General features: G+C 45.2%; 12 protein-coding genes and 1 pseudogene across 14 annotated transcripts; 6 read left to right on the forward strand and 7 right to left on the reverse strand.

Moving 5' to 3' along the window:
* Positions 1-1,328: 1,328 nt before the first annotated feature.
* neurod4 (neuronal differentiation 4) lies at positions 1,329-2,402 on the forward strand (the record flags this gene model as incomplete). The annotated part of the gene is made up of 1 exon (XM_084479353.1): positions 1,329-2,402. One exon carries the CDS (start codon positions 1,329-1,331, stop codon positions 2,400-2,402), a length of 1,074 nt encoding a protein of 357 aa, XP_084335479.1.
* A 7,745-nt stretch (positions 2,403-10,147) lies between these two features.
* On the reverse strand, positions 10,148-12,004 carry birc5b (baculoviral IAP repeat containing 5b; the record flags this gene model as incomplete). The annotated part of the gene is made up of 4 exons (XM_084479649.1): positions 10,148-10,231; positions 11,130-11,247; positions 11,360-11,469; positions 11,879-12,004. The coding sequence occupies 4 exons, from the start codon at positions 12,002-12,004 to the stop codon at positions 10,148-10,150; spliced, it is 438 nt and encodes a 145-aa protein (XP_084335775.1).
* Positions 12,005-13,566: 1,562 nt separating this feature from the next.
* On the forward strand, positions 13,567-19,416 carry LOC311359970 (6-phosphofructo-2-kinase/fructose-2,6-bisphosphatase 1-like; the record flags this gene model as incomplete). The annotated part of the gene is made up of 14 exons (XM_084480037.1): positions 13,567-13,705; positions 14,575-14,700; positions 14,893-14,989; positions 15,657-15,723; positions 15,881-15,955; positions 16,085-16,141; positions 16,300-16,421; positions 16,866-17,073; positions 17,488-17,634; positions 18,148-18,252; positions 18,557-18,686; positions 18,846-18,908; positions 19,005-19,069; positions 19,357-19,416. 14 exons carry the CDS (start codon positions 13,567-13,569, stop codon positions 19,414-19,416), a joined length of 1,461 nt encoding a protein of 486 aa, XP_084336163.1.
* Positions 19,417-20,940: 1,524 nt separating this feature from the next.
* itih6 (inter-alpha-trypsin inhibitor heavy chain family member 6) lies at positions 20,941-29,989 on the forward strand (the record flags this gene model as incomplete). Its single annotated transcript, XM_084479810.1, has 16 exons — positions 20,941-20,961; positions 21,245-21,280; positions 22,172-22,326; positions 24,182-24,292; positions 24,454-24,701; positions 24,867-25,036; positions 25,174-25,290; positions 25,402-25,573; positions 25,991-27,727; positions 27,945-27,977; positions 28,097-28,114; positions 28,204-28,251; positions 28,450-28,617; positions 28,729-28,842; positions 29,210-29,593; positions 29,703-29,989. The coding sequence occupies 16 exons, from the start codon at positions 20,941-20,943 to the stop codon at positions 29,987-29,989; spliced, it is 3,819 nt and encodes a 1,272-aa protein (XP_084335936.1).
* Positions 29,990-33,225: 3,236 nt separating this feature from the next.
* On the reverse strand, positions 33,226-37,537 carry gdi1 (GDP dissociation inhibitor 1; the record flags this gene model as incomplete). The annotated part of the gene is made up of 11 exons (XM_084480214.1): positions 37,317-37,537; positions 36,372-36,479; positions 36,055-36,154; positions 35,807-35,941; positions 35,500-35,698; positions 34,857-34,988; positions 34,638-34,737; positions 34,225-34,396; positions 33,756-33,900; positions 33,519-33,573; positions 33,226-33,378 (listed from the first exon to the last, which is right to left on the reverse strand). The coding sequence occupies exons 1-11, from the start codon at positions 37,359-37,361 to the stop codon at positions 33,226-33,228; spliced, it is 1,344 nt and encodes a 447-aa protein (XP_084336340.1). The 5' UTR covers positions 37,362-37,537.
* A 1,117-nt stretch (positions 37,538-38,654) lies between these two features.
* On the forward strand, positions 38,655-42,948 carry LOC311359585 (V-type proton ATPase subunit S1-like). Its single transcript, XM_084479634.1, has 10 exons — positions 38,655-38,782; positions 38,979-39,099; positions 39,473-39,547; positions 39,673-39,866; positions 39,959-39,996; positions 40,142-40,227; positions 40,458-40,684; positions 40,812-40,847; positions 41,010-41,247; positions 42,002-42,948. Exons 1-10 carry the CDS (start codon positions 38,661-38,663, stop codon positions 42,212-42,214), a joined length of 1,350 nt encoding a protein of 449 aa, XP_084335760.1. The 5' UTR covers positions 38,655-38,660; the 3' UTR covers positions 42,215-42,948.
* A 6,672-nt stretch (positions 42,949-49,620) lies between these two features.
* Positions 49,621-50,601, forward strand: LOC311359769 (annotated as a pseudogene). Its single transcript has one exon. The product of its transcript is annotated as an uncharacterized misc_RNA (transcript).
* A 6,123-nt stretch (positions 50,602-56,724) lies between these two features.
* On the forward strand, positions 56,725-58,128 carry LOC311359599 (ciliary microtubule-associated protein 3-like; the record flags this gene model as incomplete). Its single annotated transcript, XM_084479650.1, has 5 exons — positions 56,725-56,895; positions 57,032-57,130; positions 57,268-57,401; positions 57,490-57,607; positions 58,063-58,128. The coding sequence occupies 5 exons, from the start codon at positions 56,725-56,727 to the stop codon at positions 58,126-58,128; spliced, it is 588 nt and encodes a 195-aa protein (XP_084335776.1).
* Positions 58,129-58,247: 119 nt separating this feature from the next.
* On the reverse strand, positions 58,248-63,273 carry taf8 (TAF8 RNA polymerase II, TATA box binding protein (TBP)-associated factor). The gene is made up of 8 exons (XM_084479214.1): positions 63,133-63,273; positions 62,714-62,870; positions 62,516-62,614; positions 62,248-62,310; positions 61,994-62,118; positions 59,864-60,011; positions 59,459-59,601; positions 58,248-58,717 (listed from the first exon to the last, which is right to left on the reverse strand). The coding sequence occupies exons 1-8, from the start codon at positions 63,229-63,231 to the stop codon at positions 58,577-58,579; spliced, it is 975 nt and encodes a 324-aa protein (XP_084335340.1). The 5' UTR covers positions 63,232-63,273; the 3' UTR covers positions 58,248-58,576.
* A 4,589-nt stretch (positions 63,274-67,862) lies between these two features.
* camk1gb (calcium/calmodulin-dependent protein kinase IGb) lies at positions 67,863-75,140 on the reverse strand (the record flags this gene model as incomplete). Its single annotated transcript, XM_084479340.1, has 12 exons — positions 67,863-67,994; positions 68,447-68,539; positions 68,751-69,103; positions 69,331-69,418; positions 69,664-69,742; positions 69,834-69,946; positions 70,160-70,235; positions 70,381-70,504; positions 70,633-70,771; positions 70,877-70,951; positions 71,227-71,352; positions 75,055-75,140. 11 exons carry the CDS (start codon positions 75,138-75,140, stop codon positions 68,482-68,484), a joined length of 1,317 nt encoding a protein of 438 aa, XP_084335466.1. The 3' UTR covers positions 67,863-67,994; positions 68,447-68,481.
* Positions 75,141-81,608: 6,468 nt separating this feature from the next.
* On the reverse strand, positions 81,609-102,521 carry mical1 (microtubule associated monooxygenase, calponin and LIM domain containing 1). Of its 2 annotated transcripts, XM_084479943.1 has the most exons (25): positions 102,497-102,521; positions 101,892-101,970; positions 98,513-98,814; positions 97,720-97,927; positions 96,472-96,579; positions 96,030-96,125; positions 95,692-95,847; positions 94,371-94,471; positions 93,658-93,915; positions 92,449-92,564; positions 91,489-91,615; positions 91,120-91,195; positions 90,860-91,007; positions 90,435-90,625; positions 89,079-89,185; positions 88,814-88,867; positions 88,199-88,445; positions 87,583-87,653; positions 86,352-87,210; positions 85,567-85,691; positions 85,345-85,446; positions 84,758-84,851; positions 84,227-84,320; positions 83,291-83,364; positions 81,609-82,845 (listed from the first exon to the last, which is right to left on the reverse strand). In XM_084479943.1, the coding sequence occupies exons 3-25, from the start codon at positions 98,768-98,770 to the stop codon at positions 82,646-82,648; spliced, it is 3,870 nt and encodes a 1,289-aa protein (XP_084336069.1). In that variant the 5' UTR covers positions 98,771-98,814; positions 101,892-101,970; positions 102,497-102,521; the 3' UTR covers positions 81,609-82,645. The 2 variants fall into 2 exon arrangements, with proteins under 2 accessions (XP_084336069.1, XP_084336070.1); XM_084479944.1 differs by lacking the exon at positions 101,892-101,970 and having other exon boundaries at positions 102,497-102,510.
* Positions 102,522-104,677: 2,156 nt separating this feature from the next.
* On the reverse strand, positions 104,678-130,010 carry src (v-src avian sarcoma (Schmidt-Ruppin A-2) viral oncogene homolog). The gene is made up of 12 exons (XM_084479255.1): positions 129,833-130,010; positions 115,896-116,166; positions 115,423-115,522; positions 113,011-113,109; positions 112,162-112,265; positions 111,019-111,168; positions 110,326-110,481; positions 108,695-108,874; positions 107,709-107,785; positions 107,224-107,377; positions 106,657-106,788; positions 104,678-105,951 (listed from the first exon to the last, which is right to left on the reverse strand). The coding sequence occupies exons 2-12, from the start codon at positions 116,155-116,157 to the stop codon at positions 105,743-105,745; spliced, it is 1,623 nt and encodes a 540-aa protein (XP_084335381.1). The 5' UTR covers positions 116,158-116,166; positions 129,833-130,010; the 3' UTR covers positions 104,678-105,742.
* Positions 130,011-132,478: 2,468 nt separating this feature from the next.
* Positions 132,479-135,486, reverse strand: kcng1 (potassium voltage-gated channel, subfamily G, member 1; the record flags this gene model as incomplete). The annotated part of the gene is made up of 2 exons (XM_084479811.1): positions 132,479-133,255; positions 134,623-135,486. 2 exons carry the CDS (start codon positions 135,484-135,486, stop codon positions 132,479-132,481), a joined length of 1,641 nt encoding a protein of 546 aa, XP_084335937.1.
* Between the last annotated feature and the right edge of the window lie 7,261 nt (positions 135,487-142,747).

Raw genomic sequence — 142,747 nt, forward strand, 5'->3', positions numbered from 1 at the left:
GTGTGTGTGTGCGAAAACAGTTTGTGGGTTTGCGTGTGTGTGTGTGTGTGTGTGTGTGTGTGTGTGTGTGTGTGTGTGTGTGTGTGTGTGTGTGTGTGTGTGTGTGTGTGTGTGTGTGTGTGTGCGCGCGCGCGCGCGCGCGTAAACAGAGTTGCGACTCAGAACATGTTTTGTTTTGTTTGGTCCAACTTTTAGCCACGAGCCATCCACGCGTTTTGGGTTGATGGGCGGGGCGCCAGCGGGAGGAGCCTGTCCACGCGCCCTAAAGCCAACAAACATACGCAGTCCTGTCAGTGTGACATGACAAGCCCACGCGAACTGATTAAAGAGCGCAGGACTGACAGGTGTTGGAGGATTGACTCAAACTGCGTGCAACGGTCTGAGCCGAGAGACGAAGTGCAAGCTGAGGAAAACAATTGACCGGTGAGTTTTCAATGTTTCTCGATTGCCTATATTGCTTTAGAGATAACATAATGGTTTTGAGCCATTTATGTGTGTAAATGTGTACCTATGTCTCTGATCCGTTGTCAGCGAGTGAGAGCAAACTGCACTCAAGGATTGTTGCACTTGCAACATGTTTTGATGCTTTTGATATTTTGATATTTTGATATAACTATAGATGTATCTTAACTATTGATTCGAATTGTAAGGTTATATTATATCAAATCATTTTAATACCATTATTTGTATGTTTCATATTCCGGACGTTTACTAGATGCGTTAAGATGTATCGTGTAATTAATTATGCTTAGAATAAACAGTGCCACCTTAAAGAAAAGTCAGTTAAAAATCAATTCAATAAGGAGATTTGAAACTTAATTTCCTTTCTAACATAAACTAGAAAGCCAGTAAAATATAATCGAATGAGAGATAGACAATTTAAATCTTGAAATGTTATTTGGGGACTTGTTCCCACGATTTACCCCAATTTAATCTTTGGGTTTTATGTGCGGGTAAATCCCATCGTGTCCCAGATTGACCGCGTCTCTTTATAATAGGCATATGATATAACAGCAGGGAACAAACGAAAAGCTTATTTATTTACATTGATATATAGAATACATTAGAAATAGTAATGTCATGTCGCTTCTCCAGTCCGCCTCTTCGTTAACGGTCGTCGATAATAACTGTCCACAGACTAGTGCTGAAAATAAAAAAGTAACCCTTTTTGTTTTACGAGACGAGACGCAGCATTAAAAATAAAACAACAGACAGTGACACCCTAAACGTATTTTTTTTTATTATTATTTTCGTATAATAAATATGAACGAATGTCCATGAAATAACTTTAATTAACAAGGGAATCTACTCGGGCCCTCCAGATCACAATGATGACCAAACCTTTCGGGAAGGCCGGGGACGTGTCTGAGCTGGTGAGCTCCCTGGGCTGGCTGGACGACGACGTCAGCTCCGTGGACGGAGAGGACAGCTCGGACATGAGGGGGCGCTGTGGGCTGACGACAGACGGCCTGGTGGGCTCCACGGAGCTCTGCAGCGACGACATGGAGGACGACGAGGAAGACAACCAGGAGATGATCGGACCCAACGGGGAGGAGCTTCCCAAACGGCGCGGCCCCAAGAGGAAGAAGCTGCCCAAAGTGAGACAGGAGCGGGTTCGCGTCCGGCGGGTCAAGGCCAACGCTCGCGAGCGCTCTCGCATGCACGGCCTCAACGACGCCCTGGACAACCTGCGGCGCGTCATGCCCTGCTACTCAAAGACCCAGAAGCTGTCCAAGATCGAGACCCTGCGGCTGGCCCGCAACTACATCTGGGCCCTGTCGGAGGTGCTGGACAGCGGCCGCTCCCCGGAGAGCCTGGGCTTCATGGAGATGCTGTGCAAGGGCCTGTCTCAGCCCACCAGCAACCTGGTGGCCGGCTGCCTGCAACTGGGGGCCACACCCATGATGCTCAACCAGATGGAGGACAAGTGTGGGGGCGTCCCGGGGGCCGGCGCCGGAGGGCCCCAGGCCGGGCATCACCTCAGCTTCCCTTCCCCGGGCCTCCCGAGCCCCCCCTACGGCTCCCTGGAGGCCTCCCATCTCCTCCACGTCAAGGGCTTCAAGGGCCCGGCCTACGACAACCCTTCCTCGGGCGAGTGCAGCGGCGGCAGCCCCCCTTACGACGGGCCCCTAACCCCCCCGCTCAGCATCAGCGGCCAGTTCACCCTGAAGCAAGAGCCCTCTCCCATCGAGGGGGAGAGGAACTACAGTACCCCGCACGCCGGCCACTACCTCTCGTCCCACCACTACCCCGCCTCGGCCATGGGGGGCCTGCCGGGCGGCGCGCCGGGCCACGTGCTCTTCCGGCCGTCCCGCTACGAGCTCCCACTGGAAATGGCTTTTGACTCCTTCTCCCCGTCCCACATGGTCCCCTCACAGATGGGAGCCATTTACAGTGAATGAGCCCCTGGATGAGCTGCTTCTGTCCGGTCCCACGGGCCGCGAACACACCATGAAAAGACAGAGTCCACCAGGAGACACAGAGAGAGAGAGACCTCAACCCAATCTACCTGAAATAGAAATGCATCAATCTTTTTTTTGGAATGTTTATTTAAGTTATTTGGATATGTTTTGTTTTGTAAACTTTTTGGGGTTGTTATTTTGGATAATTTGGCCCCTTGGGTTTAACCAGCTGTAGCAAAAACTGATTTGACCAAATCAGCTGTAATACCCCATCTGCACAGGTGTGTGTGTTGTACAAGACAACAGAAAGGCCTGAGATCTGCATCCCTTCAGATTGTGAAAGCTGATCGAAAAAAGTAATTTGAGGAAAAGATTAATTGTGCACTAATTGTGTACCAAGGCCTAAAGCCAAGGTCCTCCCTGCCATATGAAGAATACACATCTATTTATATCTGTATTTAATATTTATTTTTGAACTATTTTCCTCTCTTTATTTTCTTCTCTTCACCATTTCTGTTTAGCTGTCTTTTTGGTGTCTTTAGCCTCTGGTATCAATATGGATGATGATGTATTTAACTTATTTATTTGGGTGATTCAGGTATATTTCTTTTGTTTTGGTATTTGTTTTTTATACAATATTTGTCATGATTGTACTGTTGTAAATATGTTGCTGTTTCGCACTTAATTGAATAGATATTCTTATATTAAATACTATTTCTTTGTAAAGAAGCTCACCCTTCATTCTTCCATTAATTATCAATATGATGTTCTTAATAACAACTATCAACTCAACATGGTTAACTGCTTTGTTTTTTACAAAATATGAATCAGAAAAAAAAGTGGATCAAATAGTTACACCGATTTATGTCATAAGTTTGTCATAACAATGATCCATAAATATTTTTTTATCAAACAAACAAAATACATTTAGTGTATGGTAATTTGGTAATTTCCATATTGGGAAAACTTTACCTGATATGATATGAGATACAAATCCAGCAATAAGCAGTTGATAATGGTTGACTCCTTTGGTTCTCCTTTTGGCTATTTTACTGGGTCTGTCTCTGAAAATCTGCTATAATAATAACAATATTAAGAATACTAATAAAAATAATATTAGTAGTAATATAATAATAATAATAATTTATATAATAATGCTAATAATAATATAATAATAACAGTAATAGTATAAGTAATAATAATAATTGTAATAATACTAATGCTAATAATAATATCAACAATAATACTAATAATAATAGTTAAGAGAAATAACCGTAATCTAAATTCTGAAATGGTCAAATGAAAAATCCAAAACAGTGTGTGTGTGTTTGTGTGTGTGTGTGTGAGAGAGAGAGAGGGAGAGCAGGAGAGAAAGAGAGAAATGCAATTGTGTGTATGTATGTATGTGTGTGTGTGTGTGTGTGTGTGTGTGTGTGTGTGTGTGTGTGTGTGTGAGAAAGAGAAAGAGAAAGAGTGTGCGTGTGCGTGTGTGTATGTGTTTGAGAGAGCGAGAGAGAGAAAGGGAGTGTGTGTGTGTGTGTGTGTGTGTGTGTGTGTGTGTGTGTGTGTGTGTGTGTGTGTGTGTGTGTGTGTGTGTGTGTGTGTGTGTGTGATTTGGAGGCATGCTGCAGGGTCCCTCACTACCAGGTCAGGCAGTAGGCTGCTGTGGGCATGGGAACACTGCTCTGGGAAACAGGTGTAATCCTCACCCTCACTCTCCTCTCCACACATGCTCTGCTTTCCCATGCGACACATGCCAAAACACTCTAGGGCAAGAACTGATTTAAATGCAATCCATCACAATACAATGGGGGACCATCTAGTCTTTATACATATCTTCCCATGGTTATTTCTTGATGAAGCAATGTGTATGTGGTACACAAACCACATACAATAAACATCACAGACCTACTCTTGGAAATCTGTGATAGCTGCTTCAAGTATTAAATATAATATCTGCTAATATTAAATCTAATATCTGCTCATATTAAATTGTCTGGAAGGAAATGTAACATTTGTATCTGTATTGATATTCTACCAACCGGAAAAGTCTCAATTATGACTTAATTTACTGTGTTGGAGAACATGATGGCTCTTGAGGTTGACAAAGGCCAGGGTGGCAGGGTGCAAAGATGGAGTGGTGAGTGCAAGCAAGGACGCGCGTGACTGTGTTTATCAGTGGGCCGCCAGACCGACTGTTTACCGTTGTCCCCACCCCCCCACTAGACGGCCACCTGAAAGAAGAGGAAGGCGCCTGGAAGCCGCCACCTAACACTGACCTCCTTCAGCCACCTCTCTTTAAGGACCGTCTTTTCCAGCTCAGGGGAGAGTGGAGACCTGACCCTTTTCAGCCACCTCTCTTAAGGCCTGTCTTTATTGGCCAGGGAGGAAAAGGGGAACATTGTTTTAGCGTGCGCCACTGGTTCATTGTGAACGCAGCCTGTTCCTTCTCTTGACCTTTGGCCTCTATTGTTGCACCGCTTCTCGTTCTAGGGAGTGTGGGAGGGAGGGGGGGGGGGGCAGACAGCTGGGGGAACTACGGGGGGGCTGACAGACAGCTGGTCCATATTTGGGGAGCAAGGGAGGGCGGGATGGAGAGAGAGAGAGACAGAGACAGAGAGAGAGACATTGAAGTAAAGCCAGGGAAAGTAGGGATTTTAGAATACAGAGATGGAGAGAAAAAATGGGGAAGGAAAGAGAAGGGCAAGAGAGGCGAACATGGGTCCTCCTTGCTTCTTATTTACGAGCATGTCCTCTCCTCCTTTCCTCATCCTCTGCTCCACTGGCCATAGGAATGACACATAATTCTACTCACTGCCACACCACTACCTCAGTGTGAGGTAGTGCAGGCTGAGCAGGCATAACAACTTCTCTGTGCCATGTGTTTATGTTTTGGTTGGTGTGAATAGAGGACTTGCGGTTGGTTGTACTGGGATTATCATTTGGGGCACGGAACATGAAAATGTATAAAATAACCCATTAACATTACTGTGGTTGTAATGTTGTAGCAGAACCTCTAGGGGATGACAGCCCTGAGCCTGGGCCGGAAATCACACCCCTCTTTGACAATCTACTCCTGCTGGGCAGAGCTTTGGGTTGCCAATCAAGCACTCAGAGATACCCGCCTCCAGCAACACAATTGGTTTAAATAAATATGAAGGGAAAGAAAGTGAAACACCCTGTTCACCCATAGTCTGCCATCAGACTTCACATATTAATCTAAATCTGATTTCTGAGATCTGAGACTATGGGTAAGAAAGAGGGTAATCGTTTAACTGGATGCCCTAATGCCATTCATGGTTATGAACATAACCGGGGTCAAGGACTGTAGATGAAACTGTAGATGATGTGATTCACAAGGGTGTTAATACATGAGAAGCTCATCATGGAATGTATTTGTTGACATGTAGGTCATCGTGGGTTATCAATAAGAGTAATAACTATAGTAGGGATTCTGGGGGGGATCTGAACTATAGTAGTGGTTCTGGGGTCTCAAATATAGTAGGGGGTCTGAACTATAGTAGGGGTTCTGAACTATAGTAGGGGTTCTGGGGTCTGAACTATAGCAGGGGTTCTGGGGTCTGAACTATAGCAGGGGTTCTGGGGTCTGAACTATAGTAGGGGTTCTGGGGTCTGAACTATAGCAGGGGTTCTAGGGTCTGAACTATAGCAGGGGTTCTGGGGTCTGAACTATAGAGGGGTTCAGTGACAGCCTTGTTAGAGAACCTGGCAGGACCAGTAAATCAAGAACCTGAGCTGCCGAGAGAAAACAACAACTGGTGGTGCCGTTGCACGAATTGATATCCGATGCCAACAGAAAGTGACTCATTCTGCTGAAACTGATTTCAGGATGGGCACTTTCTGTTAGATACTGTCGCCGACACCAACCCAGATAGAGCTGATGTGTGTGCATGAAGGCTTTACGCCTCACATGGATAGAGGCGTGTTGTATGAATTAATTAATAAAAATAAAATTAGAATATCTAGAATATCTTAGGCCCTCAGGGTCTAGAGGGCCCTGAGGGTTCCCCTCTGCTTGCTTGCAATGCATCCACTGTGGCAACCCGGCCCCGTCGCAATCAACCTGATGCAGAGCACCTGAGGAGCCGGGAGGAAACCTGCACAAAAGGCAGGCTTCCACGTTCATTCGGGGCTCTCTCGTGGCTGGGTGGACGGAGAGTCCAGCCGTTGTGGCTGTGCCACGCGATCATCTTTTAGTTCTTTTTTAAGAAAGACTCATTGTTTAATTAAACATCCCGTTGTGGCTAACACCCAACCGAACTGCGTGCTGGTTTTAAGTAAGGCGGGTTCACTCCCCGAGGCGAGTTGCCACACCACATACATGTAGTAGGCAGGGGTGCCACTGCCTCTCCAGCAGGAAAATAGATTTCTCTGGCAATTTAGCATGCCTTGAGAAATGTATTGCTTAAATTGACTATATTTACCATCATTGATTGGAAATCCATAGGAAATGTGAGGAAATTGTGCTTTAATTGAGTTATTATAGTAATAATTTAAAATGAGAAGTAATAGTGATAGACAGCTTGGTCAATAATGTAAAAAGAAAAGGGGTTGGGGTTAGGGTTGCAGTGCCAATCAGCACACTCAATACCTATGGGATCAGGCTAGGTTTATAGGGCTGATCAGCACATTCAATACCCATGGGGGTGGGTTAGGGTTATACTGCGGTGTCAGGGTTGATCAGCACACTCAATACCCATGGGAGTGGGTTAGGGTTATAGTATCAGGGTTGATCAGCACACTCAATACCTATGGGGGTGCGTTAGGGTTATAGTGTCAGGGTTGATCAGCACACTCAATACCTATGGGGGTGCGTTAGCGCTGGAGGGTCAAACAGCACACTCAATACCTATGGGAGTGGGTTAGGGTTATAGTGTCAGGGCTGATCACGCACTGGGGGTGGGTTAGGGCTAGAGGGTCAAACAGCATACTCAATACCTATGGGAGTGGGTTAGGGTTATAGTTAAGTTAAGTTAAGTTATCCTTTATTGTCCCTTTTTGGGGGAAATTCTTTCTCTGCTTTTGACCCATCCGGGAGCCGGTGAACACCCGGAGCAGTGGGCAGCCGCAGTGCAGCGCCCGGGGAGCAGGTGGGGGTTTCAGGTGCCTTGCTCAAGGGCACCTCATCCGTGGATGAGGACATAGGAGATTGCTGCACAACCACTCCCCCGTCCATATTTTTGTCTACCGGTCGGGATTCGAACCGGCCACCTTCCGGTTACCGGTCCAACTCTTTAACCAGTAGGCCACGGATGCCCCAACGTTATAGTGCCAGGGCTGATCAGCACACTCAATACCTATGGGAGTGGGTTAGGGTTATAGTGTCAGGGCTAATCAGCACACTCAATACCTATGGGGGTGGGCTAGGGTGAGAGGGTCAAACAGCACACTCAATACCTATGGGAGTGGGTTAGGGTTATAGTGTCAGGGCTAATCAGCACACTCAATACCTATGGGGGTGGGCTAGGGTGAGAGGGTCAAACAGCACACTCAATACCTATGGGAGTGGGTTAGGGTTATAGTGTCAGGGCTGATCACGCACTGGGAGTGGGTTAGGGCTAGAGGGTCAAACAGCACACTCAATACCTATGGGAGTACGTGTCAAAGATGACATTGTGTGCAGGGGGTACAGGGCTGGGCCTTCTCCACCCATAGCTCTGAAAGTACTCGGGAGTTGGGCGTTAAAGAGCTTCTAATGGGATCTGGATGCTGCCGTGTTTACCCGGGCCCCCCCTCTGCACGCCCATTGCATTGTGGAAGTTGCCCAGGCTTTGAGACACTACAATGGGCCGCGCGAGGGAACAGATGGAGGTCCCTTTGGAAGAGGGCACACATAAAGAAACCAGACAAGGTAGGAGGGCCAGAGGGCCACTGTTAGCACCACTGCTATCCGAGACACAAATATAAAAATGAGAGAGAGAGCGAGCGAGAGTGAGAGAGCGAGAGAGAAAAGATGGAGGAGGTATACAGGGAAAAACAGAAGGGTACTTGTTTTTTTTTGGGTGGGGGGGGGGTATTATTCTGGGTTAGATCTAGTAGCATCACTGTGGTGAAGACATTGTCAATATAGCAGCACTGGGGTAAAGGCTGATATAGTAGCAACACTGGTGAACACAGGGTTAATCTAACAGCAACACCGGGTGAAGACTGTGTTTATATAGCAGCAGCAATGTGGTGAAGACCATATTAATTTAGCAGCACTTTGGTGAAGGCAGTGTGCTCCTTAAGTTATTAACACTACAGCTAAACCTCACCCAATGCTGTAGGATAAAAAATATGGATGACAATAAATGCATAGTCAATAATTAGTTTAAAGCGTTGCATTTTCCATTGCCTTTTAAAGAAATGAAATAAGAGTTTATAAGAAGAACGGTTCAAACGGGTCAGGCTAGATGCAACATGCTGCTTCAGATAGATAGATGCTGATGAGAGGATGAAGGCCAGCCAATGGAGGATGGATAGGGGGGCAGGACAAACACAAGGAGCAACAGATGGGTCTAATGATAGTTTCAGGTTGTAAACTTTCTGTAGGTAACATCTGTCCGTTTGTCCATCTGCTCTGTTGCTATTTACATACCGAATATAGAGGAAACTTCAATTAGGAGATGGAAGACGAAGGCCACTAGGTTGACTTATAGGGTAGCCTATAGCTGGGCATAAAGGGTAAAACACAGATTTAAATTGGTAAATATAATAGGGATCTAATTTGAGGAATTAGGCTACCTAAATCTCTTAAATAGGATTGTGGAATCTGGTCGACCCCCATACCTTCCAATCAAATCAAAGCTTTGATACAATTCCCACACTGTGTCCATCTGGAAAACCATAATTCCAGGGCAACCTCTGCTTATTTTTCACATGAAAGGGACTTCACATGGTATACAATCAAATTGAGGCCGCATTAGCAATTTCTGTAATTAGTGTTTAAATACACGTTATGGGTTAAACTGATTAGATAATTCACTGCTGCCTCATTTGGACGCTTAATCTGAAACTATAATCACACATGTTGTGGGTCCTGTTCCCAATGATTGCTATTTTTTTTACAAACCAAGAACAGTTCACCTTCATTTTTGTCAACAAGTCTCCCTCCAATTAGCTCTGTGGTGATTGGATGACATTACAAGCAGCGGCTAGTAATAAATCAGCCATTATCCACTAGTTTCTAAACCAACCCATTCTTAACAATTGGTAGCTTAAGATGTACGTTACACATTTGGCTAAAGGAAATAAATGAAACAAGAAACTGCTGGAATCAGAAAATGTCCGGTATCTTTTTCTATGTAGAAGATTTAGAAATGTATTAAATGCTAAAATAAAAAATATAAATTAGTCAACTATTGTGTGTTAGGTAATCTTTCTAATTACATCATTAACTTTGGTTCCTGAAGGTCGGTGGTCCAGGACTGCTATTTCCACTGCGAGTCGTGAGTGGTCGTAGTGAGGGAACCGTTCCACTATGTAACAGATGTGATGGGGCAACAGTTGGTGTGGAGGGGGAGGGGCTTCACGCCATCTGTCTAGGGTCAAGGTTTGAAAGGAGGTGGTTGAGATGGTGGCATGTTGAGAAAAAGTGTTTTATTGAGGAAAAAGGCAAAAAAGGCAGTAACATTACCCAGATAGAAATTCTACTCAGTATACAATTTCATTCATGAGTGCTTATGGTTTGAATCTTAAAAGGACAACCTCAAGACAGTGGTCATGGAGAAAGCGCCATCTTGTGGTCAGTAATTCATAGATTTTAGGATGTCCAGCGTCTTGTCAATTTCCTCCCGAAAATAGGCCAGCTTCATATGGCAAACCTTTTTCTAAAATAAAATAATTAAATTACAAAAATGTAAAAAGCAATAATGGTTAAAGGAAAACTTCAGGAATTTAACATTTACCCTATTTTTCAGTCATATGGGGCTGATGAGGAAATGTTCTTTTTAAATAAGCCCAGTTTTGAGGGAGAATGCTGCAGTAGTTATCCGCAAAAGAGGGCGGCAACATATTTCTTTGGGGTTATTACCCCAGTCAATGAACAACCTTTAAAAGAGCTTGTTTCTGCCACAGACACGTCAAGTTTATATTTTATCATTTTGGAAAGGATCCCTACTGAGAAATAAAACTTGAATCTTTACATTTGCTTGATCTGGTCTGTTTTTCTGTGGCCAACCCAGTCTGACTCAAGGAGAAGTCTCGTTCTGAAATCTCGTTGTGGCAGGATATTTCCCTATCGTCATTACAATCCCAACTTTCCTTCAATCTTTTACATAACATTAAGGTATGCTTTTTGTAGTCCAATTCAAGAAACTCCTCTCTCCAGCTCTCACTAATGTTTCCACCAGCCTTCCTGCAACAACTCAACTCTTGCAGGACAATCTTAATTTCTCCGTAGGGATCCTTACATAATGCGAGAATATAATTGGAAGCAGTCAGTGGTAAAACAAGCACTTCTAGAGGACCTATACATTGCCGTGGGAGAAATTGCCCAGAAGGATTACATTGCAGCCAGGTTTCACGGATTACGGCTGCAGTGTTCTCTTTAATACTTAGTAGGCTACTTGTACTACAATCAGCCTTTATTGGCATTACACCTGTAGACCCAAAAATATCTGAAAATAGGGTCCAGGTTGGAAACCAATCAATGATGGTAAATTTGGTCAAATTTAACCAGCATTGATCATAATTTGCACTTTAAATTTAAAAGGAGAGCAGACATACAAGGTAGATCTTCAGCCTGTCCCGCTCCATATGATGGAACTCGGCCACAGTGAACTCAGAGAAGTCCTTGTCTGTGTTGAGGAATCTACAGTTAGGAGACCGGTTGATGTGCTCTATGCTGGAGGAGAGACAGGAGAGGAACATGATGCAATTCTTTATGGACAGGAATTTGAAATTAAATATACTTTAAATATATCAAAGATTGGATATAGGCCTATTTGATTAGTCACCGGGGGTTGTGATCTGGTTCCCAGCCTTCCAGCTCTAGGAGACAGTAGAAGCAGCAGGCAATATCTGGTTCATTGTCACTGGGACAGTGCACCAACCCCGCCATGGCCATCTGCATGGAACGTGTAAACATCAGTGACGATTATATAAACATTTGCTGCATAGTGCCGAACTATGAAAGAAAGAATTCTTGGCTAATGTTTTGGCAAATTTACAGAACAGTGTCTTGGCCTAAATTCACATTTTGTCCATATTTATTCACCAACGAATGTTGTTACTAATAATTTAAAAAAAAAAAAGGTCAGAGCGGCCTCAAGTCAAGAATATTTGACCCTTAACCCTCACCCTAACTAACTATCTGTATACTATAGCTCACAATAGCCTAACGTTCCATAACGTCCCGGTCTACAAGTGCCATTAAGGCAAACTATACAGGCCTATTACTTCTCATACACAGTTAACAGTTGTTAAGACGCATTTGAAAGCATTTCGTAGCCTCATTAAAACAACTTTTATCCTACCTTCTCAGGCGTGCACATGCATTCCTCTCGAAAAGGCCAATCCACAAAGCTTTGTATTCTTGATTCCAGGCTGTACATTTGGTGAAATGAGCTAAATCGTTCTTTGAGTACTTCTATGTTCGCCATTAGACTGTTGTCATACGTTTCCCTCCAACAGGTTGCTAAACTCTGGACACATGTGCGTTTAATACCCTGACGTGTAGCGTTTTGACGTCATCTTTTTCCGCAGGTGCCGTTTATTAAAACGTGACGTGTGACGTGACCTACATTCCAAGTCAAACGATGTGATGTGACACTTTTAGGTGTAGTATAGGAGGCCCGTATCTCAGTGGAGATTACCTTCGTATCGTATACTTTCTAGCACATGCAAGGCATGGAACTTGCATTAGGGCACACTAAGAGCCTGCTATGTATAGTAAAATCAAACATAAACAGCCCTTACCCTTTCCATAAGGAGAGTAACGTCTCTCCCTGCTGGTGAGCTAGGCTATTGCTAGAATAGACTGGAGGACGTTTTCCAATTAACCAACCACCAAAGTTGACAAAACACCTAACTGCTACATGGATAATGTGATTAAGTTAATAATAGTATGGGTATGGTATCTTATACTAATAGTATTATACAACAGTAATACAAACGTTATTTGGCTGCAAACACATTGATCAATTCAGACACACTCAGCAAAGATTTGTTTCCTTAACAACACATACAATGTTATGTGGGGGAGGGATGTCATGTGGGGGAGTTGTGTAAAATTGACACCTTACTGACACTTTAGTACTGACAGACACAGAGACAGACATGAAACACTCTCAAGCCAGAAGCTGCTGATATGTGCTGTAACCTGCCCTCTCCCTCCTCTAACCCTCTCAGAATACAGACAGAGAGAGAGAGATGGTTGCAGTAATGGGTATCATGCTGGATTGACTGTCCATCGAATGGTTTCCTGTAGTCCCAGTCTACACTGGGACGCTGTGACTAGCATCTGTGTGTGTGTGTGTGTGTGTGTGTGTGTGTGTGTGTGTGTGTGTGTGTGTGTGTGTGTGTGTGTGTGTGTGTGTGTGTGTGTGTGTGTGTGTGTGTGCAGTGAGCAGCAGTCCAACACATCATATGATAATAACTGATTCACTTTTACAAATATTGTTCATTTCGATTAGTTAATCGAATGTGTAGGAGCCACGGCAGACAAACGGATAATAGCCTATATCATTCATCAACAGGGCCTCAATAATTAATGTGGTGCAGCTAATCTCTGCCCCCACCAGAAGGACAGACATGGTATTCACGCCAGGCGCCCTACCGTCGGCGGGCCATTCAGAACTCAATGGCGACCCCTTTTGGTAAAATGTGTTAACAACATGACGATGTTTAGTGGTCATGCATCAGTAGCGTATCGACTATCGCTCGGATCACAGTAGTAAAGTATAGTTTGAATCATGTCGTGTTCCGTTTCTGTCTGATTGTTAAGCCTGACATGAACAGCGAGCTTTAGGCCGTGATACAGCCAGACACAAGCAGCACCAAAGCAATACCTCCCCTTCCTGCTCACTGTGTTCTTTTACCTTGGCAACGGTCAGCTGACCTAAATAGAGTTTAGGGAAGCCCATGCAGCCACACCAGCCAGCGATGCGCACAGGCAGTACACAGACCGGGTGTCTGTCTCATTCACTCTCGCTCTGATGCACACATGGAGCCCGGCGGCTCCGACCATGGCCTCATGGCTCTCGACATTAACTCTTCCCCACAGCAGAAGGAACTCACACAGACGCCGCTTCTAAAGATCTGGGTACCGTGGATGGGCAGCAACTTGAATCGAAGAAGAGGATGTGAGTGAAACGGCACATGCAAAGTAACTTCTTAGCACAAAGTTTGTCCGAGTAGCAATATTCTCTTATCCCCATCGAGGTTATAGCTTCCATGCTTCTGTTTCTGGTCCAACTTCTGTATCGATCAGCAGCATTGTGGAGAACGCTATCGTATTCCCTCAATGTGATTTTAAAAAAAGGATAGGCAATTGCTCTTGTCAATTTGTATTCAGGCCATAAACACATTGGTAAGTAAGCAGAGGGAAAGACGCAGGTAGGGCAGGGGACTAGGTCTCTGATTTGTGTATATGTAAAAAAAAAATACATATTTTGATGTTTTAAGTAGGCCTAGATATATTATTTAGGTATTTTTGATATAGGAATGTTAGAAGTTTTTTGTATTCACCACAGAGAATACTTTGCAATTAGTCTGTTGTCTGTTTATTTGACAGTATCTGCAGATAACTTATTGCAATCTGCTTATTATCTTTCTATGTTTACATACTTTATTAACAGATACATGAGATAGGCCACCAGACACAGATAAACTCTCATCACGTGATGCATTGTACCCTAATTTAGAGACACTGGAACCGGCTCTCACCTTAATGAAGATTACCTTCACACACACACACACACACACACACACACACACACACACACACACACACACACACACACACACACACACACACACACACCTGCCTTCCAAACCTCACCATTTGGTTGATGCCAAGATATCGAGTTCCTTTATTTATTTACTTCTTTGTTTAGCAAGAGTGCATGAAAAAACATTGCATTTTCCATCTTTCCAATGTCATTAGTATGGAGAGCTGAGCTAACTCTAACCCTATGTTGTTTTATTTTAAAAATCAATAACGTGATTTCAGCGTCCGTGCCTCAGTTCACCAACGCCCCCACCATGATAGTGATGGTGGGGTTACCAGCCAGGGGGAAGACCTACATCTCAAAGAAGCTTGCAAGATACCTCAACTGGATCGGAGTTCCCACCAAGGGTCTGTTTTCTAAACCAATCCCTGTCATCTATACGTACACAGAGATACCATTTGTTTGGAATGGGCCTTAACATAAGCATTCAATGTATAACACAGTATTGTAGCACTTTGCCTCTCTTGTTTCCACTCTCCACTGCTAAACCGGATCATATGTGCTCAGAGGAAAATTTTATTTTGTGTATTTCTCCACAGTGTTTAACGTTGGCCAGTACCGGAGGGAGGCTGTTCAGACCTACAAGAACTTTGAATTCTTCAGAATGGACAACGAGGAAGGCATGGCGATCCGCAAGTAAGACCTACAGACATTAGCTCTCTGCCTGATCTCAAATGCACGTGTTCATAAAACAAATGTTGATTTAATGTCATTGTATATACAGTAGTGCACTGGCCAGTAGTGTACTGGCATATCAGGTAAAATCCTGGTGGGCCACCGGATCATTGTGTCGTTGGACCATCAATAAATCCATAATGTTTTTAACGGCCCTGTCTATCTCTTAACCGGCCCTGTCTATCTCTTTACCGGCCCTGTCTGTCTCTTTACCGGCCCTGTCTGTCTCTTTACCAACCCTGTCTGTCTCTTTACCGTCCCTGTCTGCTTTTTGTCATTCGGGGAGTGCATGAGAGCTTGCTGGGTGCGTGTTCCGGGACTGGGCTCAACGGCCAATCCCTACTTTAACATTCTAGACCAGTGCAATAAGTAGCATGCAGCCGTGAGAGGCCCAACGAATGCCATGGACAGGAAAATGCCATGGACAGTCAAAAAGTGGCTGAAAGATTTGACAAAAAAGGAAGTTGGCACTCAAGGCACAGGCTCCTGACCGTAACCGCAACCGTAATATAAACGAGAAAGTAATTTATATTTCAATCCCGAAATACATTTATGAATCCTTCAGTGTGCGTTTATTGGTATCGAGACTGACCTTGACTCCATATCTGTCTGTCTGTCTGTCTGTCAGGGCGTGTGCGGCAGCTGCCCTGAAGGACCTGGCTGCGTACTTCACTCAGGAACAGGGACAAGTGGCCGTGAGTAGGAGGACAAATCATTTGATGCCAATCAAATGATAAGTTACTGAAGACCAGCATCAGTCCTCTGACCTGTCTGTATCTGTCTTGTGATCTTGTGATAATGATCCGCACAACGGCGTATGAAGGTGTCATGCTAACGTCAGTTTGTTTCTAGGTGTTTGATGCCACTAATACAACAGAAGAGAGGAGGGCGCTCATATTGTGCTTTGCAAAGGAGAGGGGCTACAAGGCAAGCAGATAAAACAGATGGTTAGCTTTTAGATGGCTATAAAATAGGTATCATTAATTATGTAACGCTGACAAAGTGTGCTAGTGTTCTGCTGTTCAATGTAACTGTCACATCTCCTTCCCCAAATAGGTATTTTTTGTGGAATCGATGTGTAATGACCCTGACATCATTGCAGAGAATATACAGGTGATGATGATAAATGATGAAGGGGGATTATGTTTTATACCTTGTATGACACAAATGAACACACAATATTGCGATTGCATGGACAATTATGTGATAATTGATCTCCTGCCCTTTGTTGTCGTTAATCCCATGGGTGTGTGGTTGACTTCTGTTAACAGCAAGTGAAGTTGGGAAGTCCAGATTACGCGGATCGAGACACAGAGGAGGCGATGCGAGACTTTATTCAGCGTATTGAATGTTATGAGGCGACCTACGTCCCCATAGATGATAAGACGGACAGGTATTGGCCTGTAGCAATAACCACAAGATGAAGCATTGGATAGGAAAAGAGGAAGTTGTAGTATAATGCTGTAATGTTCTAATGTTTACCATACAATATACAGTTACACCAGTATTATTATTAGTATACCTTGTATTGTTTGAATAAGGTAGCTACACTACACTTGTTATAATCAAGTAATGTAGGCTGTACAATCAATATCTAGCTCTGTTTATCTTTGTTCATGATGTTTATATATTTTGTTATTTTAGTTTGCATTGCTACTAGTTATTTTCCGTATACATTTTTATTTCATTTTACATTTCTTATTCCTAGTAGAACCAAGTACTTAGGGTTCCTGTCCAGGATTAATGCATTATCTTATCGTGTGTTATCTTGTTGAACTATTGATTTTAAATGATGAGATTAACACTGGGGTTGGTTCTCATTTGTAATGTGTGCTAGGAGGCTGTCCTACATCAAGATCTTCAACGTGGGCAGCAGGTACCTGGTGAACCGGGTCCAGGGCCACATCCAGAGCCGGATCGTCTACTACCTCATGAACATCCACGTCACGCCGCGCTCCATCTACCTGAGCCGCCACGGGGAGAGTGAACTCAACCTGCTGGGCCGCATCGGGGGGGACTCTGGGCTGTCGCCGCGGGGCCAGAGGGTCAGTGATCACGGCCGGCATTAGGCGAGCCCTAACCCAAAGTGGACTCATCAAAGTCAGTGTTAACAAACTAGTTAACATTAGCTTAGGTTAGCTATCATTAGGTTAGTTTAGTTTAGGTTAGGGATACTTTAAGTGAGTTAACTTTAGGTGGGTTTACTTTAAGTTAGGTCTCTTAAGCCAAGGTTAGTAATATGTAGGTAAGGTAACTTTACCTACAACTTTTTTAGTTTAGGCTAGTTCACTTTAGGTGTATTCACTTTAGGTTAGGTAACTCTTTGTTAGATAACGTTTGGTATTTAAGTGGGGGAGGTTAAGCTATTATTATTAATGAATAAATAAGTATATATTTTAATATTATTCATGTTTTATCATTATATTTGTCAACCAATCCTTGTATTGAACAACCCTCAGTATGCGCAGGCTTTGGCCGGCTTCATCGAGGGCCAGAACATCAGTGACCTGAAGGTGTGGACCAGTCACATGAAGAGGACCATTCAGACGGCAGAGGCTCTGGGGGCCCAGTATGAACAGTGGAAGGCCCTCAATGAAATAGACGCTGTGAGTCAGAACGTATATCACCATTTAACACCCATAACGATGTTAGGATACATATTTTCTATTGCATCTAAAGTTCGTTCAATATTAGCAAAGCAGTTACAGGTCATTCGTAATCCATCTTGTGTAATAAATTTGATTGTCGTTTGGTAGATGGCATCCAAATGTTTATAAGTATACGATTCTCCTGCAAGGCTCTTGCATGACTCTGCGCCACTATCTCAGTGAGCTCTTCCATTCCTACACCACAGCTTCATGCATGGGGTACAGATCCTGGTTTGACCGCCTCTCTTTTTCTTTATTTTCTCTTGCTTGTTACTTTACCCTGAGTCGCTGCGGCTTCACTTGTTCTTTCACTGTATGGTACTGTTGCTTTTAACTACAGGGGGGGGGGGTTGCAAAACTCTACTAATGCTACTTTAATTCCAACTAAATTAAAGTATCACCACCAACCATCATTCCTCCAGCATCATTCTGTCCGAGGTGAAATAAGATGTGCTCCTTTGTCTCTGCCAGGGTGTGTGTGAGGAGCTGACCTACGAGGAGATACAGGAGAACTTCCCAGAGGAGTTCGCTCTGAGGGACCAGGACAAGTTTCGCTATCGTTACCCCAAGGGGGAAGTAGGTGGTAATCCTCCTTATGTTTTGTAGATGTACCACCTTTCCCCCTTGGGAAGTAGCTGCTACTCCTCCTTATGCTTGGTAGACCTTCCATCTACTTCCCATTTAGGAAGTAGCATTTTCCTCCTCATCCCTTTCATAATTGGAAAGGGAATAGAGAGCATAATCTTGGGGAAGTAGGTGGTTACTTCTACTGAACATAATTATCATGCTCTCTGTTCCATTTACAATGATGAATGCCTGCAGAAGATGGTGGATGAATGTCGCACAGTATTGAGATCTGTCCTTCTGTGGCGTGCGCTAGTCATACGAGGACATGGTTCACCGTCTGGAGCCGGTCATCATGGAGCTGGAGAGGCAGGAGAACGTGCTGGTCGTGTGCCACCAGGCCGTCATGCGCTGCCTGCTGGCCTACTTCCTGGATAAACCCTCAGGTACTGAGGCCAAAATGCCAACCAACAGGTCTAGCTCCTCCTCCTCCTCCTCCTCCTTCTGTTCGGCTTCCACCTCCCTGTGTAGAATGCCAGACGCCTCATTAATCCTGGATTGTTGACTTGACTTGACTTGGCCTTTCACTCACCTGTTTAAAATAGGGGACTTGCCTTATCTGAGATGTCCTCTGCACACGGTACTCAAGCTCACCCCACAAGCCTATGGTAAGCGGCCAATGATCTGCCCCGTCAGCGTGTAGGAGTTATGAACAACAAACCAGATTCTCTTATTGACGCTCTTCACGTGTCGTCCTTTTCTAGGGTGTAAAGTTGAGCCATTTTTTCTGAACATCGAAGCAGTGAACACACACCGAGATCGACCCGCGGTATGGTGTTGTTTGGTTATAAGTCGCTATAATGCTGTGTGTGTGTGTGTGTGTGTGTGTTAAATAGTTTCATCAGTATTATCTTGTGGTATATATGTATATTTTACTGTATTATTAAACTACGTACCGTATGTTTGATTAATATTATACAATCAACTATGCTGTACACAAGTCAGGTCTGAATTCATACTGCAGAACTTGATTAACACCTTGCCAACAGGTAAACAATGTCAAAAACGATGTCTTATCTTGTGTATTTTTGTCTTGTTGTCTTGTTGCTAATGTAGAACGTCGACGTCAGTAGAGAACCAGCAGATGCCCTGCAGACCGTCCCTGATCACATATGATTAGGCCTACGACTGGGAAATATGGACTCAAATGTTGTACCCATTAGCTGCAATGTTATTCTCAACATTGTTTCCCAGTGGAAGTCCGGGTCTTGCCTTAATGTTAGAAAATAGCTGTAGGCCTATTAATGAAGGAAATGGGGTGAGTGGGACTGGGACGGTTAGGTAAACCGCTGAAATAAACACTGCTATTCTGAGATGGGATATTGATGGCAACAATTATAGCACCCTGGACAGTTCTTATACAAACAACAAATATATGTTACGATACAATATTTATAATCTAAAGACAAATCACCACTTAGCCTACGCCATGTTTATAATGAATAATGCATTTTGGATGTTTGCTGTTCTGACATATTGATACATTTGTAATCATCGACATAACAACAAATACTCGCCTTTCTTTGAGGAAAAAAAAGCTCACACAGCTTTTAATGTGCATTTGAATTATATTATAAAACCATTTTGCCATCATAACGTAATTCACCAAAGCATGAAATTATACGATGAAGAAGGAGAAAGGCATCTCCAAATATAGTTTACATGCAAGTTAGTTTTACATCAATGTCACATTTTTGTGGTCCACCACCATTAAAGTCAACCAGCAGCAGTGTGTGAAACGCTCAGAATGCACGCACATAGCCTACTAAAGCGTGGCTGCTGTTTTCAACCCAAGCGGGCGACGGGACTATCAATATTCTGACTCAACTTCTGGAAAACCCTTTGTTTTGCTTACGTATGAAAGGTCATTAGCTGGTTGTGGTAGGCTACAGCTAATCACCCATCGGAGCAAGTTATCCAACAGTTGAAACGGAGCGGCTCCGGGGGGAGAGCCTGCCCCTCGCTGCTAAAACAACTCGTGCTTAAATGTGGGGTTTGTTTCCCCAGTCTGGCCACGCTGCTTCACATTCCCGCCGACTTCGTAGGGGCATCGAGAGTTGGATATATTCGCCTGAAGCATATCATATTTCATTACGGACATGATGTCTTTTCATATCAAATGCGTTTTGTTCATTTTTACGTGTTGTGTACAAGAGGGATTATCAGGGGGATACAAGGTAGGCCCACAGCTTGGAGCGGAGGACCTTCTACAGGTGAGGCCATGTGGAGCTTTAGGATCGGACTTTATTACGCTTACTATAAGTCTTTGTAGATAAAGGCATCCTTAAAGCATACCATGTCGCTTGATGTGATTTAACACGTTAATTACCGAATCCATCATAAGTATATGCATAGCGAAATATGTCAATAAAAATCATGATCACAAATGTACGACTACTTTTTGTTCACTGTAAATTATTCCAATCGTGATTATACAGTGAAACCAAACTGATGGCTGTGCTAGGCTATATAAAGTTAGGTAGCCTTCAAACTGTAGGCTGCTTTATTACTACTTAACATATGAGGCAAAACCCAAATGCCATTTTCATTATTTCTTCAGGTCTAGGCCTATTTGAAAACCTGAGCAATACACTGACAAAGACATGGATTGTATGCAAGATTAACATTTGAACCCAGACCATGAAATCCAGCTACCCCTCTGTACACTAAATACATATACTTCAATAACCATAACCATCAGGGCTTCACACAGGCCTCTGAGATTGCCAAGACTGGTTTTGCTCAATAGATTGAGCATTGCAAATGCAGTGTCATGGATGAGTAAATTACTTTTCTGTCAAATTCACTTTCTAAACATCAGTAAAATGAATTATCATGCTTAAGCACTAACTGTTGAATGGCTATTTTACTACAAGCACATTAGCACAATATTCATGAAATAACAGTCAACAGACTGTTGACTCCGTGCTTGTTTCTGTTACAGAGAGCAAAGCGTCAAAGTAAACCAGCAAAGTCCATGGTAAGTATTGCTGGGTTTTCCTCGAGACCATCATGCACCCGCAGTTATGGTGTTTCAATAAGATATGAGGGATATGAGACGCAAAATAATGATGTTTATTGTTGCAATTGTAGTTATCGTTTTATATTCAATGATCATCAGATACTGGTTAGTCAAGAAAACGAACACCATTGAATTGCTTGGTGTTTAGCCCTAATCAAAGTAAAGAACAACCTATCTTCAGATAAGGACTTTACTTCTACCCATCAAACATGGAAGAACTGTAAATCTCAGCTATTTCAGGAAAATTCCAGTATATTCCTTGTACATTGGTTCTAGAGTCGGTTGCCATTGTTATGGGTGAAACAGCAGCAGCACAGCTTCTGTAAGGGCCCATTAGAGGCGGGGGGCTCTGACAGCTGCTGACCCGGCCCGCGGCCCCGCCGAGCTGTGGGCAGCGTTGACCAGAGGGGTTTCGGCAGGCGCCATGCGGTACCCGGGTAAACACGGGGGAGGGGGGGGGTGAACCCTGCAGAGACCTTCTCTGTGATGTCGTCTTAACTTATCATGGCAAAGCTGAGAGCTAGGCTAGGGTAACCATTATGGTGGAGAAATGAATACACTAGTTACAGTGAGAAGATGGGAGGGTGTGTGTGACTAGTTTATGCACTGTATCATAATTATAATTAAAAACACTTAACTTAAGTTGACTTCAGGAAGTGTCAGGTAAGAGATGGGCTTTGTTGCCTGTCAGTGTAGAACTCAAAACGTATTCTAGTTTGGATCGAAACAGCATCTCTGACAGATATCGAACACAAAACCTCCTGGTCATTTCAAATGATTTCAAACATATCTCATATACATGGTCTAACCTTTTCTGAGCTTGAGTTTCTCCCGATGTTGGGCTCTCAGTTGAAGGTGACGGACTACCACGTCCGCTGTGCGGTGGTCTCCCGCTACGCCCTGACCACGGTCCGCAGCTCTGTGTGGAACCCGCTGCCCGTCACTAAGGAGGCGGCCTTCGAGGTGGACCTGCCGGCCTCCGCGTTCATCTCCAACTTCACCATGTGAGTCGCCGCCTGCACGTCGGACCACCCTTTCTGTCACAAGCGCTGACTCCTAAATAAACAACTGTAAGTGTTGAATGTCTCGCAAATATATCTTTTGTTGTTTTGCCCAATGGAGGCGTACCGGGACAGCTCTGGGACATATTTTTATATTGATTTATATAACATGTGCCCATCTGCTGTTAGCTCTATATACCTTCAAGACATCATAAAATATACAACATGTTCATTGTGGTTAGGGTAAGTTTAACCCTAGCCCTAACCAGAACCCATCTGAGCCGAAGGTAGATGAAAATTTATTTGAACCATGACTCAAAACAAATAACGTCCCCTTACGAAAGGACCGTTTAGGTAAGTGCCCAGTGGCAATGGAGAGTCTAGAAATGATGTCAGCTACTTGAACAGGAGCTAATATTCCAGTTAAATGGGGCAACACAACCTGATTTCTTAGAGGGCTTGAAACCACTATGCTATTTCTTCAACACTAAATATAAACCAAACAAACAAGTCAACATGGCCGGCCGTCCCCAAGCCTGGAGCCGGGTTGGGGAGCGGAAGCTGGCCAGAAGATGAATGGCGGGCTTTGTAAACAGAAGCCAGAAATGTAATCGAGAAAATGACAGGAGTTTACCCAGCTTCCTCTGCCTTTCTCCCCTGTACAGTTTACCAAGGCGCCCGGCCAGCGCAGACATACAGTACACACACACACACACACACACACACACATAGCGCTCACACACACGACCACATATTTTTTGTTTTCTTTTTGAAAGCTTTTTCTCACTAGCCTATTAGTTGTACAGGCACAGAATCTCTCACTCTTTATCACTCCATCTCACACACTAGCAGCACATACATGCACACTCATGTCTATAAACACACACACACACACACACACACACACACACACACACACACACTCACACTCACACACACACACACACATATGTGTTGCTGTGTATAGTTAGTGCTAACAGCACGAGGCCAGCGGCCCCCAAAGGGGGGAGAGCGGGCTGTGGGAGAGTGTGTTCCCTGGTTGCGTGGCGTGCCTGTGTGTTGGACTGAGAGCCCTGTGTTCAGTGGGGAGGTCAGCCCGTTCCCCCCGCCCGCCACACATGCAAACATAAGCCCCTTCGTTTTCCAGCCCTGCCCCGCCTCGCGACGCAGTGTCGCCGACAAGACCTGCTTCAACACCGCCAGGTTTATTTTCGGTCTGCCCTGGATGGTTTCCCGCTCCGGGGGTCTATTTGTTCAAAAGAAAGCATGACCTTAATTTAGCACCCTGTCACATGACATATGCACCTCGGTGACAAGGGGGAAAAAAAAAAAAAAATCAGACCACCTGGATGTGTATAGTGGGTGTGTGTTTCTGGTAGTGCTGGGGTCGTGTGTGTGTGTGTGTGTTCGGGAGGGGAGGGTATCCCCTGGAACGCTTTGCGCTGCTAGATTCCAACCCAAAGGTCGTGTTTGCCGAGGGAAATGACCCGTGAGCTCTCTTCCGAGTCCCTCTTCCTCAGCTGCCTGATGACCTCACCTTTTTTCCGAGCCACACCTTTTCGAATTTGAGGGGAAAAAAAATCCCCGTACAAACTGCACTCACAGCACGCACACACACGGCATGCCTGTGTGTCGGCTAAGTCCTGCAACCAGTGGTGGCTTGCTGCGTTCTGATGATTCGCCGCGGTGCACGAACACAAACTGCGTGCAAACTGTTGCCCATTCAACCGATTCTTCACGGCGGGTCTCTAGTCGTAGCCCCCGGGCCGGGCTTCTTTTTTAAACCCTGCCATATTATGACGTCTGGTGGCTCAGACAAAGAGCCGGTTCTTATTCTGAATTTCCTGTTTCCCACCAGCACCTCCGACGGCAAGGTGCACGTGGCCCAGGTACAGGAACGCACGGCGGCCAGGAAGATCTACGACGCCGCCAAGAAAAAAGGAAAAACCGCCGGCCTCGTGGCTACAAAGTCAGTAGGAAATAAAAAATGGATGAGTGATTAATCTCCCATTTCAACGTTAATCTCCAATGTATGTTTGTATTTCATTAATATAATAGTTATAGCACAACATATAGGGTCAGAGGAGACCAGTGTGATTGTTCTGTTGTTTTTGTGCGTGATCATCAAAGGGAACGGGAGATGGAGAAGTTCCGAGTTGCAGTGAGCGTGCCACCAGGGGCGGAGATTTCCTTCTCCCTGTCCTATGAGGAGCTCCTCCCGCGGCGACTGGGGCACTACGAGCTCAGCCTGGGGCTCAGACCCGGGCAGCCGGTCCCAAACATAACACTGGACGTCAGCATAGAGGAGAGAACGGGCATCAGCTTCCTCAGGGTCCTACCGCTGAAGACCAGCCGGCTGATGTCCAACACCGTCAAAGGTAGAACAAGTCAAACCATCATATGGTAGTAATTCCAATCATTGGATAGGAAAACTTGACTTTCTGTTGGCCTAACAGCATCACTACTTATGGTGTGGCTAAAACATTCCCAGCTAGCTTGCCTGTTGGACTTAACGGTGATGTCATTTCCATGGTAACTTGTAGCGGAGGCTGGCGTCCCTCCATCCACTCACGTGGAACACAACGCGGGCTACGCGCGAGTCCGCTACAGCCCCACCCTCCAGCAGCAGAACGCCATCTCCTCCCAGGGCCTCAACGTGGACTTTATTATCCAGTACGATGTGGAGCTCAGAGACCTCATTGGGGATATCCAGGTCCGCACCTTGGTTTTGTTTACCTTTCTGTTTTTCATTGTATTTTTTACGAGTGACTTTTAGAGATGTATGAAAGTCTGCATGCAGTGCCAACTATTAATTTACCCATTTGTCTCATTGGCTCTTGTTCTCTCCAGGTGTACGACGGCTATTTTGTGCATTACTTTGCACCTCGGGGTCTCCCAGTGGTCCCCAAAGACGTCATATTTGTCATAGACGTCAGCGGCTCCATGATCGGCACTAAGATAAAACAGGTAAAACCAAGAAAAATTGTATTGAGTTTATTGCTAAAATCGTAAAGTCGTATTGAGTTTATTGCTTGAAAAAAACCTTTTGAGGACAGTCCAATGCTTTGTGTGTACCAGACAAAGCAGGCCATGCACACCATCTTGGGAGACCTGAGAGAGGCGGACCACTTCAACATCATCACCTTCTCAGACAAGGTGCACACCTGGAGGAAGGGCCGGACGGTGCGCGCCACTCGCCAGAATGTTCGGGACGCCAAAGACTTTGTGAGGAGGATAATCGCAGAGGGATGTGAGTCCGTGTGCGAGGACGATTTGAGGGGCCCTTACCTTCTAATGTTTTATTGATTATTAAAGTGTAATTTCAGTATTCTAGTCTTATGAATGATTATGAAGTTCAAAGTCAGCTTTATTGTCAGCTTCATTGCTTTATTGTCAATTCCAAAATATGTGCCAGACAAATAGAGGAATCGAAATTGCGTTTGTCTTTGACCCACAATGCAATAAATAGAAAATTATAAAATCAGGTAAAATTAAATAAAACAAGTCATATTTACAATAAATAAATTCCAAAAAATTGCAAAATAATTCTGAATAGTGCAAAGGTAGGCAAAAAACAAAACGGTTAAACAAAACTGTATATAAACAATAAAGTAAAAAACAACATTTAAAATCATTCTTTTCCCTCATCGTCCCTCTCCGGCCCCAGGGACCAATATCAACGCAGCGCTGCTGTCGGCCGCCCAGCTGGTCAACCCCCCCCCGCCGTCCGGCCCCTCCGCTCCGCCGTCCTCCGGGGATCGCCGCGTCCCGCTGGTCATCTTCCTGACCGACGGCGAGGCGACCGTCGGCGTGACGACCGGCGACGTCATCCTCGCCAACGCCAAGAAGGCGCTGGGCCCGGCCTCCCTGTTCGGCCTGGCCTTCGGGGACGACGCCGACCTGCTCCTGCTGAAGCGCCTGGCCCTGGAGAACCGTGGCGTGGCCCGGATGGTCTACGAGGACGCCGACGCCGCCCTGCAGCTCAAGGGCTTCTATGACGAGGTGGCCAGCCCCCTGCTGTCGGACGTCCAGCTGTCTTACCTGGACGACCGGGCGTTCGACGTCAGCCGCTCGCTCTTCCCCAACTACTTCCTGGGCTCGGAGCTGGTGGTCGCCGGGAGGGTGCGGCCGGGCGCCAAGAGCTTGAAGGTGTCCCTTAGCGCCGTGGGCGCCAAGCAGGCGGTGAAGGTGGAACGCGCCGCCGCCGCCCACGGAGCCGAGGGGAACGCTGTGGTGGGGGGTGTGGAGGGAAGGGCTGGGATCTCCAGCTTTGTGCGTCGGCTGTGGGCGTACCTCACCATCAAAGAGCTGCTGCAGGCCAAGCTCAACACCACGGACCAGGCTACGCAGAGGCTGCTCACGGACAAGGCCACGAAGCTCTCCCTCAAGTACAACTTTGTCACGCCCGTCACCTCCCTCGTGGTCGTGAAGCCCGACGCGGACGAGGCGGCGCACAGGCCCGTGACGACCACCGCGACTACCACCACCACCACCTTGAAGCCCCTCCCCTCAGCCAGTACGCTAACAACCACCACCGTGACTACTACTACTACTACTACTAGCAAAGTAGCGGCTCATGCTAAGAAGCCCAGCCCACCATCCAACCCGCGGACTAACAAATCCAAACCAGACGTCTCGAGGGTTAAGACGCCTCTACCTCAACCGCCGCCGCCTCCGGGCGTCGGCCACATGCTGCAACCCAGGAAGTCCCCCTCGCTGCCTCCGTCGACGAGAACCACGGCTCCACCGCCCACCAAGAAACACACGACGACCGTGAGTCCCAGTTCAGTCAGAACCCCCCCTGCACCACTGTCAGGTAGAATACCACCTCCTGCTGCCCCGGACTCCCGTAAAGCCCCGAAGGTCTCCAGTCCTCTGCATCACTTCTATAAAACAGCCCCTCCACCTGCTCCGGGGAAAACCTCCACCAGCCCATACCCCACCACAGCAAAAACAACGAGTGCGCCGTTGACGACGGACAAAAGCCCCGAACAAACCGCCGCCACGCCGACCACGTCCACCGTCACACCCACGCTGAGCTCGGTCAGTGCCGCAGCTGCGGCCCCGCCCGCACCGCTCACACCCCCGTCCCCCCCGCCCGGCGGCACAGCCCCACCTCCCGCCCGACTCCCCCGGCCGACCTCGGAGACGGAGAACGGCACCGTGACGGAGGCCCGTCCCTTGGAGGTCCCCGCGGTTACGAACGGCTTTTGGTCGGCCTCCGACGCCCCACCCACTCTGGCCCCGGATACGGGTTTCCAAGACGACAACGACACCACAGACACGGAGGAGGACGTTGAGGAAGACATGGAGGTCAGGGTGGCGACCCTTCTGTCCGGCACCTTCGCCCCAATGCCGGGAGTCACTGATGGGCCTAAGCTGTGGGAGGCCGCAGGACTCCTGGGTAGGTGCACTCCATGGCAGGGGATGAACGCCAAGTGTATTTTTTCGTGGTATTTATTTATACAGTAGGAGGTTTGTTTTTTTATTTGTTTTTTTTAATTTGTTTTTAAGAAGTCACAGGCAGCAATGGGTTGTATATAAAGAAAGACACATTTCAGCCAGCGTGAAAATGAATGATGCCTTTTCCCCATTTGTGTTTTTCCTCATCTGTCCACTAGATGTCTCTACCTCCATTCAGATTCAGAGAAAAGGTGAAGAAATGCCCTACCGCTTTCTATCTTTTGACAGTGTTACATCTTATTGTAATGTCTGAAAAGAGAGTTTTTTTGTTGCAAATAATCTTTATTTTGCTCCAATATTCTTTGGACAGATATTGACCTGGTGAAAGGTGAGTGTTTATCATGATGATACAAGAGTATGCCTCTGAGATTTAGAATTTATAAATCTGTGTATTAATGTTTGAATACATTTTACCAGATTACGACGCCATCTATGATTATGACTACGATATCAACTATGATTCCTGTAAGTACACGTAAATTACAAACAAATGTTCTCCCTTTAAAACCAGATTAAAAAATACCCAGAATAACATGCATGATGTTGTCTTTTAGGGGAGGACACAGCCAACACAGAATCATTTGGTACGTGTTTGTTATTATTCCTTTTATACATTTAATGTAAATATCAAATGCTGTGTTTATATATTTCATGGTATGGCAGCTAAGGTATTGCACATATTAGTGATCATCAAGCTGCTGTGTTCAATTGTTATTGAGTGTTGGTTTCAGTGCTTGGGCCTGGGGACGGAGGACTGTCCTTTAGTTAAATGTATTTTACTTTTAGGGTCTCCGTCGACACTGAGCTCTGTCCGGGTGTTTTCCTCCTCAGGTAAGTAGCCTTCATTACATTTCATATTTTATACACAAAAAAAAGAAAGCACAGCATGCAATTATTGTTCACCTTAACATTTCTTGATTGGCCACACTTTAACCATTGTAGTGGATGGAGATCCTCATTTTGTGGTCCAGCTGCCTAAGTTGCATCAGAACCTTTGTTTCACTGTGGATGGACGGGCCAGGGATGTTCTGAGGCTTCTAGAGGACCCAGAAAGAGGTACAGTCAATATTACTACTGGACATGTTGGTAAATTATTAATTTGACAGCAAATGGATTGATAAGACGTCTGGAAATCAGTCATACAGCTTATCAAATGCTAATGCTTTTCTCGTTTTTATATCCTTAAATTCATTTCAGATATCACTTTGGCCTCCAGTAGTCTGTGATGGCCATTTGCCATTAATTCTGTATATTTAAGATACTAAAGATTGTTGACTGAGCAATGGTCAACAATCATAGGAATAATGTAGACATAGCAGTATGCTCTAATGCTGCTGGCTTATAAAAGTTGTTTTTGTTTAGTGACATTAAATAAGTGAATCATTAACCTATTGAATGTGTTTTGTCTTTGTGTAAACACTAGGGATCATTGTTGACGGACACTTAATCGGAGCTCCTTTCAAACTTGGCGCAGAGGACCGCCCCCGCACCTACTTCCACCAATTGGTGATCTCCTCTTCCAAGGGCGGGTCTGCTGGCGTCATGATCACCCTCACATTGGATGCTGTCGTGGTGGAAGGGGAGGGGCGGGACATCTTGTCTGTCAGTCAGCCGGGGTTCGTGACCAGACAGGGCGTCAGCGTTGCTGTGGACAAACAGAGGAACTGCTGGATTGAGATGGCCAAGGATGTTCGTTTCCTGGTTCTGTTTCACCACTATAAACACCCCAGCTATCTGCAGGTGTCCCATCTCGGCTTCTACATCGCAAACGGGCGCGGCCTCTCCTCCGCTACAGAAGGCCTACTCGGTAGACCTCATTGTGTTTAACATTACCCTTTCCCTTTCTCCTATCCAAAATGATAAACCCGCTCACCATCTCCCCCCCCCCACCCTGTCTCTACCCTGATTTTTTTCAGGTCAGTTTCAGCACACCGATATGAGCGTTACCATGGTGACGGATCGGGCTGACTCAGGAGTTCCCCACCCCCACCACAACCACAACCAACACCCCGCTAAGGAGGGAGTGCTGGCCTGGGGCGAGCTCAGGCTGGGCTCCACGCGCATGCAGGTCACCTTGCAGGACAAGAGCCTGAAAGACACGGCGAGGAAACGCCACGGGGCCAAGTGCTGGGTGGTGCCCAAAGCGGAGGTGGAGCGGCTCCTGGGACACCCGTACCACAGCTACGTGGTGGAGCGCCTGTGAGCGACCGGGGGTGGGTCAGCAGGGGGGGGGGGGGCAAAGGACAGAACACTGGGACTGCAGGCTGCTAGAGTGACAGACAGATCTGCAGCCCTGCCTCGATGAGTCACGCTCTGCCTCCCTTGAGGGCTGGGCGATGCTGGCATGGTTAAGAACGGAGGCTGATGCAGGAGAGGATGGAGATGAGATGGGTGCCGATAAGGCTGAGCCGGCGATGTCTAACGACAAGCGAGGGATGAGCTTGCACAATCCAGCCCTTGATGCCAAAGATAAATAGACGTGTACGTTACAAAAGCAGAGGCAAACGGCAAAGATATATTGCGCACAAAATGCATTTATATATGAACAATTATTATTTAGAGAAGTTATTATTCTATATTTGTATTCTTTGTTTTAAAAAAAAGTGATTCTATTTTCATGCTTGGAAATGTATATAACAGATTACTGCATGCATGTACAGTAGGCTATGTATGTTTGAAGGTATGTATGTACAGTATAAATAATCCTATAAAGTTGACAAGGAAATTATATACCAGTGTAAAGGACTCACTCAATCACATGTAAGGAAAGAAAACTGACAGGAATTTGATGGGTGTTTCCAGGTTTGCCATGTGCTTTTTTATTTTTGTATCACTTCATTCATAGTTTAATTCATTTTAATTGTTACACAAGACATTAGGCGTTGTTCACAAACTAGTGGTCAAACAAGGACTGTAAGTTGTCTACTACTCAGCCTGAACTATTTCTTTTGCCAATCTTGAAGGATATTGTCAAAAGTAATTTCCAAAGGCCAAACTGGATGGCAATTTAAACAGTATAACCACACATTAGGCATTGTTTTTTGATAAATAAAATAAAAACACACAAGTTGAAAGTGAGGAAGTGGTGGGTTCCAAACATAATTACACTTAAAGAATATTCTAGTCTTTATATATGCAATATGATTTCCAGAATGAAGACCACACACAATGTTGAACGGAGCATAATGTGAAACTGCTGTGAATAAATAGTTGTATAGGTCTCAAGAATTCGGCCCTGCACGTCAGCAGCCAACCACTGTCATCAAAACCGGTTTGTTAACAGAATGTCCCATAATGCAACACTGGAATGATTAACTAAGAGAAGGTAAACATAAACACATGACACAGCAAAAAGTACAAACAAAGAAATGATATATAATAAGTGTGCATCACATTGAAAACTTGGTTTTCTCAGTTATCATAACATATACTAATAGCATAGCATATTCAGCATTTGACGTTGACCTTCCACCAGCGCGTCGTTAGAATTCCAATAAATAGATCATAACAATAAGACACAAAAAATAAAAAACATGTATTAAACGTTGTTTAGTGTTGTTAAGGGGGAATTGGTAAGACACAGCCTCAGCCTTTGCTTAGTGTTTGAGAGAAAGAAGTTGCAATCTCTCATCAGTCTTGAATATCATTTGACAAGCGATTGCCACACAGACACAACTCTCAATGACCTGTACGGACTTAAATAATTATTCCTGCTTTCTTCATTGAGATGTGCAATGAAAACCTCATTCGGTTTTCCTTTTTAATGTACGCAACCACGCATGGACCTCCGAGAGACTGAAGACCATGCTGGGGTTATTGTCTAACATCAGCAGGTAGTTTTGCCAGTTGACGACGGGGCAGATTTTCAGCTAATGACTTCTTACAAAACAAAACAGAATCAATTTGTTAGCCTAAATGTATTGACCCCCAAATTAAGGCTAAAACCAAATCAACTACATTGGTTCAGTGGTGTGGGGCTGTGTCTCGCTGTGGCCCTACCCGGCCCCTGCTAGGCTACATGCTTGTTTAAGGTTATTGAAGTGTACGTCCAGTTCTTCCTAGCAATATTAAGATCTTTACAGGAATGGCAATCTGGGTCAGAAAACACTAGGGTTGGAACAACCAAGACACAATCTGGTGCTTTCACTGGGAGCTGAAATTTCAGTCATCGCCCTCTTCACTCAAAAGTGAAACTTTGCTAATAGGTCAACTATCCAAGACTCTCCTGACATACATTCCGCAATCCCTGGCACATCCCCCTCCCGTTACAAGAAGCCTCCTTCTGTGATAACTTTACATATGTATGTGTATCATGTTACAAATTCTCCTTGAGGCCACCTCACTAAGGACTAGCAGGTCCTTGGTTCCTCGTACGCTCTCTCCTCTCTCTCATGCCTTCTTCAGGTTACGCCACCGGTGTTTCACCCTCAGCTCTGTAAACTTCATAACTTCAGCAAGTGAAATGTGCACCAAATATAGAATAGCAATAAAACTCTTAATTTGAATAATTTTAAGTGTTAAAAAGGAATCTATTCTCGATTTTGAATAATCAACAATCACACGTAACACGTAAACAACAACGGAAATGTTTTCGGGTGGGAGGGGGGGGGAGGGTAGGACAATAATTAGCAACCAGTTTTAGCTTGCTTGCTAGCACAGGGAACACGACAGCAGTTGATGGATAGCCTGTTTATCAACAGCTTCTCACCATGTTTTTTTTTGCCTGACCAAAGTATTTTGCCAAAACAAGCAGAAGTAGTCTACTGAAGTAACACAGGTAAAAGAGCGAGTAAGAGAAAAAGAGAGAGTGAGATAGGGAGAGAGAAAGAGAGACAGAGAGAGAAAGCAGGGTTGGCATTGAAAATGCGTGGAATGGTCCAGCCTTCACATCCCAGTGATATAATGCTATGTACAACACTACCATGTGTAAAAGATGCATGCATGTGTAGTGGAAGCCACCTGTCAATAAGGTGACCGCCAAGCCATTTTCATCCCAAATCACTCCTCGCAATTTAGACTTTTCCATCAACTAACATCCGTATCAAGAATGATATTCTGGAAAGAACGTGAACAGCTCATTAGTGTCCCAGTATTAGTGGAGAACTGAGGGGAAATTACAGATTTGACAGAAATTGAATAATAATGAGCTCATCAACCCTGCTTCTCAGTGACAGATAAGGTGTGAACATGAACAACGTGTTTGTGTTTGCGTGTGTGTGTGAGTATGTGTTTCAACACCCATAAGAGAGAGGAGGGACATGGGGGGGGGTGCAGAGCCAGCAAAACCAGACCCAAGCCTAGACCGCCCCGATCAATTGAAACCCCTCCCCAGCACAATCCACATCAACGTGTTACCTCAGGCTCTGCCGCTTTTGCAAACCCCTTTTCCCTCCTCTCCGGCCCCCCCCCTGCTCTCTCTGGAGAGGCCCGCCCGGCCGCTCACTGCTCGTCCTCGCCGAACACGTCGTTCTGTTTGCGCTTCATGTTCTCAAAGTCAAACTCGCTCCCCGTCATGCGCTTGTAGATGTCCTTGATGTCGTTGCAGGTGGTCTCGAAGTGAGTGGTGGCGTCGTAGGACCGCGAGGCGAACACCTGGCGATGACACCTGAGTTATTACACCTATAATACCTGGATATTTATCATTGATTTATACTGCTGTATTTATATGATGGTAATGACAGTGTGTCATATCATGTGCATGCACGCCGGGTGAAAGCCGTGTTCCCACTTACCTGGCTTTCAGTGCCGTCATCTGTGGGCTCGTAAAGGTCACTTATAGCCACAAACCTGGAAAACACAGAGTACCATAATCAAACAACTGACAATACCATGAATATGTATCCTGTAACGCAGTGTTTTCTGAAACATGACTGACAATAGCGCCGGCATGAATATGTATCCCATGATGCAGTGTTTTCTGAGACATGACTGACAGACATGACTACGTTTCCCATAATGCAGTGTGTTACTTCTGGTCAATGGGCTCCAGGAGCTCCAGGGCGGGCTCTATCTCTGCCTCTGGCTCGCTGGTCTCCACCGTGGTGCTGATGATGGCGATGTATTTCCCTTGCGCTGCCACGTTGTGGGCGTAGGAGATCATGCACACGTAGATGTCTGGAGGGTTCAGAGGAGAGGGGGGAGCAAAGGTCAAAGTTGACTCGGGGAGCTAAAAGAGCAGAAGAAGGGAAAGCTGGAAACTATATTTAAGGGTGAGTATTACCAACTATGCACAATGACAGAGCAAAAATAGTCATACCCCGAACAACATAATCAAGGAAGTGGGAAAATGTAACTAAGCGGAAATCTCATAATTACCGCATTAGAAATGCTTTTCTTTTTTCTTTTTATCCTTAAGAAGAAAAAAAAGCTGTGTTGCTGTGTTTGTCACCAAGTGGCTCATCTGGTCAACATTTGCCGGGAATTGATGTCTGCTCTGACCTGACTTGCGGTTGACCTGGTTCTGAGGGATGATGATCTGGCAGGAGTTGGCGTCGTTGGTGTTTTTGATCGGGTGGCTGAGGACGCAAATCACACGGATCACCTGTCCCGCCTTGCGCACGCGGTCCTGGATGTAGCTGGGGTCACAGATGAGCTGCTTACAGCGAGCCACCTGCACCCGCGGGGGGACGCAAGACAAAAGCAGAGATGGACCTGGGTCAGTCAGTCGCAACCAACCACACACACACGCCCAACCACGTTCAGGGAACGCGTGTGACTTATGGAAAGACATTCCTAGGATCTCAAACCAAAGAAAAACATTAACAAGTAACTTGAAGTATAACATTAGACACATGACATAAAACATTTCACTTGCTGGTCCAGAAGACAAAGGAAAAGACAATGCGGCACACCTCGCCCTCAGACTTCACGCCGACCACATGGCCGTCTTCCATCACGATGTCGTCCACTGGCTTGTTCAGCATGTAGGTGCCGCCATAGATTGCGCTCAACCTGTGGACACAAATAATAATTAAACAAAATATAAAAAGAGAGACCCAATACTAAATATGCGATAATGAGCATACTACTACCTATGAACAATAGCTGTAAGTAAGACGGGGGTGACATACCTGGCGAATCCCTGCGGCAGCTCGCCCAGGCCGTACAGGGGGTACAGGTATGGGCTCTTCCCGTAGCGAGCCAGCGACTCACTGTACAGCTTGATGCGGTTCACAGTCTCCAGACAGGGGACATCCAGGTAGCTGGCGGAGCGAGGAGAGGCACAGGGGAGGGTAAGTATGTGAACATGATAACCCAAGGCAGGGCATGTTCCTATTTAGTGATTCCGATGTGTCTTAAGCCCGAAGCACATGGAGCGCTAGACTCCACAAATAATCATTAAGATTCTTAAAGATTATTTTGCCTATTTCCAGACACGGCTGGATGCTATGATGTTATTCCCTTCAAATATTAAGCCTCCAGTGAAACCATGACCGAGAAAATCTGGCATTCTTTAATATGTGAATAATATCATCGTTATCTAACAAGGCTGTAATAACGAGGCAAAACAAAATGTTCCTCAAGCTTGATAAAATATGAATACCTCTGATTAGACCAAACACACTGAAATAAGCACCTAAAGAATAAACCTAAAAAACTTTTATGAACTTTTTTGAACTGCGAGTGAAACAACCACAGCTATCTGTCTCTAAACTCTACAAATGATTCCATCGTCTGTAGCATACGACTGCACGCATCGAGGGCTGTCCTTACTCGTCTGTCCTGTAGAGGGCCAGGGCGTGGCCGGTGAAGTCAATGACATCTTGGCCCAGGTCAAACTTCTTGTACACGTCCCTCATGGTCGTGACCTTTGGGTCCACCCCCTCAAAGGTCTTGGGGTCGTTCTCGTCAAAGTTGGCCACAAACACTAAGAACTTGCGGAACCGTCTCTTCTCAAACATTCCCATGAGATCTGGTGAACCAAACACAGAAGGACAGCTGTTACAGGAGCTGTCCCCTTTTCCTTTGATCTGCATGTGTGGTCCTAAACTGTACCGGAGAATGTGTCAGGGGAACCTACTTGAAGCTAGCGCCTCAGTCTCAGTGGATGGCACCTTGTAGATCTTTCCTCCCTTGTACACGAAGCTTCCCTCCACCACCTTGAAGTCGAGATAGCGGGTGACCTCGGTGTACAGCAGCATCTTCACAAGCTGACCTGAACTCATCCAGTTAAATGTTTGGTTAATAACTGCTTTATAATCATCATCATTCTTTGGTTTCTACTCAATGCAGCCCGACAGTATTATGCATACATAATGCAGTACTGACCGTTGGCCATGAGGAACTTTGGGATCAGGTCAACATTCCAGTCTCTTCCTCTGCCCATTGACTCCGGAGGGCTATCTGGGAGGCTAAAGCGCTTGTAAAGCTGAAAGACAAACATCATCATCAGCCGAAATAGTTAGCAATGGTAATACTGCTGCATCATGAAGACAGGGGCATTATTCAATCAAAATGGCAACCCCTGACACACAATAGCAAACAACAGCCTGCAGGACTCAATATGATTTAACAGGGATCATAAAATGTATTGATTATTTTTATTAGTCCTAAAGGATAACACAGCGAGGACCGCAGCTTCTTACCTCCTCTAGGGGGGTGATGGAGGAGCTCTCTCCACCATAGTAGGGGTTTCTGTCCATGTGAAGTACCTTCTTCCCATTCACAGACATAATCCCAGACAGAATGCATTCCTGGTGAGAAAAATGTGATTAACAAATCGATTTCTTTACAGAAATATATACAAAAAGGATCTTTGCAAAAACGTCAGGCCCTATTTCGATATAAATTGTAGTAATGCATTGGTTAAGAAAGGTGGATTAGTCAAATATAATTCAGGAGGATGCAGAAAGGTGATTTAAGGTTGTGCGCATGCGCGACATGACCGCATCCGTGTCTACCATGCATCGGCTGTTATAATAATAATAAAAATAATAAAATAAAATAAAATAATAATACTAATAATAATAATGATACTATTTATTATAATAATGTATCATTTATGGGAACTCTACCGCATAGGCCTGTAGGTATCGAGTATAAAAAATGGACGAAAGTAGGCTATAGAAATAAGAATGAAGAATCCCATTATTAAGAAAGCAAATACTAACAAACAATACAAACTATTCAGTGTATCAACTTAAATGTTACATTCATATTAATCTGATCAAACCCTACCCGAGCTTTGGCACATCCTAGACTAGAGGCCTCAGCGAACGGTACCGTGATATAGGGTTACGCCTAAGATGCTCTTTTACCGGTGTCAAAGAACGGCGCATTGGCTGCCGTCAAGAATTGCCACACGTGTCCTATTGTGTCATACAGACTTATTTGATGTTATTATCAGATGTTGATGTTTCATAACATGTTTCATAACAATATTTCATCATGTTTCGCACATCCACAGGGATGCAGGAACTATTGCCTCCTAGGGTGGTAACCCGGTAGCGGGGCCGATGTAAACCAATAGTCCAGATAGGCCGTCCACGCGTATTTGATTTCAATAGAGCCTCAAAGGCTTCATCACTTACCGTGAGTCCGGTGCCCAGAACGATCACATCATATTCCTCATCCATGTTGTATCACTGCCACTCCTGTCTCGCCCTCTTAAGACCAGTGAAATTGAAGGGAGTTGATGAAAAAGGCTGCCAATAAGTCAAGCAATGAGCGCAGTTCGCTTTCTTTTCCCAAGTGTGTTCAATGACTTCACTTTAAGTTGAATAGTATTTATTTATCATTAGACAAAAATGCGAGCGGAATATATTCCACACTGTCACCGGCGAGGACGACCAAAGATGGCCCTAAACGTGGAACACTCTCTAATGATATTCTGCCGCGGCTGCAAATAGTACCCACCCTCCAACGTTTCCCATTCACACCACCATATAGTAAGTGATGTTTTTCGGTGGCTGTAATCCCCTTTCAGGAATGGTTTTAAAGAGTAGTTTTGTAAGTTATAATTTTGGCATAATAGTTTTGCTTATACTTTGACATTGTCTCTTAAAAAGGTTCTTTGTCTCAATCCCCATATATTCCTTCTGTTCTTTTCAATTGAGATAGATGCTGTAGCAATTCGTGGATGCAAGTATATCCCTCCGCCACCACGGCTCTGGCGGAAGGGAATTGCTTTCACTGACTAGAAAGAACCTTTTCAACCGAATTACCGTAACTAAAGTAACCATCAGAGCTATTACAGACAGTTTTACCCCATGGCTGATATGTTTCCTTTGCAGTATGTGCTATTTTAAAAATGACATTAGGAACATGTATCTGTTTGGGGCATTAATAATAGATTGGCCACGATCATAAATTAAGCAATGATCGCAGAACAGGGCGAAGGCGTGGACCTCAGTGGTCCAAATATCAGCACCATGGACAGCTGCCAGGTACCCCAGACCTCCGACCAGGACACGACAAAGGAAACACGCAGAGCACATAGTGACAACACACGTTATGACGCACGTACCTGATACTTTATTTATTTAAAAACTACGACAAGAATACATCATTTGCTTTATTTGGACATTTGCACATTTTTTTGAAATACTCCAACATATGCTTATAACATGTCGTAGGCCAGTGTCAATAATTATAGTTGGGTGTAGCCTATGCCTAATTCCTCTGTGGGTTTGTGAGTCCTGTCATTTTCACGATAGATACGATACGATGTTGAGAGGAGTAAGAAGCTGCTGCCGCCGCTAGTCTCCGAAACTAGAAGTTATTGGCTTCTGAGCAGGGCGAGGTATCCGAAAGGGGCCGGAAGTGGAGCTCTCGGCAGGGCGAGCTGAATGGTAACCGCCGGAAGCGGAGTCGCCCAGCAGCACATGACAGTCAGCTGGTGCGTGTCACGTGACCAGCATTTGCGGAAAACGAAAATGGCGAGAACACAGCGTTTTACCCTAGTTCGGTTCTTGGCTTTTATTGCCTATTTATGCGCATATTTCGCATTAGGAAGATCGACGGTACAAGTGCCATTCTTACTGTGGTCGACTGAAAGGTAACTGTTTATTCAGCGGATCGACTTTATAAGGCTTTAAAACTATTCAGCATCGTCGACAGCATATGCCAACGCAGTCAAGTTGGTTCTGTTTTAACTTTTGCTTCTTCAATGCGTGTTAACTATACGTAACTTTGCTCCTTTTTATGATGTGTTTTCTTGGCATTTAAACGCATTTTCTCCCTCTAATGTGTAGCCTACCACCCCTGGCCTCCCCGGCGGCTGGTCATGTTGTGTCCAGCAGCCAGCTGACCACGGACCTCTCCTCTGTGTTCAGCTCTGGACCTCACACTGTGCTGCTGTTCCTGCAGGACAAGGTTTGATTTCATAAAATATGATTGCATTGTCGATGCTGTCGCTACTAAGGAACGATAGCATATCGTTTAATATTTGGTGCTTAGAATATGGTTTGCGAAGACTGAGGGGAACTCTCTTCAGCCTGTCTGAAGCAGAACCGTGTACTCGGTGAACTGCCTCCATTGCTTCCCTTTTTAGTTAGTTCCCCGTTTCATTATAAGCCCTTTACTGCATTTAGGAATGTGTAGATTTACCCTTTACTTCAGCTAGCAATGCTATTAGGTTTTATACGTGCACAGTATAATTTCAAGATAATTACTTGCAATTCATATTTCTGTACGTTGTGAAACATTGGCTGACCCTCATTTCAACTTTTATTCTCTTCATATCCAGTTAAGCAAAGACGACTTCACAATATATGGAGGAGTGTTTGGCAACAAGGAAAATGGAGCGTTCCTCAACCTTGAGGTACCGTAGTTACAGTAGTCCCCTGGATTGGGTTGTTTCTTAATGACATGCTCCTTATCATTGAGATACTGCTTGCCCTTCAGCAGTATCCTTTCTTCTAAAGTCTATCGCTGTTACTTCCCCAGGCTGCGATGCAGTCTTCTCCTTCTTCCTTGGTTCTTCCTGCTGTCGAGTGGTCCACTGTCCGCGATGCAGCAGCTCTGCTACAAGAAGCACTCAGTGTCTCACCGGTGCTGGTCGACCCGGATACCCTTTCAGACCTTCAGCTTGACCCAGCTGTCAGCAATTTAATGTACTTCACCCTGCCATATTGTACTGGGTGAGTCGGGTATTTCTAGAGTGAATGCAAATAAGTCTGCTTAAACCCCTTTTGATCTTAACTGAACTTGATTTTCTGCTTTAATTTCACAGACTGCATGAGTCTTGTGAGCAAGTTTTCCGCAGTAATGGTGAGTCATATACACATTGAATGTGTATTTATAACCCTAACCCTAACAACAATGATCAACTTTTTCTTCAGTCACTGAATGCCATGTACTGAAGATCAACAATTATTAGAATTTTAATTGTAATTAATTCTAATATTTTTCACAGATCAAATTATTGGGAAAGTTTTAAGTATCATGAAAGCCAAAAACCTCCTCTACACTGCTATCTACACAGGACTCCAGCCATCCCGGGTAGGAGCTTTTAAAATAATGATCTGTACAATATATATATATTGTACAGATTATTTGAGCATGTCTTAAGTGTTCCAAACCAATTGAAAGATTACTTCCTTCAAAGAGAAGAGCATGGACTATATGGCTGTAAAGTAGCAGGAATAATGGCACAAACAAATGAGAACAAAATGTAAATGCCAAAGGGTAAGAAATATGTCTTAATCCTCTCCTTTTTTTTTTATCTACAGATAATTCCAGAGACTTCGATGTCTGAGCAGCCACAGGGTCGCTCACTTCTTCAATCCCCGGCAATAGAAAATGACCCAGCTCCTATAATGTTCAACGTTTCAAACAATCCTTGCATTATGTTATGGGCTCAGAACCTCAGTGTCAGCTTTGTCCCCGGTCAGTGGATTGAACTCGCCAGGGAGACCCCTACATTTGACGGATCCCTGTGCAATGGGACTAACTCAGTGTGAGTGTCTCTATTTGATTATACATATCTAATTATTAAAAAATAACCTTAAATACTATCCAACCTATGTTAAGACAATATATCTGCAAGGGGTGATCTAATGCAGTTGGATTGGTTTGTGTTTTAGGCTTGTCCTTAACTACCCATCTGGAATCGTTCTAAGGTGAGTAGATGTGTACATAGTTGTATGTATATATCTATCTCAAATAATTAACAAAGCCTGAATCCTTGTTTTTAAGGATCAATCACATTTTCATTTATCAAGAATGTCTGCTTTGGTTGAGCACGCCACATGTACTGAAACGCCATTGATTTGTATCCCCAGTTTCGCCATGAGTCAGAAGTTCTACCCCGTATCGGCACGGAACTGGTTCACCCTGGATTCTGTGCGTCTGCAGTCCGTCAATGGGTCTGTGTCCTTCAGTGGAAGCCGTGGTATCTATGCCCCCGCGGAGTACTCCTTCCACTGCATGTCAGTCAACAGCTTCCGTGATGCCCTGCTGGTACGAGGGGACACCGCCCCCAACACTTCTAACTGGATGGTCGACTTTGTAGACTTCCAGGTACTTATGCCATTTTCATGCACTTTTTTCACAAAAGCACTAATGCCTCAATTACGGCGGAGTATCTCCACAGATGTCCCAAACTGATCAGATTTTGGTTCACAAGGTTTCGATTCGAGTAATTGTTCAAGGGACACTCTAACCTGGGCATTATTTAAAATATTAAGGTTTATATTATTAAGAGTTGACCCCGAAGCAGTTGCATTTATTTACTTTTTTATTTAATATAACTAATATACTACAGCAGTCAACACAATATAGTGCACGTTGTGCCCAAAGGCTGGCCACAATAGACCAACAGGGTTAAAGCTTCAAGATGCCCCGGTAAAATATATTAAAAGATTGATCTCTGGTGTGGCTCTGTGGTTGAACCTGCTAGTGCTAACCATGTAGGTAGTACGCCTTGTAGCTCAGTGGTTCAACACGCTAGTGCTAACTATGTAGGCAGCATGCCTTGGAGCCACCCGGGTTCGACTCTCCCCGTGCCTATGCTACATGTCGTTCCCTCTCTTCTACAACCTGCCATCCTGTCTCTCTTCACTGTCCTGTCCCGCACAAGAAATATTACAAAATATATTAAAACGGCATAACATTTTATAAAATGATCCCAGGGTTTTATGAATTGATATTGTATCATTCAAACGATGATAGATTTGAACCTGAAAATCAATTTGTTTTTTTTAAAACCTCTTGATTTATTAGTTGGTGTTCAAGCATGACTTCTTCATTCATTTATGTTGTTTGTCTAATACAGATCCAGGGCTTTGGTTTGGCCAATGGAACCGATTTCTCCTATGCCAGCGATTGTGCCGGATTCTTCACTGCAGGCATCTGGATGGGGCTTGTGACCACCCTGCTCATGCTCTGGATCCTCACCTACGGCCTGAGTATGATCCTTCAGGTGAACACCGTGGACCGATTTGACGACCCCAAAGGCCCCTCCATCTCCGTGCCTCTGACAGATTAATGCCCAAAAAGCCTCTTCAAAGTATGTTTATGATCAGTGCGGTGCTACTCTATGAGAAAATGCATTCCGACTCAGGGCCTGACTCTTTGAAACTGTTAAGAATTAGTTTTGAATTTGCCAACAATTGCCTAACTTGGGGAAAGAAGTTGTCATCCACTCCTCAGCAGTCCTTTTGATTTAGTGGCGTAACACATTACACACATTGCATGCTACAGTTGTAACTGTACAGTGTGCTCGATTTTTTTTTTTTTTTTTTGCCAAGGAAAATTCCACTGTGCCCTACTCCTTCACAAGTGCCAAGATAGTCAAGTGGAGTTTAGCGTTGATATATTATTTGTCGAATCACTTGTGGTTGTATGTAGTTATGCAAAGAATAATTGATGTGTGTCAATTGCTTCGGGGCCCTTAAGAGTGTTTTGTCAATGACTGCTATTTGGGTCAAAAATTGAATGTTGCTATTGTTGTGGGATGTTATTTTACTATTTTAGAACCTGATGCCAAGATTAATTTAAAGTCTACTGATGATCGAATTATCTGTATATAAGAATGTGATCACTGATTGCCTTAAGACGTAGTTGCCTTGTGGAAATGCCATGTTAAATGCCTCATGTGAGCCATTACAGAAACATGCCTGAAACGTGAAAGTGTTTTTTCTTCCAATGTATTTTTTTCATTTACTTTTACACCTGAGACACCTGTACCTTACACCTGTGAGCAATTATAAAACACCATTCATAAACTAAATCTTTAGACCAAAACACTACCATGTCTACTTCAAGTTAATGCCAGACTATAAAGCATATGGCAACCCAAGAAGACTGTAAAGCCCAGTTTAGACCAAAGATTCGCGACGCAACGACTTGCAACGAGACGGTTTTAGAACGTCGCAGGGGAAAAGTTGCAGCAGTGTGAACTGGTCGTCGCAAGGCGTTGCAAGGAGTCGCCAAAGATTGAACATGTCAAATCGCCAGGTCCAGTTTTAGAACGCAACGATGTGGCTATTTCTCTTCAGCCAATCAGGACACAGCACAGAACAATTTAGGCTTATTAAATAGGCCTACAAGTTGTAGATCCTTATCTTTGGTTCCAGAACAACGATTGTAGATTCATTGACATTATTTTAACGGGACCACCGTTACCGTTACACGTTAGCCGTTGTTATGGTTACATGCTGCTAGTCCGACACGTTCCCATTCCGACAGTCCTGTGCGCGTATGCAAATTAGCCATGTGCGCCAAACAGAAGAAGGGCCCTATCTTGCGCCCGGCGCAATTTACTTTCTACACCGACGCATGTGTCGTTGCTAGTTTGCACCCGGCGCAAAGCTGATTTTCCCCCGCAGCAACCAGGCACCACTACACTTGCATGTTAAATATTATGATGTCAAAGATTATGCATACGTGTGAAACTGCATAGAAATAGCGTGTGGATTGTGGAAACAGTTTTTTTTCCATAGGGCTGCATGAATGAACATGAATGAAGTATAGTAAGCTATGCCATGCGTTAAAATAATAATAATACATTCGAGAAAGTATATTCCAGGCTTCCAAAACAAAATCTAGTTTTAGGGTAAATGATTGGTTAAATGATTTGGGAAAGAACAGCTGATACAGCGGTAAATTGTAGGCCTACTTTTAAATCAATGCATCTGCAAACACCGTACAGCAAACACATATGTTCTTGACAAAGACATCGTGTACAAGCCCATTACTTTTAGGATTGATGAGTATTTGATCGTGAGAAAACATAGTTTTACCGCGAGTGAGTGTTTAAAAATAATGAATGAATGCGGGTGATGCTTGGTGCGCGTGTGTGTGCACGCCCATCTGTCTAAACACACGCAAATTAAACACGTAAGTGTATGAGAAGGAAATCGAGTCAGTCGACCTGCGATAAGCAGCTGATTCTGAACGAACTCGTCTTCGAGATGGACGTGTTCTAACGCATTTTTAATCAATGAAATGTTAACACAACAGTATATATCTGACCATTTAATTTTCGGGGAATTTTAAGGGAAGCCGAGCTTCCGAGCAGTCGAGAAGTCGCCACTACGAAAGAATGCAATGTATCCAACTAGCGGGATCTAAACAAACTAAGCTCCAGTGAATTACTACAATGCAGAAGTAGTGGAGAATGGCGAAACACAGCAACTCTAGCCTACTCTCAACCAAAATAAAACTAATCGCAAACCTAAGTTAGGTTACTTTTTAGCAGGATGGAAGTGATGCTGATGCGGCTCTCAGCTGTGCCAGAGCGTTCACATTTGCTTAGGGAGACCACCTGCCGTCGCCGCCCGGTGCAGCAGTGTGAACTGCCCCGTTTTTAGAACGTCTCAGCCCGTCTCGCCGCAAGGAGTTGCGAGTTGCAAGCAGTTGCGTCGCGAATCTTTGGTCTGAACTGGGCTTAAATGTTGACTGTGGGGGGGGGGGGGGGGGGGCGATCGTGATTGTTGACGGGGTGCGTGTGTAAGCAGGCAAAAACGTGTGCCACACGGTGCACCGTGCAAGTTGGCAGCTCTGAAATGTATAAATCGAATTACGTGGGAGCCAGAGGGAACCAAGCTCCCAAAAAGGCAACAAAGTCAAAAAACTGAGGGGGTCTCTCATATATCTGAAGGTGTCTGCCATATTTGGCATTGTAATTTCATCTTAAACAACGCTCATTATCCATCCCCGTGCGGTCTTACCTATTATTAAATAATAAAAAAATAATAATTATAAAAAAATATATAAATATATATAAAAACAGATTTAAAAAAAGATATAAAAAAATATCAAAAAAAAATTATATCAAAAAGAATATTAAAAAAAAAATATCAAAAAAGACTTATGAAAAAAAATTCTATAAAAAAAATTATTAAATTAAAAATTATAAATTAAAAAAATTATATAAAAAAATTGGACCTGCGCACAAATGTTTTTTTTTGGACCTGCGCGCGCGCATCTTTTTTTTGGACATGCGCACGCGCATCTTTTTTTGGATCTGCGCGCGCATCTTTTTTTTGGACATGCGCACGCGCATCTCTTTTTGGATCTGCGCGCGCATCTTTTTTTTGGACATGCGCACACGCATCTTTTTTTGGATCTGCGCGCATCTTTTTTTTGGACATGCGCACGCGCATCTTTTTTTGGACCCAAAAAAAAAGATCCAAAAAAAAAGATGCGCGCAGGTCCAAAAAAAAACATTTGTGCGCAGGTCCAAATTTTTTTATTTTTATAATATTTTTAATTTATAATTTTTTTTATATAAATTTTTTTTTTGATACATTTTTTTTCATAAATTTTTTTTATATAACTTTTTTTTTTATATAATTTTTTTTTTTCATATTTTTTTGATATAAATTTTTTTTCATCTTTTTTTAAATTTGTGCGCAGGTCCTATTTTTTATGAAATCACAATGCCAAATATGGCAGACACCTTCAGATATGAGACCCCTCAGTTTTTTGACTTTGCCTTTTTGGAAGCTCGGTTCCCTCTGGCTCCCACGTAATTCGAACACTGATTTATACATTTGCAGGGCATGTTAAATAAGTGCGGTGTAAAACCAAAGATAATACCGTTAGCATCTACAACTTGTATTTAATAAGCCTAAATTGTTGTGCTGTGTCCTGATTGGCTGAAGAGAAATAGCCACATCGTTGCGTTCTAAAACTGGACCTGGCGATTTGACATGTTCAATCTTTGGGGACTCCTTGCAACGGCATCAGCATCAGCCTTGCGACGACCAGTTCACACTGCTGCAACTTTTCCCCTGCGACGTCCCAAGAGTCTCGTTGCGTCGCGAATCTTTGGTCTGAACTGGTCTTAGGAGACCGTCTATGTGGTATCAATGATGAATTTACCTTAAAGACCGGGTAAACCAAGAATAATTATGGGTTTTGAGTTTATAATACCACAGGAAAATATATTATTAACCACCCTGCCAAATTTGAAGGACTAAAAAAATCGCGAAGTATATAAAATTATGCTTCAAAGTTGATGAAAAATGAGCAGTAATCCCTGGCTCAGGACGGTGGGGGCGTGTGCGCTGCAGGCCAGGAAACCACGCCCATCACCGGAGAGAGACCGTCTTCGGTCGGAAACTTAAATAAAGTAAACGAACCGTTAACGTTACGTTTCCCACTGTGGCATCCAGGGAAGATGCACCAACGAGGTTGAAGAGGCATAACGGGCAAGCTAGCTGCAAACTGACAATTCAAACCAGACTCGTGAGCGGTAAAACCATAGACGGGTGAAACCACAGAATGCTAGTGCGCGGTTAATGTATTTATACCTAGAGGGCAGCAGGGGGCGGGTCTACATCGAAGACCGCTTTACGTAAAGCGGTCTTCGATGTAGACCCGCCCATTTTAAACCTGCACACAGAACATTCTCTGAGGCCTAGCTCCTCAAGGAAATGATGAATGGGAAAAATATTTTTTACATGTTTTGAGGGACACATTTAAGGCCTAATTAATATGATAAGAAGAAAAATACTGAATTTGGTTGATGTTGATTTGATTTGATTTGATGTAGCTATGGTTTGCACTCTGCTTAAGCGGACTTTCGATTTCGCGGTAAAACCATGGCTGAAGATGGAGCAACCCGGTATCACCCCAAACCGTGAAATAGATACGTTGGTCCACCTCGCAAAGCACGTACGTGTAACGTCTTGCCTGATCAAAGCGTGAAGAGTACACTCTTTCTTCCGCCCATCTAAATGAATGGAGGAATAGCACCAACAGGGGGCGAGACATTCTCCCAGCATTTGGTGAAATGTTTACGTAGTCTTTATTATCTGACGGGGAAATGCAATATTTTAGGGAAGATTCACCATTAAACGTGTTTCTAATAACATTTCTAGCGAAAAATATACTTTTAACTTGCAAAATCTTCAGTCAGTGAATGTGTCAGATCTTTAGTTTGATAATTGATTTATTTTTTTCGGTCTCGCTAAGGATGTTTCAACGACGTCAGGTTGCCTCAGTGCAAACCATAGCTACATCAATGCATAGAACAACACTGCCACCTACTGGTTGAGGAGGGCGGGCCATTTGTGAATCACGAGCTATTTGCTTGTGGATCTGTGCGGATCTTCGACAAGAATGTCTCAAAAATGCGTAAGTGAGGAAAGAGATGCGTGTGCGTGAGTAATGATCCACAAATGCTGAGTCATACTTCACGAGCAGAATTTTCAGTTTTGCAAATGGCTTTTTGTTTTTACAAATGGCAAATTGTGTATTTACAAAAACACAATATATTTACAAGTATGTAAAAACCAAAATACAAGTTACAAATTATAAATTTGTATTTGTGGATAGCAAAACACGTGTGCAAATCAAAAATATTTGTAGATCACCATCTGTGCGTTTACAGATATTAATGAGACAAATTTAAGCCCATAGGGGGAGGGGGAAGAAAGAGGATAGCAGATTAACCAGCAGGGCGCGCACAGCGCACACACTTGTGCAGAGGTGAATTTACAGTGAGCCGTTTGACGGGAGAACAAAAATAAATAGGCGGTCGACTGACCGCGGCACTAGTCTGCTACGACCAACAACTCTGGTGGTCTGATCACGTGCTAAGTGCATGATGCCTGTAGTGCTAAGGCGAACTCACCGACGAGAAACTGTGTCAATTTCCAATGGATAGTGTAGCCCAGGGGTCCAAACTTTTCACCTACCATAATCTAAGATCCGAATCATCAAGCTGGGGCTAATATTCAGATCTTAGCTCCGCCGCCGGGGGGCTCCGCGGTCGGGGTTCCGCCGCCGGCCATAGGCCCGGTCAGGAATCTAGCTAAGATCTGCTAAGAGCTGAATGTCCCGCGGAGGACCGCTGGTGTAACCGCTGGCCCGGTGGTTGGGGACCGCTGGTGTAGCCTATCTATGGGCAATTAAAATGCATGAAAAGGCCATGCTGTATGGATAACGCGAACACATTGGGTACCTACATCTAATAGAAAAGTATTCATCGAACCGCAGGCCTTGACTAGGCTAGTCTACATAAAAAGACGTGTGCAACTAGCCTAGCTAAACACCGAATTGTGTTCTCATTTAGGAATGAGGAGTTGACGTCACGGCACAGTAAGCCGTGTAAGCCCCCCCCCCCCCTTTCCGCCATGTTGGTAGGTACGCCCCTCCGAGTGCAGCTGAGCTTTGCGTTATTGTTGACACGGTAGCTGCTAGCAGAGGAGGTTGTTTAAATTCTTTACTGTTTTAACAATGCCTGGAAGCAACTGCTGCGTTAAAAACTGCTCCAATGCCTCACACGATCGCCGAGGAAACCGTAAGAACAGTGGGCTACAGTTTTTTAGGTTCCCTAAATGGAGAACGCACTTAGGAGAGCAAGTATCCGACATCACGAGGAGACGTCGGATTTCTTGGGTGGCTGCAATCAGAAGAAAGGACCTTACTTTCGATAACATTCCTCAGTCGATAAGAGTGTGTTCTCTGCATTTTCACTCAGGTACGTTCTCTAAAAATGTCTTTAAATTTGTTTATGTTGTCGTCTCTTAAAGCCACGAAGTGTACCTTATGTTGGTGCGAACCCTGAAGTGCATCTGAAGTTGTTTTCTAGCAGCTAGCTAGCTACCTAACAAACTGTTGCTTCTTAGAAAATGCTCGATGGCCCAACCATTAATGTTGTTTTAAACAAAACTAGTTGAGATTCAGTTCATGACATTAGTGTTTCCCATGATTGTTTTGAGCTTAACTAACACATTTTCTGTAAAAGCTTAAAGCATTGATTACATTGCATTAAAGCATTGATTGAAGCATTGATTGTACATTGTACATTGCATTAAAGCATTGATTGTAATTAAAGCATTGATTACATTGAGTTTTCATAATCGAATTATTCTGTTCTAGGTAAACCATCATATGAGATGGTGGAGAACCACCCTGACTGGACATCATCTTTGCGGTTAGGCCACAGTGATGTCAAGCCAACAGATGGAGCGAGATATCAGTGGCATGTAATGCGCAGCAGGACCCAGCGCCAGGAGCAAGTGCCACCGCTGGCAGAGCATCAGGAGCAGCAGCCTCCATCCCCGACAGAGGAGCAGCGGCCTCCGTCCCCGACAGAGGAGCAGCGGCCTCCGTCCCCGACAGAGGAGCAGCGGCCTCCGTCCCCGACAGAGGAGCAGCGGCCTCCGTCCCCGACAGAGGAGCAGCGGCCTCCATCCCCGACAGAGGAGCAGCGGCCTCCATCCCCAGCACAGGAGCAGCGGCCGCCATCCCCGACAGAGGAGCAGCGGCCGCCATCCCCGACAGAGGAGCAGCGGCCGCCATCCCCGACAGAGGAGCAGCGGCCGCCATCCCCGACAGAGGAGCAGCGGCCGCCATCCCCAGCACAGGACCAGCGGCCGCCATCCCCAGCACAGGACCAGCGACCGCCATCCCCAGCACAGGACCTGGAATGTGGACTCTGCACATCTAGAGGAGATGTAATCAACAGTCTTTTGGAGGAAAACAGAAAGCTGAAGGAGGAGCTTGATGAGTACCGGATGAATGAGAACTTTCTGAGTGGTGATGATAACATAGTGAAGTATTACACAGGACTTGCAAGCTATGTAATGTTTCAGACACTTCTATGCAGTCTCACCCCATATCTGCCTCAAGGTAGGATGAAGAAACTCTCACCCTTCCAGCTTGTCCTGTTGACTCTAATGCGCCTCAGACTAGACCTGCCAGTAAAGCACATCAGCCATCTGTTTCGGGTACACAGGACAACAGTCAGTGATGCCTTTCACCATACCCTTGGAGTGATGTATGCACGGCTGTGTCCATTAGTGCACTGGCCAAGCAGAGACTGTTTATTGACGAGTATGCCACACCAGTTCGTGGAATCGTTCGGGGAAAAATGTAGCCGCCATTGTGGATTGTTTCGAGGTGTTTATTGAAAAACCCTCAAATGTACTGGCAAGGGCACAGACTTTCTCTCAGTATAAACATGCATACACCATGAAGTACCTAATTACACCCTTACACCTAAAGGGTGTAATTTCTTTCATATCCCAAGGGTGGGGTGGGCGCACTAGTGACAAACGTATAACAGAGCAAAGTGGTTTCCTCAACAAACTGTTGCCAGGTGACATTGTGCTGGCAGATAGGGGCTTTAATATCAGGGAAAGTGTGGGTATGATGTGTGCTGAAGTTAAGGTACCTACGTTCACAAGGGGTCGTGCACAGCTGGATGCGAAAGATGTGGAGGAGACTAGGGCCATAGCACATCTCAGGATTCATGTTGAGAGGGTGATTGGTGTTGTGCGCAACAAATTTAAATTCTTACACTCCACTGTACCTGTGAACATGCTCATCAAATGTGAGGGTGAAAACCTAATGCCGTTGGATAAGATTGTCACTGTTTGCTGTGCCTTAACAAATATGTGTAAAAGTGTTGTTTGAGTGCCTCCTTACTGTTTCGTGTTAAAATAAATTCTTGAAACATGATATGGCGTAACATTATTTATTGAGAACTGTTAGAATAGAACTATAAATTGAATAAATAGAAATTGACAGTGCAACATTTCAAAAGGTTGAAACAGTAAACAGTGCAAAAGAACAATGTGCATTTAAAAATAGCAATAAAGAAATCAAAAAGAAATGTGCATGGATGTACAATTCCTTGGCCTCTTCACCACGGTCTGTGGCTGTAGTTCACGAAGCACACTGGGGCCAGGTGATGCTTGGGAGGTAGGTGGTATCGAGAAATATTGCACCGCAAGTTCAGGGACAGCCACCTTCACAAAGAAATCCTGTGCCTTTTGAAGCCGTGCATTCCAAAATGTTTTGTCTGGAGCTATGCGCAGAATCACACAGTCCTTCAATGTCCACACTACAAAGTCACAGTAGGCACTCTCTGTTACAAACAGTTGGGTCTGGACCTGGGTGTAGTACTGGTGGTTCTTCTTGAGGTGCACCTGACCATCAACAGCATGCAGACAGAAGTTGCGGTCATCTGATGAGTACGCACCAAGGATTGTGCTGTCCTTGTACTTCGCGGGGCATTTCACTTCTATGCAGCCTTTCCCACAACAAGTGCAAGTAACAATGGCATCTGGCGATGCTCCTACCTGTGGGAAGGCCGGGTTGACAAAAAACCCACAAGTTTCCACTTGTTGATCGGTGTGCTGATCCTTTGTTTGGGCAGTGTATGCCTGCCTCGCTGTCTCCTCATGTTTGATGCCCCAACTGGTGGCTGCTGTTCCCGGCCCACGTGTAGGATAACAAACCCTCTTTATGGTGGAGGGTGCTGGTGAACTAATGTCTGTTGCATAAACACAATGCATTGAGGAGGCTGTGATTCTTCCAGCCCGTGCAGCAAACCAAAGTGATGAGTTGTGCTGTCCCCGCGTCCTTCTCTCTATCTGCACTGCCTGTTCCTCAGACACATCAGCAATGCTCCCTATGGTCTGGCAGTGCTTCTGCAGCGCAGGCAAGTCACTCCTATCAAGTCCTATTGATGCGTTGGCCAACCTCTGGCAGGACCTTGTTGATGCTGCTTGGCAGCTTCCAGTAGGCCGGTTCGTCTGTGACTGTGGCCTTCTCCTTTAACCGTACACAGGCATCGACCATAAACAGCAGGGCTCCGACATGGGTGCACGACTCCGCTACACCAGCCATGCATGTACAGTGGGCCGAACACACTTGCCCCGATGGTGTGAGGATGACCCATGGGGTGAGTGGAGGCTCGCAGAGCCGTCGTGAATGCATGACCTGTTAGATACAAGAGGTAAATAAATTAGAGAAACAGTAAAAAGCCTTGAAGACAAGGGACACATTTTATTTCAAGTTACAGCCTAGTCTAGACCCCCATTTCCATTTGTATGCAGCTTTCCAGATTTACATTTGTCTGCAGCCTGAATCTCACAGACCTTTCATTCACACCGTTAATGGCTTGCTTTAGTCTAACCAGACCATTAACTACCCTAGCCTAACCAGAACTGGTTTGTCTACTTCGAAGCCCCCAACACACAATGTACACACATAGTAGAATAGAACACACCTAGTATGTTTCATTGGGCTAAAATCAAATTAGCATAACAAGCTGCAAAACATGTGGGAAGTTAATCTAACGTTTGTGTGCATGGAACACCTCGTTACAATCTAGTGTTTACGAAACAATCGCGGTAAATTACTTTGTCACTTTGGTCAACGCAATGTATTCACAACACATTAGTATTAGCATAAAACTCAAAAGGTGAAGCAACTTACCTTTGCCAGTACAACAGTGTTTTGAGCGTTTGGAGGCTTGTAGATGGCCAGGTCTTGCACCCAACCACAGCAGAATGTCTCATAGCTTTCTAGCGATTTATGGCTTTTAAATTCTTGCATCGTATATTGACTGATGCCAAAAACCAAGTAGTTCACTATGTCCATATATGTGCAAGGTGGTTAAAGGTCCAGGTCTCTGTCCCATTCTGCTGCAGGTAGCTCGTATGGGTCGACGTTGTTTAAGTCTGACAGCTTCTCCTCATACCTCTGCTTGGCGCTGGTAGTGAGTTTGTTCCTGTAAGGACCCTTTTCCTTCGCCGTATTCTTCTCCATTTATTTCTATCGTAATTTCTCCTGCGTCTCTGCGTCTATGTTTCCTCATCTGTCTGTATGCCGCTTTGACACCGTTTCTCCTGGCAACCGTGCTACCAGCATGGCGGATGGGCTCAAACCCCTCCCCTCCCCTCCCCTCCCCAAAAACCACGTGACTCCTCATTCTCAAATTGAGAATGAGGAGTCACGTGGTTCACACAACTTCACACACCGTGTGAAGTTATTTTTTCGTTTCGGCAAGTAGCCGTGTAATAATGTAGCCTATAGAACGTCGCCGGTTATTATCTAAAATAAGCCCCTTAAGGGAGAAGACACCGCCGCTTCAAGTCGGGGTCCGGTTCGCCCTGTCGGGGCCTACCGTAATTTCCCGCATACAGGCTGCATCATGGATAAACCGCAAGCCTTTCATTTATGTATTTAAAAAAGCAGAATAAGAATAATTATGTAATGAATAGGCATATAAAACCCTTCAGCCAAGTGATCACTGCAAATCGATGTTAAACTTGAACTTGCTTTCCCCCCCTTTAAGACCAACTAGGTCTACTGCTTGGCACGCATTATTTTTGTGCAGCAGCTATGGACCTGTCTTTCTTTAGGCTTAGGCTACTGTCTCCGAGTGCGTGTCGCTGTTTAAAACCTGACGAGGTGTTCACCAATGAGCTAGTTTACCATAATAAGACCGCCATACAAAATGAATAAAGACAGCGAGGATGCAGAGAGTTCAGCAAGGCTACAGCTGAAGATCAAGGTAAATAGGTGCTGATATATTTTAAACGTCAGCATTAGAGGAATTGACGTGTTCCCCGATGGACAAATTTAACGCACAACTGTGTGTTTATGCTGAGACTGCTTTGCTTTTTGCTATGTCTGTGTGCGCCGTGCGGGCTTTGCGCACCGTCAAGGGAAAGAGGCGGTGGTTGAAAAAAATATTTCGACCGCCTATTAAGTTCACTCATTAAGTTGCTTATAAAGGTTTATTCGTTTCCCAGTATTTCATTAATTTAGAAGACAGTTTTGTTAAAAAAAAATAATAATTGTGAAACACAACACTGCCAATGTGGCAGTTCCATGCGCAACGGGGATTTATAGGCTAGTTTTACCGCGAGTGAGTGTTGAAGAATGAATGAATGCGGGTGATGCTTGGTGCGCGTGTGTGTGCGCGCCCATCTGTCTAAACACACGCAAATTAAACACGTACCCTAAGTGTATGAGAAGGAAATCGAGTCAGTCGACCTGCGATAAACAGCTGATTCTGAACGGACTCGTCTTCGAGATGGACGTGTTCTAACACATTTTTTATCAATGAAATGTTAACAACAGTATATATCTGACCATTTCATTTTCGAAATTTTAGGTGAAGCCGAGCTTCCCTTGCAGTCGAGAAGTCGCCACTACGAAAGAATGCAATGTATCCAACTAGCGGGATCTAAACAAACTAAGCTCCAGCGAATTACTACAATGCAGAAGTAGTGGAGAATGGCGAAACACAGCAACTCTAGCCTACTCTCAACCAAAATAAAACGAATCGCCGCCCGGTGCAGCAGTGTGAACTGCCCAGTTTTTAGAACGTCTCAGCCCGTCTCGTCGCAAGGAGTCGCAAGGAGTTGCGAGTTGCAAGCAGTTGTATTTTTATTTATTATTATTATTTTTATAAAAAAAAAATTTTTTATTATTTAATAATAGGTAAGACCGCACGGGGATGGATAATGAGCGTTGTTTAAGATGAAATTACAATGCCAAATATGGCAGACACCTTCAGATATATGAGAGACCCCCTCAGTTTTTTGACTTTGTTGCCTTTTTGGGAGCTTGGTTCCCTCTGGCTCCCACGTAATTCGATTTATACATTTCAGAGCTGCCAACTTGCACGGTTTCACCGTGTGACACACGTTTTTGCCTGCTTACACACGCCACACATCCAATTTCTCACGGCCAAAAAAACAAAAAACACGCGTCCCCCCCCCCCCCCCCCGACCAGTTCACACTGCTGCAACTTTTCCCCTGCTACGTCCCAAAAGAGTCTCGTTGCGTCGCGAATCTTTGGTCTGAACTGGTCTTAGGACAAACATCCATGACTTCTGAACCATATCATTCTATTGGAAAATGCATAGGCTACCGTAGCCTAATGCAATCCAAGCAGGCTATACGTTCAACTTATTCACGTCGACATTCTATTCGACATTTTTATTGAGATGGAAACTTAGCCCAGGCTATATACAGTGTGCGAAATAGCACCCCCCCCCCTCCTGTGCGCGTATGCAAATTAGCCATGTGCGCCAAACAGAAGAAGTGCCCTATCTTGCGCCCGGTGCAATCGACTTTCTACACCGACGCATGTTCGTTGCTAGTTTGCACCCGGCGCGAAGCTGATTTTCTCCCGCAGCAACCAGGCAGGCACCACTACACTTGCGCCTGGAGAGGCGTGTCGGCGAAAAGCAGGGGCGTGTTCCGGCGCAAATGATACTTGGTGCTATTTTAGTGATCTAAAAAATGCGCCAATGCAATTGCGCCACTGACCGAAAAATAATAACAATCTCGTCCGCCCACGATCCCGCATAACCCCCCCCCCCTCTCAACAATCTCGTCCTCCCGCGATCGCTCGATACCCCCCACTGAGCCCCGGATGTTTAAGAAACCTACAATCGCGCCTGGCCATGGCAGGTCGGAACTACAACATAGCCTACACACACGTAGGCTTCACAGCACAAACATGCAAACTATTTACCAGATTTAAATATTATGATGCCAAAGATTATTCATACGTGTGAAACTGCATAGAAATAGCGTGTGGATTGTGGAAACATTTTTGTTGGCTGCATGAATGAACATGAATGAAGTAGGCCTATAGTAGGCTATGCCATGCGTTAAAATAATAATAATAATAACAATAATACATTCGAGCAAAGTATATTCCAGGCTTCCAAAACAAAATCTAGTTTTAGGGTAAATGATTGGTTAAATGATTTGGGAAAGAACAGCTGATACAGCGGTAAGTTGTACTTTTAAATCAATGCATCTGCAAACACCGTACAGCAAACACATATGTTCTTGACCCAGACATCGTGTAGGCTACAAGCCCATTACTTTTAGGATTGATGAGTATTTCATCGTAAGAAAACATAGGCCTACTTTTACCGCGAGTGAGTGTTTAAAAGAATGAATGAATGAATGCGGGTGATGCTTGGTGCACGTGTGTGTGCGCGCCCATCTGTCTAAACACACGCAAATTAAACACGTAACGCATAATGCAGTCCATGGCGATGTATATTAACAGGGGGACACATGCATATTATCAACACAAGTCGACAACGATAATGTATACAATACTGGTAACAAACGATGTTTGTTAATGTATTGCCGCATATCATTAAATAGACCCACAGTTGCGGCCATCGAGGACCGCGTCCGCATATGTTTTAAGTTGTCTTTGCCGCAATTTACATGACGAATGTTTCTGAAGTTGGAGAAGAAAACGCTATTCCATGTGTTAATTATGCCTATTATTTGGCCATAAACTGAGCCATTTGAAGTTTGAAATTCATGTGGTCATGCATCTGTCTCAGCGGATACTGCAAACGGGCCTATAGGCCTACTGCATGAGAAAATTTTAGATATTGCGATATTGCGCAACAATCGGGAGATGGGGACCCCCCCGAATATTGAAGGGTATTTCGCACACTGGCTATATATAACCCACACTTTAATTGTGCGATCTTCTGTTCAGCCATGATCCATTGACACATACGGAGAATACACGTTTCAAGTATTTTCATTGGGTTAGATCACATCCTCTTGAACACCTTCAGGAGAGTCACGCACCAGGCGCTGCTTTGCATAAACCAGGACGTTTGCATAACCTGGTTGCTATAGTTACTGGTATTCTAAACAACGGGAGGTAACATTGCGGCAGGTCGCGATGCAAGTAGGCCTACAATTGTAACTAATTTCTCAGAACATTTGAAAATAAACCTGAATGACGATATGGGAACGATTTCTAAACCTGGTGAACCGGGTCGCCGCCGGGGCGTTGGGTTCGGCACATCCCAGGATAGGAAACTCTTTCCTACCCACTTTGCACCAAACCGTCTAGGAAACCAAATGTTCCGCCAGGAAGAGCCGCACCGCGGCCCGGGCTGCTATGAGAACCATGAGGTTGGTCGGTTTGCACGCATAAGGATTGGGAATGAAACACTGGTTACAAAAATACAACATGTTGATTGTGCACGTGGACATGGACACTGGACCAGAGTCGCAGGCTATGAAATACTAACTTCGGCTCTCTGCTCAGTTTCGCAGCATGATGTACGACATCCAGAAGAGGCCGACGAGCAAGAAAGGCTACGTCCTCTCGGCGAGGACCGCCGTGCGGTTTATAGAGGCAAACAGGGTATAGGCTTACTATATACTAAAGGCCTGACACACCATTCCGACTGCCGATCGTCGGCAGAAAAGGCAGTCGGTCACAAGCCGATTCAATGTTTAATTGAATGTGATAATTTATCATTTATGTTCACATATCACCAGACAGTGACCCCATCACCTCAAAAGTACCAGCAGGATCAATCCCGGTCCAGAATCCTGCCGCCTGGAAAAACGCCTTTCAATTCCTCGGCAGTGAGGGTTACAACCAAGCCGGATGCAACCCTCAGCATGCCAGGGTGTGTGACAAAGGATTATGATAACTACATTGCATTTTGGTGGTTGATATGCGTAAATACTGATAGGTGTTTTGTGTTTACAATGCAGCCCTGGGACATATTCTCACGAAGTAGCAATCGGCAGGAAGGTTGTCTGGCCAATGAGCTTTGGGTCTCCAGATTGGGTGAAATTCCCTCAGCTTGAGAAGAAAACTCTGAGAGCAGAGGTGAGTTAAACTACCCAGCTAACAATGATCAAACATGCAGTTTGATTGTTAGGGTTAGTTAAATAACAAACAAACCCCAACAACTATCCAACAGTAGGGTTATTGCAATTCATTTTGGAAATTAAAATGTAGGTAGAATTGGAAAGAATTGGAAATTCTACCTTCATTTTCACAAAAGAACATATAATAAAATGGTTCCAGCTTCCCTCTACAATAGTTGAATCCATCAATGGCTAAATTAATTAATTGTCAACGCTTGGTGCTTGCTTTAGGCCTATATTGTGTTGAGGTGATGAGTGTTGAGGCGAAAAAATGTTTCCCTCAGGGCCGATGTTATTAACATGTTTTTCAGAGACAAACTAAGAAAAGTGGCATTAATTGCTATATTTGATGGAAAGCCACTTCATCTGGGTACTGATATTAAATGTTTAATACCTTTGTGTTTGTCTCCTCAGCTCCAGTGTGACAGGGACTTCAAGAAGCACAGGGCCAGGGTGGCCTACCTGAGTTTGTACTTCTGAAGGTCCATCAGAGGTGTCCCCTGCATCAGGAAATCACTTCCTTTTGTGATTCCCGGGATAGGGTTAGTGTATTAATAACCCTAACCCTCATGTATCCAATGAACCACAGAAAAAACAGATCTCTGCTGTTTATTTCAAAATGTTTTGTTGTTTTTAACAAAGCCAACCTGACAAATATTTAAAACAAATAAAGAAGTGAAACCATATGCTTGCCCGCTATAAGATCAGTTAATATAAGGGAATGGAAAAAAAACAAAAAAATCAAAAGCTAATTTTCTGCAGACAGCAACGCTAGATGCCAGCAAATTGAATTGCCCATGTGTCCTTTTGAGAGCCAAGTGAGCTGTCAGAGTTGTTGTTAAATCTCACCCTCGACTTCCATGTGAGGTTGTTTTAGGGAGGAAAGGGGGCAAAAAGTCTTATTGGTCACAGTTGGGGGGGGCTTGGCTCACTTCTTCCTCCTGACTTTGGGCTTCTTCACGGGCCTCAGGTAGGGGTTATCGATCGTGTTGTCCTCGCTGGCCTTGATGGACGGGACCACGCTGCTCGGCGGCAGCATGGAGTTCTCCTTGTCGGCTCTCGGGTCGTCCTGAGTTGGCATGGAAAGAAAGAAGGAAAGCAGTTTCACATCAGTCATCATTTCTTTAACTACATTGGAACATAACTATCTGTTCCTATGTACTTTCAACATATACTTGTTTTTTTAGTTCTCTGGTTTGCATTGTTTAGCTTTCATGTTTTGAGAGTTGTTGATTCAGTTGCTGGTAATATATATGAGCTGGTTTCGGTGAAATTCATAACCTTTTAATTTCCTGTAGAATACAAATTAAACCCCCAAACGTGCTAAAGAGGAGCCGTCTCTTGCAGAACAGACGATGTGACGGAACAGTAGACAGGATGAGGTCAATGCATTTATCTGAAACGTAAACTGCCTGATCTAAACACTGCCCGAGTGTGGTGTTTTACTGTTGGGGCCTGTATTTAGCAATACACTTTATCACTAATCCATAAAAAATATAATAATTTCACATGCACGTATCAAGTGTTTTTTGCATGAAGACGGAGATGATACAATTCCCTTATCTAAAAGCTTGCCTTGAAAAACAAATGCCCCATTAGACACACGACCCCATCACCCAGGGGAGACACCCGGATAAAATCTCAACAATGAAAGCACAGTTTTTCCCCCACATCCTCTGCCCTCGTTTTACGCTGCAAAATTGCAACACAGACGCTGGATTCTTAGAAGAGACACAATTCTAATGAACCAAGAGAGAGATTCTACTGTTCCGGTCATTTTGTCAAGGTCGGCAGTGGCGGCTAGACTCACGTTGAGGCCGTTCCCGGCCGTGTTGTCGCTGTCCGTCTGGTCGTCCTGCTCCGATGAGTCCGTCTCCTCCAGGGTCTGCAGCTCCAGCTCCGACGGCAGCAGGGCGCTCAGGTAGGGGATGGCGGTCGGTCGCGCCGCAATCACTGAGCACACGATGGAGATAACAGGAAGATTAGGCTGACCCACTTTCACACAAAACATAAATCACAACAAACTGCACATAAGCTGTTTAAACATGTCATCATTGGAACAAGCTCGTCACGTCAGAGCAGTGTGATGAGAACTCGTGTCCTCGTTCCCCCAGGGCAACTTAAACATTCTTATGTACAGATAGAACACACACACACACACACACACAGATCAAGAAGTCTGTTTGACAGTCGGGGAGTAAGGGTAGGGTCTCACGTGGGAATGCGGTAATGTCGTCCTTGAAGAGGCTCTGAGTCTCTCCGGTCTTGGCCATGAAGCGAGTGAGGGCCCGTTCCACGTCCCTCCGCTGGGATGCGGCCTTCTCCCTCACCACTTGGTAGTCCGACACGGGTTCCCGGAAAGTCTTGAGTGGGTTAGAAAAATCCAAAATAATTTAAATAATTTAAATTTAAACCAGAATTTTGTATGGATGCACCCATCATGTTTTTACAGGTGATTCCAACTACCGGATTTTTACAAGCAAACGGGTCGAATTCAGTACCTGATTTTCTACAAATTTCTCTAAAACTGTGGCAGCCAGGTTTATAAACAGTACTGTCGACCAGACCCTTTATAAAACCTTACTATATTATGGTATATAATCAGTATCATTTTATAACAATATAATCCATAAGGAACAAAATGTTACATGAATAGAACATATAGATGTATGAATTGTTTGATGAACAAGGATGAACAAGGATTAAAAGCTGATAAAATATATATTTCCATGCATGCTTTGCAACAGTAGCTCATACTTTTCCACCATTATTGATTGGGATTTATTGAAGGAGTTTTGAACAGGGATCAAGGTGGTGAATGTATCATTAGTACAAATCAATAATATAAATATGAAACAACATAAATAACCACCAGTATACAGAAGGGAGCGTTAACAGTTTCCTGTAGATTAATATAGGCTGCCAAAACCAGAACTTCTAAATTAGAAGGGAACGGTATTGGGGCAAGACACCGACTCTTTGTGAAATGCGAGCACATGAAAGGAGCACTGTCCACAGCTTCCCTCACGAGCTCAGCCAGGGGCTCCAGCTACAGCACACAGCTCTGTTGTAAAGGCTAGGTTTCAAGATAGACATGATCCGCTTCACATTGTAGGAACTATGCTGACATGTTAATGACGTTTTACCAAGTAAGGCTTCAGTTATTTAAAACTCTTTTAGAAATCGCTCTCGCAAATCTTCCATTCAAGAAGCGGAAAAGCCAGTGAGTTTCACACAAAGCAGAAAAGATTAACGTGGAACAGGCTTGTCCAGTGAGAAGGGCCGTTTCTAGCTTTTCGGAGAACTACAGGATAACCATCTCATGTACACTTAGCCTTTTTCGGTAGACTGCTGTCTGATTTTGATGTCAGGTTGATTCGACCCAAGGTCATTACATTGAATTTTCCACCAAAAGCTCTCCTCTCAAATAGATTTTGTAAAAGAGATTATTATTATTGATTTGGGGGCAGCTGAAATCCTGTCTCTTGCGTACCTGAGCTCATCATTGTCAATGTCAATAACGTCAGGTTATTCCAACAACACATTACTTTGCCTTTGACAAATGAATTGCCCTAAGGCATCAGATTCAAGGACACAGTTCGGCTAAATTTATGCTGCTATGTGTAAATCTTGTGTCAGTAGTTGGCTGAGCTGCTACACTGACTGGGCAATGTTTACATCAGCCAAGAAGAGATGTTGAGAGGAAAGGGGTGAGCATTCATTTTGCCCAAAACATAATTTGGTATATTACATATTATTGTACATGGACACACACACACACACATAAGTAATTATTTTTTATTCTAAGAAAGTCATCTTAAAAAGACCTTTCCACCAGGGATGGCGGCGCCCTAACACTCTATTGGCCAGCCACCACTGCCAGCATTCATTCACATTGACAAAGCTCCCCTATCCATTGTAGGTTCTTAATAATATAGATTGTTGTATATTTATTTTATTTTAGGAGAATAAAAATGTGCTTTCACTCAATTGGCTACCAAGAAAGACAGGTCATTTTAATTTAAAAAAAGGGCTTAAATGGCACCCTGGTGGCTTTGGCGGCCCTATGCAACCGCATTGTCCGCATATCATAAGAAAGGGCCCTGCCTAAGAGATACTTTAATAGTTTTCTAACTTGATGTGTGAATAATGACGAAGAATAGGACTTCTCTTTTTAAATCTCGAAGCAGCCTGTAGTGTACAAGAACAACAACTACAGCACATTGGTGGAAAATAAATTAATCGCATGCAGTGATTTATTTTATATTCACATACAGCAAAGTTAAAACAACATAAGTCGTCTTCCCTGGTTAGTAACTTAGAAAGAAGACATTGGTTGACTCACAGGGGTTTTGATGTAGGTGTGGGGGTCAGGGAACTCTGGGAAGTGGCTGGGAATGTACGCGGGGTGCAGGCGCTTCTGTCCTGCCGTCAGCGCTTTAGGAGTCATGGGGGGGTTGGTGACCGGAGCTGAGAAACACAAAACAGAAACCAGTGGTGACCAGTTGTTTGGGACCAAGTCCAATCCTGTGGTAGTCATTGGTGTAGACCTGTGGTCTCTATTACCAATAGATAGAGATAGAGATAATGGGTACTTACGGGCTGTTATAACCATCCGTTGGGACCTTTTTGCATAGACAGGAAGAGTGTCAACATTGAAACCTGCAGGGACAAATAAAGAGTCCTCAGATTGATACATTGATGGACACGGCTGAAAATGTTAGTTGATTATTCGGTCCACAGAAAATACATTTGTTACCACTTAAATCGATAATGTTAGTCAATTAACGACAAACTAAATAGACAAAGTTGGTTATTTGTAGTCCCATTTATGTTACGATTATGATTTTAATGTATTTTCTCGTACCCATCTCAATGAGTGTGACAACTGCATCGGGGAGTGTGGGAATGCTCCTGGCAGTGTGTTCACAGTAGGATTTTGCACAGCGTCCTATTTCTGTTATATCTGGAGGACAAAAGACAGTGCATAGCATTATTGACATCCCAGCACCATGTTGACCAACACATTGGCAGCAAAGCCTACCACTCAATGAACGACACATACAACTTTGCATCATCTCAGTAAGAGACTCAACAGCCGCCTTCTCTGCGCTCTCAAATCCGCATTCCGTCAGGAGGGCGCTGACGGCCACCTGCAGGGTGCGACGCCTCGCCATGTGGTAGTTGTCCGCTGGACTGGAGGCTGATTTACTACTCGACCGCTGAGAACCGAGAACACAAAGCCAGTCATCAGAAAAACACATCCCCCTCATCAATGCGTGTCAGTATGATAGATAGTACTAAAAGGCTTGGAGGTCATGGAAAATCTTTTGTTTCTGAAAGCTTTACACAGTTAGGTCTGGATAGTCAAACAGCAGACTACATCGTGGAATAGCGGTGTCATGTCGTGAGTAGTCGTCCATACGGGTCGACCATATCAACTATAAACTATGGATGTTGCGAAGTGTTGAGAAGCCTTCTCACCCCTCCTGCATTGTAACCTCCCGGTGCCACCGCCGGATCCGCCATTTGAAATAATGAAGTCGTTATGTTTAGCTGTCGTACAATTGATGCGTTGTTCATTCAATGCCAATTGATGTGACACTAGTAAACATGGTACAAAACATAACATATACAAAGAACTCCGTTTCCGCTATCCAGACGGAAGTCGAGATCTTGACTTGCTGAGATATTTTATTACCGCCATCTAGTGGATTGGAATAGTTGCACATTTGTTGAGTGAAGCCTTCAGAAACAACAACAAATAGTATACATTAATAATATACCATACATCGTGGTAAGGTGTATTGGAGTTGAATTTCCAATTTTTATGTTTTATATATTGACAATTTTTTATATTTGAGATATGTAGATTTTTGCTTTAATTTGACCAATTAATTAATTTAGTCTTCCAAGATTTACCATTATTCTTCATCCAATCGATTTCTCACTAGTTTGAAAAGGGATTGTCGAGTTAACGATATTCAAATTTGAAAAAATGGCAAACAATGATTATCTCTATGAAAAAGGCACATTCTTTAAGAAAATATAAAGAGAGTTTTATTATTTTTTATGACAAAATCTTTTGAACATTTGCTGCCCAGCAGCAAATCATCAATGTTATTTAGGATACTCGCTACTTACAATAAAATTAGACTCATAAAACACAATGAACATGTATGTTCTTGTCAACAGAGAGATAGAGTTCACGAGGAGGCGTGCAGGTGGGGGGCCGTGGTCTCCTAGGCGGACTTCATACAGACGGGGGGCCGTGGTCTCCTAGGCGGACTTCGTGCAGACGGGGGGCCGTGGTCTCCTAGGCGGACTTCGTGCAGACGGGGGGCCGTGGTCTCCTAGGCGGACTTCGTACAGACGGGGGGCCGTGGTCTCCTAGGCGGACTTCGTGCAGACGGGGGGCCGTGGTCTCCTAGGCGGACTTCATGCAGACGTTGGGCCATGGTCTCCATGAAGAGAAACTCTGGCTCACTGTCCTCCTTCTGCGGCCTCCTCTCTAGAAACGGCAGTAGGACGGTTTCCACGAGCCCCCCCGCCACCCCCAGCAGGACCAGCATGGAGCCCACCAGATATAGCTTCAGCAGGCCCCGGCATGGCCTGTGGCTCAGGATCTCTTTAGCGAACGGGATGAGATCTGCAACAACTACCATGATTGATTATCAAGGAAGTCTGTGGGGGAAAAACCAAACATTACATTACATATAAGCGTTTCAAGAACGCTTGCAGAGAAGGCTAGTTTAGTATCTGACTTAAGGGACGGAATTGCAAGAATATATTTCAAAAGACACACACACACACACACATATATTTATATCAATATATCAATATATATATATATATATATATATATATATATATAATATATATATATATATATATATATATATATGTAAAATATTTTACCTGATGCAAGGCTGAATTAAATGTTTGATAAGTAAAGTAGTAGTAAGGTCACACTAGTACTCACAGTGTAAGGGTCCTGCCGATGTTGAATGCTGTTGGTGTGGAGGCTTTGACTTATCAAACCTCAGCAGTCTGCAGGACAAGCAGAGGATCCAGAATATAAACACAGTGTGTCCCCATGTATACACCCACTGACAAGCCAGCTCATGAATATTCACAAGTCTGTGTTTGATAAACACTATCAGATGAGTGAGGTCAAAGGCAGAGAAAATTTTCCTATGTATGTCAAGGAATTACATCACATGCAAAGGCCCCTTGATAAGTGAAGCAAACGTAAATCATACAACATCAAACACGTAGTATTATACAGCACATTTGCCAAAAAGCAATACCTTATAAGGAAAGACGTGCATTCTGAATAAAATCATTGCTTTCTTTCTTGTTACTGGCCTATTTCCATGTTTTTTTATACATGTGTGATTAAATCATTGCTTTCTTTTGCCTTTCTTATTTCCATGTCAAGAGCATGGCTTATTTGCATATCTATGCAAAAGGTTAAACCTGATATGATTCCCAAAAGGAATTTCCCCCCACGTGGAGCACTCCCTAAATAAGTGACATCAGCTCAAAGTGTAAAAGTAAAGAAAAACAAAGAATCATCTACAGACACTGTGCCAAACACAGTGATCCCACAGAAGAAGAGGGCGCATAACCATTTAAATTACAGATTTTTTGGGTTTGTGAAGGGTCCTCTCATTATTGATGGGCCTTTACACCAGTTAGTGATCACTTGAAAATCCCTGCAGACAAGTGCCACGCCATGCGCGTGCAATGATGTCTGCTTAAGGAGTTGACCTGATTTGAATCCACACGTTGCTAGCGGAGACATTTGGACATGCTCTGCCCTTTGCCCTGATTCCCCACACTAGGTAAAGCATGAGAAGTCAGAGCAAGCGTGTTGTGAAATGATGACTGATCTTTGTTACCGACAGCCATGTGTCACATTTAGCGACTAATATAGTGGTGATAAAACTACTGTACATCGATCAATGTTTGATGGAGACATGGAATATTACCCATGTCTCTTGTGATATTACGGTAGTATATAATTTACATTTACATTTATGGCATTTAGCAGATGCCTTTGTCCAAAGCGACTTACAATAAGTCAATTTGTTTCATGTTTACATTTCAATTGGTGTCAAGTTAATTACACATGTCAGTGCATGATGAAAGTCAACCTTTTACCTACTTTTTGGTCTGCAACCTGTGGCCTGAATAAGGGGTCTGTTTCAGGGAGTGGCTTTCAGAAATCAAACAGGAAATTAGGATGTTTGTGAGGAACAGAAATGAATGTAACTATGCAGGCCGTTTCATAAGAATAACAAGAGTAGGCTACAGGGATCTAAATAATTATGAGCCCCATTTGCCCTAGGGGGAACATATTGAACTTTAATAATAGTTTGAGTGTTTTTGTAAAAGAATATTACCACCATATAATTAATTTAGTTTAATTGTCGGTGAACAGCAATTGCCACAATGTGCTTTGATCAATTATGTTAATCATGTACACCGCCCCCCTTCCCCCTTTTTTGAAGAAAATGTGAAATAAATGCAATGGTTTCTTGATAAAACTGTGTATTGTCTTTATTCGACGAGCATAGTGCATCTCTCATTAATACACAAAATGTATCAGTTTGAACACATCAATACAAAGCCCCACACATCTCATGACACAAAACACAGAACCAAAAAGTACCACCTTGTTAGAATGGGCTCAGTGATACATAAATATTTACAAAGATAGTTTCCCAAATTGGTGAGAGATAGAGAGAATTGAATTGTCAAAATTGCAATATTATTTGAAGTAGTGCAATAATTAAATGCTAAATTCATAGATATGATGGTAAGCTGTTGTCTGTATCGTGCTTTTTTTTTACGTTGATTTGAAATAGTAGCACATATGTTCATAAAATTAAACAAAATAGTACAACCATTATCTCTGTATAACTAAACAAGAGTCAGATCCCACAGAGGTTTCAAAAGGTTCAGTTCAAGGGGATACAAACATGCACACAAAGGATAAACATGCAATTGGATTATAAAGTAACACGTTAAGTAACAGAAAAAAAGTTAAAGACATTTATCATATTTCAGGGTCAGTCTTAAACAAAGCGGAATAAAGCGGATTCTAGAAGATTAATCTTTTGTACCGTATGGCGACACATTTGGCGATAAGTGGTAGTGTTGCCTAGAGAAACAGTCACTACCAACACCCAGTTTGTAACATAACTAATACTGCAAACGGAAGGGCTTTCGTCAGTGGGCTACAGAGTAGAATCAACATTGTGTTATCTCATTCGGCAATAAATAGTGACTTAACAAACATTTATTTACATTAAAATATTTGAGATTGCCACTTAAACATTGAAAACATTTCTGGAAGGAACAACAACAAGGAAACTGCTCAAGGTGTCCAGCTGAATGGGCAAGGTTTTATCACGACATTTAAACTACATCAAACTTTACGTTACAAATGTCTGAGATTGTGTTTGAAACGTCTAGAGAAATCAGTAGAACTGTAGCCCTGCAACAAGGGAGAACACAAGGGAGAGTCTCCATGGGAACCAAGCAGTACATACACTGTGTAACAGTGGACATCATCATTTGTTAAGCTTACACTGTGTGTGTGTGTGTGTGTGTGTGTGTGTGTTTGTGTGTGTGTGTTGGTGATACGTATGTGCTTTGGGAGAGGCTTTACAGATGTCTGGTCTGAGGGCTTCTTCACTCTCAATTCTGCTGGTCTGAGGGCCCCTGAAAAACGCTGGTCTGAGGGCCAAGTTAGGGCCAAGAGTCATTCACAATACTGCTGGTCTGAGGGCCCAACTCTTCACCCTGAAAAACGCTGGTCTGAGGGCCCAACTCTTCACTGAAAAACGCTGGTCTGGGGGCCAAAGTGTCATTCTCAATACCGCTGGTCTGAGGGCCCAACTCTTCCCCCTTAAAACCACTAGTTTGTGGGCCCCATTCTTCACTCAAGACCACTGGTTTGAGGGCCCAACTCTTCCCTCTGAATACCGCTGGTCTGAGGACCCAAATGTTCAATCCGAATATTGCTGGTCTGAGGACACCGTTCGACTCTGAGTAGAGTAGACAAATAAACATCCAAGTTAACCCTCCTGCCCTGCCATTAAACAAGACAAGGGCACCACACCTTGAGTGGGTTCCCGGGCGCCGCCCTGTGATGCAGGCCCCCACCTCCTAGCTCCGGGCATAGGTTGGGTAAAATGCAGAGAATGAGTTTCCCCATGGGGATAAATAAAATGTATATTCAAAATATATATATAATACCCATGGAGACAACCAACCAGCTCCACCAGCAGCTGAAACCACCCAGCTTCACGCTGTGCCACCTCAGGGAGAATGACCTGGAAGAAAGTGTACAAACACACATGGTTAGGGACACCTGGGCGCGGACGCCTCCCAAGCCTTGCATGGGAACTGTCACGCTCTGCTATCTTCTAATAAAGGAGAGCGCAGCTTCATTCACATGCTGGGAAAAAGTCTGCAAAAATCACGGACTTGAGCGTAAACTTTTCCACAGAAGATTTGTGGTAAAGTCAGACAATTAAACCATTGAGCCGGGATGTGCGTTTGCCATTGGTCTGACTTGAAAAAGCTATATTAATATATATTATATTATATTATTGTTTCAATTTCTGAGCAAATTTTCTAAGAAAACAGAATTGATGTTGCAGAACCTAATGTTTTTCACAACACCCACATGAAAGCAAGGGGTTAGGGGTAAAGATTAGGATCATGGTTAGCTGACTGTTCCCCTTTGTTTTCATTAATACATGCTTCCTTTAGTCCAGTTTACCTAATAAAGTATTTCTTCATGTTGGTTCTGGACTTTCACATGACCGAACACACTCCAGTCTGCATCACCTTGCCACTGTGGTTTTTACCATATCTGAGGAGGGAGCGAACGAGAGAGAGAGAGAGAGAGAGAGAGAGAGAGAGAGAGAGAGAGAGAGAGAGAGAGAAAGAGAGAGATGATATCAATGCTACCATTCCTAAACAGTGCATATTGATCCAAGCTGGGGAATACAGGTGACTAGACTGGACTGAGTGGACCCAACACACACACACACACACACACACACACACACACACCCACTCACCCGTTGAGGTTGGCCGGTTCCGAGTGGTAGGCGTGCTTGCCCCGCTCGGCTATGCTGGGGGCGTGGTGCGGGGATGTGGTGGGGATGTGGCTCTGGCAGGTCTTCAGGGGGAAGGCGCTCCTGAGCTCGTGGGGGCTGGGCGGCAGGGCCATGTGGTCCGGGCCGGGGACGTTGCCGTTGACCTGCCGCCCAACGGGGTCCGCGCGCGGCGGGTCCGGGCTCTTGCGCGGCCCGCAGGGCGAGGAGACGTCGACGACTATGTTCGGCACGTCGGCCTTCTTGGCGACCGTGTCCGAGTTGGCCGCCTGGAGCTTCTTCATGTGGTTGATGACAATGGTGGCGTTGAACGCTTGCTGGAGAAACACGCAGAGGGGAGACGCAGGTGTCAGACATGGGTTTGGTTCATGTGAATACTCAATACTGTAAATATGCTTTGAATTGGAATATGGTACCTTGGTATATATACCAAGAACAAGCTGTTCTGTTCTATGGGGAATACGGCTTCATAAGGGAGATCTGATCACATGACTTTAAAGGCTCTCAGGGGGCCCGGCCCTTGTTGAGCTTGTTAAGAACTGACCTTCCACTTGGACTTTGCAAAGTTCTTTTGGATTTGAACACTGACAGACTGATAGATGTCATGGCTCCGCGCTGTCTCTCCAATGATCCTTGAAGGACAAAGATGCTTAGGTTTTAATTAGATAAAGCCGAATATAATAAATGCTGAAAAAATGCCTTTAATGGTTGGTGTAAAGATATTACGGACAGGTTAAATGAAAAAAGAGTCTATCTATCTATCTGATATCTTTAAAAAAATAATGGATAACATAATCGTTGCTGCGATAAACATTGCATTTATAGCCAGCCAACTTTCTAAATCCCAGGCGTAAGACTGATATTGATGAACACTCACCAGGGGTGGCGGAGAGCCAGTTCTGTAGAGAAGCGCATGCTGGGATTCTTTTGCATCATATGACTTATGAAATCTTTAGCTTAATAAAAAATACATTCACAAATTAATAAACAGACACATAAATAGGATTAATATTTCTACCAATTGTAAACGGTAAGAGATCTCGTTACCTGAGTCAGAGATGTCATCCCAGAAGGGAGAATCAAACTCGTACTGCGCCTTCATGATCTTGGAGAAAAGCCGTGTCTCGGTTTCTTCATAAAAAGGGGGATATCCACAGAGCCTAGCAGGAAACAACACAAGGTAAATGTAGCCTCAATAATGTGGCTTCAGAGAAAATAAGCGTTGACGCTTGTAAAATATGCAGTGCCACAAGATGGTGCTAGAATTCAATAAGGGCCATTCCGTACAGAGATATAAATACATACTAGATGGCACACTTATTCAACTACCGGTATACTGCCCTTAGAAGGCGCTATGGAGCAGTGACACTTACAGAATATAAGTGATAACACCGATGGACCAACAGTCCACTGCCTTGCTGTACGGTTTCTGGGCCAACACTTCTGGAGCTGAAGTGTAGGAAACCATGGCGTAAGCAAGAAGCACATAACACAATAAGAATAATAATCCTAACAATATTCAGAATAAAATGAATAAAAACTAAAAATGTAATAAAGTGTAAAATACAAAGCAAGGCTGTTCATTTTGTCTTACCCACATATCCTGGAGTTCCACAGGCTGTTGACATGATGCCGTTGTCCACCATCTTGGAAAGGCCAAAGTCACTGATCATGATCTTGGAGTTCTCATCCTGGCTGTAGTACAGGAGGTTCTCTGGCTACATGGGGAGGGTTGAGAGAAAGAAGCCTCACTCAACGACCCCCTTACTTAACAGGTGACCCTGGATTAGCTTTCATAATGATGATTGTGTCTTAAGAGCCGCTCAGCTCTGTGGAGGGGCCCTACCTTGAGGTCACGGTGAACCACCCCGCTCTGATGCAGGAAACTGACCGCCTGCAGCACCTGCTGGATCACCCTGCTGGCGTCCTTCTCCGAGTAAACGCCTCGGTCCAGGATGCGGTCGAAGAGTTCACCGCCGGAAACACTGCCATAGAGCAAACGCCATCTTTAATTACTGGTCCCCTGGTCTGTGTTCCTGAGCAGGGTACTGCTTAGTGCTGAGTAATAGAGGAGCAACACAGACACTCACAGCTGCATGATGAGGTAGTAATGGGATCGGCTCTCATAGAAGTCCTCCAGTCCCACGACATTTTCATGTTTGATCCTAGAGACACAGACACAGACACAGAGAGAGAGAGAGAGAGAGAGAGAGAGAGGAGACACAGAGAGTCACACAGACAGACAGACAGAAACAGAGACAGAGACAGAGAGAGAGCGAGAGACACAGACAGACAGAAAGAGAGAGACTTTGTTTAATCACCCCCTGCACACAGTGGATCAAATATCCAGCCATGAGGATATTACAGATATATAGATAGAGGAATGAAACATGTGTGCGGGGAGAATGTGTAAGTGTAAGTGAACAAGGTTTCTCCTTACTTCCTCAACACAGCGATCTCGTTCTCTAGATTGAGGTCTCTCTTCTGCTTCTTCTTCACACACTTCATGGCAAACAGCTTGCCGGTCTTCCTCTCCTTCACCATGTACACCTCGGAGAAGGCCCCCCTGTCAGGAAGCACACAAACAAACACATAGTCAACAGACCTATTGCCAACACGGCAGCAAGTGGCGTCCCTCTTGGGTGACGCTCTGCCTTCTCGTTAGTGAAGGGTCTCCTGGTGACTGATTAGTTGGGTAGTCATTGTGTGTGTCAGGCCCTACATGTGCCTGCTTGAATGGCGTGGGGATTAGCCCAATCTCCCTCAACGATAACAGTCCAGGTGATCAATCAAACCAACTATAAATGATTCATGGTTTATGGAAAAGGTACAATCTCTTTGGACTGGTCCCGACCAAAATGAGAGCTCTAAAAGCACTTTACTAACGGTACTAGCAGTGAGATTTCAGTGTTTTTACAAATCTCTTCCAGTGGGATTAAAAAAGGCACACCCTTTATTAAAATTGAATTAGTGTCATGCTTTATTTTTAAAGATGTTCATGTGTGGAGGAAAAGCCTGATCTAGCCTTAATATTACCATATCATATTCTATATTATATTTCCTTAGACAGCTCCAGTTAAAAACAACCTTTATTTATAGCTACAAATACATATTGCATTGTGTATTCTAACTCAAAATCCCTCTTCTACGGTAACACATGACCCAAAGCTAGTATGCTGAACAGGACCTTCACACCTGGGCTCCTCTGGGTAGCAGATGACCCCCACTCCCTTCATGCCTCTATATAAACAGTCTCTTGTTCTTCTCATGGTTGGTTAAATAACATATTATTGTCCCACCGTGACCTCCCTGATCATTCTGTTTTCCTAACGTACAATTTTTTCATCTTGGATTTCCAGAAGGTTCTTCTCTCCACTAACTAATACACTTAATAATTCCTGATCCTTAAATCCTTAATATTCCTTGACAATATGCTTTAATGCATTCTGAAAGATTGAGAATCCATTAGTTGACGGGGTCAGAGTTGAGGCCCTCCCATGGCTGTTGTGATTACAGGGCCCTGTTCTGTTCCATCATGTTCTATCCCTATGCTATCTTCAGCCTTGTCTGGAAATAGTTGTTCCATTAAGGTGGATTAGGCCCTTTATCCCTGACGCAATAGAAATTATGTTGCCCTGATGGTTGGTGTCCCAGCTACATGGATTAGGCACTGAGCATGTGCAGTAGGGGTTGTGGCTCGAGGCGACCTTCCAAAGACAAGAGGCAGGGAGGGCTTAACTGAGACACGAGATGATAAGTAGAGGACAAGGGGGAACGTCCCTGGGATTGAAGTACCCTAATGGCATTACGTGATACTATGATGGTTACATGATGATGGATTCCATTATTATCAAGCATACTCTATTTAGAGCACCAAAATCATGTTTAATGTTTTAGAAAATAATAATATGAATAATATAATAATAATAATAATATGAAGAAGTAAAAGTTTTAATTTGATTTGCACATTTTGAGTAGACCATTTCTGGTCTGCTGTTTACTGATTCTCTATGGAGAGCCCTTCTGCTCACAGTGACACGTGTGAGAAATAGAAACGCAGACCACATGTTTAATCACGTCGGCTTAAAGTCAATATAGACTTCAGGAAGTAAAGAAAAGTTGAAGAAAAAGGATAGGATATACGTAATATATATTAGAATAAACCCTTTTCACAGAGGCGTTTTGATAGGGCAAAGACAGCTGGCGCTCATAGCACTAATATAATTATGGGCCTACTCTTGTAATGTACCAGGGCATGGAAAGAAGACCTAAATTGAACCCCCCACAAGGGTGTGAGCCTGTTGAGGGAGAGAGCAGGGTAATCACAAAAATAAATAAATCATTAAATCTGAAGATAAGCAGCAGGAAACAATTTGGTGGAGGAATATATTGTCGGTTGATGAGGCCTATAGAGACAGGCCTCATTTGGTGTGTTACTCAGGCACTGGGGGATAGTAAACACGTCAGCATTACACCCGAGAGTGTAGTCGCATTCTTTAGCTCATAACGTCACAAAAGATAAAAATATCAGCGAAAGCACTGTTTGTGACTACAGGTAGTCATTAAGGTAAATAAAAACATTTTGTAGATTTGGAGGAACATATCAACTCTATTCTGTATTGCTTCATATGTCCTTGAGACGTTGTAATGGTTAAGTTTGCTAAGTGATGCTAATGTGTAAACGACGATCCCCCCAGCCTTAGGAACAGCATGAACTCTGAGTCAAACATCTTCAACATGTTACATGTTACAATCATTATTATATAACTATAGAAGCTATAATATAATAATAATAATAATAATAATAATAATAATAATAATAATAGATTGAATTCATATGGCTCTTTTTTTTCTGGAAACTCAAAGCGCTTACAAGGGGGGGACCTCACTAACCACCACCAATTATATAACCATAATTATAACTTATTAAATAACATAATTTCACTTACTCCAAATTAGAACACATACATTACTCTGAGCATATTTTCTGACATTGAATATGATATAAAAATATAATATATTGGTTGAATTCAGATGAAACTAACAACTGATCACTAACAACATTCAGTTTTATCACAACCAAATCTAAAATATTACGTACTATAATTACTTTGTACACTTCGGTGACAGTAGTTATTGGGTCATTACTGGCAGTTTGCAGCAAATAACATATATTATGCCTTATTTCTTACTGGCACTTTACATGGTAGGTTCTATGCTCCATCAGCATAGCAGTTGGCGTTGACCTATAGCACTGCCGTATATCAGGTTTGCACTTTTTACTGAATTAGCATTATCCCTATTTAGATGAGCTCATTTATGAAGGAGCTTCTTAGGCTCAGTGACACCTGAGGGATGAGTCCGGCCCCAGCAGACCTAAGTGTCTCGTGGCTAAGACTCGGCTTAAGGTAACGGTAAGGGTTATGTCTCTTGCGTCAATCCATTCAAAGCAATAATCTCAGGCCCTTTCCATTGTACTGATGTATAATTCTAGAGACTAAGGGCACACTCACACTAGGCCATCTGTACGTTTGCCCCCTAAAGTCTAGATTGTTTGGCTAGTGTGAGCACGCCATCGGTACTCAAGTACAGTTAAATTACGTGACCTCAGTAGACTTCAGAGAGGCCCATTTGAGATTGCCTTGTGTACTTGAGTACGGTACAGGGCAACTTTGCCTAGTGTGAGTGCGCCCTAATGTATGAATACAGAGATACTTAAATAGATTAAATATAGAGATTCTTATAATATAGAGATCTTTACGTATACATATAAAGATACTTATAATATAGAGATAGTTATGCTTAAATGTAATAAACTTATAATAGGGGGACATCAGTAAAGTTGTGAAGAGGCCAGTGCTAGGTCTGGGGCTAGGTCTTTGTCAAATGCAATGCTAAAAAATATATTTTAGATGGAACTTTTAAATGTAAATTGGATACTCAGTTGTAGTCTACTTCAATAAACATCATTACAATAATGCAACAAACAATCCTTCTCTCCATCATTCTCAGTTTTTCTAATACATACAGTTCAGCTTTAAGTCAGTATGCACTCAGTACCACAACAATAGATAGAGCCTAGCATTATGTTAGTGTGCATACGGTACCACAACAATAGATAGAGCCCAGCATTATGTTAATGTGCATACAGTACCACAACATTAGATACAGCCTAGCATTAGGTTAGTGTGCATACAGTACCACAACAATAAATACAGCCTAGCTTACACCACAACAAGTGTTTGATGAAGTCAGGAGCATTACTTACGATCCCAACTCCTCCATGAGCTCAAAGACATTCTGGATGTTATCTGTGTCCTTCTTCCACACATAGTCCTCTTCCTTGCGGCCCATCTCTGCATGTCCTTCCACAGGGATATCTGTCACAACAAAGAGGATGGGGGAAAGAAAATAACTGTCACCACTGATGGTCTGGCCAGTATCCAAAGACAAGACCAAACACTCTGCCTGGAATTTAACAAAAAGAAAAGCCGTAGAAAAAGACAAAATCTAAAAACACAAGTTTAGCAATCATCCTCTCTGAGTGACAACTACACGCCTCCCAACCTCAGCATGAAGAACATGAACCCATCTTGGGTTCTACAATTCCTCAGTCATTCAAGTGGGAAAGTGGAGTGCTGGATGGATGGATGCATGCTGTGCTTCTGTGTTGCTACATTGCACACAGCTGACTTAGCAGGAGGACAGGATGGATGAATTCGTCTGGCAGACCAAAGGGTTGCATTGTTCTAATTGGAATACAGGAAGCTAGATCTGGCCAACTACAACTTTAGTCCGTAGATCAGTCTGTTATGCTGCAATCTGAGCAGGTTGAAAAGCTCAGAGACAAGAGCTGGGAATACAACACTTTTCTTCCCTTCCTTAGACAATTAATACATTGATACTGCATCTGGAAAGTGGAGTCATTCAGTTGTCTTTTTTGCCATGGCTAATATATAGTTATAAGGTAGAGTCAAACGCAAACTTACAAAGAGCTGCTAGCAAAACTTAATATGCAACACACCAAATATAGCCTTGAAAAATAACATGGACGTCAACTTGACCAATGAGGTGTTTAATCAGGATAAATTAGCGGTCAACTTGCCCTCAATAGACCTGTGTTGCCTATTTTCTCTTATATAAGGTGCCCTTCCACCACCTAGAATCTAAATAACAAGAAGACTTCACGAAGCCATTTTATAAAACTTAAATTACAGCGTATACAAGTTATGTTTCTCAAGGTCAAGAACGAGACGTTGATGGAAGAATGACGTCACTACACTAAAGGACTGTCACGAATCGACCAACTTTGAGGGCGTGTATATACTTCGAGTGTTTTCTCCGGTTTTTAAATTAAATCTCCTCTTAAAATCATTTGTAAGCATTGTCTCGAACGAAAAGACCGACGTCCATCCTCGTAAAAAACACTAATTAGTCATTAGTTAATCATTTAGTTGACTAATTAATTACGAAGTAATCTAGCAATATCGCCAAAAAGCCCGCTGAATAATGGAGACCCTACCAGTCAAAGGAACAAGAAGGTCAGCCGTGCTGCCGCTGCTCTCCAGTTTCCCCTCCGCGGCTCACGCTCACTAAACACACGCGCGCGTCTTTTGTTCTCCTTCTCCCGCGCTGCTCTCGTGTTGTGGAGCTCGCGGACACCTGCTGCAGTAAAACCCCTTCCCGCCACAACACAACGTGCTGCCGTTTCTGCACCAGCGTCGACAGCAGAGGCACTCACGAGCGAACACGGTATAGCCTACCGCCACCTCGTCATACACAAACACGCGGCGGGACGATCGACAACATTCCCAGGGTATTTATTTCACCGATTACATTTGGGCCTGCGTACTTTTAAAAACACACTTTTATTTGGTCTCGTCTACAAACAACAACACAAGCCTTACCCTCCCTCCCAGCTGCCTTACCTGTAGGTTTATAACAACTCAAGCCCCACGCCTTTGCACTACCGGCACAAGAACTTCCGCCGATGCACGACGGCCAACATTGATTCACTGCGTGTAAGGATGAAAAGCGCCGCGGGGGTCGTCTCGTCGTGGCGAGAGACATGGAGTGCGGACGTGGTCCTCCGATGGGGTTCAAGACCATAGCCCCCCACAGGACGGAGTTGGCTGCAGCATCCGTGGAAAAGCACTCTGCAGCAGCAAGACTGCGAATGATCAGATGTGCCACTATTACCAAGCTGCATGGATACTGTGACGGTGACAACATGTAACAAGTCGAATTGCCTTTCTTTTAAACATGTTTGAGTTTCGAAATAAATGCCCTCTTTAGGATGCCATAGCCAACGCGCGCGCGCCTTCGCCAATTCCCAGTTTCCGCGCAATATGCAGTTTTGTGGGGAAGCCAAGCATCTCTAAGCAGCACTCTTATATTACCGCTATCATTATTAGTATAAAAACATGACTAACCCTATAATTATACATACCGTATTCGGTGTCCCGTCTATTCGCATTCATTGACTTGAATAGGATGGAATGAAGAAGGCATCGAACATTGAACGTATGGCTCCATTAAAACTCACCTCGAGGCTGTGCGCAGGAAGAGCTGAGGTCCGACTCTCCTGTCAAAAGCTTGTTAAAGTCTACCCGGATTACTTCGTTTGGGGCCGAAGAAAGAGGCCTAATTCTGGTCAAGTCAGAGATTACATGCATTGGAGTACTCGGAGAGGAGGGGCTGAGAAGAATGCCACAAGTGCTGACAGGGACTCGCTTGTGTTGCCACTGCATCGCGTTCAGGTTTTTTCCCCCACAACTGCAGTTTTATAAAGGATTGTGTGATGTGCACAAGCTGCCCCCCTCCCTCTCTCTTTCTCTTTCTATTTTTTTTTTCTAATGCGTTCTGTTATACATCTGGAGAGAGAGAGAACAGTAAAGAATAAACATGCGAGCAATTCACAGAAGTACCACAATGATTGGTTATTGATCATAATTATTATTGATCATGATGATTGATCATAATGATTGGTGATTGATTATAATGATTGGTATTGATCATAATGATTGGTATTGATTCTGATTATTATAATTGGTTATTGATCATAATGGTTGTTGTTAATCATAATGTTTGGTTATTGATTATAACGATTGGTTATTGATCATAATGATTATTACTGATCATAATGATTGTTATTGATGTTTTTGACCATAATGATTATTGATCATAATGATTGGTTATTGATCATAATGATCGTTATTGTTCATAATGACTTGTATTGATCATAATGATTGTTATTGATCATAATGCTTTTATTGATCATAATGATTGGCTATTGATCACAATGTTGACCAGCCACTCCCACAGCATGATCACAGCCTGTGCAGGCAGCCTACCTGTGTCAGCTCTACCGTGGACGCAGAGTAAGATGGAGTGAAACAGTGGCTGATGTTGTCATGGATACTGCTTTGTGAGGTCATTTCAATTGGGACATATTACACACACAAAAAGCATGAAACAAGTATCTGTGTTTCTCTGACACACACACACATACACACTCTATATGCTTTGAGTGCCCCGGAAAAGCACGATACAAATAAGATAAGCACAAACAAAACAGGCTAAAAGACAAACCAAATGCGGTAATAAGATGTGTAGGGAGTGGCGGCCATACAGAGCCCACGGGGGGTCTGTGTTTCAGTATGCTGAACTGCAGCAGGAGGAAACAAACGGGCGCTCTACAGTGTGTGTGGTATTGCTCAGCAGATTTGAAGCATGTTGTGCAGCCATGATGTAACAGATGTAGGACTTTGTGTGCTGCTCTGTGTTTGCTCTGAGTAAAACCTCTACAAGGTCAGCGTTTCTTGTATATAGGAATATAGGAAGGAAGTAATATACAAGCATCCTAGCGATCCAGCCAAGGTATTGGGGGAGTAGAATTTTAATCACGTCTCACTTCTCTTCTCAGCCGCACTATTAATGACTTCCTTTCAAGAGATTTTGTGAGGTTTACATGATGGTTGGTTTTGTCAACCTCAGAATCTCGAGCCATGCCATTTGTTTATCGTGTTTGTTTTGTTTATACCTTATAGCATGTGTATACCCCACACAATAGCTGTCACCAACCCACAACAGCTCTCTCTCTACCTAAAGAAAAGAGTTATCCAAGAGCTGGCTAAAGGCAGTGGAAACCGTTTCCCAGCCTATAGGATCACTTTGTTGATCCCAAACCCATAGCATAAATATTGCATTTGCTAAAGCACCACTTTAATGGCATTGCTGAAATTCTAGAATAAGCTAAATAGGAGAGAGATATACTTTTGTATATCTGTACAGGCCTACTCAGATTTTGTTTGTTTGTGTATGGTTTTTGTGTATTATTATGATTTTATCAGAATAAATTCCCAAATGTATTTTGTTGTATGATGAATAATAGATGGACTGACATGAATCCTAAAAAAAAATCCCATAAAAAATGTCTGGGCCAATTCAAATCGATCCAATATTTGTTTCAACGACTCATAAAAGTGTCCAATTCAGTGAATAATCATCTTATCCCCGAACAAAACAAGAAAAGAAAAACATACAAACAAAGAAGCTTTTCGTATTATGCAACCAAAGTCTCTGTTGTGGGATTAACCTGTGGCCCTGGTAGTGCTCACAAAGGTCACACCTTATGTAACCTAATGGGTGGACGGGATCACATGGGCAGCTCTCACTCTGCAGACACTTCAGTAGGTCCGTATAGAATAACAGACCCTGCAAAGGCACTACTGAACAATCGCATCATTTATTCATACTTTGTTTGTTGCCGTGTTGGATTTAAAAGAGCCCCTCCCCGAGCTGAATCATATTACAATTGTTGGACCAAAAGTTTGGTTAGTAAGCCTATTTCTCTAAACTTTTAAGATGTGCTAAATTAACACCGTGGTGAAGTTAGTTTGTTGTTGGATATTCGACAGATATTCGCATATTTATTTCGGGTTCATCAGCGGTTCCTGCTGTGCTTTCAGTCAGTCTTGGCGGACAACCATCAGCGGTTCCTGCCGTGCTTTCATTCAGTCTTGGCGGACAACCAAGGGACACCCACTTGATCCTGATTGATTGCTTTTTACATAGGGACCGTCAATAAATTACTCCATTCATTTCCTATGGAAAATAGCTTTTTGCTCAATAACTTCCATGGTATGGCACCAAAATACCCCAAACCAATGCAGAACTGTTCGACTAGGTGGTACTTATTAGACACATCCACGCAATCAACCCCCGTTCATCATCAGGTGGGTAACAATAACCTTCATCGTTCCATTTATGAACACTAAAAAAACAAACAGCCTCCACAAGCTTCCTCCATAAGGTCAAAAGGTATGATCATTTTCTTAAAATTAGGCAGTTTCTGCAAGTGGTTCAGCTTAGGCTGGCGTGCGTTAATGGTTAATGTCCCTCCTCCTACACCTCCTACACTGGCTCTCTGCTACACACAACATCCAACACCCCAAACATTCATCAAGTGGACCGGGTCATCAAGAAAACTTACGTAAACATGTTTTCCATATTGATGCATTTATAAAAGTAATGACTATTCCAAGTTTAAAAAGGTTGAATATTTCATGAAACCAATGGCGTAGCCAGAAATGTTCAAATGAGTGGGCACAGAAAAAACGGGTGGGCATTGATTGAACATAAGATAGGCCTAGATTAGATGCACCATACAAATATTTATCAAAGGCATGTTATATTTATGACATAAAGATGGAATTTATTAAAGGCATTTGATCACAGTTAACAAATTACGCGGAAACATTTTAAACTTGCAAAAAACTTCATGAACCCATGCATCGGCGCGTCACATTTATTGAACGCTTTCGGTCACAGCGGACAAACGCCGTTTAGGCTAAACATTTTGAACATGCGCAAAACTGCATGAACGTAGCTTTGGTGTGTCATCACATCAAATTGAAATAGATTGGCCATATAAGACAAGCCTACTGCAAAGATGAAAGAAGAAACTTATCACACACGCAGAACGAGTCCTGCGAAGGGCATCCCAAAGTAGTTTCAACCTGCACGGGGCTTTCACAGCAACGTTCAGGGGGGGAGGGGGGAGAATCAGTCAATTAGTCCTCTGTCAAATCACTGTTCGCGATTTGACAGATTATTCAGCTCTCAGCGGAGTGCTGACTTGCGCGCCTTTTTTAGATGGTGAACGTAAACGAAGGAAAGCCCTGATTGGACGGGCAAGACTGACAATGAAACACTATTTCACTTGCGTCTCTCTCCCCACTTAAAGGTGCATCAGCAAATAATCCAACTAGTTTATTTTCAGGTGTTTTCATGAATTCAGTTGGCTTTTATGAGGGATATGGTTCTTAAGTGTGGTCTAGCTTTGAGAACATCATTATCAAACTGCGCGGTTGTTGATCATTATTATAATGGATGTGCTTGATAATGAGTGGAGTGTGAGGATACAATCTTATTTCATAAATACACAGGATCAGATGTTATAATCCCTTGTGCCAAAATCCAAGGAAAACACATATTCAGAAGCCCCTGCCTAAACCAACCTTATAATGATCTATTGTTTCAATGTTAAAACACTAATAACAAAAGTTATTAGCACACCAGCAGAGTTATTAGTCCCTCCCACCCGGACTGGACTTAGAAATTGAAGGGAGGGTGAGAGCCTGCCCCCTAGTGGTAAATAATTAGAACAGCAGGGGTAGCTGATCCAATTGAGTAACATCAATTAGCTCTCAAGTGACAGTTAGAGCTTGCAGAAACACTGCAAAAAAAATAAATAAAACAGATCCCAAAGGCCGTAAAATAGATAATGCAGCTCAAACTCACCACAGGAAAATATGAACACCACAAAGTGCAGGATCTTTATTTTTATATATTTGTGAAATGATGTTTGACAGAATGAATATTTAAGGCTTTTCATGAACATGACATGGTCTTTCTCCTTAGCTTGAAAATATTTTTTGTTCACCAGAAACAACAACAACCTGCTTCTGGTCTGCAAATTAAGCCCCATAGTCAATGGCTGAAATAAAATGGCTTCCCTTTCCTCCTCTGTAAACCTCTGTGTTTCCTAGGGTTAGGGTGAGCTCAGCCTTAAGAGCCGCCTAACAGTTAAAGGCCATCAGTGAAAGAAACCTAAGACTAGATCAGGAGAACTGAAGCCCTGAGAGCAGCTAGAAACATGCAATCCGAAAAAAGCAAAGAAAGTGGAACCGCTACATCAATGACGATGAATATATCAAAAAGTATCTGTGAATTAAACGCATCTTTGTCACATCATCTTTTATATATATTTATAACATAATATATATTCTTTAACACCAGGTCACCGCTAGAAGGACTTCTATGTAGTATAGAAAAAGAACAATAGTCGTTTTTGTGTTTAACACGCCCCAGCGCCTAGAAGCACTGATTCTCGCAATAATACATCAGATGCAATTATTTTCGATCGCATTCTTATCCAAAACCACACAGCCTCTGACACTTCTCAAATGAGGATCTCTATGGCATTCATTTTATATACAAACATCTTGGCATTTTTCATTTCCTTATTTATTTCAGTCCTACAGAAAGTTGCTGTATCTCAAAGGGCTAAATCCCTGGGGATCTGGGTGTGCACACGCCATGACCTGGTTTGGGGGGGACGACGACGACGACTCTCTCCATCCACTCTCTCCTCTCCCCCCCCCCCCCCCCCCGTGAGGACCATCTTTGGCTTTATGTAGAAGCTTGTCATCACATCACTGTGTGTGTGTGTGTGTGTGTGTGTGTGTGTGTGTGTGTGTGTGTGTGTGTGTGTGTGTGTGTGTGTGTGTGTGTGTGTGTGTGTGTGTGTGTGTGTCTATTTTGGTGCATCCCCCCCCCCGCCCCCCGCCCCCCCTTTACTCCCAATGCACCTGAGCCCCCGCCTTGGAGTGTCTCTTGGCCTCCCTGAGGGTGAAGGCCTCCTGCTCCTCGCTCATCTCCTTCAGACGCTTCTCGTCCAGGAAAGCCACCAGGGAGTCCCTCATGTCCACCACCTCCATCCTCTGCTGCAGGATGCGCTCCTCCTCCGCCTGCTGCTCTGCCGTCTTCTCAGAGTCTGAGACACCACCGCGCGCACCACACACGCCCACAAACACAGGCACACACAAAAAGACAAATGCACAAATGCACACAGACACACACGCGCACACAAGACAAGAAGATTACAGTAATTGTCAACGTTATTTGTTGTACCATTACATTGCATTAGAACTTAATATGTTCTAATTGAATAATAATGTTAACATTGCAGGCCCAAGTGGCCTGAATCACGTGTTATTTTGGCTGTATATTTTTTTCAGAGCAGTGTGAACAGCAGTAATCACAATAAATCTGATCCGTCTTTGAAAAGATTTGATCCATATTGCACATATTTCATATGTCCGATCCAAGCAAGGACATAAAGGCCTGTATCCCAGCCTGCATCACAGCCGAAGCCCATAAACAATATAAATATGAATGACCTGTTTAGAACTAATCTACCCCAATTAAGAATGACATACCGCTCAGTTCCATGTACTTCCTGAGCTCCAGTTCCAGTATGCCCTGCTGGTCTTCAAGCTCCAGCTGTCGAGACCTGCAAGAAAGCACCACAACAGAAGGGCTTATTGACAGCTACAGGGATAGGGTAGCCCTTATCCTATTCAACCATTGGCTTTATTCTTACACTAGAGAAACTAGCTGGATGATTTTATTAGGAACCATAAGCTTTTTATGTGAGATCTACTTCAATGTGATAAGAAGTTTGATCACCGTTGTGATTTTCCTACGGAAATAAATCTGTGTTTTCAGGATACAAATATGGTCCTGTGTACTGAACGTGTCTCAGAGTGAGGGGATGGCGGTCTTACTTTTATTGTGGGAGGAGACCTTTAAATGGCGGCTCAATACTTGACTACCTTTGAAACATTCGTGCAGCAATCAACATGACTCACAGGGTGCAATGTGTGTTTGTGCGTGTGTGCATGTTATTCATTCCCTCAAAGAGGAAACAGTGACCATGCTGTAGCCTATTTTCACCCTCAACACAGACAGTGTTGTGCTCACAGGGTGACTGCACAGTCACGCACTGTTGACTTGCTGTTGGTGTGTCCCGAGGGGGACGAGGGGGTTATTCATCTGGATTCATGTTGTTCGTACTTCACCGTATCTCTCTCCTCATGCCTGGATTGAACACTTTCACTTTTATTATTATTTTATCTTTCTTTCGATATTTCCACACCTCTTTTTTATTTAGTCTTTTACCTTTTAAATGTTTACTAACTAGTTTGTCCTTGACTATTTTATCTATATTTCCATGACATCTATTTATTTTATGTGCCCTGTTTATTAGCCTTTTCATAACACCTGCTTAAAAAGCTCATATGAATAAAGCTTACCATTATCATCGTCGTCATTATCATCATTATTATTATTCTTATCATTGATATTCTACTTACGCCACCATGAGATCGGACTCCTCAGAAACCACCGCGTTCTTCTCGTGGACCAGCTGTATCCACTGCTCGATCATCTCAGGAGAACCTCCACTCCCTGTGGAGAGGTTCAGAGGATTGTGTTAGCCATTAGCGACAGTAAACCCATGACATTTTTTTTTTAACAAATTAGATTTCACACGGTGGATTTCACTAATCTTCCTCCAGGATCATTTCAGAGAGATTCCGATCATAATCAAAACCTTTTTAATTTCCCCTCCGTTTACTTCCCAAATCTTTTTCCATATCTGTCCAGAAGTGAGGTAGGTGTGACTTAGCCAGTCTATACATGAACTAACAGAAGCCCTAAACATCACAGGAACAATGTATTCCTGTCAGGGTTTGGGACAACGTGAGAGGTTGTCGGGGTGACTAACAGCTGCCTCACAAGCAGGATGTCAGTGGTCCTCGTGCCCTTATCGCGACTCCACACGCAGTCACACAACTCTGTTGGTTTGGTTGAGATGAGTAAGACTGGTGTGGCTGCTCCCTCACCTGGCTCCCCTCTCAGAGCTCTCTCCAGCACCACGCCTTTCTCCTCCAGCTCTTTGAAGGTCACCTCGATCTCCTCCAGCCGCCTCTGGATGGACTGCCCAGGGTCAAAAGTCAAACCGTTAAGGCAAGGCAGCTTTATTTATGTAGCACTTTTCATACATGAGGCAGACTCAAAAGAGCTTCACATAGAAACATTGTCATGAATACAATAAAATAATAGATAAGTAAAAGAAAAAAAAGGCCAAGTTAAAAAATGCATTGTAGAGTAATAAAATAAAAATAGATACCAGGAGATAATAAAGGCAAAGTAAAAAAAGGGGGCTTAGAGTTAGGGGTAGTGTAATTGGGGTAGGGTAAGGGATATTGCACAAATTTTTGTAAAGCCAAACATTTTTTGCTGCGTAATATTCATATAGAGACAATGGAATATTAACTAACTATTATCAACCCCATAAGCTATAGTATGAGCCTGCTGAGGTAAAGCCCATTATAGGAATGATATTCACGTGTAGGTATTATTTGCGATAGCAGTAATTACAAAAGCAATAGTACTGAATGTCCCTTATGAGCACTAAGACATTGCTGACCTGGGCATTACGGAAGCGCTGTAGTTCCGTCATCTTGGCTCTTCGCTCCAGCGTCCTCATCTTCCTCAGCGCCAACTTCTCTGCTTCGACGGGGTCAGATGGCTGGGACAGAAAATGGAAAGGCGGTGTATTTGTGTTTGTGTTCTTGCCAGTTTGAAATAGCAGTTGAAGTTGCCAACTGTTAGCGCCAAATTGAATACGTTTGCTCCGGTCCTGGCCTACCTTCTCGTCAGAGAAATCAATGTCGTCTCTCCCAAACATCATATCTTCGTCATCGTCGTCATCATCGTCCTCCTCTTCATCGGCACCGTCTTCTGAAGTGCTGTGGCCATGTCTGAACGTTGTCTCTGTGGGAAAGAACAGGAAAAGAACAGAAAATGATGACCCGATGTGCGTGTGTAGTCCATTATTTTTGCTCCATTTTAATACTGTCAATTCAAATCGCTTGAATTCCTTAGTCCTAAATTAAATGTTCTCATATTCTACGAACTCTATTGGTTTGAAACAATCCGAAAAGCCCTAGTACAGTACACAGCTACTGACCAATGAGGCACGTAGTACACAACGTAAAGTGACTAAAGTATCAAGCAAGTCTCATATCATATATCATATCTTGGATCATTATCTCATCAGTTCACCCTGTTGTGATAAACCTTAGATTGGGTTAGTCTAGTAATAAATGATAATCACCATTCCATTCTACAGCACGACTATTTTGATTAAAATAATAGTGTTTTTTGTGGCAAAATTGTTGACAAATGTTTTGGTGTGACTTTTTGTTTGTCAGCATCTCTTCTCAGTTTTCTCATCCATACTCCGTAGTCATACTCCGTTCATATAAGTGTGTGCATGTAAGCGCGAGGCGAGAGAGGCTTTGGCCGACTGACAGTTGGCTCTTGTTAACCGCTTATGCTAAGCCCCAAAAAACGCTGCCTACTTCACCAGATAAAGGAGCTGATTTCAAAGGGGGTTGGGGGGGGGTGGGGGGATGGGCTGGCGTTACTCACCCACTCTGCCCGGGTGGGGGGTGAGGACACTGAGCCGGGGGTCTCTGCTGAGCCGGGGCGACGAGAGGTTCCATGGGGAGAACTTGGAGCGGACCCTGGTCTTGGCCTGGCCGCCCGGCTCCTCTTTCCTGCGGAAGCAGCGGCGGTTCCTCTTCTCGCGCTGCACCGTGCTGCCGCTCCAGTAGCCCTCCTCCTCCTGGCCCGGGTCCTGGCCCTGGCCCTGCCCCGCCGGCTTGGGGGGGCTCGGGCCCCCCGCCGTGGCGGCGGACGAGGAGGAGCAGCTGGAAGACCCCCCGGGGGTCTCAGAGTCCGAGTCGGCGCTGAAGCTCTGCAGGTTCACCAGTTGGCACTTCTCCTCCTCCGACAGCTGCAGCTTCCGCAGCGACTGCTTGGGCCGCAAGTCCTTCTGGCAGGGGGACCCCCGTTCCTGGTGCTCAGGGGACCCACCAGGGTCTGTGTCGTCGGCCACGAGGGTGACCCCGTGGATGGATCGCGGCTTGGGGACAGGAGGCGAGGGCTTCGGGCTGGGATGGTTCTGCTTGGAGACGCGGGGCTTTGGGGTAGGAGGGGACACGGTGGGCGTGGTGGTCTCCTCCTCCTCCTCCTCCTCCTCCTCCTCCTCCTCTTCAATGGGCGCTACCATCCCGATAGCCTGAGGGTCCCGGGGGGGTTTTGCAGGGGACTGGGGGTTTCCTATAGGTCCAGGGATGGTCTGGGGTTTATATCCCTGGACTGGATGTGGCCGTTTGGGTCCAGAGTCTAGTGTGTGGTCGTGGCCCTCGTCTGAGGGGGAGGGCCCGTCGTCCTCGCTGGAAGTGCTGTCCTCTTCATCCGTTGGACCGTCTCCTCCTGCACACGCCTGGACCAATCCAACACGAGAAAGAATAAACAACAACATAGAGAGTAATGAGGAATATACAATAACTGGGATGCGTTCGTTTCTCTTGCATGTGCCGTTAGGAAGGCATTTGTGTCCACAATTCCCACAACGGTACAAAATTGCTCTCTGGGAATTAATTGCCTCCTCTCACTCGCTTTCCTCATATTTATTTTAGCTTTCCACCGCGCCGACTCCACAGGGCTGCAGCTGCTGATGAGCATCATCTCATCCCTGCGGGCGGGGGCGGGCTTGCACTTATCGGCGCGTTTAATTCCGACTGTCGGCCGGCGTTAAGTCACGTTAGTCTGGAGAGGCGGCAGGTAATTTCCTCGCTGGGGGGGGGGGACCCACCTCATCAGAGGAGTCCTCGGATCCGTTCTCGGGGCCCAGGTGTTCGGAGTGCAGCTCGCAGTAGAAGGTGCCTGTGTGAGCCAGACGGGAGACGAGTGGAGTGAGGTGACGCGGAGAAACTCAGCCCCTTTTCAACGGCTATTTCTCCATTATTCATCCAAACGAAATGATGAAGCCATTCTTCTTGTCCCAAATAATTCATGCGGATACATAAATGACACGGCGGTGCGTAATTATACCAGGAATAGACTTCCACTGAGCACTTTAATACACACAGGTGCTGCGGCTGTGAATCTAGACAGATCCTCTTTTTTGAGCTTATGCATGAGGGACAATTATGCATTCTATTAGGTAAATGTAAAATGGGTGAAAAAACGAGTATGACTTTGATAACGAATCCCATGCAGAACTCCCACCCAAGGCTGCTTCAACAACAAGTTTGTGACGCCTTCAGTGGGCAGGCGGTCCTTTTAACCGCTTCCAATGAAATGCTATGAGAATTCTCAACGTCACAACACACCTTCCCAAACAGTGCGTGTCGAGGGTAAACCCGTACACATACACACGGCCTGGACCCCGCCACGCGTTAGGGATCCAATGGTCAGGGACCACCCACCTGTGGTCTGGTGGAAGGTGTAGCCTCCCAGCCTCAGCGGGTGCCCACACTTGTGGCAGGTGAAGCAGCCGCGGTGGAAGAACTTCCCCATGACGTTGACGCGGGCCAGGAGGTACAGCCTCTGGCCACAGCTGTAGCACTCCTCGCTGCTGCCGCTGCCGCCCAGGCCCGGGGCCGCGTCCGTCTCGGGGTCCGCCTTCACACCGGAGCCCTGGCTCTTCTCCGGGGCCACAGGGGGAGCTGCAGGCTGAGGTGAGCAAAGGAAAGGTACATTTTATTTTAAGTCGTATGTTGTTGTTTTTTCTCAAGGTTAAAGTCTCTATAGTTCCCTGTCAATACTGATGGACGATGGTGATGCATAATTGAGCATAATTATCTTTTTGAAATTGTGAAACTGTTGGAGAGTCAATGAAAATCTTTCTGCTTCCTCTCTTACAAAGCCTGTGAGCAATCGGCTAGTACGTTGTGTCACTTCGTCCCACCGTACAGTCATACCCTGAATAACATTCCTGCTACTTTATGTCACACTGTGAAACTAAGATCACGGTCATTCCAGGTCTTTGAGATATGAACAAAGAAGCGCCGCTCTCTCATGCCAACCCTCTGAAGACTTACGCAGGTCTCATCGCCCATGTTGGTCTTCTCCTGCCTCTGTGATGCCAGCTTCTCCTGTTGAAACAACCGGAACAAACACTCTGATGGCAGACACAACAGCTGTGACGATGACTAGATCCACCTTCTACATTAAGAAATGAGCCAACCTCACCACACACACGGGTCTTGATACAAACACCAGGAGTGAGACCTTAATCCTACCTTTGGTTGGCCTAGCTCTTAGATAGAGGGCTGATACTGTGTGCTGTGTAAACAGTGGGCTCACCTTGCGTCTCTGCAGCGAGTTGTGCTTCAGCTTGCTCAGGAAGTAGACGGCAGACTGCGCTCGCGACAGAGTCAGAGGCTTGGGCAGGTCTAGGAGGTCTGCAGGCTCTGGTGGTCCACAAAAGGAGAGGGATTCACACACACACACACACAGAGAGACACACACACACACACACACACACAATAAACGCATACGTGTGCACAGACATGAGCCCTGCTCACACACCGCACGCTGCTACGTCAGTCTCCCTGCGGTGCTGCACACAAAATCAATCCGTCTACTATCGGCAGAATAAACCTTCTCCATTTCATCAACCTGCATCTCTCCATCAAGCAAGAATTAGAAATCGTTGACACCACCGTCACTGGCGATCTCGACCCATACTTACCTTTACTGTTATTACAGCAGCTGGATTCAAATGAACCAGTCAGGACCAATATAGAGCCCTGCACACACACACACACACACACACACACACACACCCACCTCCCTAGCACAGAGCTGCTCTCCAGCCCTCTTTCCCCCAGCTCAGGTTGCAGGAGAGAGCCTCCTGCTGCACATCTGTGAGCTAAATGACTGCACAGCATCACTGACGAGAGCCGACATGTCCCACCCACTACGGCTTACACAGTGGGCTCGCAGTGCTGAACCCCCCACTATTGCTAGGACCCCTACACACCTTACTACACAAACACATGCACACACACCCAAAGGGACTCATCAAAATACCTCCTGAATAAATCACTGCAGTACCGGCAGAAGGATCCTCCTTCAAAGGCTGGAATACTATTAGCTCCCGTTGAGAGGGGCGGTAGTCCCTCCCTGATCCCTGAGAAGCCTTCTTCTCGCCGCTGCAGTTTGTTAGTGCACGGGAGCAGTGCAACCCTTTAGAAGCTGGCTCTGAGCCAGAGACGGAGCCACTCAAAAACCCCAGTGAATTATGGGTAACATGCTCTTAAAGAGACGGTGCGACTTTAAATGCTTTTCATCATCAAACGTGCTGACAGGCGCAGGAAAACAGGGCCTGACCCTTTAAGAAATGTTTGCTAATGTTGTGTACTTCAGATTAATTACTAATGCAAGATTTAATAGTGTTACATAAAGCACCCATCAATAAAGACAAACGCACAATTATACAGAATTGAGACAGCAATATGGCAGTTTAACCTGAAAAAACCTTTACAAAATATCTAAAACAATCATTACCAATAATATGGGGTACACAAATGATAATTTAAAAATAGTGTTATAAAGCAGTTTCTTAAAAACGTATAAAAAATGAAGGATAATTTATCCGATTGTTGCCGCGGCTGAGAACCTGTTCAGAGGGTAACAGCTACACTTCTGTAGGCTTACCTTTTTTGTTCCTGGTGAAGCCGTCGTGGACCTGGGTGAGGTACAGCACCATGGACAGCTTGTCTATCTGGTCACTGCTGGCCATGTCACTGGCGGCCATAACCGGGGAGATGCTCAGCTCCCGTTCCAGAAGATCCATGGCCAGTTGGTTGTTGTGGACCGCATTGGACTCATTCAGAGACGACATGTCACTGAGACCAGACGAGGATCACGACGGAAGAACCAAATGACAATTATTACATTTCCAATTCTTCATTTCCCCATTTACATCCAGGGTTCCAGCTGTGTGCTATATCAAAATAAACAAATGAACAAATGATCAGAAACAGATAAACAGATAAACGCACAGGGTCTCATCCCTTCAAAACAGTCCATCTGTTTTTACAAGGAGATTAGCCTAAGAGCTACGAGCTAACTGGACTCACATGAGCTTGGGTCTGAAGTGATGGATCAGAGCGCACAGGGCCAGACCGGAGCTCCACGACCGGGTGAAGTCCTTGACTTCTACTCCGGCATAACTCGCCGTGTTCTTCTGACACCACCTCAACAGATCCTCCGCACCACCCGCTGAATCTGGGATCAGGACAGGGAGGACGTTTACAGTGAGGTTGATGACTCTTAAGAACAGCAGTTAAAGTGGTGCATTAAAACAAGGGAAATAAATAAAAAACAACCGAGCGCTGACCTTGTCGTAAGTGAACGCCTTTGTTCTTCTTGCTCGGAGGAAGGGGCTTGTCGTTGACGTCGTACAGGTGCTGTACCTAAAGATAACAAGACTCGATCGATGCATTGTGACAAACATTTGTCAACAACTCAATCAGTAGTGGAAGTGTAGCTACGCAGAAATTGTGTCACTTCAATAAACAATACTGGCCCTCGAGACGTTTACAGAATAATAATAATAATAATAATAATAATGTCCAGACACCCAAAGTGCTTTCCAGCACTCAAAGCACTTGACATAATATTACTTTCTCTAATATGAATTTTCAGCACGAGAAACATTGATGGAATGTAACCCCCTATTAAGGACGGGGGGGGGGGGCAGTCTGACCTGGTGCACCTGTATGGCCGACAGGTTGACGTGCTGGTAGCGCGTGGAGGGGTCGATGCTGTAGGACGTGTAGTTCTTGTTGGTGTTCTCCGGGGTGGTCTGGGACAGGAGCTGGTAGACACTCTCTCTGTGTGGCACAGTGTGGGTCAGCAGGTGAGTGAGTCAGTGAGTGTGTGTAAGAGAGAGCGGATAATCAAATCAAATGGACCAGTAACAAGAAAGCTGTATCGCACTGAGCACTATTAAGGTAGAGTAGCTTCACAGCTGTTCACCCTCAGGTCGAAAAGAAACTAGTTCAACATCAAACTTTATTTCTTTACTTGCGTCTCCAGCGGTGGAAAGCAATGGCAATGTTACCTTGTTTTGCTTCTACTTCTATCATTTATTTTTATTTTCCACGATTGACAAGAGGCCAGAATAGGCCCTCGGCCAGCACCCCTCTCCTCCTCTCAGGTTGGGCTGAGGGCAGACTGGACGCTGCATTGGAGGGGCCCTCTTGAGGTACGAAGTGGTATTACGAGACTTACTAGCTGCTCTGGAGCTAGCTGCTAATGTCAGTAAATATCTCTGCAATACAATACGTAGACGTCTTTCAGATAACGTCCAAAGTGTTATATCTACACATTCTGAACATTCTTGATAAAGCAGGTCATTTTTGAATATTGTAAACTACTAAGCTTACATGTTGTACCTTTAATCATTTTAGAAATGTTTAGGATCTGAAATTGTTTACTTTTGGATTCCAGATTCAAATTGATTGAATTGCTGAATGTGCTCAAGACTAATTACTTTATTAATCCCAGATGGGAAGAGAGTGAGAGAGAGGAAGAGAAAGAGAAAGAGAAAGAGAAAGAGAGAGAGAGAGAGAGAGAGAGAGAAGCAACATCGTCACATGAAGAAGAAGCATGTGTTATTTGTCTGTAGTTGAGTGGTGCTCATGACTCGAGTGCTGTCTCCTACCGCTCAGCCAGCACTTTGAGGTAGGGGACTCCCAGGCCCCAGCTTCTCACCATCCACGCTGTGTCAAAGGCAGCAAAGAAACCCCGGGCAATACCCGTTCCCAGGGGCCAGAAGGGCTGCACAACCAAAACACACAAAGAGACCATTGAAATGTATGCCAAACCTTCTGCCTATAGTTCTCGCGACCATCCACATTAACCATCACAGTTATGATTAATGTTGAGGAAAAGGCCTGTCATTACCATTACATTAATGGTTAATGTTGAGGAAGAGGCCATTACCATTACAGTACTGGTTAATGATCTCAGGAGAAAATAATTGCAGAACCCATCAACTACAAAGCTTCCTAGATAATGAGATTCTAGATAAATCAAAAAATAGACTAGACTATAATATATGCCATATTATTTCACATTAATTTAATTTATTCATGCAGCTTTATACAGCTATTATTGAAGCAGTTTTTTGCATGTACAATATCAATAGAGGATTAAGGCAAATCCAGTAAATGTTATCCGTATAGTCCTTTATCACAGTTACAGGCTTCGTAGGCCACTAAGGTAAGGAACAACTCCCCCTATCATCAGGGGGAAACCTTGAGAAGGAAGGTACAAAGTGGACTCCGTCCTTCCACCAACGGTTAGCAGAGCAACAGGGTTCTTCATGGGCAGATAGAAGGGTATCAAATGCTACCAAAAGGTGAACAACCTGCATGATTTGCTATTTTAGGCTATCTCCAGTCTAAAGCTCCAGTCTAAACACTGCCACCCTAAAAAAAGTGTGTCACGCTGAAATAACCTTACATGAGATTTTTGTACACTGTTGCATTGTAATAAACAGCCACCCCTGTGGCCTTAAAGGTCCCATATTGTACCACCAGGTGTGAGTGTGGCGTTACAAGCCGTTTTGAAAACCTGCCTCTTCTGACATCACAAGTGGCCGTGTCCTACCCAGTTCAATGTAGCAAACGTTGCTCATCTATCCGTCATACATTTAGGTGGACACGCCCACTTGTGATGTCAGAAGAGGCCGATTTTTCAAAACGGCTTGCGACAGCTCATCACGCCCACACCTGGTGTTAAAATATGTCACCTTTAACGTCTACATGATGTGCTTTGGAACCCATGTCAGGCAGAAGTAACTGTAACATGCTGAACATTGAACCGGGGTGAGCCGCGTGCGATTTGGCCGGTGAACGGACGGACCCACCTCCACCAGGCTGTCCCCCACCAGGCCCATGAGCAGCTTCTTGCCGCAGCGCTCGCGCACCAGCGAGGCGTGCTCGGCCCGGTGCATGCAGGTGAAGTCGAACATGGCCACGTCGGGACGCCCGGCGTGGTTGGTGGCGAACTCCAGGTCGGGCAGCTGGCGGTGGGTGGAGAAGTTGGCCGCCTCGTAGGCATAGCGCCACAGCGCGTCCTGGTCCACGTTCTCCCGGGCCAGCAGCTGCTCTGCGTCGCTGTAGTCCTGGGGGGGGGGGGGGGGGAGATACGATACGATAGTACTTTATTGTCAGAGCAATGGAGCTTGCATCCCAGCAGCTCCATTTACAAACAAAAGTGGCGAATACGGGTTTGAGGGTTTTACAACCGAAAGTTACTGCGTTCGCTTCCTGTGGTCTGCAGCTTACGTGTAAGAGGCCCCCCCCCCCCCCCCCCCAACTACTCGTTGTAACATGCATCTACATACAGTAAATATATATCATATATAAAAGTAATAATTGTAGAAGAATAATGATATATATTAAATAAATCATTTAGAGCATCAGCTCCAAGCTGGAGGCTAGAGAGTAGAGAGAGAGGTGGTATAGGAGCCCAGAGTTAGTAGTAATGGTTTGGATCCCTCATCAATCAGGTTCATTTTAGTTTGTTCATTGTGTTTGTTTTATTGGCTTGGTGCGTGTGTATTTGTGTGTGTGTTACCTGCTTAATGACCCCCTTCTTCAACAGACTCTTCTTCTTGGCAGTCATCACAAAATAGTGGGTGTCGTCCTTATAGTAAACAATGTTTTCTAAATCAATACCTTTGGAGAGAGGCAGGGGGAGAGGAGAGAGGGAGGAGAGAAAATAAGACTCTCTTGGAGGCAAAGGAAAAAACTGTTTCATCTTGATCTTCATCTTGCTTTAACTTAAATTAAATGTATACAGATACAAGCAGAAATACATTAAGCAGGAAGCAGGAATCTGATTATAGGATAGGAACAGATTCACCCAGCCAGCAAAAAAGCCAAACAAATATTCTGGTAAAGCTTTATTAGGTTTTAACTGCTTTATCAGGTTTTACAGTGAAACTGTGAAACCTATTGTATTTCTAGGGATTCCGTATTATTATTATTTTCTGTTGGTGACGCCTGTAGCTCTGCTCCCAATTGCTCAGGAGTTTTCTAATTTGTTGATGAAAACGTTTGGTACCACTTCGCCCATAGTGTGCAAAGGTACACGGTGCCCCTGCGCCTGATGGCAAGCATTTCTGAAACTGGTATTTTGCCTCTTTGATTTCTTTTGGTACAGTGAACATTTTTGGAAAACGTCCAACATTGTCTAAATAAATAACGGACTACCAGATTTGGTCCACGTGTACAAGGATGCGTCTGATTATGAGTTATTCATGGGTTACAAATCAATTATAATTGACTAAACTATGCAATATTCAATCAGTCACAAATCCAATTGAGAATGACCCAGGGCCTTGCAATGATGTAGGCACACAGACACCACCCCCCTTAAGAAGTCAGCCAAGTGCCACAGTGAATACATTTTAAGCTCCAGGGGGCTTAGGATTAAGGCTCCAGGGCCTTGAAACTTTACATAGCTGACATTCCCCTTGAGAAGTTTGCCAAGTTTGGCATAGATAGTTCAACCAATGACATCACAGGGTCAATTTCATTATGTGATCAGCCAAGCGCTAGGCATCACTTTGCCCACAGGGGGCACAAATCCCCCATAACCGTCATGAAGTCAAACCAATGGCGGGGTTCACTCACAGCACACACACCAGGCCATGTGTGCTGTGAATGTGTGCAGCTTTCATTAGGTATTCACAGTGTCTTGTGACATCTGTGGAATCCTGCCCAACCTTACTGATTGATGACGAATATTGTGTCAGTTCTGCTCAGATATTGTTGATATACCATAGATTACTGGAACACACACACACACACACACACACACACACACACACACACACACACACACACACACACACACACACACACACACACACACACACACACGGGCCAGTCACCTGTTTGAGTGAGCAGATCATGGAAGAACTTCTGGTTGTAGATGCGGGCCACTCCGCTGATCTCAGCCACCTGGGCCTCGGCTGCGGTATGTCTGTTGGTGAAGTTGGCTGTGATGCCGATGGCTAGCTTCCCCCTGAGCTCCTTCTGCTTGAAGCCTGCAGAGAGACCATTATGGACGCAAATTAACGTATGCCCCACATAGTTCTGAAAAGGAAGTGCAATATGTTAATACACCATTGTATTTGATTTGAAGTGGAATAAGTGATCGTTGTCCCTTACTGTCTGTCTGTCTGTCTGTCTGTGTGTGTGTGTGCATGTGTGTGTGTGTCTCACACACCATCAGGGAGAAAGCTCCCCCCTCCAGCAGAAATAAAGACATCAAATTGAAAGGCTTGAGTAGGATGGGGTTTAGGATGCAGTTTGGCCGTCCACCCTGACATGACAATGTGCCATTTAAATAGAAAAAAAACAACAGTTACAATACAGTTGGTATCATAGTTTCTACAAAACAAACCCTTTTCGGCATTTATGGTTTAAATCGTCGTTCCTGTTTCTGAATCCTTTCTCAAGTCAAAACTGAATTTGTCCAACAGCGATGACTCTATGTCTGTATGAAGGTCACTTGCTACTTTCAGAGAGAGGAAGTACCATGAGCATCACTCCATAAGCATATGGTGCATGGCGCCCGAATGACGTTACTGCTTTACCCCTCAACAGTCACTCTACAGCAACGATACGCCAGTCTTATGTACGAGGCTAACAGGGTAACATTGTGGTACCTTTGTCCCCGGAGGGCTCCTCCAAACCCTGGAATTCCACCGAAGTCAACACCTCCACCCCCAGGGCCAGAGCCACCTTCAGCAGGATGAGCTGCAGCTGGCGAATACCTGCACAGAGACACAGGAGGTTACATCTAGTTATGAAGAAATGATCATATACATTATTATGATTAACATAATTATTCTACTTCATTTAAGAATGCTTGATTCTGATTGGCTGGGAGGAGGGCATTAAACCGCTGACTTGTCGGTTGTACTTGCTGCTGACTGAGCACAGCGTCATCAAATAGTAGATCAATACGCCGCTTGTATTTTTCCCTTTTCTATCACAGAAATTTCAAACATGAGGTCCATTGTAAAAATAAACCTTGTTTAAAAAAGTTTCTAAATGTGTCGGAAATCTATCGGAGGGTCAGTCGATACATAGTTTCGCAAGCGAGATACAACGTTGTAACTACATTATTAAACTAGTGATCAGATGCAGCCTTGTGTGGTTGCTATAGAAACTAATTAGCTACAGCTATTCATCGTAGTTCTAAAGGGGACTACTTTACCGTTACCGACGGTAAGCTGTCCACGAGCCGGTCATATCAAACTGTTTATTGCCCTGCCTCTCGGTGATTATCCCTTACTTATTATAACCATAATAATATATATGATCATATACATTATTATGATGATTATTATAATAATTTGATTAACATATTATTGTACACATTATTATGATAAATATTATCATTATAATAATATAATGGTTTTTATATGATTATTATGAATACGATTATAGTATTAACAACAACATTGATAATATATCACGACTGGTAGTGTGTGTGAACAACGGTAGCTCCTGGCAACAGCTCAAAAGTCTCAGTAACTAAATATTTGACAACAGGCTATTTGTCAATGTCTATGCACACTAATGACTCCTGGCCCACAGTGACTATGTGTAATCTATTTGCATCTTCGTGGTAGACCACATGTGAAGCTGTCATCTACCGAATCATTGACGGTCACCTGGTAACGTGACATGGTCCCATGTCACCACACCATGTGACATGTTTTTAGAGAGCATGCTGAACGAGATGAGCCAGCTCTCAATCAAATACAGTGTTCCAACACACACACACACACACACACACACACACACACACACACACACACACACACACACACACACACACACACACACACACACACACACACACACACACACACACACACACACACACACTCCCAGTGTGTCCTCACTGATGTGGTCCAGGGTCCCGGTGCAGAATCGGCCGTAGAGCTTCTTGGCTCCGAGCCCTCGGAGGTCATAGATGGTGTAGGGCCACAGGTGCAGCACGTTGTTCCGGGAGAAGGACGCCCTCTTCTCCACCACCAGCACCTGGGCCCCCAGCAGGGCCAGCTCCACGGCGGCCCTCAGCCCACATGGTCCGGCCCCCAGCACTAGACACTGAGCAACAAGAAACCAGAACAGAACTCTTAATGGTATAAATCATACTACTACTACTTCTTGTGTTACTGTGTTGATAGTGTGTTCGCCACACTGTGTTCATAGTCACAGTGTTGTTCCTGTTATTCGGGTGTGTTCACACTTCATAGAGTGTCAACGCACCAAGAGTGAGTGCTTAGCACTTTAGAGTCAACGCCTCACAATTTCTCACACACACACACACACACACACACACACACACACACACACACACACACACACACACACACACACACACACACACACACACACACACACACACACACACACACACACACACTTTCAGATCATCTGCAATATTACTCGAGTAAACATTAACGCTCTATTTGTGAGTAGCTGGGAAGTTAACCTGCAACCCACCAGTTGAAAGACCACCAGTTCTGGTAGATATGATGATACTGGTGGCCAAACGTTTTTACGAATCAATATATATAAAAATAGAGTGAAAATTTCCATCACTGCTCTAAAGCCAAATGAAGTAAAGTCAGCCTATATAGAGTAAAAAAATCCAAAGTGGTTTGCTTAGGTCATCGGTTGACCCGTTACCTTGTTTTTGGCACAGGCCTTCCTCTGCTGGTAGTCCTTGTGTGACGCCCTCTTATCTATCTTCACCCACAGGGCTTTGGCCTTCCAGTAGTTCAGCCTCTCCTTCAGCTTGGAGTAAAACACCCTGAAGTCCTTGGGATCCACTTGGAGCTGCTCACACAGCGCCGCAAAGTGCTGCTGCACATCCCTGCAGGTTTTGGCCCCGATGAAGAGGTCGAACAGGGCATGCGAGGGGTCGGTGGGCTCCTGGTTCGCCATGGAGACCCCAAGGTCGTCTTCCTTTGGTTTGCTTTAGTGGGCAGCTGTATAAAGGGAAAGAGAAATGCATAAAGGTTGGAATGATATCAGGCAGGAAGAGGGGGGGAGGGAGCTTGGGGAGTGCGGTTGAGATAGTGACAGAGACAGAGACACAGAGAGAGACAGAGTCACAGACTAGAGGAAGTCAGCTCATCTGAAGGGGACTTGTGTTATGTGCTGGCCTCTCTAGACCACCATGCCCAGCCCTTCAGTCTTGTTATACGAGCCTCAATTGTAGCAGCGTAGCTTGTCATGAGTCATCGGTGCCTACCCCCCACCCCCCCCCCCCCCCCCCCACAGTGGCTTCTGTGCATTTTTATGAGTAGCTCAAACGCACACACACACACACACACACACACACACACACACACACACACACACACACACACACACACACACACACACACACACACACACACACACACACACACACACACACACACAGATGTCTCATTCTTACACCAGGACTCAGCAGTCAGCAAGTCATTAGTTTGGCCAGGCGATAAACCTGGTCTGGGATGTGTTACAACATCAAAGATACACATGAAAACTAAACCCTTGTAAAGACTCCCTCTGTTTCTCCCTGTCTGTGCTTAGCATGGCAGCTTGCATTGTGTGCATTTTTTTTTCTCATCATTTCTCATCATGAAATGATGAGGAAATCATCATTTTCTAAAATAGTATTTTTTTTTCTACAGTACCGAAAGAGGATGTGTGTTGTAATCTAAACACTCCCAGAGACTCGCTCTGTCTCAGTCAAACTACCTTATGCTAGAACAAAATATAACAAACCAGGTGGGCCCCATCAACACAGTGGGGCTAATCAAAAAGCCCCCCCCCCACCGAACACACACACACGCCCTTTGGGGAGCCGTGTCTGGGACCAACGATCCCCCCATTCTATTATGGTCTGCTCCTGCAGCCTGCCACTAGAGCACCACTCTAGCCACTCAATTCCTGCAGCCTGAGTTCCACTCTCCTAGCCAAGCTCTTTGCAGTCACGCAAGCTCTGATTTCCCTGGAAGAGTTGGTAGCAGATTAAGATCAATTTGGGAGCCTTTCCCCCCTGACACCATCCAGGTGTCCCCAGCCAGATAAAGTGTGTTTCTCCTGGATACATGCTGCCAAGAATCACTCAATACCAAAGCAACTCACCATGGCTGAACTTTGGAACATTTTGACATAGTGACCAGTGGTCATGTGGCTGGCCTGGTCAAAGATTAAATCATCAACAACTTCAACTTGGAGGCGAGTCAAGGAACACACCTTTACCTTTCCAAATCCAATCTAATCTAATATATACTATGATACAATAATAATACTGATATTGAAACAATATTGAAACATGTAATGATCAAATATTGTCCACTTGTACCCACCTGGTAACAGATAAAGGTTCAGTTAATACCCCCGTAATACCCTTGTTTTCAAAAGTACATTCTGTGTGACAGAAATATGCTGCGTCTTTTGAGAAGTGGGCGTGGCGATTTGATAATAATCGAGACTGCTTTAACAATGGCCCTTCAGGGCACACACTCAGATAGTCTAAAGAGACGCACTTTCATGAAGGAAAACAAGATCAGGCTGCACGAGAGCCAAGCATTACAAGAATGCTCATCTACGTGTTCCAGAGTAATACATCATTTTGACACATTCTAAAAAAAGATGACAAAATGAAAGCTCAAACTACAAAAAGCGACACACTGCCCCCGACCTATGACCAGTGGTCTTCTCTGTGGTTTCCACAGCGTTTCCTTTAGCTCAACCCTCGGCCCTCCCCTTCCTGCTGACACCATCTCTACAGCCCACCAACTGACACTGGCTCAACATCCTCAGCCCTAAACACCTCACACACACACACACAACCTTGTAATTAGCACCGCCACAAAGCAAACGGGAGATTAGTGGTGTGTGTGTGTGTGCGTACGTGTACGTGTGACTGTGTTTGCGATGCAAGAGATTATAACCTGGAGAAGACCAGACATGTGAATTTGCCTCAAGGGGTCTGTTCTCTGTGTGCTGTTGGGACAGGGTTGAGGAAGGAACAACAGGTAACACAATCAAAAACTAGAAGTGGTGTATAGCCAATAGCAGGCATAGAATACCTAGCATAATTTCAAAGTTGCAAAATACAGACTTTGAACACGCTTTACATACAGTAAGCATTTCAGATATACATACAGTATTGCTACGTATAGCTTTCTAAAAGATGCACACAGCACTGGCATAGCCATGGGGGGACATCCCCCTGACATATAGAAATATTTTTGAAACTTCAAATGTTATGCCTCTAGTTTAAATTAGGCATTGAAAACTGACCTAACAGACCTTATTATAGGAAACAGGAACAACATGACAGTTTAGACATACTTATGATAATGCATACTTCCTTTTCTTGTATATTTCTAAAGACAAAATATTGAAATAGGTGGCTTTCATGGACAAGATGTAACACAATATTAAAAAACATGTTGCAACACTCGATTGTCACCTCTATGCAACGTATAACACGATTTACGAAGGCAGTCAAAAGACACAAACTCCAAATGCTCAGATGTGGTTATGCCTTTGCGTAGATTTTTGGATGGAAGTTGCTTTGCTTTGTTTAGAAGTTCACTCTGTAGGCATATATGTGCTGATTTATTGCAATGTGACTTATGTAAATGGTTGTAAATTGCTAAGGAGTGGAGACACAAAGAGGAGGAGATGAGGAGAGGATACTCAAATGAGAGGAGCGGAGTAGAGAGGAGAGGAGTGAGGATAGGGGGAGAACAGACCAGCAGAAGATTGATATGCCATGTCTAAATTGGGTCATTAATAAGATCATTGGAAAATAAAATCCATAATTTCTAGATATAACAGGGTAACAATTGATGTTTCTGAAACGTTATCATCTCCCACTGAAATTAATTCCTTGTTACGACACTGGCAGACACAAACCATTATTACACAGAAACTGAACAAGTGTGAACAAGACTCATATTTCTGAATAGCCCGGTCCTGTTGAGAGGACTACACACAGGCAGCATTTAAAGTGTAATCTGATACATAAATGAGTTGCAAATTAAGTGAATTTGCTTACCTTATACTAGCACATCGTTCATGGTAATTTGGTCTTGCAAGTCTCAACCAAGTCTTGGCTCCTCACAACACAAACCACGCTGCACGTCAGAGTATGAAGCAAGGGGCGTGCTCAGATTAGATATTGCGGACAAAGAAACGGCGTGGTTTAATGGAAGAGACTTCATATGTATAGTATTTGTATTTGCCGTACGTTATTGAGCAGGCTAGGCCTACTGTACTTTAAATAATGATGCCAAATACCAACGATATGACAAACGTAATAGCATTTAACAAACGTTAGATGAGAATACCGGTGTAGTCTAAACCATGAACTTCATTATTTACACTGGGACCTCTTCACAGATGTTCTCGTTAGTATTAAGGAAATGCCTTATAGACAAAGACAACTATATTATAACATCTAATAAACATGAATTAAACTATATCAAAGAAGCCAAATGTAAAGTTGTTCAATGCGAATACTGTTTTCATCAGATTCCTTTTGATTTCCGATACGCTATTACGTTACCAGTTTGAGTCCGGCTTATTAGCACAAGAATAAGATCAAAACGTCTAAACATGTCACTTCTCTTTATTCGGCATAGATCTGTACGAACGGCTCACCTGAGCGACCCGGGTTCACTGAAACACACACACTGCTCTTCCGGGACCTTCTGGTAGTGGTAACGCTAACGCAAACACAGGACACGTGACGCGCAGGTAAACCACCAGGGCTGGGCGGGGCGGGGGGTACTGTTTAATTTAAATATAGAACGTGTAGTGTAGTAGTAGAATATAACACTTCTGCAATTTCAGATCCTATCTGACTTAACATTGTATAATTTCAACACGCCTCTTTTCTCTACTACCAGAAGCGCAACGCGTATTAACTAAATAGGATAGGCCTACTCTTTCGCAAGTTGCCAACTTGCATCATTTCTAACTGGGTTTAAAATTATAAGACTATGTCATAAAAATAAGACAATGAGTGATGCATTACTGATAAAAACGGATAACCTCACCAACACATTTGTCATTAAACCAATTTATTCAAACATTGTCCTTAATATTTTGAACAATAACTCTGTAAGATTTAAACGGATTTTACAGAAAAAAATCTTTAAATTCCCATTGAATGCAGTAGAAAAGGGGATGTATAATATATTACAGATTGTAAAAATAACTGCATAGATAATAATATTTCAGGAACAGTTTCCATTGACTTGTAATCGAGGTTGCACATAATTAGAAAATATATATATTTTTTTCTCTTCCTTCAGACTGGGACGTGCTCATTGATAAGGCCCAGGAAATAATAAATAGATAAGAGAACGGTCGATTGTCTGGGGACAACAGACAAGCCAATGAACGAATGATGGCCTGATCCACCGTTCTTCCAGCACTACCTCTTACCTACACGGGTCGTCGGTCCTACAGGAGGAATACAAGCCTGGATCCCAGTGGTTGGTGACATTTGTTGCACCATATGATAAAATACATGCGCCCCATGCTAGTACAATAGTGTTATTGTTTGTTTTCTGAACTCAAAGACATCGATGATGGGATGCCAGATTGTAAGTACGATTAGACAAGCTGTTAATAGGCTTATAAATATCAGTAAAAAAAACAACCAAAAAAACCTTGGGAATACATGTTTTGAAAATATGTAAACTAACGGGATGAATGGTACAGGAAATGGGGCCGGATGCATTAAGCGCACATTTTCCCCGGCTACACATGAATGCCTGAATACGTCTGAAAACAACTCTTTGTTCAGATAAAGTGTTGCAAATATGTTGCATTTTGTCCGATCAGGTACCGTGAGATGGAATCCAGGGCTACAATATAATACCAAGAAAGAAAAAACACGAATGAAGGTATTTTTGAAGGAATAAATAAAAAAGGTGATATTTACAATGTATCAGCAATACATGTACAATGCATTTTTTTCTGAAAGGCCAATCATCTCCTATGCAAAAAATATTTCAGGCTTTCCCCCACAGGATAAATAAGAGCATTGCAATGATACATGACCATCCGTACCACAAGAAGAACCAAGAAGGGTCTGCCCCTACTAGATACACAGGGTAACAAATCAATTTGATAAGGGATTTAAAATGTACTTCTCATTCTGAGTATCCAAATACTAAGATCAAACTGAAGCGCACTAAGGTTAGGGAAGGTTGGGGTTAGGAAAGACCACAGGGTTAGGGTTAGGGATAGCATTCATTCAGGGTTAGGGAAGCGAGTTAGGGTTAGGAACGAGCAATAACTAGAGGGTTACGGCGAGGAAAGAGCCCCTACTACAGTGTTAGGGTAGGAAAATAGGTAAGGTTTAGGGCAGACCACTATAACTACAGGGTTAAGGAACGTCATTAACTACAGAACCAAAATGTTTAAGTATGACATCCCTTGGCTCAATTTGATGATAGATGTACTGTATATTTGAGTAAATGTTACTCTTTAAAGGAATACCACATCCAAAATGAAAAGGTGTTAAACGCTTTACGTTATTATTTGATAATTTAGAGTCATTGAATTTAGCAGAAGTGGTTTATTAAGCAATGTTTCCACAATAAACAGTTTGGGAGCTCTTGTCAAAAGATCCTTGAATTATGACGTGAACTCATAACCGTTTGGTATAAACTGTCCGCAACAAGCCATGACAGAACATGGTGGAATACGATTGGATAAGAATCCCCCCCCCCTCCCCTTGTCGTGCCAAAGTCAGACCCCACTGTTAGTAACGTTCAAAGTCATAAAAATACACCTTTAACTTTTTAACAGTGTACAAAAGAGCAGCAATGTTCTGGTCCTCTCCCCTGTACTGAGAAGAGCACCGGTGATCAGTAGTCAGTTCTTTGTGTTAGAGACAGGAGTAGAAGAGGATGGGCTTTACTTCTCCCTATTGGATGTTACACTGCTCCAAGTCCTGGAGGTCCATCCAGGGTGCCTGCATGTTGAGTTGAAGAAGTCGTACACAGGCCCATGTCCGGCTCATTCCAAACCTCACAGCAGGTACGACTAACCCACTTACTATCCTCAGTGGTGCACAGTCATGGATGCTTCTAGAAACAAATATTAACCCAACCTTTACCTGAAAGAAGACTCCAGTTGATCCAGGTATAAACCCCACCCACACTGATTAAATCAAAAAGTGAAAAGTCTATACAGTTTTCACACAAAACCCAAAAATGGTTTAGTTAATTTTCATGAACATTGGATGCTGCTTTCGTTTTTTTGATCTTAATTGAAAGACAAAGTTAATAAACGACACAAGTTTGGAGTTTCAAACATGATCCTGAAATGAAACTTTCAGCAGGACATTGATAGTTCCTCATCTCTTATGCAACCCCCCCGTCGTCTTTTAATACACATGTCTGGAAATATTCCCAGGTGTGTCAAAGTCAGGCGCAGGGTTTAACCCGTCTACCAGGTAGAAATCCCCAGGTCTGAAGTACCATGAAGACGCCTTTAAAAAGATTTATCAGCAAAAAATCTATAATAAAGGATTCTTTGCTCCATTGACAAAACCTCCTTAATAAAGCCTGACACGCAATCGAACACAGTGTAATGTACGATGGGCCTCCAAATGATAATACAATAGTGAGGGCAACGCCACACAACTCATTTGGAAGTCAGAGGTGAACCTAACCATGGTATCCCTAGAGAGGGAGAGGCAGATTGTGAAAATGGATGATGCATGGTCTCTCTCTCCCTCTTTCTCCCTGCCTCTCTCTCTCAGTCTATACATGTGTGCATGCACATATCCTTACGCCTCTCCCTCTTTCTTTCTTTCCCCCACACACACACACGCACACACACACACACACACAGACACACGCACACGCACGCAAGCACACAGGCTCCTCAGAGGTTCTCCCCGGGCTGGTACTGGGGCTCGGTGGAGGTGAAGTAGTCCTCCAGGAAGCCCTGCAGGTACTCGAAGGTCGGCCTCTCCTCGGGCTCCTTGCGCCAGCAGGTCAGCATCAGCTCGTGCATGGACTCAGGGCACTCGGCCGGGCACGGCATCCTGTAGCCGCGCTCCACCTGGTCCAGCACCTCGCGGTTCACCATGCCTGGGGGAGGGAGAGGGAGGGGGGGGGGCGTGAGGTGAACCGTGACCCGCAGCGAACATGGCTGACGGCGGACCGCTTCTCCTCAAATCAGCCCCGTTGGCTGATGGGCGAGGGCTCTGTAATCCCTATTTAGATTCAACTTTAGAGCAATTAAGGTGCAGTTTGAATTTTAATTGCACTATACTGTATGACAATTAATATTCAAACTGCACCTTAATTGCTCTTTGCACTTCTATTTAGATCTCCGACTGCAGTCACTGTACTATGTACTTTGTACGTACAATGACTGAATGAATGAATCTGAATCTGAATCTGAATAGGGAGCACACAGTACAGAGCCCTCGTCGGGCCCCTGTACAGTCTAGAACCGGTTGCTAGTGCGTATGTCAAACATAATGTTTGACAAACAATACGTTTTGTTCTTTCAAAAAGGAGATCTACTGGTCTTTTATGTGTGTGTAAAAAAAAATGGCACAGCTTTCATACTTGGCAGTTGGTCCCCACTCTTTCTATTCAGAAATGTCTTCTTTAAAATACTCACTACCACAACCAGTACAATACATGTTCTAGTTGGATCTTTCTTCAGCCAATATCGGTGCAAAACAATCAACTTGCACAGCACACTTGAGCCCAGCTTTAATGATGAATGAAAACGAATTAAATGTGCGTTCCCACGGTGTCCTTTTCCAGGACAGGCCATCCTACCTGGATAGGGAACCCTGCCCTTTGTGGCCAGCTCAGTGAGCAGCACCCCGAACGACCAGACGTCCGACTTGATGGTGAAGCGGCCGTACAGCGCCGCCTCGGGGGCAGTCCACTTGATGGGGAACTTGGCTCCTGCAAGGTAGGGGGCGGGGACACCACGGAAACAATGCATCAAATCATGAGTTAGCTGCAATACAGAGAGCTATTCTACCGAAGAGGGACGAATTTGCGCGAGTGAATGAAGTGTTCAGAAGGCTACACGCTGTTGATTTGAAAACATTACTGCCTCTTTTACTAAGAATGGTAGTGTAGGATGTTTTAGCTTGTCTTCCCACCAGGGGAAAAGTGTACAGGTGCTGGCTGTGTTTGTGCTCGCTGTAAGCCAATGACGCGCTTACAGATCCCCGCCTCAATCAACATGATTAGTCGTAACAAATACCAAGTGGCCAAGATTTGAACTGGTCTGCCTTCAGATTCCGGATCTTTAATCTAATGTCAGATTTGTGAGGATTAGGTTTCATCTGCACTGTAGAACCGGAGGTCCAGCAGTCCAAGTGGGGGTCTCACCCTGGCGGGCCGTGTACTCATTGTCCTCTATGAGCCGCGCCAGGCCAAAGTCGGCCACCTTGCACACCAGGTTGTCCCCGACCAGGATGTTGGCCGCCCGCAGGTCTCGGTGCACGTAGTTCATCCTCTCCACGTACGCCATCCCAGACGCAATCTACAGGGACACAGTCCAAAAAGATATAAGGATAAGGATTTCTTGTTTTTTCTCCGACACACATGGCTGTGGGTAGCCAGAAATTTTGGAATTTTGGCACCCAAAAGAGACTCTGGTCATAAACGTAATGATATAAAATACAGCCCTGCTACATAAAACAACATGATTCGCTTTGTTTTTTAGGTGGTGCCATAAATATGAAGCAAAACAAACATTATGTGTGCTTTGGGCTTGACACACCTCTATAATAATACCAGATTAAAACCCTTTGTGACTCAAATGTTTGTCATGTTATCAAAGCCTTTCTGGTTTCATTTTGTTTACTGCCTACCTGTGACGCCATGTCAACGAGTTGAGGCAGGCGAAGCATTTTACCCATGTCACCTTTCAGGAAGTCCAGTAAGCTACCTGTAAGCAACAACATACCAATGTGTCATTGATAGTCATGGTAACCTACTGCAAGATTACACCAGTTACACCACATTCACAACTGACTTAACAACCGCCTGTAACGCCCGTATTCCACCGGGGACGTAAGCGCCGCGGAACGGCTGCGTCCTGTGCCCTGCGTCAATCCCCACCGGGCGTGTAACGGCAGCGCACGCTGCCTTGCGAGCCAGCCGTATTCATGCGAGATCACGAGATCACGCGATAATCCTGAACGTTTTAACTGTGTGGATAAAGGAAATCCTTTCTCACATTGTCTTTATAAAAAGGATGATTGATTTCGTAAATGATTTTATGTTGCTCCACTTCGATAATAAGTCTCTCGTCGTCCATGTTGCCGACCCTCTGAGACCCTTTGATTGATTGACTGCTGACCTGGTGCCACCGGTCATGACATAATGTTGATGTGAAATTGTATAGGCTACATGAGCTGAGTATTGTGTTTTATTTTGAAAATTGACCGGATGCTCTATGGCTTTTATTATTTCACTTCCTGCCCGGCTCGATCTGCTCTGTGGAAATTGACGCGGTTCAGCAGCGGCTCGCGTCAAAATAGAAGTGCTGCGTAAAGATAGCGCTGCGGCGCGGTGCGCCGCTCCTGGGACGCTGCTGAGACGCGCCGCGGCGCGCCCGGTGGGGATGGTTTCATTGATTAGAGTGGCAGCGATCAGCAGCAGTGACCGCGGCGTAGCCGTTCCGCGGCACTTACGTCCCTGGTGGAATACGGGCGTAAGTGTCTGTAACATGCAGTAAGAGTCAACAATTATCTTAGAAACCAACCGTAAGCTTCTATAACATATTCATTTAGACTCAACAATTATCTTAGAAATCGGCTGTCGAGATCGACACTGAACACGGGGGACATCTGACCTTGGCCCATGTACTCGGTGACGATGTAGATGGGCTCCTCCGACACCACGGCGTACAGCTGCACCAGCTTCTCGTGCCGCAGCTTCTTCATCACCTGCGCCTCCATGAGGAAGGCCTCGGGGGACATGGTGCCCGGCTTCAGGGTCTTGATGGCCACGCGCGTCGTGCCGTTCCACGTTCCTGCGCCGCGACGGGAGCGTCCGTTGTTTTAGTCTACCTCATAGACATTCATCTTTCTAACTTTGAAAAAAACACTTTCTGACATTGTATCATATTACACCATGTTATAGCGTTAAAGGTGTAGTGTGTAGAATTCTGTGGCATCTAGCGGAACAGACTTGGCAGAAATCGAATATTGAATAATCGAATATTCATGAATTTGTTTTAAATAGTGTATAATCCCATGAAAAATAAGAATCATGTTTTCGTGACCTTAGGATGAGCCCTTTATGTCTACATAGAGAGCGGGTGCCCTTCCATGGAGGCCGCCATGTTGCACCCCTGTGTTTTTCTACAGTAGCCCAGAACGGACAACATTCCCAAAGAGGATGCGTTTAATTTTGTGAGTTGTGATCTATATTTGTACAGGCTAAATAACTAAATAAAATGTATAAATCTATCAAGGAACCTCATCTCTCGAAACTTTGCTGCTCGACGCTGTCGTAGACGATGATTTGATCCTTTTGGAAGTACCTATATTGTCACCTAACAGGCCAGGACAGGACACTGCAGCCTCTCTTACGTTGTTGGAAAAGGAGAGGTGATTTGGGGGGGGGGGGGGGGTATTCAGTTAGTTGCAAAAGGCCGGAGGTCCATAATATTTCTTACACACTTAACCTTTAAAGGCAACCTCATTGCTAGATGCCAATAATATTGGCATCTAGCAATGAGGTTGCTAGATGCTTACACTTAACCTTTAAAGGCAACCTCATTGCTAGATGCCAATAATATTGGCATCTAGCAATGAGGTTGCCTTTAAAGGTTAAGTGTGTAAGAAATATTATTTCTTACACACTTAACCTTTAAGTGTAGATGTTCTACTGTTGTCTTTCAACAAAACGGGCAGTGCAGTGCGTCTAGTGTTTCACAGCCTATGCTTTCGGTGGTGTCAGCACCTTAGTTACCCTTGAGCAAGATGCTCAAACCCTACCTGCTCATTAATGACACAAATGACAATTCACTTTAATTGCTATGAATAAAAGCCTCTGCTACATGAATGGTAACCTAAATAATTAACCGTCAACTGTATGGGCACAATTGCAGCAATCAACCAAGGAATAGAAAACACCATCAAGGCCATACCAGTGCGTGTTTATTCCTTTTCTTTTAATTAATATTATAGCATTTTGCTGGCACTAAACATGTAGAATAATGAGCTGTCATTATGTGTCATATGAGCCACGAATAGAAGGCGCCATTTCTGTCCCCTCACACCCCTACACATTCTCACAAAGGAAACCAATACTGCCTTTTTCACCGGCTCGGAGGGAAATGAAACCATGAAGCACTTCCAAATGCAGTCATGACATCAAGAAATTTGAATGTAAACCGGTAAAAAGGTTTCCGCCAGACACCTGGATATCAGACACACCCGGATATCAGCGCCGTGTTGCCCTCCTGCCGCTACTCACCCATCCAGACCTCTCCGAAGCAGCCCTGGCCCAGTTTGAGGTCCAGCCGCAGGGAGTCCCGCGGGATCTCCCAGGCGTCCTTGGCCAGCCCTTGGGTTTGGGGCTTCAGGATGGGGCACACGTCCGACAGAGAGTGGCACAGGCCGTCTGCGTGCTCTGGGCGAGGCGAGGGGAGACGGGGTTAGGGCAGTGACCAAGTTTTTATTTTATTTTTTTCATTCATTGGTTTGTTCATTCCGCCTTTGAAATGTCAACATATTTAGAAATGGAATTAATAATTGAACAGCGCAGCAAAGGGATTTCTTAGATTAGCTTGCGTTGTCTGATGAACAGCCAAAAGCACCCTTAAATAATGATTGTAAAATCTGACACAGAGCAACACAACCAATATTTGCATTTTAAAGGCAAATGTTGAATATCTTTTACTTGATGGATGGTATAAAGAAGAATCAATGATTAGTTTAAGGCAAACAAACGGATGAATTTTCTCAGTGCTAGAGTTCAGTCTTGAGACACCCTTTCTGAACAGAACAAAAATATCTTCCCAATACTCGTATTATGTTTACATACATTTTTATTTTGTTCTTGATCTTACAAAAAAGTTCACCTCTTCAATTCTTTTAATGTGTGCTGTGATTCCCCTGGGGTGAATGAGGAACAGTATTGTCCTGTCTTAAGATAGGGTTAACTCACTGCGGTAGTGGTTGACCAGCAGCTGCAGGTTGGTGAACTGCGTGCGTGATGTGATGTAAAAGCCGCCGCTGTCCAGCTTCCTGATCTTGTAGTGTTTCACGTTCAGTCCTTTGGTGTTGTCGTAGTCGAGGACGGACAGACAGTAGGCACCTGGCGACAGAGGAACAGCTGTCAAATTAATCTGTGTTTTAAACGGATGTATCAACTAAAACTTGATCTATTTTGTTTAAAAATGAATACAAAATAAAGATGATGAAATCAAATGTTGGATATATACAATAAAAGTAATAATGACTGTAATAATAATTTTATGCTTCAAATGTTTAACTTTTTATTAACATATGTTTGTCCTTCATGCCTGTCTTTTATGTCTTTTAAGTCTCTAGAAAAGCACTGTATGGTAAAATATATTTTTATTTAAAAAACACAACTACAATACAGTCATTCTGCCATCAGAGGGCAATCTCAGGCTGGCAATCTACAGCAGGTAAATGAATTCCTCTCTTCTCGGTCACAAGGAGGTCTGATTGGGCCTACGGATGAGCAGCACGCTCAGTCCTGGCTTCCCGTTGACCTACTTCTGCCGCCCGCCCACCGCCCACCCCCCACCCACCCCCCCTCGCAACCGCCCCCTCAGGGACGCATTGCTGTTCAGCTCCCATACAACACAGTGCATGTGCATAGAGTTCTGCCGGTAAAGCTAACATGCAAATTATTTAGCACTAACTCGTCTGCCTCTTATGCTCCTACAATCGTGTGAGCTCTAAGTGTGTGTGTTTGTGTGTGCGTGTGCACGTGACACGCGAGCATACGATGTAAACACGGCAGACAGCCGGGGGACATCCAGAGGGGTTGTGGGGGTGCTTCAGTGGCGGTGGAGACGCTTTGTGTGTTTGTCACAGTTAAACCCTCAGGGCTCCACCGCATGTCCCCAGTGCCGCAAACGTAGAACGAGCGGACTATAGAAGTCGTGTCGTACTGTACGGACGTCATATGAACTAACTCAAATGAGGACGAATCCAATCGGATGATCAAGAAGAATAATAGGTTTAAAGCAACGGCAAGATAACTCCAAGGTATCTCTAAAGGATGTGCTTGTGTTGTGTTGAACACTAAGGTTTTATTACATTGCAGAATACTCACCTTTGGTCGTCTCACTCTCTCGCACCAGGAACGTTCCTCTCCTGTTCTCCAAACTCAGCAGCAGTCTCTCGGACTCCCGACGTGTGATCTTACCAAAGTACCACCTGAGAGAGAGAGATGTATAGAGATGTAGAGAGAGAGACATAGAGAGAGAGAGAGAGATGTAGATGTAGAGAGAGAGAGAGAGAGAGAGAGAGAGAGAGAGAGAGAGAGAGAGAGAGAGAGAGAGAGAGAGAGAGAGAGAGAGAGAGAGAGAGAGAGAGAGAGAGAGAGAGAGAGAGAGAGAGAGAGAGAGAGAGAGAGAGAGAGAGAGAGAGAGAGAGAGAGAGAGAGAGAGAGAGAACACAAGAACACAAGTTGGCAAATGGGTCCAGGGGGTAAAATGAACAATGTAGGTTTGAAGAGAAAGAAAGAAGAAAGAAAGGAAGCAAACCAGTGAGTCATGGAGTCACTGGGGAACTATCTGTCCACGCTGCACTGGAGCGGTACAGTGTGTACAGATGAGGAGAGGACAGATGCTTACCTGGACTCCATGGTCAGTCTGATATGACTGGTGGAGCGGAAGAAGAAATAAAAGGAAGGGGAAACGAAGAGGTTAGAAAAAGGTTAGAAAACCATGAAATGGAAGTTCACAGGCTGCATTACTCTTAGGGAGTGGAGCTCATTAAAAGGAGCCATTGGTTACACAGTACAAAGAGGCAGAAATACATTTGCGTTGAATTTAAAACAGAAATTGGCAAAGTAAAAAAAATAATGCATTAGTGCACCGCTTGCGTGACGAAAGGGATAGATAAGAGAGACGAAGAGAAAGGGGCGAGGTGCATGTTTGAAAAAGGATGGGGGATTTACTCTTCTGCCTGGATGGAGTCTGAAGGAGCCACATAGTTGCTGGGGATGTATCCGCTCTCCCCGGTGTTGAGCGAACGAGCCAGCCACCAGTCCCCTTCTCTGGGGGGTAAAGGAGAGAACACACACACTCCAAATCTGACTCACCGGAAAGGACCTTTTGTGACAATGGTGAGGGGGGCTATACAATCAAACTACGTGCAACATGTTTCATAAAAATGTCTTCAACAGAACCGCACCAAAAACAACAACAATGTTTATTTTTTCTTTTTTTTTTCTTTCTCTCCCGACTTTTGAACCATGGTCATAAAGTGATCCGTTGAACACATCTTTGAACACTGTGGTGAACCGTGCATATCTTATGAGGGGATTATCCAACAGCATCGCCCACACCGCTGACCCTGTACTGCTGATGGCCTCCGGAGGTCGACCACAGGGTCAGCTTTGGCGAGTGCCGTGCTAAAGTGCAGGATTTAGTAGCTACGGTGTCCATAGGGATCCATGTTAAAACACGCTATTGTAACGCTACCACGTGACGTCATGCATCTCCAGAGGGGGACGGGGAAAGGGACGCGTGACGATACATGATGTGGCGTAGATCCAGTGGATTGAAGCGCATTGCTATCATAGTGTGACGTATGGACAGGTTAAGTAGGAGAAAAGCTCTGACTGATGTGATCGTTGATCCGAGTCTGATCTGGTAGCATCATGGCAATAGGGTGTAAAGCTTTATAGATTTATTATTACATGAGATATATATATAGATATATATATATATCATATGAGATGAAGAGGTGAATACCATGACATAATATTGAGCGGACCATGACCATGAAGCAAGGCAGCATCTTAAGTACTAATGATGCCTACGGGGCTTCAAAACACTGGATCCACGCCTCACCGACTACAAAGGGAGTGTGGGAATGGGAATGAAACGGTGCGCGTCTGTGTCGATCTAACCAAAGATATGTTAGGGTGAGCAAGCGTGGGGGTCCCCAGGGTGACGTTCTGGGGGACGGGGGATGAAAACACACATGGATAAAACGAAAATATGAAATGAAGTGGGCCAACACGTGCATTCACATTAAAAAAACAAAACCAAACGAATCAAAAAGGATGTTTCACAAACCTGCTGTTTACCTTCCTCCTATTAAAACACAGAGCAGCGTTGCGCGGTGGAGGAGGAGGAAAATAAGAAGAGAGTGAAGGAGAGAGGAGGGTCAGAGATAGATGAGACAGCGTGTCCACACAGCAGCAGGACGCTTGTACAGGACACGGGAAACAACAACAGGAGGTTAAACACAACACGCTGAAGACACAGCATCCTCACCGGGCTGGACGCCACGCAGCACTTACGCAGGTCTCCAACTCTTGGGATTGTTTCTAAATCGTCCCTAACACCCGAATCCAATACACCACAAAGGGTTTAATAAACACACACAGAGGAGGGGGACAGAGAGAGAGAGAGAGAAAAGAAAGAACGAAAGTTGGAGGATGGGTAAGGAAAAAGGCAAAGTAAAGGACAGCCACAGAGGGACCTACAGCGCTGTGTGCTTATCGTACAATACGGCGCATCAATCAGAAACCTAACCGAAGGAAAGGGGTGGGAGTGGGAGGAGTGGGAAGGGGGGGCGCTCTTGAACGTTACCCCTTACAGACCATTAGCATGTGCTGAGTAATGTCCACAGAGTCAGTAGTAGTGGTAGAGTCTGACCCAGTAATGCACCGCCCCTCTCTCCCAGGTCGGGGTCTCTCACTCTGGGCGGTTGGAGACGGACGGACGGACGGACGGACGGACGGACGGACGGGGGGGGGGGGGGGCAGGGGAGACGCACGGCTAATCCAGCCATTGTCCTCGGCCCAGACCTTCTAGGTCACCCCGCTATTAACTGCATCGGCTTGTCCCCCCATGGATCACTGTAGCGAGCACACCCCCCCCCCCACGCCCCCTCTCTGCGACCCCATTGGTTGGTTTGCAGCCAATCCTAATGGGGTGTGTATAGTGTGTATAGTTCACCCATATTTTAGCCGTGGCGGTGCAGGAGAGGAGAGAGAGAGCTGATGGGCGGTGGGGGGGTAGGAAAGGAGAATGCATAGGGGGAATACGTGTCAGTTAGCACAAATAAAAGGTCTGGCTGGGGGCGGAGGGGGGGGTTCAGGAAGAGGGCTTGTGACTTGCATGTTGACAACACTATTGGATACACTGTTGATGCGTCCGGCCTGCCTGCGTGAGTGATGCTATATAAACAATCACCCTGCTGTATGCGTGTGCGCATTAAAGGGGAAAACAAAGGTGGGGGGTAGGGGGGGGTGTGGGAGGGGGCTGTTTGCATTAGCTCCAGTCGGTTTACTCCAAGCAGTACTTTCCCTTGCCAGGTTTGATCACAACCAATCATTTTGGTGTCGTTTTCTTACATGTTGTTGACAATCTGCAGGCGTTCGCCCTTCCTGAAGGACAGATCGGAGGCCGTCCGGGATTCGTAGTCGTACAACGCCACAAAGGTCGTCACGCCCCCTGTTGGCAGAGATAGAGCGTCGTAACGTGGTGGAAAAAAAAACTAAATATGTCTTTTGGCGGGGAGCCTAAAGTTCTACGTGCCCCGGAAGACCGGCGGCGGGACTCGAGAGACACAACGGAAATCTGAGCAGAGGCTGACAAAGATACGCTCTCGTCTACAGAAGGGGGAGCCTGTGCCAATTAAAGTGGTGTATTGCAAAGTGATAATACAGTGTTTTGATGTCGCCATTCATTTGAGTCTTGTGTTTGGCTGCACGGAAAACCAAACAAACATCTTCATGTAGGCTAAGGTCACCGACCCGTTGAAGTAGTGTGGGGCGGGCATCAGTGGTCAACGCTACAACCGACTGCAAAGTCACCGAAATCCTACCTGATAGCGTGCATCTGTTGTTGGGGGAGGCGGCGCTGCTGGTGTCCACACCCCCAAACAGCGCCATCTCCGCCTTATTGGCCGACGGCTGACTGCCTCGCATGGAGTTTCCGTCCCCCGGCCCCGGGATCCGATTGGGCGTCACGGACTGCTGGTTGGGGTTGAGGTGGTGGCCTCCGACTCCGCCCCCGGCGATGAGGTTGTCGTCGATGCTCCGCGTGCGCTGGCCCGCGTCCTTCGCCTTGCTCTTGGACCCCCCCATGGCCTAGGCCTGCCAGACACAACACACACGGAGATAGTGAGCCAGCGGGCCAGACGAACAAACGGTTCAGACGTTTTCTCTTCGGGACCATCACTACCCCGTGATGAGTCTTGCTCATGGGCACTGCGGTTCACTCTACAGCCCCTTCACCGTGTGTAACAAACACGCGAGCCAAACACAAACGTGCACGACAAAACGGGATGCGTTCTGCGTTGATTAGCAACCTCAAGGGTAAGGTTTATCCAAACCATTGGCTAAAGTTGGTACATTGAGCAAAGTAAATAACCAAAATAATTGTTATTGTTTACAATAACTCATATTCCTTACATAACAAATAGTATATTTAAATGTAGATTTAGTCAATGAAGTCAAACGCTAAGTCCCGGAAGGCGCCACACACCAGCTTCTGCACATGTGCAGTGCGGAGTGCGGCGGGGATGGGGCATGCGGTACGGGCCGGCTAGTGTCATGGAAGCAGAGCACCAGTGCCATCCGGGAGATCAGTCATGCATTCCCAGGACACATTCCTGGGGATGGGCTGATGCCAGATGCAGTAACCAGAGATTTGGGCGAAGACTTACAAGGGCCGCCGCAGCGTCAAGAAGACCCACAAAAAACAACTCCCCAGGGATGCCCCGCGGCAGCTGTCAGTCCGCTGCCCTGAACGCCTCCACCGCCGGAACTGACACAAGGCACACATGCCGAACACACCCTGCCTGCATGCATTCATATGGCTGTAAATGGCACCCTTCAGACACCAAAGAGACAAGAGTGCCACACGCACACGCACACACACACACACACACACACACACACACACACACACACACACACACACACACACACACACACACACACACACACACAAGGGGTCGGGCATGAGCTCATAGAAGCAAGCAAAGAGACTATTGGCAATAGAAAAGCATCTAAAAGCATTTAATAACATTTTGACTCAACAAGCACGATAAAGACACCACCTTCCCTGATTTGGTAAAATATTTAAGTGATTTGAAAAGCCTATAATGTGTGTGTGTGTGGGGGGGGGGGGTGGTCTGCAGGGGAAGTAGGCATCCAGTATCTGGCTCTCGCCTCATCCTGGCTAAAACGACACACTCAGTATCAGCCATCAACCACATGCAGCCTCTCTTACCACCTCATCCATCTCCCGCTCTCATTTCACTGTAAATTCTCAAGCCTTGCTGCTTACTCAGGCATGCGTTAAGTATCTCTGGCCTGTGTAATGACAGCTTAGAAAGAGGGAAATCATTACGCTAAGCCAAGGATAATTTAGGGAGTCCAGCCCCCGCTATCATGGTCCGATACAGCCACAAGGGGGCTGGCTGTGGAAAACTAATTCACATACATAATGAGTAACAAGGCAAAGTAAGAAGAAATACTATTTGTGGAGAGCTTTGTGAATGAATAATAGAGGAAGCTAAATGGGTGTAGGTTAGATGTGTGCTGTGGGTTCTCCTCGGACACGCATCACAGTGCATTCACACTCAGCGATACTGGCAGACAATCTGTGTAAAGCTAATCCACCAGATAGTTGGTTAATGAGGAAGGGCATTGTTACATGACTGTTCGTTAGTTAGCTGGAAAAAAAAAATCACTTCACATTCTGAACCAATTAACGACGAACAGAGACATTGTCTGTTGTCAGTATGCTCTTCATGCCGATCAGGGGGAGAAGAAAGAGCTAGCTAAAAGAGCGCAAACCAAAACACGAGGCAGCTATAAGGAGTGATGAAGGTGGTGGGGTCGCTTCCGACTCCTTCCTACTTTGGTTTTTAAACAAAGGCCTCCATTGTCGAATGGGAAGCACGCGACAAACACAAGACTCAAGTGGGATGTTAGTGAGTTAGCCTGTCCCTGGACACTATGGTCCTCAGAAGGCGGTCCCCCAACACGCAATCACGTGCAGAGACAAAACACCTGTCTTCCCCTCGCACACCAAACTCAGGACGCCCAGTTTGGGGGTGCCAGGGGGTTGTTTCTGGTTTAGCAACAGGCCCGGGTGAAGACGGAGGCTGATCTGGGTCCAGTTTAGCCTGCGGCGGAGCACCCCCATAGGCCCGCGTTCTCTGTGGGAAGCAGCCCGCAGGAGTATCCCCCCTCTGGCGCGAGGCAGGGGGCCGAGAGGGGTAGAGGGTGATGGCAGTGGAAACGTGTGCAGAGGGGAAGGGAGGGGAGGGGAGGGGGGGCTGGGGGGGATGTGTTTAATTATGCACCAGATCTGGCAAGCCATTCCAAATCCCTTCCCAAGTCTCACAGGCTTTGAACGTGAAGTCTTTCTTCCCAGATCCTCTGCTGCATGCTCGTGTTATTATGTATATTGTGTTAATGCTCAGTAACAGCTCAGTGCATGGCTGCTGCATGGTTACTGAGCATTTTGGATAGAATTAATACAATCTAGGCTACAGTAACACAGCCGGTATTCTCCTTGTGGCAGCCAAACAGTGAACCCACTGACCCAGAAAGCGGTCTCCGTTGTAAAGGCTGGGGTTTACGTTCTGCCTCCAACACTGCACCCCTCCTCTCCCTCCATTTAATTGCAGCCAATTTGGAACAAGTTGAATCGGCTTTGATTACGATATTCTCAATACTCCGTACACTGTTCAGTACACTGCAGGGACCAGAGAAGTCCTGAGAAGAAGAGACAGTGAAACTCTCCCAGGAGGAGCGGCAGGTCAGGGCCTGCACGATGGGAAGGATGATAACTACATTGTCATTGCCTGAGAGCTCTGTTGGGACGTGTCCCGGCAGATCTGCCCTGCTCAGCGGCCCAACAGCTCTTAGGGCCTCGGGACGGGACGGGACGGGGGCGGGGGGGGGGGGAGTGGAACCTCTTGCTAGTGAACATCTGCAGTGTCTTCCACCTCTTAGTTTGTTGTGTTAACGCGTGGCTTCGTTGCTTGTTTGTTATTTTGAATGACACTGTACTCCACGACAGTGAGTTTGTTTCCTTTACTGCCTCAGGTCGTTTATGATAGAGTAGGCTGGGCCGCGATGGCTTGTTGACTGGCTGTCATACTTATTATTATATGCAACAGTACAGTATCAAATCCTACATGCAGTTGAAAGCAAGTGATGGCATGACTAAGTAAACACACACACAGACAGACACACACACAGACACACACACACACAATCTGGCTGACATTGACCAGGGAACATCAGGTGCCAGACTTCCACCAGATAAATCTTGTTTTGTTGTTTTTTTAAACTCATTTGCATAAGCACACATCAAATGCATAAATTGCATTCGTGTGTGCGTGAGCAGGCTAGAATATAAATACACTTTTCACTTTATGCATGATCTCGTGCTGAGAGGAGATCGGTCGGACAGACTTTAATGTTCAAAAATATAAAATAATAATCACCTATCCAGCTGGAGTGAACAACAGGCAGGCACAGACAGACAAACAGTAATTCCCTGTCATGTGCCCTGCATTTCCACACTGTTGCGAGTGACTTTAAGCAGTGCGCTAATCCCCCACAGGTTCAGCAGTGGAGACAGCTGTATGCAGGGTGAGGTGATCCACGTTTTTTTCCCGTTGCTAAACCTGTTTTGGCGTGGCCAGGTATGCCTCACAGACGGATAGCTGCGGTCTCTGAACCTGAGGAGCGGCCTACAAAACCAGGTGTACGCTAGCTGTGTTAGGCTACATTTTACACTGTGCGAGTGGCATGGATAGGCATAGCTGAGAATGCCTTTGCTTTTTTTTTTATCATTGGCAAACAGTAGCATTTTTGGTGAATAACATGATGACAATGTAAGTGCACCAGTTTTATGATCTAGCACTGGGTAGGAGCCCTGCAAAGAATGGCGCAGGGTGGTGTGTGTGTATGTGTGTATGTGTGTATGTGTGTGTGTGTGTGTGTGTGTGTTTATAGTGAACACATGAATGAGTACGCAGGCCTGCATGTGAACCGCCCCGTGCATTTCTGATTCGATGTGAAACGTGACTCAGTGAACAGTGTGCCGTGGCGTGGCTACAGATACGTTTCTCCATCTTTAATGCTTTCCGTGTGATTACGAACGCGTGGGTTAGTGGGGTAGGGGGCGGGGGGCTTGGCTCTTGCCGCAGCCAATCGCAGCGTAAATCCAGCCCCTGCATGTTCTGCTCAGATTATCAACATCAGTCCCCTAATCTGGTGCACCGGGTACAAGGCTGGCATTCCATGTGGGGAGGCTGTGAGACGACAGGAGTTAGCGGAAACACATCCGCACTGGATGGACCGGTTGCGGCGCTCTGCCTTCCGTCTGTTTAGTGATTCCCGACATTCATCCGGCAGTGGCCACACACCGGGGCCCGGATCACTTGCGGCATCACTGCAATCAGCAATGCACACATTAGCTCTGTAGCCACTCACATCAGCACCGCACTGTACACGCAAATCAACAGAGTGCACCTCGCACAGACCTCAGCACGGCTGCTCGGAAGAAATACAAGCATAGGGGGGGAAATGCGTGTTGGTCTTCCACTAAACCTCCCACACACCGCCGCCCCACAAAACCAACCGGGGCTCCCACCCGCGCGTGATGCCTGGTTGGTTTGGAGCACGGCACGGACAAACGGCATGCACACATCCTAAAACGCACACGTACACACACAAGCTTGTCTAACATCCAATTCAACGTTTGTTTGTACATTTTTGGTTCTCCTCTTTCTCTTTTAAAAGAAAATCTGAAATGGGAAGCAGGACCCGGCCGAGGGGATGCCGCTCACAGCGGCTCCGATGGTTAGCCACTGTAGTGTGCGTCCGCGCATCCACGCTTCCTCTTCCAGTTAACCTTCGTGACAATCATTAACCGAGGACAGAGAGTGCAGCTCTGACGTAGCAGAGGCAGAGGGATATGCTACTCGCGCTGTGTTTGGGGCTAGATGTTAGGATGAGTAGATCAACTACTCTGGCTGTTTTGCAGGGAGAGTTTGGGCGAGGGGGGAGGGGGGTCTCTGTGGTCACCTGCACCACTGCGTTGTGTATCCAACAGTCAGGAAGATCCTCCATGTTTGGAGGAGGGGAGGTATAAACAAACTCCCTCGGTGGTAGGCCGTTGCAGAGTTCAGGAGTGTGTGTGTGTGTGTGTGTGTGTGTGTGTGTGTGTGTGTGTGTGTGTGTGTGTGTGTGTGTGTGTGTGTGTGTGTGTGTGTGTGTGTGTGTGTGTGTGTGTGTGTGTGTGTGTGTGTGTGAGATTGGGAGGTGCTGAAGTCAATATTTACCACTACATATACACACAGGCCCACCGTTACCATGGAGGCGATTCCTAGCATTCCGTGTGCTGTATGCTATCTCTACACGTACACACACAAACTCTTGGTTTTCTATCCAACACACATTGAGTGAAAATAAGAAGGTTTCGGTCTCTTGGTCATGTTTGGGGAGTCTGTCACTTCCCTTAAACATTAGCCACACACAGAGGGAAAAGGGAGAAAGGCAGAGGAACAGCAGGCGAGAGAGAAAGTACCTGGGGAAATTCTTTCCATCCTGACAGTTTTTGTGGGTTGTGCCACATGAGGTTCTAGTACAGGAAAACTGTTTACTGCTTTCCCCAGCCCAGGAGCCCAGTGTTCTGGTTTTCATAATAGGATCAAAAGCTGTGAGCTCTCATCCTACTCAATGTGGGTTTTTGTGCCTTAAAAGCAATCTAGGTAAAAAAAAAAATTGATTGCTAGAAACCTAGAAACCAATTCTGATGACAAGGACTGCACAGAGTTAGACATCTCAGAAGCAGGCTGTGAGCCTCTGTCAACCTGTACATGAGGTTGAGTCCCATGTCCACATGGGACTCAACCTCATGTCCACATGGGACTCAACCTCATGTCCACATGGGACTCAACCTCGTGTCCACATGGGATTAAACCTAATGTTCACGAGGGATCTCTTTACCCCTTTATCTCCAATTTACAAAACAAACCCTGGCACCCAGTGCGTGTCCCGTCGTCTAAAATCTTCTAATCTAAAATCTTCTAATCTAAAAGTGACACACATCAAATTATTTGAGGCAAGATAATATCTGGGCCATTTCTGAAGTGGTGATACACGCCAGCGTTTCCCTAGCAACGTAGGGGAAGGGGAAAATAACTGTATGCCTGTCTAGTGATTACCGAGCCTGACATGGCCAGACCCATCGCAAATGCTTATTAGTCTGGAACCTCTCAGTTCATTTTCAATTTCCAACGGGTGTCATCAACGGCCACAGACCAAAATGCCTCTGGACACGATTGGATAGACCGACAAAACAAATCAAAAGGTACAAATAAATCAGCGGCAGCCATCGCTGTTGTTTATGAAGATGCCTCAGCGGTCCTCTGTACAGTCATGGTATAAAACCCGCCCCACATTAACTAAACGCTGGTGATGGCCCTACCCGGACCAGGTCTGCTGGAGATCTGTCAGAGCTGGAGGGCGGCCAGGAGAAGATGTCAGAGCAAATGAAACATGAGCTGGCTGAGACGTCTGGTTCCCAGGCTACCGATTAGGAAGGCCCTATCCATAATCCTCCTCTCTCGGTCCTCATCTTCTCCCCATGATTGAATTAACAACAACAATAAAAAGATATGATCTTTTTCGGACATTATTTTTTTTAATGTTTGTATAAGTCCCACAGTGACTACAGGGAAAATGTGTTGGGCTATGAGCTTCATTTTAAAGTAAGGGTTTTCAATCAGTTCGGTGAGATCCATTCTAAGGGCTCGGGTCTGGCTGAGCCAGCCTGGTCTGGTGGGGGGCGCCTGGATGAGCGGAGGTGCAGTCGTGTCTGTGTAGGATAATATGAAGGATGGTGCAGTGGTAGTAACAGCGGTACTATACGTGTTCTGATAAGACAGTCTAGTGCTCTGAGGGTGCAGGAGATTTGCTGCAAAGGAGCTTGACGAGTGCACCCTTATAATTGGAAGCGTTCAATATAACTATGCAATTTGTTTTGATATGGATTTATACGCCTTAGGTTGTCACTATAGTAGACTACAGGGAGCCCTGATGTATTTGTACTGATTTAATTCAAAATCTCTTTTTGGAGGGTGCAGCTTTGACACTGTTATTTTGCTGTCGGTATGCACTGCAATATTCTGCCCTATAGACGAGAGGGAAGTGAGTCATATAAATCTTATTGTTGATATGTTTTATTTTTTGTTCCACTTTTAATGTTGACTCAACCTCATTGTCGTCATTTTCTTCTGCCTCTCCCTCCAACCCGTCACACCGTCTCAGATGCCAGACACTTTCCACGGCGGCCGATTACCCAGAATGCCCCCAAAAACTGCATCATTATCAAAACAGAGCAGAGGAAATTCTATTCACAATTGAAATACAGAATAAGAACGTTAGAGCTTGAGAGAGAGGTTTAACATTCTCTGCCCCCCCCCCCCCCTCCTCCCACACACTTACACTAGCTGCTGATCTCTAATGAGGAGGAGGGAGGAAGAGGGGGGGTAATGTTTAACAAAAAAAAAAGGACTTAAATTCTCCCTCTGGTGTCCGGGGACACGAAAGCCATTAGTGACATGAGGATGGGAAAGCAAAAAAAATAAAAAAAATCACCATCCCATTTTATCCGTTTTCCTCAATATGATTAAAGCCTCAGGCGTCCCCGAAGAGACCCAGGCTTACTTACTTACGTACTTATCTTGCCTCATGCGATAGGGGGAATTTATTTCACAGAGGAAAACTAAATCAAAGAACAACGACAGGAACCGCTAAACATGCTCTGAACGGGGATGCTGCGTGGGCCCAGAACCAGAGTGAACAACGTGTTAGACCAGAGGACAGAAGCCGGGATCGGATCGCTGGCCTATACACGCACCGCAACACATGTTTTCTTTTGTGTATTCCCGCTTCGCCCGGTGCATTTGTCATCCAAAACCCGGACCAAGCCCTAGTGGGCCCGGTGTTGACTCACACACTCCGACTGGGAGGGACTCTTCCCGGGTGGCAGGGTCTGATGTCAGAGGGAAAGCAGATAACGGGATGACATACACTCTCCCCGGAGACGGTCGAGGGCCTCGTGCTTCTGTGGCGTCCTCGCCACTTTCCTTCATTTCTTTTTCCATGTTCCATAATATCCAGTCTGCCTCCATTAAGGAGGCATCTGAGAGAGCACCGACGCTCGATTCCGCTGAGCAATGTTCCAAAAAAGGGACTAGGTTACAATACAGGACACATGTACTACTAACATGCGTTCCAGGTGTGGATTAATTGGTGCTTGTGCAATGACACATTGCACTGTGTGTGTGTGTGTGTGTGTGTGTGTGTGTGTGTGTGTGTGTGTGTGTGTGTGTGTGTGTGTGTGTGTGTGTGTGTGTGTGTGTGTGTGTGTGTGTGTGTGTGTGTGTGTGTGCGCGAGTCACGTTGCAGGAATGCAAGAGTGCAGGAGAGGGCGAGTTCCAACTCCTGTCCCCCACTCGAGGTATGCAGCACAGGTAGAGACACTCTACCTGTCTTAAACATGAGGAGCAACACACGCCGACCCAAAACATTCCATGGTCGTCATGGGCATGGCAACATGTAGAAGTGGGGAAGGTTTACAACAAATCTTCAAGATTAGTTGGGCAACCTGCTCTAGGTTCATCTGAATATACAGTAAGCGAGGGAAAACATGCCACATGGCAGTAAATGCCTTAATAGACATTTAGCGGTGCAGTCATGCTTGCCTGGACATAAAAAAGTAAGTTTCAGTTGGGCTGCTCGTTCGTCAAAGTCACGGCAATTTCTGTGGCCGTTTATCCCGATTACAGTCTCAGAGTGGTGCCCAGGCTGACTCTGACAGCAGAGAGCCTGGGCTGCAGAGCAATGAAAAGCCCTGCAATCTACAATACCACACATGTGAAATACTGTTAAAGTGTTGAGCGTGGAAGAAAGGACAAAAGAAAAGCAAACAAGATTTTCAATAGAGCACTGTTTCGGTGCTCCCGTTGCTGTGGTCACCGAGAACACTGCTGGCCCTGAACTCCACTTTCCTCTGACAGCCACAATAGAGTTGAACTTCTCCATCAGTGACCAATAGTGTGGTATGTCCCCAACAACCCCTTATAACGATAAGGGCATAAGCCAGCGGCAAAACGGCACGGTCACAGCATCAAACATTAAAGAAATGTCCCTGTGGCAACAAGGTAATAAACAGCTCCCTGCAGTGGCATTTCCATAACTGATTGGTGGTAAGGCACCCCCGCCCCCATCCCATATAACTCACCCCACACCCCCACCGTCAACCCCCTCACCACCACCTCTGTCTCAAACACCGTGGTGAGGATTTGCTCCCACCCTTCGAATCAACACACCCTTGATTTCAATATTCAAAACACAGCCGTCAGGACGCTGCCTGCCAGACAACAACAGCAAGGAGACTTCCCTAGGAAACCACAGGGGTCTCATCAAAGGATCTCATCAAAGGAGATCTTCACCTCACCTCACTTCACCCCCCCACCCCCCGCCCCAGCCTTACCATGTCCCACCACCTCCCCCACACAGGGGGGTGGTGGGTGGGTAAACGTGAGGCGGCAGACAGGTGGGGAACAGGGAGGTCAAAGCCCGGGATGAATTGTTGACATGCTGAACCCGGTGGTGCTCGCCAGCTATGTCCCCGACTGTAGGTACGGCGCCAACCAAATTCTCTACTCCCCTCGGACACACGCATGCACACACGCACACGCACACACAGTCACCGGTTGTCTTCTCTATAGCTACATAACTTCCATATCAAAATTCCTCAGCGCCTTAAGAATGTTTATCCTACTTGGAAAAAAAATGGGGTCTCTGCAAAGATAAAAATAGTTTTCGGAATAGAGGAGCTCACGACATCGAATAACAATGCCTGGGATTTACAATCCAGAAGGATTTTGCACTCACTGTTTTACTACATAATAGTCAAGAGGGCCCGGAGAAAGGATGTGAGACTGCACGTTTCCTCTTGCAGGCACCGTGTGCACCACCGCCGCATGTAGGAAATGTCCCATAAATATTGTTTCTGTCACGTGTCCCCCGCACGACACGAGCAGGGCAGCCGGGGGCCGGCCTGCTGCTGGGCTCTCTGTGAACGCAGGACCCACGCCAGGCTACTCTCGTGTTCCCCCCCCCGCCCCCCCCCGGCCACAGCGTGGAGCGAAGGAAGGAAGGAAGGAAGGAAGGACTTCAGATGGAACGAGTGGGTTTAGATCGAGTAGGAGCCATGCCAGCCATGTTCTGTTCCCCTCCGCCCCCATCAGCATCATCCTCATCATCCTCATCAAGATCATCATCAGCCTCTTCACCGTCCTCTTCATCATCCCGGGTCCGTCCCGGGCGTCCACAGCTGCGTCCACACAAAGACACACAGGCACACAGACAGGGCTTCTTTGGCTTTTTCTCTGAAAGCCAAAGAAGAAGCCTTTTCCTGTCAACAGTCAGTCCCGGCACCATTCCCACTCGGGTGCATGTCTGTGTGTGTTGTGTAGCGGTTCTGTGCGTGCATATCCCTGTGATTTTTAAAGGAGTTCTGTGCGTGCACGTCCCCATGTGTTGTGTAGTGGTTCTGTGCGTGTTTGTTCCAGTGTGTTGGGCAGTGGTTCTGTGAGTCTGGGTGCATGTCCCCGTGTGTTGTGTAGCAGTTCTGTGCGTGAGGGCGAGGATGGCGGGTGCGGGTGAGGATGCCGGGGGGGTAGGGGGGTATCTCTACACAATGCCAACAGTGGAGGGATTCAGGGGAAGATGCGGTCCTCTTGCCCCGTTCCCACAGCGCAGTGACAGGAAGTGGACTTGGGGGGGATGCAGGGAAGATGACAAGCCCTCCTCTGTTCCTCTTTATCAAAACCACTCAGACGCTCCATTCAAAGGGCCAAAGCAGCCTCTCTCTCTCATGGAGAACTGAAAGGGTAGATTGAGGAAAGTCGCAGTTGCTCGGGTTCATTATTATTCAACTGCTAAGCCTTTAATAGGAGAAACAGACAGCTTTGGGACTTTCTCTCAATGCAATAGCACAATCGCTTCCAGTGATTGATGGGTAAGTTGACCAGAGATGATACATCATGTTTTACACTTTAGGCTCCAGGCTCAGGGTACCACTTGGCCGCCCAACAGATCTGACAAGAGGAATGTATGATGTCTAAACCATACCACCCCCTGCAGAGAGAGGGCATAGGATAGGAAGGAGAGGGTGAGACATGGTCATTGGGTGGGAGAAAGAGCGAGAGCGAGAGAGAGAGAGAGAGAGAGATAACAGGTGGAAGTGGCATTCCATTACTCAAAAGCAAATGCTCTTGTTAAGGAATGGCCACCGTTCTGCACCCAAAACTGGGCCAGTGCGACAGAGGTTTGGTGTCTGCCACATGAAATATTCAATGGCTGCATCAGCAGGAGGTCGTTGCAAATCCTATAATCGTATAACCCCCCCCACCCCCCCCCCCATCCCATCCCCAAACACACACACACACACACACACACACACACACACACACACACACACACACCCACAATGCACTCTGATCATAAAATATCTCTCTCACTCTCTCACTCTCTTTCTCTCTCTCTCTCTGTCTGAAGTAAATTATACATCTCGCTGCCAAATTGAGGAGTGCCTGATGCCTGGCTTAAAAACAAGTGTTTTGTTTGTTAAGCACTCTGTTGCCATGAGGGAGCATTACGTTGATTCCTCAAAGCGAGGAGACCTGGCTCCATTAGTCAGTCCTGGAGATGCTGACGGCTCAGTTACAGTTCACCTCCCACCGTACAGCTTGTCTGCGGCCCCTCTATGAGTTAACCGTCTTGGATCCCCACCGGCCATCGGCTGGCGTTTGCTGTGATCTCTATTGCAGATTCACCTCTGGAGCGTTGAAGAAGAACAAGTTCAACCGGGACACTCTGTGTGTGCAAATGATATCGGCAAACTGCTAGCTCATCCTCTTCGTGGACGGCGTTCACTCCACCATTCATTCTGCTCTGAGCGGGCGAACGAAGAACACAAACGGACCTACACAACAACACACTAGATCAACTAAAGACTAAATACTATCAGGATAGTATCTCTCGGACGCCTGATAATAAATAGCCTAGTCTGAATGCAAGCCCTGAATGGGCCCCTTCTCTCTCTCGGGTTGAAAGCACAAAGACGATGTTGAAAAAGGAAACAAACTTGCCTTTAAAAACAAAAAGAGGGCCGGATAGGCGACGGGCCCCAGGAAACAAGCGGCTCATTGACGCCAAGAGCCCACGTATCACCCTGAGAGACAGACAGTCGGACGGACAGACAGGCAGAACCCTCCAGCGTAAGTGAGGACAAAAGCGCTCTCGGCCGGGGCCCATGTTGCCAATCAACAGGAATGTCAAATGGCATGGACCCCAGGAGCCACTTCCAGGGACCCCCCTGCACCACCCTGCGCCAGCCACGGCAAGGGCCCCCCCCCCCCTCCTGGTCCGTGAAGCCTGACGTCTGGACATGAGACAGCAGCACAATGGACCCACCTAGTACCACTTTGACACAAAACGTTCTCCCTCGCTGATTGGCTCTCACGTGGAGAGTGGTCTACAGCTGGTGAGCCATTGGTGGACACTCTCCAGTTAAACCCGCCATAAAATGTCTACTGTATATGACACAGACAAGAATAAGAATAAGAATAATCTAAAACTAGGGGCGCTTTGAACATGAAGATAATTCTTGTTAACTTTCTGCGATCAAAGTTATGCCTGACCTGGACTGTTTACAACTGGCACATACTTGCTTGGCAAAATATGGACATTTATTTTAGCAAATAAAATACAGTTGTACTCCAGTACTGCTAAACATCCTAATTCTCCCAGGAACGTGGAGCAAAACAGAAAACAAGGCCATACTATCAGCTGTAGAGGATTATTTACACACTGGTATGCTGCATTCTAAATCGCATTAAGGAATTTAGAAAAGGACATTTAGAAACAACTTCAAATCTATTCTTATTTGACATTTCTGAGCTGTGTGCGTGTGCGTGTGTGTGTGTGTGTGTGCGTGTGTGTGTGTGTGTGTGTGTGTGATTCACCGAACTTTTCGACGACAGGGAAGTTACAAGAAGAAGTAGGATACACTCGGGATCGAAAATGATTTGAAGTCATCGCAAATCTATGCTGTAAGACGTCACTGTCTTCTACTGCGCGGTTAGGGTTAACACACATTTTGCTTAGTAGTCAAGTTGGAGAATTTTGTGGGAGACTAATCCTGTGCATATGACACAGCCATTGTTTTGGGGAGAGGCAGGGCATTTCCAAAAGACAAGCTCAGTGATCTTTCCCACACCCTCTTGATTGCTTCATTCTCATATTGGAAACTATCATAATACAATACGCATACATGGCCACAGGTGTAGAAATTGTCCGAAGAGAGAATTAGAGGCTACCAAACCAGATCGCTTAAAACATGCACAGAGTTGACACAAGTATCGCGCAGGCCTATACATTATCTGTTCCCAGACAGCAGCGTCTCGGCAATTCAGAGCGGAGCTTGCCCCAAACACGAACATGGTTCGCAGCCAAAATCGAGAGTCCTGTTATGATGGGAAAAAAAGCTTCGCCACAATACATACACCCTTAAGTTACATTCTGCGGGGTACCGACATTATTCAAATAATTGATGAAATAAAGATAGCGCATTTTAATTAGCCACGAACTCCTGAACATATAGAATATCAGGATTAAAAAGGTCTTCCTAAGAAAATAACTCGTCACTTACCGAAGGTTATCGGAGACGATACAGAATTGTTTTTCCAATGGCCAGCCGCCGGAAGACTTGACGTCAAACCATGAGGGGAACTGTTCGAGGAGAGCAAAATCAAAACGTTTGGGGCTTTCAGACTGCTAATGATTGTCGATGCTTACACAGCAGCAGCGAGTCGATGCCAGAGCGGTTGTGGTGGCGAGATATCCCATTCAGGGCTAGGGGCGGGCTAGTGAGGTGAGGGATCCCATTCAGGGCTAGGGGCGGGCTAGTGAGGTGAGGGATCCCATTCAGGGCTAGGGGCGGTCTAGTGATGCGAGAGATCCCATCCAGGACTAGGGTAGGGCTGGTGAGGAGAGAGATCCCAATCAGGACTAGGAGCGGGCTAGTGAGGCGAGAAATCCAATTCAAGACTAGGGGCTGGGTAGTGAGGTGAAGGATCCCATCCAGGACTAGGGGCAGACTGGTGAGGCGCGGGATCCCATTCTGAAGAACTAGGGGCTTCGTGACGTCATGACAGTGAAGGCTGTGGAGGCGCAACAGCTGTACGAACTGCCCCAAACACTGATCTCAAGTGGTTATACACGACGTTACTGCATAACTGGTCAAGAATATTTCCGATAACGACAAAATATATATTATTGGTTTCACTTAGACAGACCGGTAGGCCTACAAAAGTTGGTCCAATTGCGAACAGGGAAATATCCAGGACCCAAACACTGGTGGTGTATAAAGTGGGTGGGGGCACGGGATGAGGAAGGGGGTGGGCTACTGAGCTCCGATAGGTTGACATTTATTTGCTCCAGATTTATCTATAAAAGGTCCAATGCTCTGAGAATAATAGGCCGACTCCATGTCAATTCAATATGAAATTAATTTGCAACAACCTACTAAATGTCCAATTATTAGAAATTAATTAGAGCTTAATTTGACCATACTACAATTGAAGCTCGCAAGTAGAACTTTCTGCTAAAATGACATATGAAATGACAATGAAAATAGTATACTACAACTAAAATAGTCTTCTTCAGTCCGCTGAAGCGATCTTGTAGTTATTTTTTTAAAATTAAATGTAGAAAAGTATATATATAAAGAACATATTTGATAATTATACACTTATTGACCTATAACATCACATTTGACTGAATGATTCAAATGGGCTACTAGTTTAATATATTCGAATATTGTTTACTTATCCAGGATGAATGTAACATGTTTTTTTGTTATTATTCTTTTTTGGTTGGTTTGGGTATCAATGGCGAGTCTCTTTTTTTGAATACATTGCTGCCCTCTAGTGGTTGAAAGGAAGATCAAAGCAAACGCTTTCGCACAAGCCTTATTAGATTAATCACAGGACAACAGGAACAATGTTTTAAAAAATCGAAAATATATTTAAATTGCAAACCCAGGAGTGTCGTACAAGGTAGGAAAACACAGACAGCAAAACGTTCTAAACGTAAATAGTGATAATGTATTGTGCCAAAATCCAATATTGATTCAGGTTGGAAGAGAAGTTTGATCTTTAAAAGACAGAAAATATAAAAAGTTAAAGAAAAAGTGTATAGTTTAATATAAATATCATACTCAATGGTCATGTTAATTCAAAATGGTAAAGAAAACATCAACTAAATACACTTTGTTGTTAGTTATGAGCTGGACTATCCTTATATTCAGTTTTAATTACATATATTTATTTAGGACCACATATATTATGTGTGTCATTCTTAATGTAGAGATGAATACACAAATAATGAGTATACAATGGAGTGTCATTCTAATTTTGGCAGTAGATACAAACGTTTCAACCTATATCCAACTTAAAACACGCATCATAGTGAACACACAAAATGACAAAACAAGAGCTGAAAGGTTCCAGCCGTGATGAACTCGGTAGCCAACTCCTGTCATTATCATCACACACACATCCTCTCTGCCTGACCTCAAGTGCTGCGTGGCCCCAACCAATGGAAAGTATTTTGTATGGTCTGTCCTTAAGATGCTTTCTGATGTCTATAACCCCACCCCCCTCTCTAGCCCACAATCACCAGTGCCTCTTGTTCATTGATCCGTCTTCCCCACCACCAGCCCACTCTCCTGCTCTCTTCCCGTATATTCTCCTCTGTCTCTCCGCTACTTAAAACCAAATTAAGCTAGCATGTTTGCGCCGGGCTTCGAACACAGCAGAGTTCAATACGACATGGGCACTGTGACGTGTGGGCTTGGGTTTGTTCAACGATGCGAGTCGCGGTGAGATGAGACGCAATCATTGATGAGGTATTTTTCCAAATGTAGGCAGCAGTACATTTGATGGGTGGGGGGGGGGGGGGGGGGGGGTGGTGGACTAGTTTGAGTACAAACTGCGGCAATAGAAGCTCAATGCAGTTGTTTGCTCACAGCCTCACTCCCCCCCCCCCCCCCCCCTCAGTCAGCCCTGCCCCCACTCGGAGCCTCGTCCCACTCCTCCCCAGTCAGCCCTGCCCCACTCAGATCCTCGTCCCTCACCTCCCTCCCTCAGAGCCTCCGTCCCTCTCCTCCCTGCCCCGCTCAGAGCCTCCGTCCCTCTCCTCCCTGCCCCGCTCAGAGCCTCCGTCCCTCTCCTCCCTCGCTCAGAGCCTCCGTCCCTCTCCTCCCCGCCCCGCTCAGAGACCAAAGTCCCTCCTCTCAGTCATCCCTGCCCGGGCGCTCGGAGGCGCCCCCGGGGAAGAGGCTGTCCAGGGACAAGTCGCTGCCGCCCATGCCGGCCATGCGGCTCCGCAGCAGGAAGTGCGTCCGGCGCTGCAGCAGCCGCTGCTGCTCCTGCTTCAGCTCCACGTAGGAGCGGGAGAAGGTGTGGAAGATGGAGGTGACGGGGAAGGCCATGAGCAGGATGCCGCTCAGGATGCTGCTCAGGGCCACCACCTGGCCGGGGATGGAGCGCGGCACCATGTCCCCGTAGCCCACCGTGGTCATGGTGATGACGGCCCACCAGTAGGTGGCCGGGATGCTGCTGAACTCGCGCGCCGTGGCCATCTCGTTCTCGATCAGGTAGAGCAGCGGCGAGAAGAGGGCGATGGCCACGCACAGGAAGAGCAGCAGCAGGCCGAACTCGCGCGTGCAGCGCCGCGCCGTCAGCCCCAGCGTCTGCAGGCCCAGCGAGTGGCGGGCCAGCCGCATGACGTACAGGATGCGGAGGGCCCGCAGCACGCGCAGCACCAGGCCCACCTTGTCCAGGTAGCTGCTGCCCGAGCCGGGCCGCTTCTCCCAGGCGGAGGTGCTGTCCACCACCAGGGTGATGTAGTAGGGCAGGATGGCCATCACGTCGATGAGGTTCAGCGGCCGGCGCAGGAAGGCCAGCTTGCTCCGGTCCTGGATGAAGCGCAGGGTGAACTCCAGGGAGAACCACGCCACGCACACCGTCTCCACGATGAAGATGTTGTAGCACATCTGGGAACACGTTCCCTGTGGTGGGAGGAAGGATACGTACGCCGGTCGTTAATGCCATGCGCGGAACATTTGCTGTAGCCACCAGAGGGCGCCATTGCAATATAAATAGCAAACAAACTGAAGAGAAAACCGTATTGGACACAACCACCAAATATAAAATACCCCGATAATTAAGACACACACACACACACACACACACACACACACACACACACACACACACACACACACACACACACACACACACACACACACACACACACACACACACACACACACACACACACACACACACACACACACACACACTAAACCATGGGAGCTGCTACGGTCACCTGAGTAGCAATGCTAATTAAAGTGTCTTCTCCTCTTCATCAGACTCAGTCAGGCGTTGTGTGAGAGTGAATACACAGTGAGAGCTCCTCACAACCTAATAGTTCATCCTGGAACCATAGCTTAACTATTGGAAGCTGAATCAACATAATGAGGAGTGAAGATGGAGATCCCCCCCCATGCACACACCCATGCACCCCCTACGCACAGCATACACACATACGCCCTTATGCACACACACACACACACACACACACACACACACACACACACACACACACACACACACACACACACACACACACACACACACACACACACCTGATCTGATTAAGAACAATGTCAATAAAATATTATTTTATAAAGTAATCATAGCTCGCCCTCCAGCTTAGTTTCCCTTCATAAATCAAACTTTCAAGATTTCCAATGTGCATGTCCGATGAGGTGACATAAAGCAGGCGGTTAAAGTCATTGAAATTAAATCACCCAACCAGATGGCTCCTTCTCACTGGAGCTTATTGGGATGTTGTGCTCCGAGAGATGGTGGACCTAATGATGCTGAGCTGAGCCTGTCTTCCGTCTGAGCAGAGATGAATTCACAGGAGTTCTGCTAGGGATTTATAGGCCCACACGCTGTCAGGAATTAGTAAGGGGTTTATCATCAATCATATTAAGTATAATAAAAGTACAATTTAAAAACCTAAAGAAGGGACCTTGAAAATGGACACTGACGTAAAATCGCTGTTATTATAATACAACATTGGATTGTCACTCTCCCAAGCCTCAATTCTAACTAGTATAATAATTCATCAACAAACATAATCAGCATTTATCATGGAAACATCTTGTACATTGTCACTATGTTCAACATATAAACGATGACCTGGTTACATGCTGATCAATCCAAACTCTCTGACGGGTTACAGTCATTTGGCAGGCTCTGCATCGCAAGCGAAAATAACAATGTACCAGTGAGGCTGCAAATAATCAAAGCAGAATTAGAAATGGAGCGGATCCAACAGCTCCCCCCCCCCGGTGTTTGTACTCACCGCCTCCTCCTCCTCCCGCATGGCGGGCATGGTGCTGATGGACAGGTTGACGGCGGTGATGGTGACAAACAGCACCGACAGGCAGGCGAAGATCTTCCCCGGCAGGCCCGAGTGGGGCCTCTCCACCATGTCCCGCAGCTTCCCCATGCAGCGGCTCATCCGTGTGTCCCCCTCCTCCCCGTCACCGGACCCCCCGCCCCGGCCTCCGCCGCCGCCGCCCTCCGTCTCCATCATGTCCTCCATCAGCTCCTCGTCCTCCGCCCTCTCCAGCTCCTCGCACTCCTCCACTCGCTGCAGGAGCCGCCGGCGGCAGCACCACTCCATGCTCTCCTCGGGGAGCCCCCAGTAGAGCAGCTCCTCCCGGAAGGAGAGCGCGCACATCTCCCGCAGCGAGCGCAGCTTGCCGGCGCGCAGGAAGGTGAGGATGGTGCGGAAGGCGCAGGGGCTGCGGTCGAAGAAGAACTCGTTGCGCGCCGCGTCGTAGTCGTCGCACACGCGCATGATCTCGTCGAAGCTGCGGCACAGGTGCAGCCGGCCCAGGCGCGACAGCGGGAAGTCCTCCAGCGTGCTCCAGGGCAGCTGGTAGCGCAGGCCGCCCACGTTGACCACGGCGTAGGGCCGGCGGCGCGCGCTGGCGGCGGACGGCGGCGGCGGTGGCGGCGTGGCGTCCAGCCCCCCCCCCCCCCTGCCGCCGACGCCGGTGGCCGGCTCGGGGGCCAGCTCCGGGGCCAGCTGGGCGCGCTTGTAGAAGGCCCCCTTGAGGGCCTCGGTCTCCTGCGGAGGAGGGAGGTTGAGCGAAGTGTCGGAGTCACAGCTCAGGGCGCTGTAGTCGTAGTCGGAGCCGTCGCCCGCCAGCAGGGCCATGTTGGCTCCCTTCCCCTTCCTCTTCCTCCTCCTCCTCCTCCTCCTCTCCCGGGACGCCACTCACATCCCCCGCGTGGAGCTCCGTACCGGTGTGGCCTAGCCTGGTATCGCCTGAGGAGGAGCAGAGAGGAGAAACACATCCAACGCCTTATCTTATATTATATTGAGATCATACAAGTAGGTAATATACTCAAATATATACCTTCATGTATAACTTCCAAGGAATAATCATGTAATTTTGTTGTGAGGCAAGTTATAGCAAATTGAGATTTGTGTTTTATTATCGTTTGCATCAGAATAGTAATCTGTATGCATGTTAATAATCACTGAAAATTGGATTCGGGAGTTAAGATTGTAATTGACCCATCCTTAAAATGGGATTTAAAACGTATTCAGATGTATCCGTTTTAAATGACAGCTGTAGCTGCTGTTTGAGGCAGGTTACATGTCGCTGAACATGGCCGCTAATATATACCACACACTGAGAGAATAATAATGTGCACTTAGATGGAGGATGCAGGAACATCTGTTTTCCGCACAAGACGAAGGAAGGGAAACAATAGTCATTGTTATGGATTCTATGGCCAGGTCTCTTATGGCGCTCAATGATTTGCTAATCAGCTTATTTGTTTTAGAGCAAACCAAATCACATTTTAACCACTATTTTGGTCTTTGTATATATTATTATAGTCCTAAAAGCTATTGCCGAGCAGAAGCCAACATTAATAATACATTGAGTCTATCTAGTCTAATTTGTCTATCCATACATCCCTTTCAAACATAAACATCATAATCATCAACTATGTGTATGGCTTGAAATTGTTGTAGCGGGATGAATTGAAGGCACGTAAAACACTTTTTGTGTTGCTTTATGTCTCCCTGTAATTCATTTTCCTTCTAGTTTCCTTCGTGCTATTTTGTGCAATTAGAATTAAGCGTTCCTTTTCAAACTATTGGCTGTTTCCAATAACATTTAAATAATACAGCGTAATTTCTCAGATGTACAAAAATGACTTATTTGCCTCGGTAACACCATAGCAACCAAATACCACCACACACAAGAAGACAGAGAGAGAGGGGGTGAGAGAGCGAGAGAGAAAGAGAGAGAGGAATAACAATGTAAATGCGTCAAGAAGGAATCAAACAACAAAGTGTGTGGGCCACGTTGGCCTCTGTCCAAACTAATTAAATCAATTACAGTGATTTAGGGGGTGGAATTAACGTCAGCGCATTCTGCATGAATCCCTGTGAATTCCGTGTTCGGGAAGGCGTTCTTGGCTTCTAAGAAAGGGATTTAAGTGCGTCACTGAAGGATTATTAGGCACCTGCACTGTCACTCTGTGTGAGTAGCTGATTACAGCCAAGCCTCACTTTCCCACCCATCAAATTAGAGGAAACCAACCCCAAGCTGTTCTGTGTGACAGTTGGCCTGTTTTTCATGTGTTTCGTAGGGGCAGCCGTATGTTCTTTTCAAAGCACATTGCCTCCACTCTATTGCCCCTGGCTAAAGGGAACACGTACATGACAAGTTATGGAAACCATGGGGATTACATTAAATCAGCTCTGGCTTTTTCATGTATTAAGCCATTATATATCAATTCTTTAATCAATACATTAATTATGTATTTCTAATAAGTGAGAAACAGTTGCTGTCTCGCAAAGGTCTTTGGGCATGTTTTATTGGATATTAATGTAAGAAAAACCATTATAATCAATCCAATCCATCCAATGTTCCTTTCCATTCATGTCACCACGCAGAACCCGGACGTGACTTCCAAAACACTGTGCTTAGATCTGCAAACTGAAAAAAAACGAAAAATGATTTATTACAATCGATTCTTTTCCCGGGCCATTCTGAAATGTCTTGCCTCTGTGCTGCTGCAGAAATCCATAAATTCTCTGATGTTTTTCCCTTGCTTGTGGCGAAGGCTATCGATACGCCTACAACACGCTGCCAGGGTGGACGAGGAGGGCCTCCCCACCGTGCCCACCACCGCTCTCTAACATTAAAAACACATGATGGAACCGCTCCGAGCCATCCGTTTATCCAAACTTCCAAGTCTGCGCTGCTTTTTTCTGCTTAACATCTGACACAGACACTCAGGCACTCGGGCTCTGCTGTTTTATTTTTTCTTATTTTCATTTCTCCCTCACAGGCAGGAAGGAGGCGTGGGTGTTGGTGGTGGTTGGGGGGAAGGGGGGGGGTATGAGATCCATCGAAACCAAAGGATGGATGGAAGACAGAGCTAGAGACGGCTCCGTTTGTCGTCGTTAACAAACCCTGGAGCAACAGACCGTCTTAGTCTCTCTCCCTCTCTCCCCCTCTCTCTCCCCCTCTCCTCCCTCTCTCTGCATGAACCTCGGCTCCATCCCAGCGTGTTCTGCCGATCGCTGCGTGACTCACTGGGCTGTGATTCCAGTGTTGCTTGACTGCATGGCTAATGCATGTCCCGCGCCGTCCTCCACGGAGAGGCTGAGCCAGTCGAGGAGAGCCACCGCCACCAACCGCCGCCACCACTAGCATCACCCAGCACCACCGGCGTCTGGTCTGAGAGACGGCCGGCTGCCTTCCAGAGAACGCCAGCGAGGGGGATCTGGTAATGACCCAGCGGGAGACGGTGGCTGGGGGTGGATGATCACTGCTGGGGTATGATGATAAGACAGCGTTGTGCTTCAAGAGACCAGTGGAATTCAAAGGAGGATGGTTGAAAGTTTGAGACACTTTGAAGCCGCCGTTCTTTAGCGATTGCACACACATACCATATAGACACGCAGGCCATTGACACACACACACACACACACACACACACACACAGCGTAGAATAATAATGCCTTTTGATTGTCCTTGGATTTCAGCGGGCTTGGAGCCTACTGGCCCCATAGGAGCAGCTTCATTCATCTGAAAAGGGCTTTAGTGTTCACAACCTCTGTTGTGCCGTTATGATCCACCAGCTCTCTAACAGCGCCACACAAGAGCAAATGCTTATTCACAAAGCTTAAGCATAGGATACTTAAGCATAGGATACGTACGTATCATTATTATTAGTTACTATCATCATCATCATCATAATCTTCTTCTACTTTGTCACCATCATCATCCTCCTCCTCCTCATCATCATCATCACTCTTGTTATCATCATCATCATCATCATCATCATCATTACAACCGTACACCTCAATTCTTTGAAGGCGTTTGCCACACTTAAAAAGCCGCCAATGTTCTAAAGACCATGCCTCAGTCTTTCTGAGGCTTAGGTTGAGGTCAACATGTACCGTAACCCTCGTTCTTTATGAGGGTTAGCTCACCCCAAGAATTGATGACCATTTGCTTGACCCAAAAATGTCTTCTAACTACTAGGGCTCTCACAACTCCCTAAAGTGGCTCACTTCTTCTCCTCTCTAATGGGAGGATGAGAGGCTGTTAGAATAAATTGACTTGTAACCACAAGTCCAGCTGACCCCACACTCTCTATTTCCCTCCGGTATTCTTCACCCACACTGAATGGGCAAAGCTTCCTGGCGTCATGTCTTCAGCGTGCGGTAATCTTATCTGATTAAGATGTTTGTTTCCAGCCGTCTGTTAGGAGCAGTTTAAGGCACATGAAGGTTCTCTTCCTGTTGCCAGTGGGGGTTTGAGATAAACACAGAGGATCTTCGCCTGCTAAATAATAGTCCCCCGACCCCCCTCTGTGCTCCATCGTGATGTTTCAACTGGTCATCAGCCTCTTGCTCTGCCGGAGGTTGTTAAAATGGACTTAAGCCAACAGCGGGTGGTTGGTCGTTTTGTATTGTGGTAATCAATATTCCAAAAAGCTAAATGACAGATTTAGGTTTTTTTTTTGCTTTGAGGACAAAGAGCTAAATAAACACACACACAAAGAGACAACAAAACACACACACACACACACACACACTTTTATATTTGCATATACAGTTTGCATATTACACTCCAAAAATATCTTGCTTACTCTCTCTCTCTCTCTCTCTTGCTCATCCATCCATCCATCATCCATCAATCTTTAATCCATCCATCCTCCATCGCTCACTCATCCATCCATACATCCATCAACCGACCGTCCTTTAATCATCCTTCCATACATCCAGCACCCCTCTCTCTCCCTCCCTCCCTTAATCAATCCATCCATCATCTATCCATCCATTATCCATCCATCATCAATCCATTCATCCATCCAATCATCATCCATCCAACCATCTATCATCCATCCATCACCAATCCATTTGTCATCCATCCATCCATCTACCTCTATATATAGAGGTGGCATATAAAGTTAATCTGCCATCTCTAGGCATGTTTTATTCATTGTTTTCTGATTATCATTCATATTCATATTTAAATACCCATAGACTTGAAACCATTCCAACATTTCCAACAATGCCTTTTTCCTTGAAAGGTATGTCTCATAATGAGCAAACAGGACTGTTATAGGTTGTTTTCCACCCATTGTCTATTCCCCCTGCTCTGTTTGCCCTTTTACCTTAAGCTCTTTATCCCCAGACAGTGACTGAAACAACACAGACCGACCGACCCCCACCCGCTATCCGTCCATGCGTGCATCACTGCCCCATATGATATGCCTCCACACTCCTCCAGCCCCACTCTGTGCACAAGCTAAGCGTGACTAACAATATCTCCTCAAGCACCTTAAGGCTCCAACAGAGCAGCAGCGTCCTCACCTTTTGACGCAGCACCTGGCATATGTCTGCTTCTATGCACCCAGCACCAGCTGACCTACTGCTCACACTCATGCGCTGCGTCGCTGAGCAGGGAGGCCTGTACCAAGGGCAGCAGCAACAGAATGAAAGCTTTATAAGACGTGGACAACTCGCTTCAGAACTTCTGGCGTTTTTTTTCCCTTGTTTAAATTAACTTAATTTTTGTCCTACTCGTTTTTGTAAAGTACTCAGCTAAACTTGATTACATAAAGATGACGTAACTTGGTGTTCTGCTTTTGTACTTCGATAGCCTTCCATTCCACCATCCCTCCATTACAGCCTCTCGCCGCAGCAGGGCCAACCAACCAAATCAGCCCCAGAGGTATGTCAACAATTTGTTTTTCTCGCTGAAACCCATGGCACTCTCCCTGTGGACCAGAGGGGATTGTGTGTGCTCTCCATCTCTCTCTGGTTCCAGTCTGTTGGGCCGGCTGTCACTGTCACTCCCCTGGACCTGTAGCTAAAAGCATCACTCTCTCACCGCCAAACCACACTGAGGATCCACGTAGGACGGACGGGTGTGTGTGTGTGTGTGTGTGTGTGTGTGTGTGTGTGTGTGTGTGTGTGTGTGTGTGTGTGTGTGTGTGTGTGTGTGTGTGTGTGTGTGTGTGTGTGTGTGTGTTGGGGGCAGAACAGACCTAAGTATTGGTACCAGGGGTTTAAAGTGTGTAGGGAAAAAACTGAAAGTTATCACTGTTGATCATAAAGATCGTGCACATCATCAACTAAAGTGAAAGTTTGAGTTTATTGAGGCACTTCACAGACAGCGTAAACATTGTTTGTTTTGATTAGGTTGGGCTTAATGTGTTTGCTGTGGCGTTCTGCTTACCGGATTTATGATAGCAGCATTTTTTGTGCATAATAACCACGTGCGTAGTTTATATCTTTTGTTTTACGAATTTAATTCTCAAGTGTGCTTGAAAAAAAAAAACCTGCCAAGATCATTCCAGAAAGATCATAAATAGGAAATTACAGATGTACGGAGTAAGTTTTGAAACATTTCCAAACTACTATTACTGGTTATTTTCAAAACAAATCCATAAACCTGTTTCATTTACTCCTGCAGCCATGGCATAAGATATTGCCACAGAAACCCTGTTTCTTATGCTCTGGAGTGTAAGTACAAACCTGTTCTCCTCCATATTCAATAAATGTCAGGGTAACACCTTTGTCTGTCTGGCACCACTAAGTTAACAGCACTGGCACACAGGATGGGAGGCCAATGAGTATAATTGGCCTCCTTATAATCACGATGCTCTGAAGGAAGGAGACAAGCTGATCTATGACACATAATGAATAACTCATCCAAGAGGCTTGCAGAAAGGCTTGCAGAGAGGCTTACAGAGAGGCTTACAGAGAGGCTTGCAGAGAGGCTTACAGAGACGCTTGCAGAGAGGCTTACAGAGAGGCTTGCAGAGAGGCTTGCATAGAGGCTTACAGAGAGGCTAAGAGAGAGGCTTACAGAGAGGCTAAGAGAGAGGCTTACAGAGAGGCTAAGAGAGAGGCTTACAGAGAGGCTTACATAGAGGCTTGCATGAAGAGACGCTTGCAAAAAGACAGGTGATCAGCAGCATGGAATACAATCCTTGTATATGGGATGTATTCATTGCATTATCCCCATGGTTGGATCATAATAATAATAATAATAACTGTAGACCGATGTATTATGTATGGCTCGCTAACCCAATCTTGATTGTTACATTCCATCTTATCATTAATTACCTCTGATCCCCAACTCATGATCATGTGGGGATGTTCAGTACAGTCTTTAACGACACAGCTAAAACAATATGTCAAGTGACCAGCCATTTGTTAATGGTGGAAAATGATACACTGTATTGGCACTCCATATTTGCCAAATGTTATCATTCCAGCCTCTGTTGAATATTATTAATATATTAATTGATAGACGACATCGACTCACTTTAAATATACTCACCTATTTAAAAAAAGCAGATTCATGCAACAAAACAAATGCAGTTGAGGATTAGCAGATTCATATCACAAAAAATAAGCATTTGGGTGCAATAACAAGAAAAGGTATAGGTGATCTCAAATTCATCTGCACACACTGCACACAACAAAATAATTGTTTGAACTTTAGTCACGTAGCCTACCATGCGAGATATACTGCGGTTCCACGTGTCACACAATCACAGCGGAATCACAATCACAACCCTGTAGTAATGACAGGCGATCAAGTGGGCTACTCACAGTGCACCTCGGGTCCCTGTTGCGGAAGATCTCTGCAGGAAAGCGTAGTTAGTTGGAAAAGCCGGATGGCTCTGAGATGCGAACAAAAGGGTGACACATATGAAGGGTTTCTTCTGCTATCGCTGCCTCAGTCCAGTTTATAGATGTGTTCGGGGAGCTTATTTGACGATCACATGCGTTCAACAGGCTGTCGGTTCTCCTCCGCCCCTTCCCTTTCCTTTCCTTTCCTTTCCAATCTCTCTCTCTCTCTCTCTCTCTCTCTCTCCCTCTCCCCCCCCCCCCCCCCCTCTCTCTCTCTCTCTCTCTCTCTCTC

Source organism: Micromesistius poutassou, assembly GCF_964030765.1.
Source record: "Micromesistius poutassou genome assembly, chromosome: 15".
In the NCBI taxonomy this organism is placed as follows: Eukaryota; Metazoa; Chordata; class Actinopteri; order Gadiformes; family Gadidae; genus Micromesistius; species Micromesistius poutassou.

Coding starts and splice junctions, on each gene's coding strand:
- LOC311359585 (XM_084479634.1), top strand. CDS start 38,661: ATGGCGAGAACACAGCGTTTTACCCTAGTTCGGTTCTTGGCTTTTATT. Junction 38,783..38,978: donor TTACTGTGGTCGACTGAAAG/GTAACTGTTTAT, acceptor TCTAATGTGTAG/CCTACCACCCCTGGCCTCCC. Junction 40,228..40,457: donor CAGGACTCCAGCCATCCCGG/GTAGGAGCTTTT, acceptor TTTTATCTACAG/ATAATTCCAGAGACTTCGAT.
- taf8 (XM_084479214.1), bottom strand. CDS start 63,231: ATGAACAACGCATCAATTGTACGACAGCTAAACATAACGACTTCATTA. Junction 60,012..61,993: donor ACACCTACATCAAAACCCCT/GTGAGTCAACCA, acceptor AACCCACTCAAG/ACTTTCCGGGAACCCGTGTC. Junction 58,718..59,458: donor CGGCCGGGAACGGCCTCAAC/GTGAGTCTAGCC, acceptor ATGCCAACTCAG/GACGACCCGAGAGCCGACAA.
- mical1 (XM_084479943.1), bottom strand. CDS start 98,770: ATGGCGAACCAGGAGCCCACCGACCCCTCGCATGCCCTGTTCGACCTC. Junction 84,321..84,757: donor AGCTCTGAGAGGGGAGCCAG/GTGAGGGAGCAG, acceptor ACCTCTCCACAG/GGAGTGGAGGTTCTCCTGAG. Junction 82,846..83,290: donor GAAGTACATGGAACTGAGCG/GTATGTCATTCT, acceptor GTGGTGTCTCAG/ACTCTGAGAAGACGGCAGAG.
- src (XM_084479255.1), bottom strand. CDS start 116,157: ATGGGGGGGTCCAAGAGCAAGGCGAAGGACGCGGGCCAGCGCACGCGG. Junction 115,523..115,895: donor CAACAGATGCACGCTATCAG/GTAGGATTTCGG, acceptor CTCTGCCAACAG/GGGGCGTGACGACCTTTGTG. Junction 108,875..110,325: donor CTTCGGAGAGGTCTGGATGG/GTGAGTAGCGGC, acceptor GTCGCGGCGCAG/GAACGTGGAACGGCACGACG.